Source organism: Thermobia domestica, chromosome 4, assembly GCF_964235325.1.
Source record: "Thermobia domestica chromosome 4, izTheDome1.hap1.1, whole genome shotgun sequence".
Classification (NCBI taxonomy): Eukaryota; Metazoa; Arthropoda; class Insecta; order Zygentoma; family Lepismatidae; genus Thermobia; species Thermobia domestica.
Window position 1 is genome coordinate 302,709,679 of NC_137457.1, and position 144,179 is coordinate 302,853,857.

At 36.2% G+C, this 144,179-nt stretch overlaps 1 protein-coding gene across 1 annotated transcript; it reads right to left on the reverse strand.

Moving 5' to 3' along the window:
* Positions 1-5,480: 5,480 nt before the first annotated feature.
* On the reverse strand, positions 5,481-80,201 carry LOC145683190 (platelet-activating factor acetylhydrolase-like). The gene is made up of 11 exons (XM_081754553.1): positions 80,084-80,201; positions 64,832-64,921; positions 52,148-52,245; positions 36,688-36,799; positions 26,202-26,364; positions 24,169-24,295; positions 22,054-22,167; positions 20,676-20,767; positions 13,295-13,477; positions 10,795-10,943; positions 5,481-5,893 (listed from the first exon to the last, which is right to left on the reverse strand). Exons 2-11 carry the CDS (start codon positions 64,893-64,895, stop codon positions 5,793-5,795), a joined length of 1,203 nt encoding a protein of 400 aa, XP_081610679.1. The 5' UTR covers positions 64,896-64,921; positions 80,084-80,201; the 3' UTR covers positions 5,481-5,792.
* Between the last annotated feature and the right edge of the window lie 63,978 nt (positions 80,202-144,179).

Below are 144,179 nucleotides of genomic sequence, written 5' to 3' on the forward strand. Positions count from 1 at the left end.
TTTTGTGTTTTTTTTTCGAAGGTATCGGCCCTTCCTTGATGGTGATAACTAGATGGTATCCTTTATCATTGGTTACGTAGATTCTTTTATGACTCTCTATTGTTTCAATTTTATTTCTAGTTTTTTTTTTTTTTTTTTAATTTTTAAGGGCCGATTATTTATATCACACCGAGCCATTTGCGATAGAATGTACTGTAATATGCCATTGGCGTCGGCAAAGTCGGGTAGGTTGTCATCTCTTCTTGACGAGAGGGAGGTCTAGGTTTGCACTATTGGGTTGCTTAATTCTTTGTTTCTTGAGAGGAGAGGGGGTTGAATTTGGCTGGTTGAGGTTTTTTCTTTCTTAGAGATTGTTTCGGATAATGGTCCTGGAAAGAACCGGTGCTATAGCATGGGTTAAGGTTGGGTATTCATTTTCGCAGTGTGAAAAGGAAAACAGTTGATAATCTGGGAAGAAATCTTTCTAGTTCCGGATCATCGGCAAAGTCTGTACAGACAAGATGTCAGTGCGAACTTTGATTCTCAAGGGAGCCACAGACTAAGGGAGTACTTTACCAGACCAGGATCTGCCTTCCTTGTGTGTGTTTGTGTTTGTGTATGTATCTAAGGATGTGTCATTATTCACTGTTTTTCCACTCCAATGCGCTGTTTCATTATGCACTTGAGATATCCACCTTGCTTTATTTTGTTGATCTCCCTGCAAACGCAGCTAGAACTTAATCATAATTACTTTTTTCACTCGACAATAATAAAAATTCAAAAATTAACAAGTCTATTTATTAATACATTTATAGATTTATTTTGCGGACTTTTGTGTACATTTTACAAAACACTGTACATTTTACTATTAGCACCATATATTTTAGATAAAACACACTTGTACATTACATATTTGTCTCACTTTTTTCTAAATACGGGGTATCTTATTTTTTGACTCACAATAGGAATATGAAAAATATTACATTTGAATTCAACAAGAACCAGGTAAACATAAAATTCATATAGTTTTTTCTCTTTAATTTTTGCCTTGGGTACCATGGAAGACCACAGATGGTTACTGAGGATCACAGTTCTCAGTTCTTCGGAGAGTTCTTAGCTGTTAATTCTAGCAGTGTTGGTGAAATAAGAGAGTAAGACGAACCCTATATCACCTTCTGAAGGAAATTGGTAAGGAAAGGTTAACATTCTTTAGGGATAATGGATTTATTACTCATGTCCCACAGACTCCGACAGATAGAACAAAATGTTTGATTCCCAGAATTTTCAAGTAAAATAAATACTTTGAAATAAAATAAATAATTGAATCAAATCTTCCCTCCAATACTCCGAAAAATACCTATTGGCAACACTGTATCTCTAAATATCTCTAAATTTGACAACACTGAATGGCGACAAACAACCAGAACATTGATGGAAGAATCCATGGCTATGTAAGTATATCACTGGTGGATCCATACCTACCTACGGTGCCCATAGGTTTTAGGACGTAAGTTGAACTCATGAGAATACCTAGGAGGGGAGGGACAATTTTTCGTTACAAATGGTATAAGTAAACTGGGAAATGGTAAATTTGCGGAAATAAAGGTATTACATTTGGAGGGGCTGAATGGTAAGTGAAGGAACAGAATGGTAATTTTGAGGAAGAATGCTACATTTGGGAAGAATGGAAAGTGAAGGGAGAGAACGGTAATTTTGGGGATAAACGCTACACTTGGGGAGAAAGAATGGTAAGTGAAGGGCAGAACGGTAATTTTGGGGGGAAATGCTACATTTAGGGAGGAAGAATGAAAAATGAAGGGCCAGAACGGTAATTTTGAGGAAGAATGCTACATTTGGGGGGAGGAATGGTAAGTGAAGGGGCAGAATGGTAATTTTCGGGAAGAATGCTACATTTAGGAAGGAAGAATGGTAAGTGAAGAGGCAGAACGGTAATTTGGGGGAAGAATGCTACATTTGGATAGGCTGAATATTAAGTGAAGTAGCAGAACGGTAATTTTAAGAGAAGAATGCTACCTCTAGGGAGGAAGAAAGTTAAATGAAGGGACAAAATGGTTATTTAGAGAATAATGTTATATTTGAGGAGGAAGAATGATAAGTGAAAGGGCAGAACGGTAATTTTGGGGAGTAATGCTACATTTGGGGAGTAAGAATAGTAAGTAAATGGGGAGAACTGCAATTTTGGGGAGTAATGCTACATTTGGGGGAAAAGAATGGTAAGTGAAGGGACAAAACGGTCCTTTTGGGGAACAATGCTACATTTGGGGAGGAAGAATCGTAAGTAAAAGAGCAGAACGTAATTTTGGGAAAGTATGCTATATTTAGGAAGAAAGAATGGTAAGTGAAGGGGCAGAACGGTAATTTTTGGGGAAGAATTCTACATTTGAGTAGGCTGAATGGTAAGTGAAGGAGCAGAACGGTAATTTTGGGGAAGAAAGCTACATTTGGATAGGCTGAATGGTAAGTGAAGGAGCAGAACTGTAAATTTTTGGGGGAAATGTTACATCTGAGGAGGAAGAATGGTAAGTGAAGGGTCGGAACGGTAATTTTGGGGAAGAATGCTAGATTTGGGGAGGAAAAATGGTATCTTGGCGGAGGAAAATGGTAAATGTAGGGGCAGAGTTGCGCTCAAGTCGTTGAGGAATGGACATCCCTAATGTCTGCCCATAACAATGCTAACACTTCTCTCAATCCCAGTCCGTCCTACCCAGGCTCATTCTGTTTCTTTGCTCTTAATTCGAAGACATATCCGGAGGTAATTCGTCTGCCACTTCAAATGACGATCTTAATATCATTGTGACATAAACCATTTTAATGTGACATATAAATTAATAAAATCTCTGATTTGAGAGCATAACGCTTTATGGTAGGTAGTAATAGTTAGCTCAGTTTTTTTTTTTTTTTAATCTCGAGGCTTAACAGTTCGAAATAACTATTTTTTTTAAAAAAAAATACGGAAATGTAAAATCCCGAGGTTATAGTGTCTACGGATATCCTGAAATATTCTGAAAATTTGGTAAAACCCAGAATTTATGTATTTGGTCATCTAGTACAACTATTTATGGTCATAGCCGCAAGATGACTTACATTCTCCTTCCTTGAAGTCTTGGATTGAGTTTATTTATTTATTTATTTATTTATTTATTAAGACGGATTTTCATGCAAGCGTCCGTCACGTTCTTTGCTTGTGATGTTGCTTGAATAGCCAATTTAGTAACTTATTTAAATATGGTTCTACATATAACCAAGGGCGCCCATGTTGTGGTTTCCAAGGGGGGGGCAAGTATAAGCGACTTTTCAAAAATAGTTTCAAATTTTGCTGTAACTAATGTAAAAATTCTATTGAATTTTCGATATTCTGAAGTACAATTTCCTGTAGGGGGAGGGCAAGTGCCCCACATTGCCCCCCCTGATGGGCGCCATTGCATGTAACACAACTTTCTGTTGGCTACACATTGAAATCGAAAGCAACGGAACGCTTTTGTAAGAAAATCCACCCTTAAAATAGGCAATAACATCCATTGATAATGAAACTAAATTTCACCAATAAAGAAAAAAATATAATTTATTTGTTTTACTGACATGTGTAAAAATAAATGTTAAAAAGAGTTTAACTTCTCAAAGTTGCGAAAGCGGTAACACATGAGTGTTCCAAACAATTGAGGAAAGAAGGGGAAATTCAAATATTTCTGTTACATGTTCCTTTCATGTTTAAGGATTAATCAAATGCCGATATGCTTTTTTTCTGAAAGAAGAGAGCAACATGCATTATCAGCCAAACAAAATTGTTAAATGACGATAAACGGCAACGATAAATTACAATTTTGTTTATTGTCATTTGAAAGTAAGCAGGAAACATAGTTGTTGTTGTAAACTTGATAGGTATATGTAAATCATTTTTTTAAATTTACATGTAAGACTGGTTCTGCATCTACCATCTGTTTGCAATTATATAAATACATTTTTCGAATACCAGCCTATATACCAGGGGTGGCCAATTTGCCGTGTACGGTCTACCTGCTAACCAACTAACAAGCAGTGTTCGTAGTTTGAGGAAAATTTCCCTAATCTAGGGAATTTCATAGGTAAATTTAGCAAAAACGGGAAAAGGGAATTTTTCGATAAAATGTGAAAATCCAGGGAAATTCTCGCGCTGACTGATTAACCAATATAAATACTTAATTTTTTCTTTGTTCTTTAGAAGTAAATCAATACAATGATAATAGTTCGCGCGCGCGCTCGTGTGTGTGTGTGTGTGTGCATGTCTGTCTGTTCAAAGTAGTATAATTGGCACCCATTGTTGGTTGGGTGTATTTGTGTGTATTTTTTGTAAAACAAAGGGTAAATGAATAAAACAAATGCGGTTGGCGCTTCCTTTAATATGGCTAAATTAATTTTATCACATAACACTCTGTCATAGGAATTGGATACTCAACGAACTGGGAAAAATTTTGATAAGAAAAGGGGAAATTTTGTGTCAGTCGAGGGAAATTTTCTTATGGAAACCTACGAACACTGCTAGCAAGTCGTGAGAACGTAGTCTACGGTGGTCTCGCCACTGAAGTAAAAAGTAGCCCACAAACCTAAAAAAGGTTGGCCACCCCTGCTTTATAATCTGGTATAGTTCCTAGCAAAAGTACACTGTAGCTATCCTACTTTGCAATCTTTGGAGTGCAACTTGAAGAAAACCATCTTTTAAAAATTACAGATAGGGATGCGCACGAGACGAGTCGAGCCAGGATTTTCCTGACAAAATTCGAGTCGAGACACGGCTCTTCCAATAGAGAAATATACATTTTTCGAGTCGAGACATCACTTTTACAGCACATTTTCGAGACGAGACAGCCACAAATCTTGTCTCGTGCGCATCCCTAATTACAGAAAGACATAGAATTATTTTATTCCAGGGGCGTCAATTACGGGGGCAGGAGGGGTCAATTACCCTTCGCAAGAGTTTGAGGAATACATGTACTTTAATAGATTGTGTAGTAATATATTAGTACAAAACGTGAAAGTCTTATGTCGGTCGAGCTCTTGACCCCCTCAAGCGAAGTCTGAAGTGACGCCCCTGTTTTATTCGTTTTGATGATAGTGACAAACGAAATTATACATGGATTATGCATTTTTTTTGGTGACTGTGCATCATTGGAAATAGCTTAAAATTTAGCTCTGAAAATTACTCAGAGACACCACAAAATAAAATGATTTAAAGAAAACTTAATTTTGACGACAGGTTGATATATATATATATATATATATATATATATATATATATACAGTGGCGGAACCAAGGGGAGGGCTATAGGGGCTATAGCCCCCCCTTGACGCTCAGGTATACACTGGATAAAATGGGCTTCAATCCTGCTTTGCACTGGATAAAACGGCAAAATATGGTTTAGCCTCTCCCTTGATCATATCCTGGAACCGCCCCTGTATATATATATATATATATATATATATATATATATATATATAGTGGCGGATCCAAGGGGAACTATAGCCCCCCCCTTGACGCTCAGGTATACATTAGATAAAATAGGCTTCAATTCTGCTTTACACTCGATAAAACGGCAAAATATGGTTTAGACCCTCCCTTGATCATATCGGGGATCCGCCCCTAAGTATATATAAGTCATACAGTAACTTGAACGAAACTAAATTTTCACTTTAGATATGCTTTCTTTTTTTTAAAAAAAAAATCACATAATGACCTGAGAGAATTAGTACTGTTCAAAACTTTGGTAAAGGGATACAAAAATGTTTGTTTTATATCACAGACTTTTACTATATGATGTTCAAGTGAGTAGCACAGCCGATTTCGTGTTTGGAATGCCTTCTTTGATGAATCTTCCCCATTTCTCCAAATACCTGTCGTATTTTTTGCACGTGGTAGATCCTGAAATAAAGAGACAAATTATTATTATTATTATTATTATTATTATTATTATTATTATTATTATTATTATTATTATTATTATTATTATTATTATATGAAAAAGGTCAATTCTAGATGCTTTTGGATAGACAAATATCGTATTCGTGTTTTTCTTTTGTCAATTTTGTTCATCCACCACTTATTATACACACATGCATGCCCATGCACTGTTTTCTCTGTCTGCCGTTAGAAAGCGCTAGTAGCAAAGATAGCGACTACTGAACAGAAAGCGGTGAAGCAACTGTAACTGGTGTTTCTTTTCTTATCTTGATGCGCTACAACTACGGCTCTTTCCTCAAATTGGAAGAAGGTGAACCAGAGAACTTTATTTGCCAACAAAATGGTGCGCCGCCTCACTGGTATAATGAAGTATGCGATTGTTTAAACGGCATTGTACTCGACTACTGAATTGGCCGCAAGGGGCCGAATGACAGAGTTTGTTTCGCATGGCCTCCACGTTTACCAGATATGACGTCATGCGAGTTTTATCTTTGGAGATTCATAAAGGGTCATGTGTATGTGCCTCCGCTACCAAATGACCTACCCAACTTAAGAAAGAGGATTGAACCAGTTGTTGCAACAATTACTCCACACTAATTAAGGTTTGGGAAGAACTTGCCTTCGACTCGATGTGTGCTGTGTGACGAATGGTGCTCATATTGAACACTTGCAGCAAAAAACTGTTTGAGTTGCTCCTTCATTTGATGTCTTATTTACAATTGTACGTTAAATGTAATCAATACTACAAAGCCTTAAAACCCCGATTTTCATTTTGAAACACCCTGTATAATACCACCAATCATTTAGCTTTATTTATCATTATTTAATCTAAGTTATCTCATGATCAAATGTAAGTCTTTGGTGATGGATACCCAGTAGTGAGGGTGATTTTAACAAGGGACAGAACCGGTTGTTAAAATTTCTCAGGTTCCTGGTAGTTGTCTTTCCATTTCTCTAGATTCAGTACTTTCGAGAAAAAAAAATCTCAAGTGTTATTTTTGAGAATCAATATACAAAGGAGCAAACTTTATCAACCTTAATTAGAAACGCATCGTCCTCATCAAAATGCTTCTTTTGATGAATTCGAAGTTTTTAGCGAAACAGAGACCAGTTGTAATCATGGGCGGAGCTATGAGGGGCATTGCCCCCAAGTTTTTGACAAAATAAAAATGCAACTATAGGATAACCACCTACTAAGGTAGATCCAAGACTGACCAAAAAGTCTGCCACTCCAGCAAACAATTCCTAACTCCGCTTATGGCTGTAATCCAGCACTATACCGGTCTCGGGTTCAAACCCTGCTCCCGCCAAGTGAACTTTGTGGTGGACAAACACCGTGTGCGTGGGTTTTCTCGGGGTTCTCCGGTTTCCTCCCACTTTCTTCATTCCACCATTTCATTCATCTCTCATCATCACCGTCTCCTTTAGCCTAACCGGCATAACCGTGGGACGTAAAACTCAAAAATTTCATTTCATTTCATTTTCCAGCACTATACCGCAATTCGTTAAGACAGGCTACAGTGGAAGCGGAAATTTAGGAGGCTAATTCACGAAAGGAACAGGTTCGTAAGCAGTGGCGTAGCAGCTGCCCCCGCAACCCCCGCAGTGCGGGGGCCCCGACGTATAGGGGGCCCCGAAGTCTTGCAATGAATAAAGATATAAAGAAGTAGAACTTCAATCTTACTTCTATCGTCTTTACAACTAGGGCCACTTCTATATACTTTGCAGGGGGGCCCGCAAAAGTGTGCTACGCCACTGTTCGTAAGGGAGCTTTTAGAATTTTTTTCCTTCATATTTGACACGAGATCAATGTCGGGAAAATGAGATTATATTTTCTCTGCAATTCTGCCAGTGCCAGACATAGAACATGCAGCATACTGGAGAATAGAACGTTAAGGCCGTTTAGATCCGATTTTCATGTATGCAGCTCTGTCTGTGATGGAAAGAAGAACTCTATCGTGTTTTACTCATTCTGGCCACAGAATAGTTAGCTATTTTGTTAAAAACCTGAGTAATTGCCGTACCATTCACTTTTTCCAGAACTTCTGATGTAATCAAATAATTACGTTTTTGTACCTTCTCCTCCTTCCAAAGTCCAACCACAACATTAGCAATGGAACGGGATGGAATATCATCGCATGGTTCCTAAATTGAAATCCATATATGAGCAGCTCGGGTGAACAGAATCACTGTCTCCACTGCCGCGTACTCCTGTTGCAGGTATTCATCCAACTTCCATATATTGTTGGATGGTTGTACCCAGTGAGTCGGATAAACTTATTGTTCCAACCCTCGCATAAATTATTTGTGCGTGGGTTCTCTCCAAGAGTAGCTGATGCACATTCCAATTTTGAGGAGGAAACAGTGGCGGAATGCGTCTTACTCAGTTTCTTCCCCTCCTAATTTCCTGTATGAACCGGATACATATATTGAATCAAAATAATGAATGAGCTCTTCTGATTCTGTAGGAGCTATTTGTTTTAAATATTTCATGAAAATGAAATAAAAGGAGTAGCCTACCAGAATAGTCGTTTGACGAATTGTGTAGTATAGTCGATTTGTTCCTCGAATGTTCAGTACTAATAATAATTTGTTTAAAAGCCTAGAAATTTTTCAACTATCACATGTAGGAGCTTAACTTGACTAATATATTCGAAAATCCTTTCTTACGTGTACAGGGTGTAACATAAATGCATGGCCAAAAGTGACGAGGTGATTGCGGTCATCTAAATAAGTAAAAAATGTTCCTATAAACATGGGTCTGATGCCACTTCGTTTCCGAGATACAAGGTGTTCAAATGTCGAGTCCCTCAAATGCCCCACTGTGCAAAAGTGAACGGAAATGTTCAATACTACAGGAATAATAGCTACAATCAAATGGTGCTATGTTTGTGGTTTTTAACATTTAATTACTTTGTGGCTTCGTACGTTAAGTTATTCTCATGTGCGTTCAATTGTTACGACGCAATAATACTTTCATGCAAGAGTTTGATTTATGAACCGTTTTTTCCTATTGTGTACCGTTAATTGACTTCATACTTCAAAACCGAAGCAGAATCTGTCCCATGTTTAAGAAAGTTTTGTTGCCAGCAATTATATGCTAACGTGTGATCGTCTAGTGCTACTTGAAAATATAACACTTTGTACCAAGTTGGTAACACTTGACACCCCAATAACATCAAATGTTGATTAGTTTCATTCTCTATGTTAATTTGCACAGGCATAATTAAACTTGATTCTATTATTCTTGTAAAATTGAACATTCCCAGCCTTTGGAGGGACTCGATATTTGAACACCCTGTATCTCGGAAACAAAGCAGCATCGAACCCATGTTTATAGGAACATTTGTACTTATTTGGATTACTTTTCCTTTCTGCCATTTTTCCGCTTTAAAAATAATCCTGCCATTTTTCCCGCCTGCCATTTTTACCTCGCACCCAATTTTTTTCCATTTTCTCTTTACTACAAAGTTCTACTTTCGGTACACCAACAGCAGTTATGTATCACGCACGCCAGCAACTAACAATAACTGCCCATATCTAGCTATTTCTTCTAAGAATGCATCATCGCTTACATTTGTCATTAAAAATCCAAGACTGAAGACGCACTAGCATCTTCACTTTCACATTCCCCTTCCGTATTCTTACGGCAATAGACTGCAGTTATTATCACCAGACACTGAGATCGCTTGGCCAGATAAAAGCGAGCTTAATCTTTCGTCCAGATAAAAGCGACCTTAATCTTTTGTCTAGATAAAATCGACCCTAATCTTTTGTCTAGATAAAAGCGACCTTAATCTTTTGTCTAGATAAAAGCGAGCCTAATCTTTCGTCCAGATAAAAGCGACCTTAATCGTTTGTCTAGATAAAAGCGACCTTAATCTTTTGTCTAGATAAAAGCAATCTTAATCTTTCGTCCAGATAAAAGTGACCTTAATCTTTTGTCTAGATAAAAGCGACCTTAATCTTTTGTCTAGATAAAAGCAACCGTCATCTTTTGTCTAGATAAAAGCGACCTTAATCTTTTGTCTAGATAAAAGCGACCCTAATATTTAGTCCAGATAAAAGCGAGACTAATCTTTGGTCCAGATAAAGCGAGCCTAATCTTTCGTATGCTGTCATTCATGCTTGGATAAAGAAGAGTGAAAGGGAACGTGTAAAATGGCAACAAATTGCTTCTAAATTGTGAAATTATACTCTTCCTGAGTATACAGGGTGCCCGGAATGGGACTGAAGGTTTTTAAAAGTGTATAGTTTTAATATGGTCAGAGATACAGAACTAAAAATATGCATTTTAAAAAAGAACCCAAAAAGTTTATTTGGTCTTACTTACAAGTCATTCTAACTAAGTGTAACTCCACGTGACCTCCATTTGTAACTCTTACAATATCTAGCCTGAACTCAATCTCTCTCCACGTATTCTGTAACATCTGAGGTGTTACTAAAGCAATTGCATTCCTAATACGGTGCTTCAGTTCATTAGGGTTACGCACGTTTCCACCAGAATGCATAAGGTCTTTCACATATTCACACAGAAAGAAGTCCATGGGGGTAACATTTGTCTCTGCAAACCACACACGCATTGCGCCTTTTCGACTGCCGACGCCATTTCTGTTTTTTCGGCATATTAGCGCCGCCACTGGTACTTGTTTAAGTATGAAAATTTGCTGAACAAAACTTTTTGAGTTTTCCTTCAATATGAATGTTTTTTTTTTTTTTTTGTATTTCTGACTATATTAAAACTATACACTTTTATAAATCGTCAGCCCCATTCCGGACACCCTGTATTATGAAATTTGCAATATATGGCATTTATGACATTTTGCCATTTATTATATATGGATGAATACTTTCAGACTCACCTCTGTGCTTAGAAAGGAAATTATGTATCAGCCTGTTGTTGATGCCCATGATAACTTGAGGTGGGACAAGCCACTGTTTTCCAACAAAGGCGCCAAAAGGCCATCCAACGAAGAAAGCAATATCTGATTGGTCTTCGTGCTGTGAATGCCTAAATGAACAAGTAAATACAATTGTCAATAAAATAATTTTCATATCTGTGGTATATAAAAAGTATTTGAGAAATTGAGTTAGTATTTCTCATATACAGTACATATATATAACCTCTCTTCAGAAAGTTCGGTGAATGATTTTATACTGCTCCGGTCGTAAGAGTGCGCCACCGCCGTATGTCACATCGGACATGTCTGAACAAGTTCCCGAGCAGCGGCACTAAGAGTCTGTTTATCATCTGTAAATAGCATTGTAGAGTGAAAGTGTAGTGTGCACGGTCGAAACCAAAAATTGATACCAAATGAAGCAGCGAACGAACATGCTGTTTTATTTCAAATTTGGAAAACCAGCGAAATGGATTCATGAAATGTTGACAATAGTTTACGAAAAACGTGAACGTGCTGTCACTTTGAAGTGTGTTTATGATTGGTTTAAACGTTTCCGAATTGGACGGGACACCGTGAAAGACAAGCTCGAACTGGCCGGCCTGCAACTGCACCCATCCCAGACAACGTACAGAAATTGAAGGAATTTTGGCCCAGGATCATCGTGAGACAGCCCACTTCATACTGACTCAGGACTTGGATAGACTCAAGCTTTGCTCTAAACTCGTGCCCCACACTTTGACGCCGGAACAAATGCAACTTCGGATTGACGCCTGTGAAGATCCCATCGACATGGCTGATCGAGACCCAAATTTCCTGAAATCCATCGTCACGGAGAACGAGACGTTGTGTCTGAGGTACGACCCCAAAGACAAGCATCAAAGTATGGCATGGCAGGCACCAGAGTAGCCGAAAACAAGAAGGTGCAACATTAGAAATCCTGCATCAAGACAATACTCGTGGTGTTCTTCGACTCTGGGATATCATCCATTGAGAAATCCTCCCTGAGAGCACCACATTAAATGCCGCTACGTACGTGGAAATACTGAGACGTCTCCTGGAGCGGATCAAGCGGATAGACTCCCAGTACGTCAGGAAAGGCAACTGGATCGTACTTCACGACAAAGCCCGGCCACACAGTTTTTCCGGTACTGCAGTTTCTGGCCAACGGGGAGTCATATCACTTAATCACCCACCCTACCCTGACTGGTCTCCCCCGGACTTTTTCTTGTTCCCCGAATTGAAATCAGCCCTGAAGAGTCAAAGATTTTCGGACATCCAACGTAATGTTAAGATCCAGCTGAAGGCCATCCTTAAAATCAAGTACAGGAGTTTCGAGGACTTATACAGCCATTCCAAGAAGTGCATTACCATCAACGAGGATTACTTCGAAGGACAGTAACTGCTGTTGTAGGTAAGACAACAATCCGTTCAAAGTATAGACACATTCACCGAGTTTCATGGACAGATGTTATATATATATATATATATATATATATATATATATATATATATATATATATATATATATATATATGTGTGTGTGTGTGTGTGTGTGTGTATACAGGGTGTTAATGAACTGTATCTACGAACTGTAAGAGATGATTCCTCATATCAAAATATTTTTTATAAATTATATGGACCTGTAGGAAAAAGTAAATCCAAAATTTTAAAATAATTAAATTTCAATACGCACTATTTTAAACTTATGAAACCGTGGATTGCCGGTCCATATCAGGGTCATGGAAGTCGTACATACGCAAATCAAAAATGCATATTTCATCAATATGCAATGTGTGCGTAAGCGATCCCTAGAGAGTATATTTCCCAGACATTCTCTTAAACAGAATTCTTCGATATACTCTGAATTCGAAAGTGTATCCGAAGTTGGTAAAAGATAAGCCTTGGCAACAGTGAATACGGAATGCTTGGGCGAGAAATTGTGTTAGGGACAGTCAGCTCCACGGTTCCTTGAGTTCGAAGTAATGCATGCTGTGTTTTTTCTAGAGCTCTTACCGAGGGCTAGTATCCTAATTACATATCCTTATGGATACTCCTACTGATTATAGATATACCACATTAATTTGACACCTAGTTTTCCGTTCCAAGCGCTGCTATCGGCTGAAGGAATTCCACTCCCTTTCTCTCGCTTAGCAACAGCCGAACCCTTATTGGCTCAACGCGTGGGTGTGTCGAGAGTGTGAGCTTTAGTTTGCATTTTTGCCACGGATCAAGACATTTCGGCAGTACTGTATTATAGTTATCTCATATTGTGTTGTTTCAGATTTGGCACGATGCTTCTATCAAATTTGGTAGCTCTCAATCAAGATACGAGGAGAGCCCATGTTGAGTTTGTTGAAAACGGCATGCAGGACCTATATGTGTACGTTCTGGAAGTTATAATGAAAATTACTCTTGTATACATTTAAATGTGCGATAGACATTCTTACCATTTGTGGCTTACCTTATGGTTACTACTCTTCTTTCAGGTCCACTTGTGTTACTCATAAATCGCACCATTCCTTGCAAGTTATGCGATTTCTGAAATCTTTCCATGTTGATAAATAATACTGGTTGAGATAAGCGATCAGGGAGATCTTGGATGCGTTTAATCGGGTACATCCAAGCATCTAAAGCTACTCCAATCCTACAGAAAAAAGAAAGATATTACAACGATGTCATGTATTTAATTCCTTCATTTTATTTAATATTCAGTTCAAAGATGCTATTTTATTTGACACAAGCTACTAATTAGAAGAGGAAGAAGAAATGTCATAAATAATGTTGATTTGTAAATGTTTATATTTCTGTCGCTACATAAAACATGTTTGTTGATTCGTCGTTAGGGAAGTAATCCGGTTACCAAGGTAACAGTTCCGTTGCAATGTACCTGTTTATTTATAATTATTAAAATATAATTCAAGAAAGACGCCATATAATTTTAGAAGTGTATGGAATTGCTATGAACTAATTAGTAATTATTTTGAAATATAGTGCTCTTAAATGATCAAAAATAGTGTGTAATCATTGATTAATTATCGTATTAAGTAGCAACAGTGTTTTATATGGATTATGTATACTCTGATATTTTAAATAAATCAACCGAAGTGTGGTGTCGTTATGTTTTCAAAATTAGACGCTTTCTGCTATACACATTGTCAATACTTAGCGGGTGGGCCATAAACAGGGTTGTAAAAAAACAGGTTTTTATAATAAATGGCTTATTTGGTTTAAACAGTGTTTTATTTTAAATTTAAATCAGTTTTTTATTTGAATTAAAAGTTTATCCTGAATGTAGAATATTAATATTGGAATACTAAATATGGCTTTTCCATACACTAGAAGAAAGTAACACACAATCATAGTCAACGTCTTGCGAATAAAATCAGAAAAATAAACACACTGCTGAACAAGACTGCACTTATTTAATATAAAACACATTTACACGTGACGTTTCGATCTGATGAGGATCTTGGATAGAAGATCAAAACGTCACGTGTAAATGTGTTTTTATATTAAATAAGTGCAGTCTTGTTCAGCAGTGTGTTTATTTTATTTTTTAATTTTTTAAGAAGAAAGTAAAGTTCATTTTGTGGGACTTTGAATAAAGGGTTGAGAAAAAGACTCATAAATTGCTTCGTGTGAAGTATTATACTGTATGGGTCAGAAACATGGACATTACGCAAAAAGAATGCAAAATGACTGAAAGCTTTCGAAATGTGGGTGTGAAGAAGAACGAAGAGAATCAGTTGGGTCGAGCGGGAAACGAATGAGAGGGTGTTAGAAATGGTGGGGAGAAAAGAACAATTTTAGATATTATTAAGAAGAGGAAGAGAAACTGGTTGAAACATTGGCTGAGAAAGAACTAGATCATGAGGGAAGTGCTAGAGGGTGTGGTGGCAGGAAAGAGAGGAAGAGGGCGAAGGAGACTACAATTAACGAACGATATCAGAACTGAAACATCGCACGTGAAGACGAAGAGGTTCGCGGAAGACCCTGGAGCTTGGAAGCTTCTCAGTTGCAAGAAGTGACCTGCCAACAGTGGCAGAATACCTATGATGACGATTATGATGATGTCTTTTTGTTTCAAAGAGTATGCTTTCACGGAAATTTTATTAGGATCTGTTGAAGTCTTTGGGGATAGAACACGAAACTGCTGACAGTAATGATTTCGTAATTGTTATGTGTTCACATGTAATTCCGTATTTAAACATTTTGTAGGAAGCCAGTGTCCTACCGTTTCTTTAGGTACGTAACTAAACTACTGAGGTAACGAAAAACTGGAAAAATTAAGAAAACTTAAAAGTAGCCGTCATAGAAAATACACTAAAAACAGAAAATAGTTAGAATTATTAGATATCAATATGAAAAAAATGAGGTCTGTAGCAAGCCAAACAATTAACAATGCCTCATGATAATTTCTTTGGTTTTGCACAAGAATTAATTTTTTTATACATAATACAAGTAATTAATTATTTTCTGCTCTGTAATGCATTATTTTATTTCTTGTCCTGATTTAAAGTCGTTCAATAATTCGTTGTCTTTTTCAAAACAAGTTTTCAATGCACAAATTACATCTTTTAAACACAGAAGAACATATTACATCACTAATGTTATGTTGTTGGATGATAGATCATCAACTTCAAAAGTAATGCGCTTTTTAAAATGCTTTTAGCTTTGTAGTTTTTTTTTTTTTTTTTTTTTTTTTTTTTTTTTTACTTTACTGTTTAAGTTATGGATTGCTTGTCGAGATGGATGTATAGTGTTTCGGAAAATGCTGCTTAAATAAGTTAATCATATCTTGGAAATCGTGGTCATGCGAGCACACACTATTTTTGAAGCATAAATACACACGTTCATTCTTGTAGCTTTCTAATGATTGTAAATTTGCTTAATTGCAGATGTAACAACATTTAAATACTTTATAAACTCACTTCTTACAGCGTATTGTTTGCTAACCACACCATAACGTATTGTTTATGTCTATCAGCTACTGCTACTCTAGCCAATTAAGAACTGAATAACTGCTAGTTTCTAGAGACTTATGACCCACACCAATAAACATACCATGTTATATGTTTGACCTATCTATTGCTGGTGAAGGTGAAAAGTAACATTCATTCAGTAGAGGAAGTGTGATCGTTTTACCACTGCACTACCGCTGCCCCAAAAGAAAAACTATTTGAAATAAAACTGTTAGATCAGTTAAACTCTCGAGTCAGCATCACTCGATTTTCTTCTCGACCTGTAGGAGTAATTCTCTCTACACTACTTAATATTATATTTTCGTTATTTATAATTATGCAATGGAAATTCCAATAAGCCAGGTTCAATTCTGTTTAAGAAGTTTGCAGTTTTTAGCTTCCGGCGTAACCAGACAGGAACATACTGTTTTTATCCAAATGTATGTATGTGCGTATACGGTACTTTATTTATCGGTACTTACTGGCCAGATCTGGACAAAATTCAGTGAGCAAGTATTCTATTGTTTAAAGAATATAAATCGGACAGGCTCAGCTCGGCAACAAGGCTGAGTTCACAGCTCTTCACGTCAGGGGCTTATGAGCTCGGTTTACCCAGCTTGTTCTTTCTCGTGTCGTCGTCCTATCTGGTAAATTTTTAAAGGTTTTTAAACCTTTCTAGTGATATCCTGCTGGTTTTAAGCCCTTTATCTGTCGATTGATTTTTTGAGTTTAATGTCCCCTTCAGCAGCGAGGCTATATGAGACGGGACCTACTGATTAACGTGGAATCCGAGCCACATGAGCTCCAGCCGGGAATTTAACCCGTGTCTCCTACACCAAAGGCGCGTACTCTAACCGCTTAGCCACGGAGGAGCTCCCTTTATCTGTTGATAAAACATGCCAATGTGTTGATTACACTGAGGCAGAGATACCATGGATCAATGAAAACTTGATCCACGACCCACTGATTCCCCACTCACTGTGACCCACGACACACCGTGATCCACTCTGACCCACCATCCACCAAAACCCATCATCATCAATTCTAACCCATGATCCACGCCTCCTCTCCACTGACTAAAGAATTTACAGTTGTAATAAAACAAAGCTGTGAAATTATCACTAACAGGAGTTTGAACTTCTACGATCAAGCATCGCTCTGTTACAATATCGGTGGGTCCGACCTTTACGATATAAAATGATAAAGTGTTTATCATGGGTCATATTACGATAAATTTCAATTTAATTATCATATATAATTATTTCCTTGTTGCATTACAGATAATTTTCAGTGGAGGTAAACAATATCGGTGGGTCCGACCTTTACGATATAAAATGATAAAGTGTTTATCATGGGTCATATTACGATAAATTTCAATTTAATTATCATATATAATTATTTCCTTGTTGCATTACAGATAATTTTCAGTGGAGGTAAAGTAAGCCAACGTAAAGAAACAAGTGTAAAATTCGACTCTGTCTTGAAAGTCAAGTAGTAAGTCTTATTGCTGTTATTACAGTTACAAATATCAACATCCAAATGTACCTGAAGTTCTTTTTTTCACTTACAAGGAGAAAGCAGACATTGGTAAATGAACTTTGGGGCCATCTTTTGCGAGGTAGTAGTGCACATTTAAAGTATTAATATTACAAACTGGAAGAGCACAATAGACATAAATAGCCAAGATAAAGCTTCCTAAAGTTTCTGTCTCGCCGCATATATGACAAGACGCGTAAAGTTATCAAGTGACAGTGTGGTAAAGTTAGAAGCATCTACGATTCACGTGCAAAGGGCCCCGGGTTCGATTTGTACTCGAGTTAACTTTTTGGGTTTTACTTGTTTGTAACTACAAGTAAAATATTAAATCACCATATGTTTATAATGTATAAAAAATAGTAATGTTCAAATCAGATGTAAAAACTTGCAATGTTCCATGTTAACTAGAAACAAAATATAACCTATTCCGTAAATATATTGGTATCACGAGTTAGTTACAGTCGTTGTGTAAAAAATGTTCTTGATGCTTCGTGTCTATATCTGTGGACAGTCTGCGAATTACAAGAGGAATGACGGAGCAATCCCCTTTAGTTATAGCATACATCCAGCCAGAGGTGCCTCTAGGATATTTTTTTTACCCCGGGCGAAAAATATGTCTGCGCCTCCACAATCTCCTCACTAAAACTCAGACAAAAGTGAAGCCTTGTAATCCCTGTCATTTTCACCACATCATTACATTATTACCATTTGTTTAAGCATTAAATAAAATAAAACGTACTCCTAATGCCTCTCTCTATGGCATTAATAAGTTACATAGGTCAATTATTCTTTTTTTAAAAAAACTTTTTTGTTGCTGTAGCATTTGGAATGAAATTTTACTAATATAACCATAGGGCAAGAGGAAATTATAAGTTTTATCGTAATGCAAACTATGTCGACATCCATTATAACTATAAAACAAGATGGTTAAGACAAAGCAAAGATGAAGTTTCTTAATTCATTTTTAGTTATTTAGATTTTGTGTAATTATTCTGTCCAAAGCTGAGTAGCTTAAAAATGTCCACGTTAGTTGTTATCTGATTATATAAAATTAGTGCTTTGTGAAAGAAGGACCTTTCAATAATCGACAGTCTAGGGTGACAAAGTGGAAGAAATGAGTATTTGGTGCTACACGAGTAGAAATGTGAAGAGATAATTCTTGAAGTAGGGCTTGAGACCTCCATTGACTACCTTATGCAGAAACTTTAGGTTAGTGACATTTCTGCGAGCATCCGGAGTCTGCTTATTAAAATAATGCTGATCTTTTTTAGTCATAGAATGAACAGTGGGAACACGGAAACGCAGTATGGCCATATAGACGTTCCCCGATATAATTGAGCAGTAATCGATCTTGGGTGATCCCACTTTTCATTAACTTTCTTCTTCCTAAATGTATAAGGCACTGTCGCACGTACGTTTTGACTAATGTTGATAAACCGCACGTAAAAAAAATTGCATGCTATTTCGCCCCTAAATATTTTCGCCCTAGGTAGCCGCCTAGGTTGTCTATATGGATGAGTCGGCCTTGTATCCAGTATTACCAAGCAGGATTTTCCCCTTGTAACTCACACAATGTCCAGATATAGACACGAAGCGTCAAGATCATTTTTTACACGACTGTGGTAACTATGAGATAACTCGTGATTTTAATATATTTGGTCTAGGAATTAATTCGTGCGGTTGGACAAGAGATGGCGCAACGAACGGAGCGTCCCACAGTTCCGTGTATCCACACATGTGTTGCAAACCTCTGTCATCGCGTATCGTTCGTAGTATAGGGCAGTGGATTAAAGCGTCAACAACACCAGTTTGTAGTTAAGTGAACATGGCGCAATTTGTGCCTGATAAAGTGTTTTTGCGGGGTGTCCTGCTGCATTACTTTAACATGCAAAAAAGTGCGACTGAAAGTCATCGTATTTTGGTGGAAGTGTATGGTGACCATGCTCTAGCTGAGCGAACGTGTCAGAAGTGGTTTGCACGGTTTAGAAGTGGTGATTTCGGCTTGGCAGACCAAGAGCGAGCTGGACAGCCAAAAAAATTTCAAGACGAAGAATTGACAGCATTGCTCGAGCAGGATTCGTGTCAAACGCAGGAACAACTTGCAGCAGCATTAGGCGTTGATCAAACAACAGTCTCCAAACGCTTGAAAGCCATGGGAATGATTCAAAAGATGTCACATTGGGTTCCACATGAATTGAAAGACAGAGACGTTGAAAGACGAAAAACCATTTGCGAATTGCTGCTTCAACGACAGAGCAGAAAGGGGTTTCTGCATCGAATTATTACGGGTGATGAGAAGTGGATCCATTACGAGAACCCTAAACGAAAAAAGGCCTGGGTGAAACCAGGTGAACCAGGTCCATCACAACCAAAACGAGATATTCACTGTGCAAAGGTTATGCTGTGCATATGGTGGGATATGAAAGGTGTGGTGTACTATGAGCTGCTGCAACCGGGTGAAACTATGAATGGAGAACGTTATCGACGACAATTAATGCGTTTGAAGCAAGCTCTGGCCAGAACACGACCAGAATGGGAGAACAGACATGATAAACTTATTGTTCAACATGATAACGCTCGCCCACATGTCGCAAAACCGGTCAAAACCTATTTAGAAAATGTCGGATGGGAAGTTTTACCCCACCCGCCGTATTCACCAGACGTTGCTCCTTCGGACTACTACTTGTTCGATTGCATGAACAACGATTTGATTGGACAGCGGTTTACTTCTTCAGAAGATATCGAAACATGGGTCTCTGACTGGATCGCTTCCAAGGATGAGGACTTCTTTCGCCATGGAATCCGTACATTGCCTGACAGATGGGCGAAAGTGGTGGCTAGCGATGGACAATATTTTTCTTAAGGTATTTATGTATTTTGTGTTTGTACTACAGCTTCAATGTGTGCGTACCAACCGCACGAATTAATTCCTAGACCAAATAGTATTTACGGAATAGGTCATATTTTGTTGCTAGTTAACATGGAATATTAAAAGGTTTTACAACTAATTTGAACATGTCTATTGTTTTATGCATTATAAACATACAATGTCTACAATGCACTGAGAAGAGTGGGTCGGTGGGTCACGGCCGGTAATGGGTCACAGTGGGTCATGTCATTTGACCCACTTGATCCACTGACCCACCCCATCTCTACACTGGTGATCAAGCAATGGTGTAAGGTTCATAGAGATTGAGTGAGCAGAAGGTATATTGTGGTTGAGCAAATTTTGGAAGAAGCGTCTTGGAATACGTCAAATTCAGCCGAATACAAGGAATAATATACCAAAAGAAAAACAATGCATCTTTCTCCTGTGGAACAAGAGTTTTATATAGATATACTTACTTAAACCTTTGATCTTTTGCTAAAGCTAGTAATGTAGTTGCTCCACCAAAAGAATGACCCATTATCACCGTCGATCTGAAGTCTAATAGGCCCTAAAAAGACAAAGAAAAATAAAATTAATAGCTACAAGGGGTAGTTGTAAAGTATTCTTCTCATGTAAGAGTTATCCAAAGATTAAGAGTAAATTTGATCAAGTAAAAAGATTAAGAGTGTTTTCAAGTAAAGTAAATCATGGTGTGCGGTGCTCTTTCCGATTGGGGAACAGGCTACGGATGACAAAACATCATGTGAGAGTGAAAGCATTAATTAGGTGCTAATTCCCGACGTGAATCTTTTTTCATTTTTTTCAACGTAGTTGAGCCAACTTAACATATACGTCAAATATAAATATGTCCTGTATGCCCTTATTTATTGAGCACTAATTTTAGTACTATATAGGATTGAAAGCACAAATTAAGCGTTAAATCCTGACGGGAATATGATTTTTTTCAAAGTGGTTGGGCCAACTTCACATATACCCGAAACATAAATTACGTATGTCCTTATTTATTGAACATTAGTTCTGGGACAGTGTGGAATTAAAAGCACTAATTAGGCACTAACTCATGACGTTAATTTTTAAATTTCTTTCAAAGTTGTTGAGAAAAAAATGAAATGAAATCTTTGAGTTTTACATTCCACGGTTATGCCGGCTAGTCCTCGAGGAGACGGTGATGATGAGAAATGAGTGAAATAGTGGAATGAAGAAAGTGGGAGGAAACGGGAGAACCTCAAGAAAACCCACGCACACGGTGGGCGGAAGTTCACTTTCAAAGTGGTTGAGCGAACTTCATATATAGGTACTCCAAACATAAATATTCTAGGTATACCCTTATTTATTGAGCACTAATTCTGGGACTTTGTGGCATGAAGAGCACCAATTAAGCACTAATTCCCTGTGCAGTTTAATTTTGATTTTGAGACCACTTTTAGAAAGTGTGTAGTTAGCCCAACCATCTTATTAATCAATATAACTCCTGAATAATTCGAGCATTAATTCTTTGTACTTGAACACTATTAAACACAAACTAAGCACTAAATCCTGACATTTTTTTGTTTGATTTCCTTTAATGTGGTTGGGCCAACTTCACGTGACTGATTTATTTCTGCTCCAGGTCCCTTGACTCGACGGGATGACCCTGCTTCTGGATCTTTGAAGAAAGGTGCAGACTCCGTGAACAGCAGAAATAAGGAGCGGCGAGTAAGTTTCAACAAGACTGTCTACATGATTCTGAGATTTCAAGTGCCACCAAGAGAGAAAAAAAATCTGATTATTCTTAGCACCTGAAAAATGAACCTTGAAAACAGATATGGGATATTTGAAGGCAGTTGAACTTACTTTAAAAACGATGAGATCAAATTCAGAATTCAACTGATTTTTTATATCTTCTCCATTTTGAATGGCTTCCAACAAATCTAAAGTTCGTATCACTTCTGCTGTTCGTTGATGTGCCTAGAACAAAGAAACATGAAACGATTAATCTTTTTTTTTTTTATTAAATACCATTAACCTAAAAGAAAAAGAATGCTTGAAATAAAACCTGTTAATAAGAAATAGCTAAAGTCAATAGGAGTAAATAGGGGGGTTCTGATTAATATAGTTTTCTCATTTTGAATGCTCGATTTAAAAAAAAAGTCTAAAATGTAGGAAAGCAAAACCTTTTCTAAGAAAAACTATAAGGTCTCACAACGGGGTTCGATTTGCGGTGGCAGCTTGTGTGCTTCGAATGCCATGTTAATCTGTAGATTCACAGCTTATACAGTCTCGGGCTGAAAAAAGATTCAACCAACCAAATTCAAAGTTTCAGACTAAACACATTTTGGACACTTTAGAAATAACAAAACGATATCTTATTCCACATTTTAAGCGTATTATTTACTTATTATAATCACGCTAGTGGGTAAGATTGTGTTGTTAGTACGTCCGTTATATGATTGTGTTGTAAGTTACATCCGTTACAAGATTGTGTTGTTAGTACGTCTGTTATAAGATTGTATTTTTAGTACATCTGTTATATGATTGTGTTATAAGTTACATCCGTTATAAGATTGTGTTATTAGTATGTCTGTTACAAGATTGTGTTGTTAGTACGTCCGTTATAAGATTGCAACGTTAGTACGTTCGTTATATGATTCTGTTGTATGTTCATTTTAGGATTGTGTTGTTAGTACGTCCGTTATAAGATTGTGTTGTTAGTACATCCGTTATATGATTGTGTTGTTAATACATTCGTTAATTGATCGTGTTGTTAGTACGTCCGTTATAAGATTGTGTCGTTAGTACGTCCGTTAAAAGATTGTGTTGTAGCACATCCGTTATCAGATCGTAATGTTAGTGAGTCGTTACTCCATACAATGCAATATATAGCTAGAGCAATTATCTTGGAAGGCGTCGTTAATTAAGTCAATCCGTTAACATCTTAATGGGTAACGGATGACATTAATCTTCGTCAATCAATCAATATATTATATTTTATATAGTTTTTTTTCTCGAAAATCTTTTTGCAAGCGTATAAATTTTCTGGTAAAATTTACATTAACAGAAGCGCTGTCATTTTTTCTTGATGCTCTTATACTTGTACTCACTAGTCAGTACTCATAGAAACCAATTCAGGTAGTTGATCATACCACTATCATTTTAACAATTTGCTCCAAAAAGGATAGAGTTGAAGTAGTACCACATACATGTCAAAATTAACACAATTAAGGTAATACAAACCAATTGTGTTGAACTAACCCTGCCTCTTCTTTTTTCTACATAAATCTCTAATTGTGGACATGTGGTAATCAACATCTCATCAAACATAAGACTCACTGATTATAATGAATTATAGTAACCCACATCATTAATATCCATAAAACCTTTAGCTCACAACCTTAGGAAGAACGTCCAACGGTTTTAGTCTTAATCCTATACCTCCGTTGTACCTTATACCAAAGATAATACGAGTCCTTTTTAATGCATTTTACAAAGCACTAATTTATAAGTTTGTTTCCTTTTTGTCTTTACGTGACAAGAATTATTAACGTTTCTTGGTATTTCTACATTACGCAAAAATGATGAGAAACGACTGGAAGCTTTCAAAATGTGGGTGTGGAGAAGAATGGAGAGAATCAGCTGGGTCGAGCGGAAAACGAATGAGAGAATGTTAGAAATGGTAGAGGAGGAAAGAATAATTTTAGATTTTATTAAGAAGAGGAAGAGAAACTGGTTGGGACATTGGATAAGGAACTGTATCATGAGGGACGTTGTAGCTGGTATGGTGGCAGGAAAGAGAGGGAAGGAGCGAAGGAGACTACAATTAATGGAAGAAAAATTATACGTGAAGGTGAAGAGGTTCCTGCCAATAATGGCAGAATACCTATGATGATGATGATGATGATTATGATTGGTACTTCTCAGATCTAATGTAAAAATTATAGTAATAGCCTAGATAATTTTGGAGCAACTTACTTGTCGATTCCTAAGTATGTACTTATTCTTATCATTTCTACTGATATGCCAAAAATCCAGCCAATATTTGCGACGATTTCCATTTTCATCCGGACCTAAATAATATGTTGTACACGCAGTGTGGTCCCTAGAAAATAAATAAATAGGTTACATATCAAAAATGTCTGGGAGTTAGTTTTAAAATACGTTGAAAGAATAATTAATGAAATCAGATTTAAAAGTAAGTTAATGACGTCAAAGAAAACTAAAATAAAACCACTCTACTAGTGGCAAAAGAAGTTTGTAGTCCTGAATAGTAATGTGATGTTGAAAGTGACGTAAGTAAGATAAATGTGATAATCTGACGTAGTAGCTACTATTTGAAAAAAAAAATAATCAACTTTATGGTGTGGGGGGGGGGGCGCGGTGGCTCAGTGGTAGAGCGTTCACCTCCGGTACTAGGGGTTTTGGGTTCAAACCCTGCTCCCGCCAAGTGAACTTTGTGGTGGACAAACACCGTGTGCGTGGGTTTTCTCGGGGTTCTCCCGTTTCCTCCCACTTTCTTCATTCCACCGTTTCATTCATTACTCATTATCACCGTCTCCTTTAGCCTAACCGACATAATCGTGGGACGTAAAACTAAAAATTTCATTTCATTTTTTTCATGTTGTGTTGACGACACCGTTAATCTGTTGGTATTGCAATGTTAAACAGTGTTTTCCTGTCGATATTTGAATCGTATACAGTTACAGTGAGTCTGATAAACATGAAGGGATATCAGTTCATAAGTTACAAGAGCCTTTCAAGATAAATGCTCGACGAAAATTGGAGAGCTAAAAGATGAGGAAGATCAAAAGTACGCTGGGAAGAAACATATTTAGGACGTCTTACAGTACACCGTGAGCATAAAGTCTTGCCCTGATTATAAGAATTTATTACGGAATAACCGTTAGACAGTATAATTTAAATTCTGGTCCGTTACATAGGTTAGTATTACAAGTTTTTTTAAAGTCCAATAGATGGCACTAGTGCTACCCAAGAGTGACGCAGTACGTTACTTGGCACGCGCGGGTTAGTTGGCGAAATGGCATCGAAGCAGGAGAAAGCGCAATTCGTGCTGTGGTATCACAAAAACAAATCGTCCTATACTACAATACTAACCTATGTAACTGACCAGTATTTACATTATTATGTCAAACGGTTCTTTTGTAATCAGAGCGAGATTTTATGCTCACCCTGTATATACGAGGAGTGATCAGAAAGTAAGGTTACAATGCCTGCAGTGAAACACGTGTATATTATTTCATACAACCAATACAGCCAACATTAGTACATACATTGTATTATTTTTCGGCATAATCTTCATATCGATTGAGGCACTTGTCATATCGTGGGATAAGTTTGAAGATTCCCTCCTGGTAAAAATCCTGTCCTTGCGTGTTCAGTCACATTGTCACGAAGTGTTCCACCTCCTCATCTGAAGCGAAGCGACGACCTACTAGGTCCTCTTTTAAGTGGCGAACGCTTCCGAATAACATTCCCAATTCTGCCATCAGATGTCATAATATGGCCCTCCTGTTGTCCTAAAATCATCTCCTCCATGCGAGCTGTGTTCAAATCTGTTGATGCCGTGCTGGGTCAGCCATTGCGCTCCTCGTCGATAACGTTCACTCTTATCAGCCGCAAACTTTCGACACCATTCTGCGACATGCTGACGAGACATTACAGTCTCTCCGTAAACCTCTAGCAGCTGCCGGTGAATTTCAGCCGCGGTTACATGTTTCGCTCACAGAAATCGAATAACTGAGAGGACTTCTTCGCGAGACCAGTTTTCCAAACGAGTCGCCATTTTGTTTACGAACAACTAGCGCCGTAGGTATCGGGTGGCGGAAAATTTGCACAGTTGCCAACTCCATGTATTAAAATTACCGCACACTCCTCATTCGTTTATACCAGACGAAACTCCAGAAATACCGGCCTTGTAACCTTAGTTTCTGACCCTTGTTCGTATACTGACTAATTTCGAAAAAGTTGCTAGTTCAAATTGTAATTACCTATGTTCCACGCAAGCAACGATGTAACCTTTGGAAGCTAATTCCAGACAAATAGTAGAGTAAGCGTATCGACAAGCACCTAATCCATGAGAGAAGATCACAACAGGGAATTTCCCTCCTTCCTTTGGCTTTCCTTCCCACACAGCGGGAATTTTTATATGACCTTCAAATAAGACAAAAGATACAAAGTTATCACACAACAAAAATATCAAAATTACGACTCATTTTACAAAGAAAGGACATGAACCTGTCACCCAGACTTCCTACTCCATTCGATAAATATAACAAAGATATGTTCATGCACAAAAAAATTAGGTGCAATGGACAGCGGAGTAAGCCCTGGGGCCCATTAACCTTGTTAGTATATAGAAAATCGTAGACTCGCTGTGAAATAGCTATTGAATCAATACTGTTCATCGGAAAGTCATAATTTATAGTTCATTCTCTTCACCATGAAACAAGCTTTCCAGAGGTGCTATGTATTGGGGTCCATAACGTACTTGAACAGGTAAAATTGGGAGGATGTGGGGAAAATTTCCTCCAGAAATTGCTCCCATTAACTTTGGGCCCCCAGTCTAGAGTGGCCCCGGGTAAAAAGCACACAATCCAAATGCATATCGAAAATTATTATAGAGGATAATAAATGAGTGTACCAAGTTTTGCTTTAATAGACGGAATGGGTATAAGGGGAAAAGTTGTATACCAATACACTCTGTATATACGAAATCGAGCCTATAACCCAGCGTTTCCCAACCGGTGTGCCGCGGCACACTGGTGTGCCGCGAATGGGCCGCTGGTGTGCCGCGAGAAAATCGAAACAAATTATTAATTCTATACGAACCAAATTGCAAGACAGGGGAAAATGTATATTTATATTTCACATTACTATGAACCTCTACTATAAATCTACAATTTTAAATTTCATACTGTGTTACTTTTCTGTACATTTTTAATGTTGAAAAACGTATTTATCATTGTCATGACCATTATTACTTCTTTATTGTTGCAGACTATTTCGTAACTTGAAATTTTAACATATCATTCAATAAATTCAACAAAGCAAGCATGCATACAAATTACCTACATTTGTGTTTTAAAAGTGTAGGAAATTTGTTTATTTGTTCGTTATTTAGTGATCTTCCCTTTTAGTTAGAGGTTAGATACAGTTTTCGAAAGAGAAAGTGGATTTTTAAAAACCCGAGTCCTATATTTCATTGCTATTATTTTCTATTTTAAAATTAGAATGAAAAATAAGTATAATGATTTAGCACGGGGGAAAATCAGTGATCGAGCTTTCTTCTCTGTAAGAAGGAAATTAGTAATCACATTAAAATACCACGGTAATATATATATATATATATATATATATATATATATATATATATATATATATATATATATATGGGTGTGCCGCGAGAATTCAAGTTACACCTGTAGTGTGCCGCAAGTTGAAAAAGGTTGGGAAACGCTGCTATAACCTGATCTATAAAGAGAACATAATATAAAAAAATAAATGCAGTACTATTTATCCTGATATCAAGAATTGTACAGTCCGCAGCAAAAAAAAAACCTGCAACATAAGCATGTAAGATTGTTGTGAAACGACGAAATTCTTTACTCCAAAATAAGTGTGCAAGGGAGGACGCCGAGGTTTCTCCTGGAGTGGTTCGTGCCACTTAGACGTTATGTTGATTTCCTGCGCTATTAGGTGTAGTTTCACAATAAATTTACATGCTCATTGCTCATAAGGTTTTGCTTGCAGGTTTTTTTGCTGTGGACTGTACCACATTCTCTGTAGAATGAACCAAGTGTTTTTAGGTTTATTTTTCCCTAGAGGTTGCAAAATAGCTCTATTGTGAAGTTCTGTATTCTCTGAAGCTACACCAAAGGCGGTAGGAGTCAGTGTGCGAACTAAATGACATTTTAAAGGGGATAAAGTGCACATACGAGAAATTTAACATGGGGAAGTTTAAAACTTGTGGGAAATATCCAATTTTCCAGAGAGGAATTTCCCCCTTATCCTCTCTGGTAAGTCGAACACTGGTAGGAGTACACAATTAAATATAATGTAGATGCAGGTAAATACGCCATGTTAAGGGTGTTGGATTTTTTTTGCCTTATCCCATAATCGTGTCTGGTAAACAGACTCCCCTCTCACTCCTCCTTTCTTCTCTCCCATACTAAAATTAGCTAACAACATGAACGCAATTATAACATCAAACTAAACATGTATTAGTATCGATAAAATGAAATAACAAAACTGAGACGAAACAAGATTCACAAGTTAATTTAGGGAGAAACTTAAACACACACAATGAAATATTGAAACCAATGGATGTCTATTACACAGAGGTTCAAAAATGAGGCAGAGAGAGAGAGAGAGAAAGCGAAAGAAGAAGAAAAAGAAAAGGGAGAACAGATAAAAATGTGGAGTTTTAAATTTAGTAAGAAAAGAACCTAATATTATAAAGTTCCGTTACCAGAAATCCAACAGTAATATAACGTTTGTTTTTATATTTTTTTCAGGGCTTACAATATATGGAGGATGCTTGAAACATTCATTAAGTCTCTTTCATAAAGGATAGCATACTGAATTTCCAGTAGAACTGTAGATCTCACAGACACATCTGAGATAATGTCAAAAGTTTAACACACATGCTCTGTTTCCGCGTAGTTCGGTTTAAAATCGGTAATGTTCATTGGACGTACTACATTCTAATAAACCCAGTAAGTAGCGTAGGTCATATCTTCCATTCCAGACTACTAATGCAAAGTGAACAAAAAGGAAAAAAACGAAAAGAAAAAAGAAAGAGAGAAAGATAAAATTGAATGAGTGCTATTTTACTGGTAAATTTTTATCAGAAATATCCTATATTAAAAGTAAAAACCGTATCATAATGAAAAGTTACGAATGTTCAAATGTAAATTGGATGTTCTTTATAGATGTAGCAGACCTTGCATGTTTCAAATTTCAGCCTGAAAAAATCACATTGAATTATAGGATGAAAACAAATTTGTGTCGAACTAGTATAAATAAAATTTTGTTTTCAAATAACCAATGAGGTTGCCATTTTCTAGTCTTTTCCGAAGATTTATCCTTTCCGGACATCCAGCATCACTTTCATCTCTTGCGGATATAACGTTGTAATCTGCGCAGATAGAATGAACACGCTAGAGCTCAAACGGATCATAGTGTCAGTCGGATGATGTTGATTAGCTTATGGACCACCACTTGGTCGAGGATTCAAACTCCTAGTGACCCGGTAATTCGACTGAGACTCAGTAACCCAGATGGTAAAAAAGTTATTTTGCTTATTCCGTTGCGTTTAAACAGTATTTCTTTCAGAGATGACCAGGATTGGAGATGTTACGCCCAGAGCACGAAAAACTCGACGCTGAAGTTGCCAGTTAATTACATTCTCCACACCAGGTTTATCGTTATATTGCTCCGTTTTAACTTTGGAACACGCACACGCACATGAAGTGCATGTGTACGTGAGAGAGGGGGGAGAAGTGAAAGATGCAACGACAGGATAGGGAAACGCCAAAAAAGAGAGAGGGGCGGGGATGAATATAAATATGAAACATGCTTATCATTACAGTGTATGATGAAGAAAGCACACACTGTTTATTCGAATTCTCGCCATTGATGCTTTGTAAGTTCTCCAACAGAAGATAATATATGTTTGCAGCCATTATTTTATGCGAAAAAGTTATAGTATCTGGCGGGGAATCGAACCCAGATTTCCCGCGTGGAATTCTGGTACTTTACCACTATACCATCGTTTGCTTTACACAGACTTTGTTCAACAAATGCTGTAATATCTCTTTCTGAGAACGATAACACGAAAAGTGTTTACTGCAGATCAATGAAGTATTTCGAATATCCTGGTAAATCCCTTGCCCTTTCCCAACCAACATTCGTAAATCGTCTCTATCATGATAAAGGTGTTTGCTTCCACATTGTTAAACATTGCATGTCGAACATGAGAAATTGATTGTTCACTATCACTTTGTAAAAAACGCAACTTTGGCTTGAGCAGGATTTGAACCTATGCTGGACAGTTTTACTATAACAGATTTCAAATGATAAGCGGCATGGCCTTGAGTTGGCTTCACGCGGCGTCCAATTGGCTTTGAGCGGTGTTGACAATTCGCGACAAGCAGTCCTGCACGCTGACTTCTCGCGCTACTGCGTATCTTGACAATACCAGAGGCGCTTATTAGAAATATTGTATTAGCACATCAACTGCTCACTTTACGAAGTAGAGAAAAGAATTACGAACACATACGTAAAAACTACATCTTTTTATGTCAACTGGTTGTTATGATACACGCTTTGAAAGGTTTCCTTATAAAACAATTAGTAAAACGAGCGATGAGTCCCGCGTCTAATTTCCAGTGGATTTTTCTTCAATTTGGAAATATATCTCAACTTTTATTACAGAATAATCATGGGTGTAACCAGCAGGTTGTTCTAGGGGAACATTACTTTCAGGGGGAGGAAAGCTTTTCACACCTTTAAAAGAGAACAAATGATCTCTTTCAGAATATGAAAGCATTTTAACTCACCATACATACTATACACATGTTATATTTTCACGATGCTACCTTATCAGAAGACGGATGTTGACAGTACTGAGTTGAAAACCGGACTGTAGATGAATCAATAACCTATTCATAAGAAAGCAAATGCTGTTTATAGCAGTCTGTTTATCTGACTTTGTATTTATATGTGTTAAAACAGTAAAGGAAAAAAACTCGAAAAATATCAACTCAGATATTATTATGCAATAATCTAATAGAGAGTTCATACGGTGTGTTCCCAGTTAGGGAAATGAGAATATAAAGCATATGGTTAATTTTAGTTGTTTTAATTAGGTACAGAAACCGTATTGATGATGTTTGATTTTTTAAAAAATTTTCATTTTTTATTATAAACGTCCCTCATTTGCATTAACTATTAAATAAGTTTATTAAACACATACCACGAAACTCATTTTGGAGTTGGAAATAGTTTGGAAAGACAGGGCCCCCTTTTCTCCCGTGGCTACACGCCTTTGGAATCTGATTCATTTATATATATATATATATATATATATATATATATATATATATATATATATATATATATGTATAAAATGTGCCTAACATCGTAAGAACAAAGTATGGGAAGTTCGTAATATTGTTTTGAAATTTACTTCGGGATAAATTCTTCCTTACTCGACAGAAAAAACGCAGTATGTTTTTTTTCTTTCTTCACGTTTCACTACCTTACATATATGCGACCATTTATTCCCTCTTTCCTCCTCCAGCAGGGATTCAAAAGCACCAGGCGTCTGAATGGTGTCGTAAATTATCGTAACCCAAAACAAACTCGATCATATGGACTTGCTAAGGAATCAGACGGATTGTTTTTGTGTGACCTAGACCAAGCCCAAGAATGTTATTTGCTATGAAAACTGAGAAGGAAACAAAGGTACTAGTTGTGTAGGAACGTAAGTTCTCTTCTAGCATAAACAGAATTCATCAGTGTCTAGGTTACTTTCTTTTGTGGTAGTTCGTTTCTTCTCCAAAATTATAGTTGACAATGTCTTTAAGCAAACCGAGTACAAGTGCGGAGCCTTCTTTAAAAAAAAAAAAAAAAAAAAAAAAAAGATAAATAAAGTGCTACGAAATCAGTCTCGAAGAATTATTTTTGTGTTTACATTTTTTTTAGTCCATGATAATAAATTTATAAGACTCAGATTCAGACAATGACGAAATATTAACTGACATAGACGATAGTGAAAGTAGTGTTGAAGACGAGTGTTTAGCAAACCCACTGGAAAAGTTAATAGGTAAGTAATTTAATTGCTATATATACTTCTAGGATGCACAGTCAAAATTCTTGAATTTGCTGGAATAGTATATTTACATTGCGAATAATGTTGCAAATGTATGTGTCATAATCTCAACTGGAGGAAGAGCGAGAAGGGAAAGGGGAGTCCGAAATCCGGCAACACCGCGCGGAATATCGCACAGCATTGGCTACTGCCCGTGATGCTTTACATCTGAAATACACAGTAATCGTAATTCCTTTACGTTGGTTTCATAGGTTGACTTTACGACATCAATTGGTTTCAATTTTTCATTGTGTGTGTTTCAGTTTCTCCCTAAATTAACTTGTGAATCTTGTTTTGTCTCAAGTTTTGTAATTTCATTTTATCGATACTAATACACGTGTAGTTTGAAATTAGAATTGCGTTCATGTAGTTAGCTAATTTTAGTATGAGAGAGAAGAAAGGAGGAGACAGAGAGGGAGTCTGTTTACCAGTCACGATTATGGGATAAGAAGGTGTATATTGGGTGGCCTAGCTGCACGGCGTTAGCTGTCGCAATTTTTTGATGCGGAGTGTACCCAAGGTAAAAGAAAAAATCTTACGAAGTGGCGTATTTACCAACACGTGCAAGTAATTACGCCAAATGTAAGATACTACTAGAAACCTGTATTGACCCTTGCAACTGCTTACATCGTCTGTATTATACGAACTCAAATATTATTTCACAATATCGCTGAAGCAAAACATTAAATAACCAAAGTGCAAGATGAAGATAAAAAAATAAAATGTAAAAACGATAATCTCCAAAACTGAAATGAAGTTAAAAACTGAAAAGTTTTAGACTATAAGAAGATATACAAACAATGTCACTGTACTGTAACTTTAAAACACTACATCTATAAATATATAACAGAACATGTGGGACAAATGGAAACATCTGTGTCTTTTGCAGTCAGTCATGCACAAGCCCTGGCGTATATTTGCTGCAACATGCTTGATATTGATTTACCCATGGAATCAAAAATGCTGAAATTACACTTACAAAACAAAGTGTTCCTAGACGGACGCGAAATAAGGCGTACATTGCTGTAAACAATCGGCAATGTTCTGAGTTAGTACGGTACTAATAACGGATTCTTACATCTATTGAAATAATAACGTCCTTCCACAGAACCTTCCGAAGCAAACAACAGTGCACGGCGGGGCGGTCTCAGCGCTCTCTCCCTGAGTATTCGTCAAATTGGACTTGTCCAAGACCGTGGCACATATTGGAGGCGCATTTTTAGCGGATTTCATCGGAAACATCCCAGCACTGAACACTTGGAGTATTTAGCTGCACTGGTGTATATACCTGCAATTACCTTACCTTGAAAAATACTAGGAAGTATACGGATAGGAGGTAGCCCTATATCCGTAAAACAAGGGAGAAGATATGGTATGACACACTAAGAACGGAATAGAGAACAAAAGGGCATGGGTGTGAGTGTTGGTGGATAACATGGGTTTATCCCTATACAACTGTAGCACGATTGCTGTTCAAAATGTTTACTTCATTCTACAGAGAATGTGGTACAAATCTTTATATATATATGTAGTACTGCGTTTATATTTTTTATATTATGTTCTCTTTATAGGCCAGGTCATAGGTTCGGTTTCGTATGTACAGACCATATTGATATACAACCTTTCCCCTCATAACTATTCCATCTACTAAAACAAAACTAGGTACACTCATTTCTTATCATCTATAGTATTTTTCGAGATACATTTGGGTTGTGTACTTTTACCCGGGGCCACTTTACAGGGGCTCAAATTTAATGGGAGGGATTTCTGGAAGTAAAATTTCCCGACATTCCCCCGATTTTACCTGTTCAAGTATGTTATGGACCCCAATACATGGCACCTCTGGAAAGTTTGTTTTGTGCTGAAGAGAATGAACTATAAACTATGACTTTCCAATGAACAGTGTTGATGCAATAGCTATTTAATTGCGAATCTACGATTTTCTTTATACTAACAAAGCTAATGGGCCTCAGGAACTTACTCCGTTGTCCATGGCACCTAATTTTTTGTGCATGAACTTATCTTTGTTATGTTTATCGAATGGACTAGGTTTGATTCGGATGTCCGGAAAACATGTTCACGTCCGTTCCTGGTTAAATTATTAACAAAGATCAAATATTTCCGTACTAAGAACATGGAAAATAGCCAGGCAATTACTAATTTATGATTCAAAAAATAGACACTACAAGTTTGAAATAATAGACACTTGAAATAATGAAATTAACATTCAATTGTCTCCAAAAACCTGACATTAAGTAATGCTATTGTCCAAATGAATCAAAAGTGGAAACATACCTGGTTGGTGCTAACATCTTAAGAACGGGCCGCGGTGCCTCAGTGATAGAGCGTTCACCTCTTGTGTATGGAATCCCTAGTTCGATCCCAGCTAACGCCAATTGAACTTTGTGGTGGACAAACACCGTGCGCGTGAGTTTCCTCGGGGTTCTCCCGTTTCCTACTCCTTTCTTCGTTCCACTATTTCATTCATTTCTCATCATCACCTTTTTCTTTAGCTTAGCCGACATAACAGTGGGAGATAAAACTAAAGGATTTCATTTCTTAAAAAAAATAAAATAAAATAAAATAAATAAAAAATATTTTAGTTACGTAGCTAGTACTCCAACACTATACGGAGCTTGACGGTTTATGCGTGCATCACTTTTCCCAGAATGAAAAAAACTTTCATATGGTGTTATGTGCATGATGTACGTGGAAAGGAAAATTGGGAATAATTTGAGAATTTTCCCTTTGGTGTGGCACCAGTTAACTCGACAAAGCATAATCAACTTGAAAAATATTAAGAGAGTATAGGTAATGTGTGTGCCAAATTTCATTGCGATATGTTCAATAAGATGGGGAAAAGAACGGCATAATTACTTTGGAAGATATATCATCAGAGAATCGAGTTCTTATTCTATTGGTATTACCCACGCAAATCATTCAATATATCCAACAGAATTATCTTTCGCTTACATAAATAACACAACATCAGCTTCTCAAAACCACATTCTCTGTCACCTAAAAGCAACTCTCGTTGGGAGCAGAACCCAGCATGGGAAAAGATCTGAATATAGGAAGGAAAGGGGAAAAAGGGAAAAGAGTATACGGTTGATTTTTTTCAATATTTCTATAGCCATAAAAAAATCCTCTATGCTAGAGCTCTTGATGGGCTTCCTTTAACTATAATGCTCGCAAGAAGTCGTGATGCTTGACCTAGATCTATCAAATTTTAGCATCAAATAAAACGCGCGGGTGTATCCTAGTCGTCAACCCCATGCTTGAAATTTTATCAGTATCGCATCTCGCGCTTTACGGAGAATATTTCCGGGGCGATACAGTGTTGTCGGATTGCCGCTAAGTTTCGTTTTGCTTATATTTGTTATCGTTGCTTTAAATGTTTGTTATTATTATTATTGTTAAAAGTTTAATTCAAATAATAGTTTTTATAAGTGCTGCTTATTTATTATTTTATTTTATTTTTTTATTTATTTATTTTTATTTTATTTTATTTTATTTTATTTTATTTTTTTCTTTTTGTCGCTCGTTCACTATGTCGTCTAAATTTGGCAACATTGTTCGTATACTTCTGTTTTTCACGTTTTCTTTTCAAGTGTGCGTTCAGAACGCAGCTTCACGAATTTTACCGAATTCTTCCGATGTATCAAACATGAGGCAAAGCAGTTCTCTGATTGGTCGTCGAGTCGTCGCGGTCACTACAAACCATACCGAGTGCCAGTGAGCCACCATGCAACCATTAGATCCCTATAGAGCGAATGCGGTAAGAAAGAGCGAGAAAATGATTTTTGATACGAATTCACCGTCCCAAGAATAGCTTCCTTTTCCACTCTTATTCTTCTATGGGAAGCGGAAGTAGTAGATATATTTTATTTCCGGTTTCGATATTGGATCCCTATAGTTTAAAAGTCTACTGTAGTTTAAAAATGTGAAACGAAGCTCACTTTATTATTAGTATTATTATTGAAGCGGAGCTCTTCTTTACTCGAATTAGGCGTTGGTTTATCCGGATACTCCTGCCTAAACCATTCTTAACCAAATTTAACATGGTAGTTCGAGAGTGCACGCTGAGTGTCGTAAAGGGTCGCATGTCCCGATTGGACATACCATAGAGGAATAATCACCCCAAAACTGGATCTCCCAGATGCTGGAACAGTTTCTTTACAAAATTTGACAATGTGATTCGACAGCGCGCGCTAAGTGTCGCATGGAATCGCACGTCGCGATCGGACATACCGTTGAGGAATAATTGCCAAAAAACGAGATGCACATAGACTTAACCTTGGAAAAGTATTTGGCACTCTAATTCTCATTGTAAACAAAACTAAAAATTATCGACAGTAGAAATAGGGCGAAGCCCTTTCCGTGTTGTCCTGCGAACACAATTTTTCAAAACCATTATTCTTTTCGCTGATATGCCTAATTCAACTATTCGCATGTCGTGTTCGTTCACTTGTAAGCAATTGATGCATTAAACAAAAATATCTGAATAAAGGACGATCGCTTCGCTCCAAATTTGCAATTAATGCATACCTAGTTATTATTGTTATTTGTATATACCTCCATGTTTCCTATGTCTACTTTACCTGCAACATGTTTCATGTATTCCTGAAACAACTTTGGTACTTTAGCAGCGGACATCATTTCTTTGAAATATTCCGGAGACTGAACCCATTTCGGCCATCTTGAGGAATAAGCCTAAAAGAAAGAACATAGTATTGTAATTATTATCTCTATCAGTTCGCGATGGTCACGCGATTTTTCTTCATACATACAGAATGCCTTATAATGCACCTAAAGTTTTGTAATTATACAATTGGCAGCCATAGTCAGATAGTGACAACTCCAGCTTTAATTTCTTGCGGAGCAGTGACGGATCTAGAATACAAAAAACTGGGGGAAGGGTAGCCAGAACACACACTATGATAGATACACTGAGAAAAAATCGTTCTCCGGACAGCGGTATATTGTATATACAAATATACGGAATCCTCTAGCTTACTACAGATGTCAGTACAGAGCATACGTTATACATATGCTGCATTCGCACTGACCTTAGATGTTACATCATGCCGTTGCAGGATGTCTGACGTCTAACAGTCTTCCTTATATTTCATACATACATGTATGTTACCTTCGTCAGCTATTAGTTATACAGGGTGGTAGGTAACTCCACCGACAAACTGTAAAAAGGAAATTGAGGTATAGGGACACTTCTTTAAGAACTAATAACGCGTTCGTTTCGCCGATAACGGAGGATGGTAAAACGTAGATATTTAGATAGTTTGTATACTAGTTCCTGTGTAACTCCTTAAACCGCTTGGGATAGGTCCTATAGTTTCTAAGACAGGGCGTTTCGAAACATGATTTTTCGAGTTTTCGGCAGTTCATAACTCTGAAATGAGACGTTTTTCGACCTATGTTTATAAGAACTTTTTTCTTTCATTTCATATAAGGAATCACCTCCCAAAGAATGTCGGTGGAGTTACCGACCACCCTGTATACGTCCATTTGTATGTGAGATCCTGACTGCCTATATTGTTTCATATAGAAAGAACGTACAGATGGAACGCTTATATAGAAAGTATTATAGAATATGCATTTTCAGTTATACGTCTGCTGTACTTTAAGTCCAAAAACTACAGGAATTACCCATGTAACCTACTTTTTAAGTAGGCCACCTACCATTATTATTCTCAGTGTATACCATGGGTTTGCTCGAATTATTTTAATTTAAAATCCATTTACGCACTTCGTTAACAGGAACTAGGAATAAAAAAATGAATCGTTCCTTTCACTAGTTACAGTTAAGACACATCGACACATGTTACCCGGACAGCGGTATATTGTACAAATATATGGAGTCTATATGTTTACTACGGAAATCTGCATGTAGCATACGTTATCCGTATGCTACATACTTTTCCCGCTTAGATGCTACATCAGGCCGCTGCAGGATGTCTGACATCTAACAGTCTTCCATATATTACATACGTATACGTATATTACATACGTCAGCAATAAGGGGCGCGGTGGCTCAGTGGTAGAGCATTCATCTCGGGTGCTTGGAGTCCCTGCTTCGATCCCAGCTCGCGCTGTGTGGACAAACACCGTGCTCGTGGGTTTTCTCGTGGTTCTCCCATTTCCTCCCACTTTTTCATTCCATCATTTCACTCCTTTCTCATTATCACCATCTCCTTTAGCCTAACCGGCATAACCGTGGGACGTTAAACTTAGAAGATTTCATTTTATTTTTTCATATGTTACCTATATGTTATATACGTCAGTCTGTATGTGTTTTCCGCCTAGATACAGTTCTTTCTTGCACACGGAAAGTACGTATGGATAGAATACTTATACGGAAAGTATTATACAGTAAAAAAATACATTTTCAGTTATACCCTATATGTTTGCTGCACGATGTTATAACCGTACGTTAAGTTCCAAAATTACAGGTTTTACGCATGTAACCTACGTTTTTACGTACGCCACATACATATCTTTCTGCATGAAGTACGAATTAGCAATTAATAAGTTGTAGGCATTTACAGGTGCGTTATATGGCAAAACATGGTAATAACATTCAAGGTAGAAATTGTGGGAGGAAATAAATGTCGAATATAAATACACAACTCACTACTATTAATGCTACCCTAAAAGAGTGACCGATAAAGAATAAAAAGGCAACGCTTACTATAAATTTTCAAAAAACATATAAACAGCTTTAATTATTTTTGTCACTCAAAAAACTTGGAGGCCTAGGCCCCCGGTCCTTTGCTAGATCGCCACTGTTACGGAGGGAGCGTGGACAAGCAAGGGGAGAGACACATTTTTTGCTGGCAACTTTTCTACACATAAAATAATAGTTTTGTATCACGGAAATTGAGAAGAAATGTTTAGAGAGCTTTGAAATGTGGCGTTGGTGGAAGATGGAGAAGATAAAATAGACAGAAAGAGAGTAACAAACAGAGATATTTTAAAATGGATAGGAGAGAAGAGGACGCTTCTAGCTTCGTAGAAAGGTGAATTCGATTAGACACATCTTGCGAAAAAAAAAATGTCTTCTTCATATCCATAGAATAGGGTGACCAGATTCTGACAAGCGAAAAGTAGGACATTAATATAATAATATAGTTTACTGCGTCGGCAATATGCAAGTCCTTATTTCATTTAACATTAAGGTGTATCACTAGGTGTTCTCGGTGCTATGCTAATCACTGCTTGAATAGTGCGGCGTTGCCAGGTTGTGTCGTGCGTTTAGTGGTACTAGATAATAAAGGAAGTAACCATAGAATTCTGCGTGAACACTTATTGGAGAAATTAGTTTTCGACCTTTATTGCAATTCACGGCTAAGTTCCGCTTCTCGAACTGCACTGTTAAAATCCAGGAATTAAACGTACAAATTTGGCAACAACGCATTATGGCGTTCTGCGTAAGTTTTTTTTCTCAAAATCTATTTCCTTAAATATAAGTTAATATTTAAATAAAAATGTGAAACATAACACAAAAAAGGTCAAACAATATATCTATTTCGTAATAAGATCGTTACTTTAAAGTATTTTATACATTCAAATAAACATTTCATAAAATTGAGCACTTCTAGTAAGATCTAACAGCAAGTGCCATCTTGTGTGCTCATTGTAAAACGAATCAAATATTTTCTTTTATTTGTTACCTTTTTCGATATTAGAAGAAACAACCAAATGAATCAGTGTCTTGTGTTGTAGCTGAAACATAACTTTATCTTATACTATAATATTTATAATATGTAACGTTTCATTACGCAGTAGTTAAGGGAATGAGCTAAAATATGAACTGACTTTCGGGTGGTGATTCACTTTAATCTGAAGTTAATCATTCATTTTTGTTAAAAAGAAAAATATCAAACAAAAGTATTAAAGGAATTCAACGTAACTCAAAATACTTTGATGAATAACAAAATAGTTTATTTCTATGAAAGTACAATGAAACTTTGTGTAGGAATAGATACTTTTTTTTTTTTTTAAATCGATTTTCGGAGCGTGGGATTATTTTAAGCAATGAGGGAAAATTTAGACATCCACAAAGGAACTTCTACTAAAGTTGGTTAGCGTCACTGTCGTAACTTAAAGTACAAATCTTTCCTACTTTACCGATATCTCACAAGGTTTTCTCGGTAAAAATCAGGGGCGGATCCAGGACGGACTTCTGGGGAAGGGGCGACGGGTTGTAATACTGCTACTTAGAGATACTTTAAGTGCTCCAAACTATGGGATAGGTTCTATTTATATATATAAAATAAAGAAGTTTCCTATTTTGTGGGGGGGGGGAGATTGCACCGATCGCCCCCTCTGGATCCGCCACTGGTAAAAATGTATTGCAAATCAACAGTTTGTTGATTATTCTCCTTCCTAATCTTTTGAGGAGTGTTTAAAAAGACACAGCGGTTCATCATTCAGGAAAAGAGCGTCTCTGTTTCAAAATGTGAATAAAAAATGAAACATTAAAATATTGCAAATAAGTTAACTTAGGACATTACGCAGGACATTTTAAAAAAGAAGGACATTTCTCGATTTTCTAGGCATCTTCGCAACACGCAGAACAGCTCTTTGAAAAACAGTACTGTACTGCGAAAGTCAGTACGTCTGGTCACCTTACCATAGAAGGAAAGATGGAAGGAAAACAAGGAAAAAGAAGAAGAACACAAGTGATCGATGATTTGAAAAATAGAAGAAAATATTGGGAGTTAAAAGAGGAAGCTGAAAATTGAGAAACGTGGAAGAAACATTTTCAGGCCGAAACCTAAAATTTAAAAAGAAAATCGTTAGTCCCAGGACCTGCCGAAAGGCAGAACAACAATAATAATGATACTTGACTTACATTACAATACAACTGTCTGGAATCAGACATTAGCAAGGGGCGTCTGTCCTCTTGCATTCCACTCTAGTCCCATCACTATTTCGAGATATTCTCTAAGAATACAACGTCACTATTTAATTGAAATTGTATCATTCATCAAAATCTAGCAACTCGAAATCGTCAACTTCTTCTACATATACAGATGGTGATCAGAAAAATGGAAACACCTGAACGAAATTGCAACTTACCAGATTAATATGGTGTCGGGCCACCTTTCGCCTTCAGAATAGCCTTGATGCGACGTGGGATGGAGGCATAGAGGTCGTTAATGGTAGGAAGTGGAATTTTACACCATTCCTCGTGCAGGGCATCGGCCAGTTCTGTGAGAGAGGATGGTGGTGGAAATCGTCACCGGAGTCGTGTTTCCAAGACGGACCACAGATGTTCAATTATGTTGAGATCTGGGGATTGGGCGGGCCAGGGGAGGTGTTGAACTTCATCCCGATGTTCCTCAAACCACGTTGCAACAACGCCAGCTGTGTGAATGGGTGCATTATTATCCTGGAAGATAGCGCCATTGTCCGGGAACAACATCCGGACCATAGGATGCAAGTGGTCTCCTAAAATTGCGACATAATCGTTGGCAGTGATTCGTCCGCTAAGTGTGACCACAGGACCCAATGAAAACCATAATATGGCGGCCCACAGCATCACCGAGCCGCTGCCATGTTTCACAGTTGGGCGGACACACTGCAGATCATAAGCTTCTTTGGGCGTTCTCCACACATAAACACGACCCGTGGTTGGGAATAGGGTGAAGAATGACTCATCCGACCATATCACACGTTTCCAGTCCTCAACGGTCCAAGTTGCATGGTCGCGACACCATTTGCGGCGTGCGAAAGCGTTATGGTCCCTGATGAGTGGTTTGGCCCGTGCAACACGACCCCGTAAGTTCATGGCATGTAATTCGCGGCGGACTGTGATTGTCAAAACAGGATGGGGGAGGTGCTGATTGAGTTCCTCCGTCACTTGCTCCGCAGTAGCACGACGGTTCTGCGTGATTTGCGCTTTAATATCCGGCGTGACCTGTCACTAGTGATGTGAAGTGGAAAATTTTCCGCTGTATTTTTCCGGAAAATTTTCCGTTCTAAAAGAATATCAGTAATCAAGTAACAATTCCTCAGCAATCATAAAATTGGTTAAATTCATGTATAGAAATGTTAAAAAGTGAAAGATCGTTTAAAGAATCTGAAAATTTTCATGGCTCACACAATTTTCAGTACTGTGTAGGAACAAGTTAAACAATTTTTCATGAATCGAAATATTTTCCACCTTATATGGAAAAATTGAAGAACTTTTTATGAGTCGGAAAATTTTCATTATTTTGAAGCAAAAAGTAAAACAACATTTTGTCAATCGGAAAGTTTTATTGCTCTGTAGAAACAAGTGAAAGGAATTTTCATAGATCGGAAAATTTTCATCACGATGTAGAAACAAGTGGAAAAACTTTTCATAATGCGGGCAATTTTGGATATTATCTATAGTGATGTTTGGTGGAAAATTTTCCACTATATTTAACTGCACATAGAGCAACAAAATTGAATTTCTGTAGAGGAAAGTTAGTCAACAACAAATTATAATTTTCCAATTAGTTTTCGGGAACCGGATTCTATTATTTAAAATTTCAATTTATTAAGTCATGAATATTTTTCGATTCATAAAAACACACTCTACTTATTCCTACATCGTTGTTTAGCAATAAAGTTTATTGGTAATAAATATTGTCTTAAAAGTTTCATGAAGTGAAAATCTAACGATTCTTCATTCCAAGAATGTTTCAAAAACTTCAATGCGTTCTTTCCTCAGAATCCACGTTTGATATCACAAAATTATATTTCGTCAGTTTAATACGCGTAAGATGAAGTTTTCTCATAGCTTTACTACTCTTCTAGATTTACATACTGCAACATTTATAATCAGTAGATATAATATAAAGTACCTACTGTAAATTTTGACTACCCAAAATTCGAGTTTAAGTAACTCATGAAAGCAAATACTGATCATTTTCTGGAAATAAATATTTATTTATTCATATATTCATTCAGAAGAGAGTGAAATATAACTAATAAGGAAGCTGATTTGTGGAGTTGTTCTTCCAATAAAATAATAAAAGAAACATAAAAAGCTGCACTATTAGCGCTGCGTTCTAAAATCAACAAATAATTTCATTTTAATTTACAAAATAAAAAACATATTTCTTTACGAACTCGATGTATGTTCCCTGCAACTAACACACACGCACACACACACACACACAGAGAGAGAGAGAGAGAGAGAGAGAGAAACACTGTATATTTTTACTTCCCAACTTGAAATATTAGAAAATTTTCTGGTTTCCGAAAGCTAATTGGAAAATGATAATTTTTTGCTGCCTAACCTTCCTCTACATGAGATTAATTTTATAACTGAATGTGAAGTTAAATATAGTGGAAAATTTTCCACCAAACATCACTATACATAATATCCAAAATTGTCCGGATTATGAAAAGTTTTTTTTTTTTTCCTACATCGTGATGAAAATTTCCGATTCATGAAAATTCCTTTCGCTTCTTTCTACAGAGCAAATACAACTTTCCGGTTCACAAAATGTTGTTTTACTTTTTGCTTCAAAATGATTAAAATTTTCCGACATAAAAAGTTTTTCAATTTTTCCATACAAGACAGAAAATATTTCGATTCATGAAAAATTATTTCATTTTCCTACATAGTACCGAAAATTGTGAGACCCATGAAAATTTTCAGATTCTTTAAACGAGCTTTCACTTTTTAACATTTCTATACATTATTTCAATCAATTTTATGAATACTAAGGAATTGTCACTTGATCACTGATGTTTGTTAAGAACGGAAAATTTTCCGGAAAAATATAGAAGAAAATTTTCCACCTCACACCACGACTAAACAACGATGTAAGAATAAGTGGAGTATGGTTTTATGAATCGGAAAGTTTTCTGTTTCAAAATTTTACGCAAATTTTTTGTCTGTACAGGACAGACCATTTTTCGATACATGAAAAATTGTTTCACTTGTTCCTACATAGTACTGAAAATTGTGTATGCCATGAAAATTTTCAGATTCTTTAAACTATCTTTTACTTTTTAACATTTCTATACATGAATTCAATCAATTTTATGAATACTGAGGAATTGTTACTTGATCACTGATGTTTAAGAACGGAAAATTTTCCGGAAAAGTATAGAAGAAAATTTTCCACCTCACATCACGGCTAAAAAACGATGTGGGATTAAGTGGAGTATGTTTTTATGAATCGGAAAATTTTCTGGAAAATTTTCCGTTTCAAAATTTTCCGGAAAATTTTCATCACTGCCTATCCTCATGATTTTGTTCCGCCCACTGTTCCGCTTCCCCGATGTGGTTTTCCCGTGTGTTGTGTAGGCCGTCATCACCTTCGACACTGTCCCACGCGACACACGTAACACAGTAGCCACCGCCGTCACACTCACTCCAAAATAACTGCGCACCAACAATTTGCCCTCTTTGAAAATCTGAGAGGTCTCCCATTTTACACTACCTCCCTCTGCTGCAGCCACTAGACACTGCTGTTCCACTGCGCCTGATGTAGTATGGAGACCGACCTAACACACCACCACCAGCGGTCCGGCGCTGCGGGCGCTACGACACCACTGCCAACCCATACATCTGACGTGTTGCTAACTACAGGTGTTTCCATTTTTCTGATCACCATCTGTATATCATAGTACTTTTTATATTTGACTTATTTTACGTACTTTACGTCATATATAAAGTAGTGAAAGTACGTCATAGCAGCGTAGTGCTACGAAAAATGTTTTTGGGTTTCAATATGGTTTTGAGTTAATAAATAAATACCTAAACGGGGGGGGGGAAATCATTGAACCACAGTACTTCAGACATGGAAAGCTCGACATTAAAGAATAAGGAAACTGAATTGTTTTAAAGGAAATTGTTTTGGAAATTAGCTACCCGAGTAAACAACAGGGAGTAGTAGAAACCAGAATTTTGAATGAACTTTAAGTTCCTAACTGAATTCTCTATGCCTGTGTGTGTCTGTTAGTTGCGAATATCAGAGCATCAAAAACTATCTGAGAAAGTTATAGAACTTTTCGCATCACTCTTACCGTTCCGATTTTCGGGAGACTTAAGGAGGCATATCTTGGGAACCGTAAGTCATAGAGAGATCATATTGGTGTTGATCAATACCTAAGAGGTTGGTGAACGTTTTGGTAGCAAATAGTAAGTGGTAGTCATTGGCCAACTGGCTACCGTTCCCCAGATATTGGTCAAAAAGTTCGAATTTCGGGAGATTTAAGAAGCCATATCTCGGGAACCGTAAGTCATAGAGAGATGAAATTTTGCGAATTCTTCAACTTTGAGTTGTCATTTTAAGCATGTGTCTTCGTAAAAAAAAAAAAAAAAAAAAAAAAAAAATCGTAGAACGTTTGAACAGAACTCTTAAACAAAATATATGGAAAAAATATAGTACTCAAGGAAATTATGAATGCATAGATTTGTTTAAGAGTGTTGTTGTTTAATTGTTTAATGAGTATAATAATAAAGTGCATAGAACAATTCTTATAAAGCCTGTAGGAGTTAATAAAAAAAATGAATTCTTTTTAAGTTCGTTCTGGCATTCTGAATTGACCAACGAACTTAAAAAGTTCGTTACTGATTCTCTATGTTTTTATACCTCAAGAGAGAATAGGATCCTTGCTTGATGAAGAATTACACCAGTATGAAAACTGAATACCAACTCTGGTTGAGGTTGAATTTATGTATGATTAATCCTTGAAGGATTATGAACAATCCTTGGGCCTTATTGAAGTGTCACTGGCGTAGAGAGAATAATGTAATAACGAAGTATTGGTCAAACATTCAGAAGTGGATGAAATCACTTACGAATTCCTCTAGCATGGTGGTAAATATTTGTAAGTTTCCAAGGTGATTGTCTCAACCTAAGACAGGTGCTCTGTGTAACAGAGACTACTGCATGTGCAGATTAAGATTGCCTCCGCCAGCATTGAAACACTCATACTCTTCTATAGAAAATATGATGCAACCAATGCTAGCAAACTATAATAAACTATTTACATCGTGATCTCTCTCTAAACTAGGCTTTTATGAGTCTAATTAATGATTGTACATGATATAATTAACAGCAGACATGTGTTGTGATCTGGAGATAAAAGTACAAGAGTTTTAATTACAAGAAAGTGGTTGAAACTAAATTTAAAAAATCCTTTGTTTTCAGTTGTTTATAGTGACTTTAACATGGAGCTTGCATTTATTTCGTGACTTGATTTGTTTACTTATTAACTGACTTGATTTTCAGTGTGACCTCGATAACTCGAAGAGAAGAGAAGATAAAATTTAGAGTTATCGAGTTTTTCGACTTATCAATGTGGCCTTAACAGAGCTTCGAGATATCGAGGTTACACGTTCCTCATGAAGAGTGACTATATAACCTCTATAACTCTAAGTTATGTTTGGGCCACCTTAATAACTCGAAGTTTTATTCATTCAACCTCTATAACTCGAAATTGTGAAAGTTCCTTAAATTAAATAAGATGACTGGTAAAATACAATACTAGACATGAGTTAAACACAATCACGGAATACATTAGCAACAATGACATTTACGTAAAAGAGAAGACCTATTTATATCTTCCAGTTATCGAGCTCTCATCGAGAGAAATTCGAATTATGGAAGAAAACTTCGATTTGTAGAGGTTGGCAGATACGAATTTAAAATTACCGAGATTTTTAAATATGATAATGAAACACTTAAAATTCGACTTATCGAAGTTGTAATTAGGGACGGGCACGAGCAAGTTCAAGCGAGTTTTTTTTTTTTTTTTTTTTTTTTTTTTTTAATACTTGACTCCAAACAGATATCTTCGAGCTCGACTCAAGAATTCGGTTGGAAAAATTTCTTTCAACTCGACTCGACTTCCGGTCGAGTTTCGAGTCGAGTCGAACTGAAACGAGCCAAATCGAGCTAAATCCTGTGTGTAGTTTTAAGTACTCTCTCCAAGTATCCTATAGACAATCACTTACAATTATTATTATTATTATTATTATTATTATTATTATTATTATTATTATTATTATTATTATTATTATTATTATTATTACAACACTGTGTATAATCATGCAAAATAGGAGGTTTGTATTTGAATACTAAACACTAGTTGACTGTAGATCTCGGTCGTCGAGAAGCCTTCAGGAGACAAGGACATCGAGGTTCACGAGGTTCTGGGTTTGAGTTCCAAAGAGCAAGTATTCGGGCTCGAATCAAAAGTTGTTGAAATTTATAGATGCCGGCCAAACATGTTCAAAACTGTTCGGTCCGGGTTTAGGGTTGTCAACGGATCGAGCAGCTCTGCTCACAGCTCATTCACTATCAAGCCGAACCGAGCAGTGCGCCGAGCCAACAGCTTACCCAACCGAGCCAAGCCAGTTGACACCACTACCCGGATTGCACTTCTGCTTTGGCTAAAAAATTCGGCCTTTCAGGTCTCAAATTTGATGGTAAGAACTATAGTGTATACTTATATTGTTCCTCAGGACATTTGAGGCTGCCTCGTTAAAAAAAATCTATTGTCGTCTCGTTATCGAGACGAGACGATATGTGAGTATTGCCCCCTGCCTTGAGCAACACTAAAAGTATTCCCACAGTACTGCTTACATTTCTCATGGCTTTCGCTTTCCACTCTAATCAGGCCATGATTTCAAAACGAGTTAAAACGAGCGAGCCATTTATCAAACTCGACTCGACTCGAAACTCGACCTAAAAAACAGTGACTCGTCTCGAAACTCGACTCGAGAAAATTACCTTTGACTCGGTTCGACACTCGAGTCGAGTAGAGTTTTAGCTCAATTCGTGCCCAATGCCTAGTTGTAATTTTAAACATTAGGCTTACAGAGGTTATTTTCATATTTAGTGTGATGGAGAGTTCAAAGGAATCTGAAAAAGTTCGAGTTTTCAAGGAACTCGATTTATTGAAGTTCAACTGTATTTAAAAAAGACGTGAAATTCTTTTGTTAGTAGAGTATCCTGGCCCCTTCTGTCAAAATCTGAAATGATGTTGCTAATTATAGATCATGAGTTTGATGAGTCATGAATGGTATGGACATCGTATCCGTGGGTTTTCTCGGGTACTGTCGTTTCCTTCCACACTCACATTCCACCACTTCTTCCATCATCATTCACTTGCCATAATCATCCGTTCCCCTTAGCCTAAACGGCGTAGTCGTGAGACGTCAATACAGGAAATCGCGACCCACGACGAATGGTATTTTAATATGGAACATTATTTCTTCACGAAAACTCTTATGTCCCACGTAACAAACAGGACGCCTTTGGGAAATTCTAGCCAAACATGTCTTCATTTCAACATTGTCCATATGCTATTTCTGGCAGGGGCGGATCCAGGACCGACTTCTGGGGGGGCGGTGGGTTGTCATACTGCTACTTTTAAGGACTCCAAACTTTGGGATGGGTTTTATTTATATATATAAAATAAGGAAGTTTCCTCTTCTGGGGGGAAGCGATCGCCCCCTGGATCCGCCCCTGATTTCTGGTTTGGGTACAAAACACCTCGCGGCCTAAACCTCGTGGATTAAACTCTCGCTTGGGCAAAAATTCACCGTCTAAAATCTCGCCAGACCAAAGCTTGTTCAAATATACTGTATCGCTGTACGTATATACAGTAAATTAAAAATGCATTCGAGTAACGGCAGAAGACAATTTTCAACGTACACTTGGTGAAAATAAAGAACAAGAGATAGAACATAATAAGGAATTTCATTAACTTTACAAAGAGGAAGAAATACGATAGGTTATCAGCAGGCACGTATCCAAGGGGGGTCTAGGGGGCCGACCCCTCTAAATTTTTACTGACCCCCCAAATTTTCACGGTAGACTTGCAAATGACCTACAATATGGTGATGAACTATAATATGGTTGGATCGCCCCCAATTTCTACCGCTCCCCCCCCCCTACATTTTTGGGCTGGCTACCGGCCTGTTTATCAGGTACTTCCCTGAATAGATAAAAATAACACTTCCTTCGGAAAAAGTGTCTTTATAGTTCACGTTTTATTTAACTAAAATAGATTAGATTGTTCATCTAAAGAACGTTTGTTTTATGATTATATATATATTCAGTGTCATATTTAGAATTTTGTTTCTGGGGGGGGGGGAGCAGAGGACAATTGAATTGAGTTGATTTTGAGTTTAACGTCCCTTTCAGCAGAGAGGCTATACGAGATGAAACCTACTGATTAACGAGGAATCCGAACCACATGAGCTCCCGCTGCGAATTGAACCCGGATTTCCCACCTCAAAGGCGCATACGCTAACTGCTTAGCCACAAAGGAGGTCACCTGATTTTGAGTTTAACATAGCAGCGAGCCTATATGAGACGTGGACCTACTGATTAATGTGGAATCCGAACCACATGAACTCCCACCGAAAATCGAACCCGGGTCTCTCACGGTAAAGGCACGTATGCTAACAAAACAAGAATGTTCTACAACCAAACAAGAATGTTCTGGTGGCAAAATGTATTACTAAGATAGCAGTTACAGTTGTCACTACTAGGTTAAGAGTGATGTACGAAGAGATATTGATCAGCCTCATAATGCATGAAGGACTCATATACCTTCTGCCGAGTTCCGTTTGTATAACCACTATATTTTCTTTAACATGTAATGTCTCTTATAATCTATATTACATATATAAAAATGAAAGTGACTATGTTTGTGACTTAATAACTCTTGAACCACCCGACCGATCTCGCTCAAATGTTCAACAGGGATGAGGTTCGCACGTAGGACTGATACTATCATTACACTTTGACGGTACAACGTAGGGGAGGGGGACGGAAGGGAGGAATATAAAACTAAATAAAACTTAGTAACTCTTGAACCACTCGACCGATCTCGGTCAAATTTTCAGCATAGATGAGGTTCGGACCTGGAAGTGTTTTTATCATTTTACTGTGAAGGTGCAACTTAGGGGAAGGGGAGAGGGATATATATATAATGATCGAATATGACTGGTATTAGTGTCGAATCCATAGATTTAAGGGTCGCTGAGATAAAGAGTGACACTGCCGATACCGTTTAAATACAAATTCAATGGAGGAGTAGGAGGTATGTAAAAATGATCGAAAATGACTGATATTAGTGTCAAATCCATAGTTTTCGGGATCGCTGAGGTGAACAGTGACATACCCGATGCTGTTTAAATCCAAATTCAGCCCCCATTAGTACTCCTAAGGGCGGATGGTGACATATAAAAATAATTGAAAATGACTTATATTAGTGTCGAATTCATAGTTTTGGGGATCCCTAAGTTAAAGTTTTGGAGCCCTTTATATCCAAAATGAAAGTATTCTCCCCGTGCGAAGAACGGGTATTCTGCTAGTCTATAAAACTATTTTAAATCTATACATCCGATACAATGACCGGTCACGTGTTAACCTGTAGTATGCTAAATTAACAATTTTCAAAAGGTGTGCGTGCCACGACGGAACCAAGGATATTGATATCGAAACAAATTAATTATACAGATCTCCACTACGAAATATAATGCAAGTTTTATAGTTTTTTTTTTTTTTTTTGTAAGTCTTCAGCAAGATTTTAAATTATACATGGTGCCAAGAGCAGAAAAGATTGGAACACCCTGTTCTAAATGCTAAAATATAAGTGTGCTGTTCCCACCAAATGAATTATGCGAATAATAATCAGAATAAAAAGTCAGAGAGAAGCTATAATAGGCAGAAGAAATATTAAAATTCCACTATACTGATTAATTATTCTCGATTCGCAATGGCGTATTTACGATTTTGTTTCGGGGGGCGCTATGCACAACACGTGAATAAGCACTTATATTTATTCTTTTTGAGTGAAGACAAATTTTAATGAAGTTTTGCACATAGCAAATTTATTTCGTGGGGGGTTCTTCCCGATAGCCACCCCCTAAATACGCTACTATCGATTCGTATAAGTGTATATTTGCTTCTAATTTTATATATATACTAGCTGAACCTGCGCTCTCTACACAGCGCATTCGCATATGAGTATAAATCTCCTTCTCATTCCTCACAACATCTGTATATGTCCCTTTACACACACAAGTGAAAGACGTCTTGATTACAAAAAAATCGGCAAGGGGTATCATAAAGGGGAGATTTTTTCGATTATTTTTTCAATATCTCGCACGGTTTGCAAGATTTGAGTCTACTTCCGGTTGGAGTTTCTAATTCATGTATGACCAGTGTTTTCTTTCTTCTTGCATGCAGTATGTAATAAGCAAATACATTACATATACAATTAATTATAATATCAGTTATATATGGTGCTCATTGGGCAAAACACTCAAAAAATAAAGATTCAAACTCGAGAAATTGCTATACTTCCTTTTTCACTATTATTTGGCCATGGAACAAACGCCTGAGACATATACAGCCCCAATATACAACATTGTGGTGTTGGAATGTATAACGCATAGGGTATGATGCTTTAGTTTTTTAAATTTCAACTCTTCCAGTGTACCCTAAAAAAATGTAATAAAGAAATAATGGCCATGTTTTTTAAACATATTCAATTAGAACTGGACAATCTACGCAAAATTTCCAATCGATCAGTGAAAACGTCATCTTTCTAGAGCCTGTAGTTTCCGAGATCTCATTGTCGAAAGGATTGACCACAAACATATAAACATAGTTTAAAAGAACTCGGAAGATGGAAGCACAATTCATATGCATTGATTTTAGAAAAGGCTTATTAAAATACAAAGGCTTTGAACAATAATTTTATATCATAAACTTTATGAAAAAGATATAGTTAACTAATTTAGACTATTTAAAGTACAAATACTCAAAATGTTTGTCTCTGTTAAACGTGAAATCACACATAACCGTAAATGAAAGATTTGAAAGCCAAAGTTATAGGTTGGAGCTCAGGCGCTTTTAATTGCTATTGTAGCATTTTAATAGATAGATATAATATAATATATACGTTTGTCTGTATAAAATAGGCACTTTTCAGAATCCTGCGTGTGTTTATAAAACTAGAAGAGGGTAAATTCTCTATCTCTTCAAATTCTAGTGAAGCATGGTTACATATCTGAATTCTTACCTTTACTTCCAGGTAATCAGTTGGATAATACAGGCGAACGAAACATCCACTTGCACTGTGGCCTGTCATTACATCTAAACAGCCGACTACATATGGACCTAAAAAAATAACAAAAGAAAAACAAATAGTAATAAATACGTATGTTACAGATATTGGCGTCTAAGTTTTTTTTTTTTTTTATGTAATACAGTCAAAACGTGTAACTAACTAAAGCAATCTATGTCGATTAACGATCTCATGTTACCTGTTTTCCCTTAGCCTACCCCACACTTCCACGTCATGATGTCATAGGACAGTACCAACCGTAGAGTGATTTATTATAATAATCATTCTACGGTACCAACCATATTATAGCTCTCTCGCATTTATTAAAGCTGCAAGCAATGTTGCTAAGTCTCAGTGCCGTGCCGGGGGGGAGAGGGGCGACGGCTCCGGGCGCCGAAGTAAGGGGCGCAAAATTCGGGACGAAACAAAGAAAAGAAAGAGGAAAAATTACTTGGAATATTTTATATCAACAGCAGTATTTTCAATCTAATATTCAATTTGACCAGGGTCAGCTTTATACATTTTGTGTCCCTAGACACTTGCTAAAAGCGCTCCACCGTAATTTCGGAATGAAAAAGTAATTTTAAAAAATGCTCAAAATCAAGGACAAGCAGGGTTTATTTTTGAAAATTTTCTTGCGCTTCGCGCCTCGTCTGTCGACCTGACTCATATGTACGGGGATGCCGTCGTATATTCTCGTTCCGGGCACTGATTTTCCACGGCACGACACTACTAGGTTTATCAAAATAATCAGCTTTTAAATATGCCGTTATTTGCTTTCTGTGTATTAGATTTAACATTTTAATAAGGTTTTATAAAAATGATCAACTACATTTAAAAAATTTCAAACAAATAGCTATAGCTTTTATAACTATAGCATTAGTTATTAATATTATATTGTGAATATTAATGTCATATTCTGAAATATACTTTTGGTTTGCTTTTAGTACGTATATACAAAGCTCGCTCCACAGAAAACTTCATGCGTCCCCCGAACAATTTGCTGGCTACACCATTGTTGTCTTATCTACAGTCACTTGATACTGGTTTCCCAAATGCTGTCAGAAGGATATAGCATAGAGGAAGGTTACCAAAGAGCACGCACTTAATATTCATTTTCAAATAGCTCCGAAAGTAATGAAGCAAAAAGTATATAAATAGTACATAATTTTAATTGAAGTTTAGGCTACATTGTAAGAAATAGAAAATTTTACTACTAGATGTAGAAATGGAGATATACGTTAAAAAGTTTAAAAAAAACTCAAATGCGTACTCTTAAGGACCATTGTCCCAAAGAGTGCGTTTTGCGGTCCCTAAGAGGGCGCACTCAACACCTTTCATACTTGAAACCTAAACACCTTCGTAAACTTTAATTTACTCTAAGGTTTGCTTCCAATTGTTCGTATACAGGCAATTCTAAAATATTTTGCTTTTCCTTCCAACAATTTCTTCATTACACGTCCATGTGGTTTTAAAGAATTTATTATGAACGTACACGAAATTTAAAACATTAAAGAAAATCTTCGTTTAGTTTCACCCACAAATTATGATTTTTACGAGTAAAATTAATGATGATTTTTTAAATTCTTAGTTCGTGGTTTCATTACATTATTCCACCAACTGGAAAAAAATCCTGAACAACACCTTTAGTGTATGTCATTTTAAATTCTTAGTTTGTGGTCTCATTACAATCGTAATCGAAGCCATATTTCACTCAGCATCTTCCTCCAGAACACTTCCAGAATCTTTATTTTGATCATTTCCTCACTACTTAGGACGACATCATCATACTATGAAAGGCAATGGCAAACTACCATGGACCAAAGGCCTACCTTCGGGCAGAACCCCACATCATCATTGCAATTTAAGAAATTTTGTGAATTTAAAATACTTCTTCTATATGATTTACAGTTAATGCTTGAATCGAAGACAAACAATTACAAATAATTCTACAATCCATTCAAACATCATATTACACTCCGAGAGTACCTGATGAGAATAACTATAGTCCGTAATATGAATGGCGCTACCCACACACACTATCAAAGAAATTCTCCCAAAGAGTATGTGCGCGTTCTTTGGTAACTCACTAACGCGCACTCTTTGGGAAACAGCAGTCAACTCGAGTAAAATTCATCCATGTGGCTGCATATGCAAGACCCCCGAAACAAAGCAATGGTAAACAATTCTATCTGCATTCATGTTTCCTACCATGCAACAAGAGTACTGTAGTTAGCTGCTATATCAGAATAATTTCTTAACTAAGAGTATTAAAATATTACATCAAGAATTCAAAAAAGTTATTTTAGCTGTATTTTCTGTTTGCAGCGATCCGTTAACTTCCCTTTTCTTCGTATCAACTCTCACACAAAGACGCATCAAACAGCGTAGCAATAACAATTCTGTGTTACCACTTCAGCGTAATTGGCACTGCGCACTCTTAGGGCGTGCGTACTCTTTGGTAACCCTCCTCTATAATATCAGGAGTATAGAATGTAGCAAGGATTATCTTGCTACATTTTTCTGTGTGTGTGTGTGTGTGTCTTCCACAAACAATTCACCGAATTAGCTCCAGCGAATTGGATTTGCTAAAGTTAAACATATTGGAACCTGTTTTAATACGACAAACAGAGATGTATTTTTATATTTTTTTTTCTTCTGAAAATATTTGTAATCATCTTCAACGAACTGATAAGTGAATTCGTGGACCCCATTTCGTAATGGTTTGCGTCTACGCAACCCAAAATTTGCATTTTAATTTGCGGTAATGGCCTTAGCAATTGTAATTGATTTTTGCAAGTTTTGTGTTGCTTTACACTCCGCAATTTTTGCGAAGGCTGGTACAGAATAAGACCTTGTGTGATTTTATGATATCTACTAAAGTTGTTTACTTAAAAATTGGCGACTTAACGTCAGTGTCTGTGACACTCCTCTCACCTATCCCAAGAAAAGTGATGTAATAATATTTTACAAAGAGGACATTTTATATTTAATCTGCATGCGGGCAATTCTCGCATTTTTGCATTAGAACAGAACGATCAAAACCTATAACGTTATTGGTGCGTTTACACTTAGTCGATTTAGTCGCACGACTAAATCGACTCGCTGCATTATGGGGCGTTTACACTTAGTCGATTTGCGTTCGATCCAGTTGAATTGACGTCACTTTCAACTTAATCGACCGTGTAAACGCGACTTCAACTTACTCGCTTGTTGATCGAAGGCGACTAATCGACTGGCAACTGAATTAAAAGACGTTCTATTGTCTGTGGTTGAAATAATTGAACACATCCATCAATCTGATTCGGCCTAGTTGCTTCGATTTAGTGGCAAATGCAGCGAGTCGATTTAGTCGTGCGACTAAATCGACTAAGTGTAAACGCCCCATAAGAGATTACAAATTTTGTATACTATCTGGCTACTCTGAAGTAAGTATGCCATGTTAGAAACGAAAAGCTTTCGAAACTCAACTACTTTGTTTGTTTGTAAACATGAAACTATGTAAGAGTAAACCCACTGTACAAACTTGTTAAACAAAATATCATATTAGCATGGAGTAAATAGTTTCAACATGAAATACAGGTTAGTGTGTGAACAAAAATACAAGGCATTTGAAGGTAATTTTCGAGGAATATTACCTAAATTTTTTTATTACTTTATTTCACAAAGTTCAATAACAGTAGAAGTAATAATAATATAACAAAGGAAAAATGCGTAAATAGCCTACACAGTGTGCGCATTATTTAGCTGGTTATCCTTCTCCAAGCATATCTAGAAAACCTTGCTCTTCAAATTTACAAGGTCATGATGTATTTTGCTTCATACAGACCAACAATCTGTTTGTGAAACAGAATGGAGAAGAGCAATACCCTCTACTCTGTGATTTAGCAGTGATCACCAGCGTTGTCAGTCAAGATATCTATTAATCCCTAAGCATCTGTACTTAAATAGCTGTAAACGATCCTGAACATAGGCGAAGTATCTACCAATTCTTAAACACATACTGTAAAACGGGGTTACTTTGCACAAAATATAAAAAGAGTTTCACAGTCCTCTGTCGGCAAAACCATGAACAGAAAAGAGTATATTTCAACTGCCACCGTAATGGGGCGTTTACACTTAGTCGATTTGCGTTCGATTCAGTTGAATTGACGTCACTTTCAACTTAATCGACCTTGTAAACAGGACTTCAACTTAATCCCTTGTTGATCGAAAGCGACTAATCGACTAGCAACTGAATTGAAAGACGTTCTATTTTCTGTGGTCGATTCTATTTTCTTCTGCTATAACACCGCAAATTGTACCAATTACTTTTTGCTTGGGCATCTTTAAAATTGCCAGTCGATTTCGAATCGACCAGAGGAGAGCGAGTCGACAAGCAGCATTCAATTTCGGTTGAAACAATTGAACACATCCATCGATCTGATTCGGCCTAGTTGCTTCGATTTAGTCGCAAATGCAGCGAGTCGATTTAGCCGTGCGACTAAATCGACCAAGTGTAAACGCCCCATAAGATAGAACATCTAACTGTATTTTGGCTATAATGTTGGTGGTTAACATCAGTTCTAATTACCGGGAGGGTTCATTGTTGTAGAGGTATGAAATGCAGTCACTGTAAAGGCCGCCAAAATTTGAAAGATATCACGTACAAGAATTTCCGTCAAAGTTAAGTCAGTTTCGTAGAATACTATTGTGTATAATGGGACTTTGATGCAATAGTTAAAATTGAAATGTGAAACGTTTTAAAGTCATAAAAAAAAAGTAAAACTGTGAGAAGGCGGTTTCAGCCTCTACTCGGGGTCACGTTGCACCGGTCCAAAATACCGCTTAGAAAATGATTACTACTGAAATCTCTTGCATTCTAAATTTAGGTAAATTTCCTATTTAGGAAGATGGCCGGAATGAATTTCTTGTTGGAAAATAAATTATGAACAGAGGCGGATCAAGAAAAGTGGTTTGAGAGGGACTTCACTCACAAAGACTTCGGTTTTTTCTTTCCTTTTCTTTTTCTTTTTTCTTGGGAGGGGGAAATCACTAGACTTTGGGGGGCTTGCATTACAGCTTATACGCATAAGAATGACTAATATTAGATTTTTTTTTTAAAAAAAAAGAAAGAAATCATGCAATTTGGGCGGGCTTCAGCCTGAAAGTCCCAAATCCCGTAAATCTTCCACTAATTACGGTTGAAATGATATTCTTGGACATAAGGAATAACCAAGGCAAATCAATTCAAGGGGATTTTTTTTTTCTATTCCTGAGTTGGCATTTTTGTGGGACATATCTAAACTACTTGAATGTGGTTCCTGTGCCGGTACTAGAAAATACACAATTTTCTTTACAAATATCGATAGTTCATACTAAGTATCGATACCGGTACCATCATTCTAATATCAATATTTGTAGACAGCATGCAGTTTTGTGTAGAAAGTGAAATGTATAAATACTGAAGGCAAAACATTGCACAGAAACGTTATGTTCGTATGTTGAACATATTTTTTTGTATGTTGTGCAAAGTAACCCCGCGTTTGGGGTTACTTTGCACCAAAGTTTGTGTTTCAATAACTATGGTTATACTGAATGTTTACTAATGAACTTACACTGATGTCTTCATTATATATCTAGCTATTATATGTTTAAAATACAGTATTATAAATCATTACGTTTGTAAGTTACATGCGATTTTCTTTAAAATTGCTTAAATCTTGTGCAAAGTTATCCCGTCTTACGGTATTTAACAATTTTGTCTAAACAGAATATCAAGTAAAAGAACTCTTCCTACAGGATTGAAGAATCAGTAAACATACAATCATCTGTGCACAAAAGCTTAACATCTTATACCTGCACTTACAACCAGACTCTTCACACAATATTGTCGCACTTTTTTTGCCATCAAGTTGTCATTCATATATTCCCTTTTAGTCAAAGTAGCGTGTGCATAACTTTGATGCAATTTCGTTATTTCAGATATTATCAGGACAAGGGGGTTGGCAAGATAGTCCAACATAGAAATTTCACGCTTGTTATTAGTATACAATTTATTAAAAATAATGTTCTTCTCAAATTCAGGGGGGCAATTGCCCCCTGCCCTCTCCTTTGATGCTAGTAGTAGATTATTTAGAATTCAATCATAAATTAAACTTTATGTAGTAACGTTGTTGGGTAAGCTAAATACATTTTGTGTCGGAAGGTTTCGCGTGTGGACCTTATATTACATAATTGATGAACTGCAACTGAAACTATATCTAATGTTTCAAAAATTTTCCAATAAAGGAATAAAAGGCAACACCCAGGTTACTATAAAACTTTCAAAAATTATGTATGAATAATAGCTTCAATTGTTTTTGACACTCAAAAAACTTGGGAGGGGGCCGCGGTGGCTCAGTGGTAGAGCGTTCATCTCCGGTGCCTGGGGTCCCTAGTTCGATCTCAGCTCGCGCCGTGTGGAGTTTGTGGTGGACAAACACCGTGCTCATGGGTTTTCTCGAGGTTCTCCCGTTTCCTCCCAAATTCTTCATTCCACTCATCTTTATAATCACCGTCTCCTTCAGCCTAACCGGCATAATCGTGAAACGTAAAACTTAAAGATTTTATTTTAAAAAAATTGGGGGCCTAGACCCCAGGCCCCGGGCTTATCCGCCACTACGTTGACGTGGCAGTAAGCCGGTCATATTGCAAGAGGAAATTATGGCCAATTGACAAAATCAACTCTTAACTAGATACCAAGAGATAAGAAATAACTTAATAAACGTCCACATACGAAGTGGTGAAACAAATTAAGAAACTCTGCAAACAGAGTGAGGTTTCTTCCAGACATATTTAAAAAGGAATGAGAGATTTGTTCCCCTGGAATTGATCAACTTCCTCCCTCCCAATTGGACAAGATAAATTAAATTGAAGTAACATGTTTCTATTATGCAGAGAGAAATAGTTGTTGGATGGATGGTTCAGCAAGTGTAAACTGACAATCGCTCAACAAATAATAATAATAATAATAATAATAATAATAATAATAATAATAATAATAATAATATGTATTTGTTTAAAAATGTACATCTAGAAATAATTTTGCAGAGATGACAACACTGCAGGTAATCACGAGGCAGTAATGGTGCGCAGGGCCATTTTAAGGGGGTGCACATGCACTCCTCCTTCGTTGTAAATGAAAATGAAATGAAATTAGATCTTTGAGTTTTATGTCCTACGGTTATGCCGGCTGGACTAAAGGAGACGGTGAGGATGATAAATAAATGAAATGGTGGAATGAAGAAAGTGGAAGGGAACGGGAAAACCTCGAGGAAACCAACACACACGATGTTTGTTCAACACAAAGTTTACTTGACGCGAGCTGGGAACGAACCACGGACCCCGTGCACCAGAGGTGAACGCTGTACCACTGAGCCACCGCGCCCTCCCCTTTCGTTGTAAATGTTACACTATCTAAAATGAGAAGCTAGCAGCGAAAATAGCAATAGTTTAAGTGGATTTTTCGTAAGTTAAAGGGAAAGGATTCACCAAGCAAAATAATATAACATTTCTTCAAGTAGAAAAAAAAAAAAACAAAAAAAAAAACACAGAAGCAAGGAGAAGAGGACTTTTGTCTTTAGGATTAGGATTAGGAATTAGATTTCTGGAATGTCGGCATCTAAGTCCATTTAGCCCGTTACATATATGAGGGATGAAGTCTCTCGGTGATCACACGATCTAATGAAAGGGAAAGAAGAAAGAATTGGAGAAGGAAGGGAACGGTCTGGGACCATGCCAGCATTATGTCAGGTACCATCCCAACATTTGCCTCGTGTGAATGAGGTAAACCCATAAAAATCTCACTCAAGACGGCTGGTCTGAAAAAGCTGTTACACTTTTCCGACCGAGTGTCCCCACCGGGAATCGAACCAGAGACAGCTCTTTTTCTGTATGCCGCTTGTGACCCTCTTTAAAATACTCCCCCCTCCATTCTATGCATCAGAGTCGTCAGGGAATAAAGAATTGTCACATATCACCTTGAACAGTTTCAGAGTGATTGGTTAATTTTAGTAAGTTACTGTTGCCCCCCCCCCCCGTCAGAAAATCCTGGATCCGGCCTTGATGGGGCGATAACATCTATATAAAGCGTTTGTCATTTCTCATCATTGTTTCGTCATTACATTGTTACTTGGCTTTTCATATTATTATTTCGGCTCCAAATATTAGATTTTACGTAACAATTTTAGCAGTCATCAAAAAAATTAAAGTGTAGTGACGTCAGCGAAAGGACTTGAAAGAACATTGAACTCATTTATCATCTAAGCATGACGGATGTACTTGACAAAGGAAATAAACCTTTTGATTTCCTTTTTCCAGAATAAGCAAGAAATGGAAGAATGACGTAAACAGAATTAAAAACTGAAATAACAGAGAAAAGTAATGTATTTGCAGTGAGGAAACTTGAAATTATTACCTACGTACGAGGATTATTGCATTCAGAGACTTGTGTTTTATTTATTTGTTTGTTTGTCAGTTTGCTGCTGAATACACTATGCTCAAATAGAAATAAGAACATGTACTCAGTATAACAATGACATATTCTTCTCTTTTCACACAATTGTATTTTTTGCCTTCTCTAAACCAAAGTTTTTCATGATAATAAACTTACACTAATCCTAATTTTGGAGTCACATCTTCTTTCAGCGATACGATATTTACCAAAGAACTAAGGATCATACCCAGGGCCGGGTCTATCATATGTGCAATACGTGCATTTGCACGGGGCAGTAAAATCTGTCATAACTATATTGTTTAAAATAAATATTTCTTGTTGGAAAAAAGACTTCATGATGATGGTAGTTAAATTTACTAAGCTGACTTTCTATTTTAATACTACATTCATAAATCATGTTTAAGTCGCATGACGTTAACATCACATGGACAGTGCTAAAGCAAAATGGTCAAACAAATAAATCCCAGCATGAACTGCTTGATTGTTGTCAAATAAAAGAACTCAATTCTGCAACAGTAGCGAACACCTGTTTCTTTTAGTTAGTTATAACAGTTTTGATATGAAAACTTGTCTTATCTTTGTGACAAACAAGTCCCTTGTCATTGAAGATGGAAACAATTTTTTCTTAAAAAGTAACAGATATAGGAGGAGAATCAAAAAAAAAAAGAAGATAAAAGAAAGCAATGGCAAGGAAGCAAAGAAGTTGCACTGGAATTGCAAACTGATATATTGAGATTTATGCTCGATATTGAGTTGTATAAAATAGATTATCATCTTTTCTCTTGCAGGTGTGTTTGTTTTATCTTTCACTCACATAATAGATTACTATTTAAACAAAAAAGACACAACGGTAAGGTATTTGTAGTGTTTAGGCCTGTCTAAGTGCGAGTGCACTTTCACTTTCCTTCGTTGTTCATGATGGGGTAACATACTTAAATTCGTTGTTTTTTAAGATTTCTTCTTTCTGGGGAAAGGGGTCTGATGGTCATGTCGACGATATATATATATATATGTGTGTGTGTGTGTGTTCTTCGATCCTATGAAACCTTCTAGACAGCATTTGTGAGAGAACAAAATAAGCCTTTTACGTTGTACTCTTGAAGACCAAACTGATGACATCATGACCCGCACCAATTTGACGAACTCTTTCTCAAATCACATATGATCTGTTTCACAATGTATGTGAGACTGAGTACTAAAGTAATCCAGCAGTAATACATGTTAGATAAGCGTTTTAAAAGAATATACACGCATAGTATATATATATATATATATATATATATATATATATATATATATATATATATATATATATATATATATATATATATATATATATATATATATATATATATATATATATATATATATATATATATATATTTGGTCTAGGAATTAATTCGTGCGGTTGGTACGCACACATTGAAGCTGTAGTACAAACACAAAGTACATAAATACCTTAAGAAAAATATTGTCCATCGCTAGCCACCACTTTCGCCCATCTGTCAGGCAATGTACGGATTCCGTGGCGAAAGAAGTCCTCATTCTTGGAAGCGATCCAGTCAGAGACCCATGTTTCGATATCTTCTGAAGAAGTAAACCGCTGTCCAATCAAATCGTTGTTCATGCAATCGAACAAGTAGTAGTCCGAAGGAGCAACGTCTGGTGAATACGGCGGGTGGAGTAAAACTTCCCATCCGACATTTTCTAAATAGGTTTTGACCGGTTTTGCGACATGTGGGCGAGCGTTATCATGTTGAACAATAAGTTTATCATGTCTGTTCTCCCATTCTGGTCGTGTTCTGGCCAGAGCTTGCTTCAAACGCATTAATTGTCGTCGATAACGTTCTCCATTCATAGTTTCACCCGGTTGCAGCAGCTCATAGTACACCACACCTTTCATATCCCACCATATGCACAGCATAACCTTTGCACAGTGAATATCTCGTTTTGGTTGTGATGGACCTGGTTCACCTGGTTTCACCCAGGCCTTTTTTCGTTTAGGGTTCTCGTAATGGATCCACTTCTCATCACCCGTAATAATTCGATGCAGAAACCCCTTTCTGCTCTGTCGTTGAAGCAGCAATTCGCAAATGGTTTTTCGTCTTTCAACGTCTCTGTCTTTCAATTCATGTGGAACCCAATGTGACATCTTTTGAATCATTCCCATGGCTTTCAAGCGTTTGGAGACTGTTGTTTGATCAACGCCTAATGCTGCTGCAAGTTGTTCCTGCGTTTGACACGAATCCTGCTCGAGCAATGCTGTCAATTCTTCGTCTTGAAATTTTTTGGCTGTCGAGCTCGCTCTTGGTCTGCCAAGCCGAAATCACCACTTCTAAACCGTGCAAACCACTTCTGACACGTTCGCTCAGCTAGAGCATGGTCACCATACACTTCCACCAAAATACGATGACTTTCAGTCGCACTTTTCTGCATGTTAAAGTAATGCAGCAGGACACCCCGCAGAAACACTTTATCAGGCACAAATTGCGCCATGTTCACTTAACTACAAACTGGTGTTGTTGACGCTTTAATCCACTGCCCTATACTACGAACGATACGCGATGACAGGGGTTTGCAACACATGTGTGGATACACGGAACTGTGGGACGCTCCGTTCGTTGCGCCATCTCTTGTCCACCCGCACGAATTAATTCCTAGACCAAATATATATATATATATACCATAAATCATGAAATGATTCAATATACATGTGTCTACAAAAGTTATCTCAAAATTTGACTTTAAAATAAATTTAAATATCACAATTTTGAGGTCATTTTTCTCATGACCCAATGGACGGATATGTTTGGATTTAGCATTTTCAATTTAGTATAAAAAGAGCAATTAGAAATTTATCCGAGCATGGGCACATTTTTCTAAATCGTTAGTTCTTTGGATGCATGCTTATCTCATATCACAATATCTTATCGTTATATTTCTGTTTGAGTTAAACTTTAGAGTTATTTTTTTTTTCTTTTCGTCCACTTCTACGAGCCAATTTTCTTTCAACTTTGCAGTCTGCTTCTTCCCAATGCAATACAATACCATCTCTTTATCTGAGTCAAATATTGTTCTAATCACTTTTTTGAGGCCACGGTGGCTCAGTGGTAGAGCGTGGTGCATGGGGTCCTTGATTTGATCTCAGCTCGCGCCAAGTGAGCTTTGTGGTGGACAAACACCGTATGCGTGGGTCTTCTCAGGGTACTCCCGTTTACCGTTTCATTTCACCATTCATTTCTCATCATTTCCGTCACATTTACCCATACCGTGGGACGTGAAACTTAAATATTTTATTTCCTTTTTTTTTTTTTTTTGCAATCATTTTTTTTTTTCGTTCTACCTATACCGACCCGATTTTCGTAAAATCTTGGATCCATGATTATCCTCTGATACCTATGGCTCTGAGTCAAGCTTTGTCATAACTTATTTTCATCCGGTTATACTGGCTTCATTTTCTTTAAATTTTGCACGCATGAATGCTTATACGCTGACAACATTTATGTCTGTGAGTCAAACTTTGTAATCACTTGTTTTCATCCGGTTCTACTGACCTCATTTTCTTTAATTTGGACGTATTGTACGCTTATAGTATACGCTGATAATATCTATGTCTCTGAGTCGAACTTAGTAATCACTTGTTTTCATTCGGTTATACTGGCTTCATTTTCTTTAAAATTTGCACGCATGCATGCTTATACGCTGACAACATTTATGTCTGTGAGTCAAACTTTGTAATCACTTGTTTTCAACAGATTCTACTGATTTGATTCTCTTAAATTTTGTGTGTAACTTATGTCCAGTGATAGTACAATATTCCATCAGTTCCTATTCTAGCATTATACTAGTCGTAATTACTTGCAAATTAATTAACATTTTAAGCTGCATTTTCTGCATGTCGTCTATTAGAGTCAATTTGCCATTTTTTTCATCTACTTCCACTGACCCTATTTCCGTTTAATTTTGCTTGCACTATATTCTATAGAAGAGGAACAGTTAGTAAAAATGATCATGATTATAAAAATAGTGGAATGGAATGTGGGAGGAAATTGGAAATAGTTTTTGAGAGCTTATATATCTTTTATTTATATACGAAAACTGTTCCTAAAAACCCTACCCTGGTAGTAGCAATTATAATATTCTTTCCAGATGTGATCACTTACCTTTAGGAATTGGAAGATGGAATGGATTCCACCACTTCTTCAGAATATCTTTCTTGACGATCATTGTCAAAACAATCAGGAGAATTTGACCTGAAAAAAGAAAGAAAAGAAGGAAGAATTACATTAGAATTGTGTTTTCAACAGTACTTCATTTGTGCTTCAAGAAAACTTTTTTTTCGATACCCTTAAATATGAAAATTATTTAAAATAATATTGTAAAAATGCATGTTAATACCTATTGGATAATCGTAATGTAATATTATTGTACAATATTCTTTGCTTTAAGAAAGGAGACACTTGGAACATTACACTTTAAAACCCAGCGGTATTGTACGCACGCTACCGCTGCCTCTTAGAATATTCCACTGTAAAATGCACTGATTTTGTACAGTCCGCAGCAAAAAACCTGCAACATGAGCAAGTAAGTTTATTGTGAAACGAAGAAGTCTTTTGCCCCAAAATAAGTGTGCAGGGGAGAGGACGCCGAGATTTCTCTGGCGTGATTCGTGCTACTTAGACGTTATGTTGATTCCATGCGCTATTAGGCGTAGTTTCACAATAAACTTACATGCTCATGTTGCAGGTTTTTTGCTGCGGACTGTACACTACCGCTGCCTCTTATAATATTACAATGTGAAAAGTAGTAGTATTGTATGATATCGCTGCCTCTTACAATACTGCACTGTAACACAGTGATATTGTTCAATATCGCTATTTCTCAGAATATTAGAAAACACAAAAATATTCTACGATATCGCTGTCTCTTGAAATATTACACTATAGAACGGACTGATGTTGAACACTATTTGCTGCCTTTTAAAATATTGCACAGTAAAACGCAGTAATATTGTACGCTACTGTACAATGTACTTATAATATTACACTGTAATGAAATGCTATTACACAATACCGCTGTTTCTTAGAATATTACACTAAAAAATGCAGTTATATTGTACGATATTCCTGCCTCTTAGAATACACACACTGACTACATTACATCGCTGCCTCTTCAGAATATTACACTAAAATGGAGTGGTATGGTATGATATCGCTGGTTCCAAAAATTTTGGACTCTAAAATGCAGTAGTATTGTACGATATTGCTAACTCCCGGAATATGACACTGTGAAACATAGTCCTATTTTATAATATCGATGTCTCTTATAATACTACTACACACTGATATTGTACGATAATAACCAGTAATGGGTTTGAGTATTTGCTCTGACACTCATGTGAATTGCTTCTAACAATGTGAGTAGAGGACAAAAAAGTCTTCATAGTCTTTCAACTAAGACTGAGAGACTATAGTTTTGAAGGCTTTGAGTCAATAACAAAAATAATAATTTGTGATTTATCAACTGAGGAAACTTACATAAAATTACCTGAACCTTCAGTGAAACTTCTTTTTTTTATAGCGATTCTACTTTTCTCACTGAGTTAGCAAACTTTCTTTTTCTAATTTAATTCAAGACTGGAAAAACACTTATGAAAGACAAGTAACCCTAAGTGTCAATGAAGTTCACGGTTATGATTTAATCATGGTAGTTGTATTATAAGAGAAGAATGCTAAAGAAACAGCGGCTTTTTAGAAGATTAACTGTGTTCACTGATTGTCATTCACACTACGTTAGGATTCACACATAATACGTTTTACAATGGTAATATGACATTGACCTACTAAAGTTAGCTGTTAATAGAATGGGAGGATAAGGATACCGCTAACGCTCGTTATTTTAGATTAGGACTAATCTACTGCTGGAATTAAACAACAAAGAAGAATGAATGATAACTTAATAAACACATATCAAATATAACAGTGGCGTAGGTAGGGGGTTGACCTGGCTCTAGACTTTTTTCCCACTCACCCCTGTGCACATAAATAAGTTGATAGAAAACTCAATATCTGAAAGGCATATTGGAACCCGCTTAGGATGCGTTTTTAATTGGAAACGAAATGATAAAAAGACATCTGAAAGGCATATTGGAACCCGCTTAGGATGCGTTTTTAATTGGAAATGAAATGGTAAAAGACATCTGAAAGGCATATTGGAACCCACTTAGAATGCGTTTTTAATTGGAAACGAAATGATAAAAGACATCTGAAAGGCATATTGGAACCCGCTTAGGATGCGTTTTTAATTGGAAACGAAATTACAAAAGACACAGATCCAAGTGTTAATTATGTTTTTAAAAAATCATTTTAAGTGATTCAGATTTTAAAGATACAATATTTCCTCCCTATACACTTCAATCAAAGTGTAATAAAATTCCAGGTTCACCTACATTGAAGCAGCTAGGATTGCTAAGTGTGCCATGTCAATTACTTCTATAAATCCTTAAGTTTTACGTCCCACGGTTATGCCTGCTATGCTAAAGAAGACGGTGGTGATGAAAAATGAATGAAATTTTGGAATGAAAAAAAGTGGGAGAACCCTGAGAAAAATTACGCACACGGTGTTTGTCCACCACAAATCTCGCTTGGCGTGAGCTGAGATTGGATCAAGGATCCCTTGCACAAGAGGTAAACGCTCTACCACTGAGCCACCACGGCCCATTTTATTACTTTTAAGAGAGCTCCTTCATAACTAAGCGGCTAGCGTATGCGTCTTTGGCATGGGAAACCCAGGTTCTATTCCTGGCGGGAGGTCATGTGGTTCGGATCCCACGTTAAGCTGTAGGTCCACATCTTATATAGCCTCGCTGCTGAAAGGGACGCTAAACTAATAATCAACTGATCATCAATCTTACTTCTAAGAAATGAAAGAACCTTACAGGGGCGTCATTTTGGACTTCGCTTGAGGGAGGATAGAGCACGACCGACATAAGACTTCCACGTTTTGTACTAATATATTTATTAGTAGACAATCTATTAAAGTATATGTATTGTTCAAACTCTTGGGGGGGACAATTGCCCCCTCCTGCCCCCACTAAATGAAGCTCCTGGAACCTTACCTGTGGCCTTACGGTATTCTAGGGGGACGAACAATATTCTAAGGGGACTTGACCCACTTGTCCCCTCTAGTCAAGGGCGCCCATCACGGGGGAAAAGGTGGGCGCTCGCCCCCCCCCTTGAGGAAATTGTACTTCAGAATATCGAAAATCCAATAGAATTTTTACATTAGTTACAGCAAAATTTGAAACTATTTTTGAAACGTCGCTTATACTTGCCTCCGCTTGAAAACCACAACATGGGCGCCCTTGCCTCTAGTTATACCCACTGCCCCACCACCCACCGTAACCCACGACCCAATGACCCACCACCCACCATGACCCACTCTGACCCACGACCCACTGACCCACTCTGAACCACCACCCACCGTGACCCACCATTTACCATGAACCACTCTCATCCACTTTGACCTACTCTCACTCACCAAAATCCATCGTCATCAACTCTGAACACGATCCACGGCCTCTTCTGAACTGACTAAAGAGTTTACGCTTGTAATAAAACAAGACTGTGAAATTGTCACTAATCGGAATTTGAGTTTCTAGTCAATCGCTCAAGCACCACTCTGTTACAATAACGGTGGATCTGACCTTTACGATATAAAATGGTAAAGTGTTTGTCAGTGAGGAAATTGAAACAGTTCGAAGTGGGGGGAAATTAGTGTGTGCCTAAAATATACTTGTACTAAGAGAGTATTCTTGCAAGTGTTAATTTCTAAACGCATTCCACAAGAAACTTCTCTTCGCAGGAAAATACCCCTGTACAATATGGAAAAGGTTATGGTTTCTCAGTTCACAGTATTTTTCACACAAAAGACTTGAAAAATCAGTTGTTCATAGGGTATAAAGGTGCTCGGGTACCCTATGTGAGAGCATCTCCTAAAGTATGTTCATAATTATAATTTGTGCAATCACTAAAACACCACGTTAAATTTAAGTTACAAATATGCATAATTGCAATTATTATGAATATTCCAAAGTAGTTTACCTAAAGCAAAGAAGAGACTTACTAAAAAGTAGGTACAAAGTTGAATAACACAAATAAGCCATTAGTAATACATTTTCCGTAACTCGTAATTTTCCACCTTAAAACAAATCTGAAATCGGATTTATTTCCTGTTGGTAACTTTTTGACGGTAAATCATCCGCAGTGGAATGATATCCATCCTTCAGCCAAGAAAAACTAGCTCGTCTACTTTGAGCTTGTCTAGCGGTGGGCCATTAACATTGATGAATAACAAGTTAGACAATGTTTGAGCACTTAATCTATTTCTAATATCAGTCATCTGTAAATTCATAAGGGGAAATTCCCGTTCGCACTCTGTCGTGGAAATTTATAATACTTCTACCCGATTTCTGCAGCTTCTCATCGACAATCTAATTGTTAGACTTAAGTCTGATAACAATTTTTCTTGGTAAGTTTTGAAATACTCAGCAAGAAGTATCATATCTCTATCACTATACAACATCTTATCCATATCGACCATGTCAGTTGGCAATGTCGACCCATGTAGAACAGAAACTTCATCTACCACGCCTTTGATAGGGAATCTTGTGAATAAATTATCAATTAGAGCCTGATAAACTGATGATTTCTTATTTGTTAATAAATTTAATTTTTGTAATTACACATGAAGTTTTGATACCATTACCAAGTTCCCTCCCCCGTCTAGAAAGCGAAAGCGAACGAGCTTTCTGGAAAGTATTCAGAGGTGAATGGGAATTTCCCTCCTTCTTCAACTTCAATTACCACACTGCTGTTTGCCATGTGCCAAATTACGATGAATTTAAATTAAATTATCATAGTATAATTATTTCCTTGTTGAATTATCAATACTTTTCAGTGGAAAAAAGGATGAAATTTCAAAGTTCCAAATCAAAATAAGTAGACCAACGAAAAGGGAAAAATGTGTAAAATTTTCCATACAATTATGCGTACAATCCAAACTTCAAATTTCCGTGTAATTAAGCTTACAGTACAAATTTTATGCCTATTTTTCTCACAACTTTATGGGTTGATTGCCCTGTGCTGTGAGCGCTCCATATAATAAACATAAGCTTCAGCAATTATTATAGCAGAAAGCAATGGATATAAGGAGCCAAGCACTGTATTTTTTGTTTCTGATTTTTTTTCTTAAATAACATCGATTGTTTTCGATCATTTTTACAAACCAACTCACTACCAATTTTCCATATATAGAAAGTGTCCCCCCCCCACATAAAGGAGAATTTAAAAAAATGCTAGGACACATTCTGTTTATTTTCAATAAAGAGTTAATACACTGAATTTCAGCTCCGTAAGTTTAACGGCTTGCGAGATACCCATTTTTTCCGCAAAAAATCGGATCCTCACTTCCTCCATAGGATATTATGCATTATAATAAAAGCAATATAACATCCCAATTTGGATTAGGGCCTAACTATATACCAAAAGTAATTTCATTTGACTTTGCCATTTGACCGTGATGATCAGGCACACATAGTTACATTCAATTTTTTATAAATAATTTACATATTACAGTGATTCAAAAATGTATTTTTTCCAGTAGTTAGCTCTAAAAGCCCACAGGTCTCGAAAGCCAAGTTGTAGTGTAAGTCCTATTGTTATTATTACAATTAAAAATATCAATATCCAAAAGTGCCTGAAGTTCTTTTTTCACTTGGTTAGATATACTCACCTCAGGTAAGTAGACAGAAACAAGTGGAAAAGGAAGGGAAATGAAGGTCTTGAAAGTAAAACGGTGACAAATTGACCAGTCCTCAGAAGATACTCTCTACAATGCAGTGATCAGAGAGGGTAGGTAGATCATACTCAGTCGTGGGTCGCAGTGGGTCACGGTGGGTGGTGGGTCGCAGTGGGTCACGGTGGGTGGTAGGTCACAGTGGGTCACGGTGGGTGGTGGGTCACAGTGGGTCGCGGTGGGTGGTGGGTCACAGTGGGTCACACGCTGTTGACCCACGACCCACTGACCCACTCAGATAACTTGACCCACTTGACCCACTGACCCACCGACCCACTTCATCTCTGGTTATGCCTATGTTTACCTTAGTGCTAACTACTTTCTTTAAAAAAAAATATGTTAAACGGTTTAGTTATTTCATCATGTTTTTCATTTTATAAATACAAAATGAGAATTTAAAATGCTGCAGAAACTGATCCCCGTTTCCTTCTTTTAGGAACAGAATTTTCGGAAAGGGTTGAATACATGTCAATTTATTATTAACTCTTTTAGGATTTCCACTTTTTAAGGTAAACTTTGGACTTTCAGTCAAACATCTACTACTTTCTTACTCTTTATCCTAGGATCATGGTTCATACTTAATTTTTCTCACAATAGTGCATCGTTTCCAATGACACCACTAACAGTGGTCCACTGTCCGTATTATACACCAGAAACGGGAAAATCGGGAGTTTTTCGAATTTTGTCAAAATTTTTGCATCTCTTTAACCTGGGCCTGGGTTCACGTAGGGATATGAAAATCTCTTGAAAAATACGTAGTTATGTACAGAATGCGTGTTCAAAATTTCAATGTTGTATCTTGAAAACAAAGTGGGTAAAAAATTTTGAAAGTGTAAAGATAATGCATATATATGCATATATGTATATATATAATTACTGCGTCATGGTTCAAACGCCATTTTCTTCAGTATTACGAGCCCTTTCCAACGGCATCACTCACATGTCCGTATTATACGTCTGAACTGAAAAATTCGGGAAAAAAGGGAATTTTTCTAAAAAAAATCACTCTCTCGGAATATTTGTGACCCTCGGGCCCGTAAGGATCTAAAAAAAAATGAAAAATAGCCAAAGGTACATACACACAATCCGTATGCAAAATTTCAATCTGATATCTTGAAAACTAAGGACGTGATTTTTAAAAATTTTCCCTTAGGAGAAAAATAAAAAGTCACGTCCCTCCGTCCCCACTTGGGGCGGCCAAGTTAACCATCCGGTTCGAAAACGCATATGGGGTATTTATAAACAACCGGCTTAAATGCCTGTTATAGGACTTAAGTAAGCGGTCAAAGACAACACTACTCTATGGTAACAAAAGTTACCATAAATCCTAAAAGAGTTAATAAGGTGTTTATATACAATCGCTCTAACTTTCTATTGGTGAAAGCAGAATTGAAAAAATCGCTTTCGTTCACGTTATTGTGTGATCAGTTTCTATAACATGATTAGTGGGATCTGTAAATTTAATTTCGGTCTAATTTTATGTTGTTTTTTTTTACAAAATTTTAATATAATGCATCCTCACATTCAATTTGAACCCACCAAAATGATTTGGACCCCTCCCGAATTAAATTCTTTCATACGTACCTGTACTTAAGTACCAGTTAATCATAATAGGGTGACACAATACAGCATTCTACAGCATTCATTTTCTTAGCATTGCAAGAAAATTAGATTTTTTTTTTTCGATTTCCCGAAAATGGCGCATAACAATTTATATTCACCCATATCATTTTCTTCATGTTTTGATTGGTGTTATGTTTCATTTTTGAACACTTTTTTTCTTTGTACACTAATATTGTAAAATTTAGAATATTGAATCCTTTTATATTAAGATATGGACAAGGGTGCCCATCAGAGGGCTCAAGGTGGGGCGCTCGCCCCCTAAGAGAAAATCGTACTTGGGAATATCGAAAACCCAATATAATTTTTACATTAGTTATAGCAAAATTTGAAACTGTATTTGAAGCCTCGCTTATATTTTCTCCCCTTGGAAACCACAACATGGGCGCCCTTGGATATGGAGGATTCTTTTTTACTGTTAGAAGATTGGATAAGCAAACCTGCTATACACCAGCCAAAAGGTTTCTTGAGGAAGAACATGTTTATTAATGTTGTGTTAATTCCAGGAATTACAGAGTTAACTAACAACAGGCTTATTAAAATAAATTCGCTGTTTTCTCGGAATATTTAAGCAACTTTTCCAATAGCAGTGAATGGAGAACAAGTGTAAACAAATATTCGCATGCACGCAAAGAATTTGTTTCATAGTGAATATGAAAAAGAAAAAAAAAATTAAAACAAGGTTCAGTGTGTCAGTTTGCTCTAATACTGCGTTTCCGAACCTAGCAACATATACCTATATAAACCCATTTTCCTAATATCTTGAACTACATTATTCTATATACTATTTCAGGCTTTTCCGAATGATTTTTCTCAAAATGGGAAGGGCGGTTGTTGACTGAATTATGGGAGGCGGAAGGGGGAAAAAGATATTATTACTTCTAGTTTCAATACTGGAAAGAGACACTATCACTTCTGGGCTCTCTCTTTGACTCTGACTAATTTTAAACCTCACCCAACGGTAGTAAATCTTAAGTTCAAACACACGTCATATTTCACAAAAATTCTGATTTCGGAATTTTAAATTCATCTCTCATTCTTGACCCATTTCAATTTCAGGAAATACAAATGATTGAGAACCTCAGAGATTACGTACCTGGTTTCGATTCCCGGCGGGAGCTCATGTGGTTCGGATTGCACGTTAAGCTATAGGTCCATGTCTCATATAGCATCACTGCTGAAAGAGACGCTAAATTGAAATCAAATCAACGCCATATTGCATTGAAATCGAATAATTTTGTAATTAAAACAAATTGGTCGGGTTAAATTAATTCTTGATAAATTTCAATCTCAGATATTGGTATGATTGGGGAGCCTAATGTATATGACCATATATAAGCATACGGCTATCTTACCGTGTATAATCGAAACCAGATAATTTGAATTTTTTAATTCGAAGGGAAGATTTCACCTCTCGCAGTTGATCGTTTTCAACGCCAAGTAGTGGCAAAAGTTGAGAAGATTCCAAGATAATATGCCATGTTATATTAAAATACAATTATTTATGTAAAAGTTATGATTAATAATTATTGTTTTATATTATGAAGTGTGCATGGCAAAATTTCCAAGTGTAAGTTAATTTATCACTTACACTCTCTTTATTCTTGGTTGATTTACACCCTAAGCAATTACGATAGTAGGAAAACCCTATAGAAATACCTACAAACTTTCATATTTTCACATATTGAATTGTACCCGATCCCTATAAGACTTTCTTACTAAAGTAAATACGTAATTAACAGAAAATTGTCCGGGAAGAGCAAAATCAAATTCTAAGAGGCCTAATCACTGCGAAATTAAAATAACGCTAATTTTACAGAAATTATGTGGTATCTCCAAATAGGTAAAAATAATCGAAATGTGGAACAAGAGTGCCCTAGACAATATTATTTTGCATGAGGTATCGTTATCACGAGTCACCTAGTAGTTTTCTGTTCGCAGCCATTTATAAACGCGAAAATAAATGCCGATTTTCTAAATGACTGGAAATCGAAAGCAAATAAGTGAGTCATGATAATGGTATCTCATGCAAAATAATATTGTCTAGGGAGCTCATGTTCCACTTTTCGATAATCTTTTATCTATTTGAAGATATCACATAATTACTGTAAAATTAGTGGTATTTTAATTTCGCCGTGATGGGGCCTTACTGGCACAATATTTTCTAAACGACGTACAGTGCACAAGAATGTCTTCTAATTGCAATTAATCTTTGCTCCGCGGATGGAGGAGGGGGAAGCAAAGCTCTTTGGAAGTACGTATGTTTGAAAGAAACACTGTTTCTCACATCTTGTTTCGAGGTGAAATACAAATCAAAGTAGTTTTTGTCCAAACCAATATGCAGGGTACAGAAATAACCATTCAACAATAGTGCAAAAAACATTGGCCAACACCTCTACCAGGGGTTGGAAACGGTATCAAACAGGCGCCGCATGAATTGCCGCGACTTACAAACAGTGTTGAATTCAGACATTTTCACCCGGGGGAGAATGTCAACTCCTCGGGGGGAGGGTTGTTTTTCTGTATTTTTGCAAGAAAGCAGCATATTTAACAATTCCATTCACATGCACATCTTAGCTAATATTGAGACTAATTGCTGATAAATATTCAATGTGAGATTATAATTAAAAAAAAAAAAAACAATCGTTTGATTGCATCTAAAACATTAAATAAAGACTGGCAAAAATATTTTACACTAAACTTTAACTGCTATTTACAGTAGCTATTTATGTTATTATTTCCTATATTCAGTAGTTACTGTTTGCTACTAATGTAGAAGTTTTTAAAAAGATTTAAATTAACTCAAATATTTTTTGTTCTAAAACATATATAGGAATATCTTAACAAAAAGTTATCATTTTTTCTCACACTTCTTATTCTAAATCAAGCATATTAACCTTGGTTTCTTCACTGCATACACACCAATAGTTAGGTTACGAAATCTTCAGTAGGGTTAGTGCCGTGTCGTGGAAAATCAGCGCTTGGCGCGAGAGTATACGACCGCACCCCCGTATATATGAGTGAGGTCGACGGACCAGCCGCGAAAGGTGAGAAAATTTTAAAAAGTAAACCCTACTTTTCCTTGATTTTGAGCACTTTTCATTACTTTTTTCCTTTCGTTTTATGTATGTGCACATGTGTTTCATTCCTCTGTTTTTCTTTCCTTTTTTCCTCCCGAATTTTCCACCCCTTACTTCGGCGCCCGGGGCCGTCGCCCCGCTTGCCCCTCCCCCGTGGCACGGCACTGAGCAGGATCTTCGTCACATTCAATAGCAATCTTTCACTTATATACTACTATTATATTGATAAATTCTATATAAATCTCTAACCCAGGAGGGATAACTGTTCCTCCCTGATCCCTCTAAATGACGCCCTCTGAACCCCATCCTTTAAATGACTTATTTTTAGTTAAAGAAAGGTGTGTTTACTTTAAGAATCGTAAAACATATTTAAGTCTGTTACTTCCGATGCGAGAAATGGGATTTAAGAGCTCTATTTCAAATAATGCAATAATTGTGCATTTTCAAGAACTGAAGTCTCCTGTCATCAGAGATCATATGGAATGATCGAAAGATCTTCCCTATCTTTCCTTTCCTATCTATCTGTGCTAGTGCTACCTACTTATATATAATATAGGGCGAGATATAGTACCTACTAAACTACAAACCTTTCTTCAACAGTTAACAATTTCATATTCTGCCAAACTCGGTCATAGCGTTAAGAAATACAAGTTTTATTGACTGTTTGGTATTTTATCTTAGATGTTACATGTTTAATATTTATATAGAATGCGTCTGCGTCATTTATATGTATATTGAGAGATTGGATTTCGTCTGCACGTGTACGGAAAGAAAGCAAATAATTCTCTCTACATTTTGTGACTGAAATTTTTTTAGTTTCTCCGGGGGGGGGGAATGAATTTTCTTCGGGGGATATTCCCCCCGGGCTACCCTCTGAATTCAACCCTGCTTACAAAGCGAAACAAGCAAACGCAGGTGTTTGTTTTCTGTCTAGTCAGAGTAAAGATTCATTTCTGGACAAAGTGCTGACATGTGATAAAAAGTGGGTTCTTTATCATTGGTTGGCTCTACATGAGAACTCACTTCGAAAGAAACACAATCACCACTGCATCAATAGAAGGTGTATTGTATTGCTCAGGGTACCGTGCATCACGACCTGCGGAATCTTGGCCTGACAATCAGCACAATTGTGTCTTCGCAGCAACTGGACTGGAACGCATACATAAAAATTTAACACCGTGGAAGTACTGATTGTGAATCATAGAAGTAGGTTTATTATTCTGCTTCAAAACAACGCAAGGCCACACACACTACTAAGATCACTCTTGATATTCCTCTAAGTCAGCGGTTCTCAACTGTTCTGTCATGACACATTGGTGTGTCACGCAGTCCCCTAGGGTGTGTCGCGAAATTTTAGAATTTAAAAATCATTAAGAAATTAATAACAACTAGTTAAAACAACTTTAAACAGAGTATACCAGTCAATGTCTTCAGCAGCAGCAAATGCTCAACACTACACAGTCATTACATCATAAAAACCTACAGGGTTACACTATAATAATAATAATAATAATAATAATAATAATAATAATAATAATAATAATAATAATAATAATAATAATAATAATAATAATAATAATAATAATCTATTATATAAAAGAGAACGTACAAAATCCTTTGTTCCCTCATCACGCTAATACGGCTGAACCGATTTCTTTCATTTTTGGGGGGTTATTAGGATTTGGACCCTAGATGGTTTTTATCATATCACTTTAATTTTTAATTAACAATGTCTTGAGATAATTGACCATTCAGGTGTCCACAAATCCTTTGTTATTAGTTCATCGTATTTATATGCAACCCGCATGACCGTGTCACTCGGCGGGTTAACATAAATGACAGGCGATATACAGCGGAAAATAGCTTGAATCTTCTGTTTAAAATTTTTTAATTGATTTGCTTATTTTTACAGACACTTTTACAATATGCCAGCACCGGGATGACCGCAGCGAAGCGGGGCGGGTTAACATAATGACCGCAGCGAAGCGGGGCGGGTTAACATAAATGACAGGCGATATAATGTTAAGATTTACTGCAATCTTCTATGGTTTTTATCATATCACTTGAAAGCGAAAAAGTAAAAATTATCTAAGTAACAAAGTTTATTGCGTTCCGGGGTGACCGCAGCGAAGCGGGGTGAACGCTGCTAGTCTATTATATAAAAGAGAACGTACAAAATCCTTTGTTCCCTCATCACGCTAATACGGCTGAACCGATTTCTTTCATTTTTGGGGGGTTATTAGGATTTGGACCCTAGATGGTTTTTATCATATCACTTTAATTTTTAATTAACAATGTCTTGAGATAATTGACCATTCAGGTGTCCACGTATTTATATGCAACCCGCATGACCGTTAACTCGGCGGGTTAACATAAATGACAGGCGATATACAGCGGAAAATAGCTTGAATCTTCTGTTTAAAATTTTTTAATTGATTTGCTTATTTTTACAGACACTTTTACAATATGCCAGCACCGGGATGACCGCAGCGAAGCGGGGCGGGTTAACATAAATGACAGGCGATATAATGTTAAGATTTACTGCAATCTTCTATGGTTTTTATCATATCACTTGAAAGCGAAAAAGTAAAAATTATCTAAGTAACAAAGTTTATTGCGTTCCGGGGTGACCGCAGCGAAGCGGGGTGAACGCTGCTAGTAATAATAATAATAATAATAATAATAATAATAATAATAATAATAATAATAATAGTGCAGTTTTACTATATGGGTCCATAGTATAAGTAGTAGTAAGAGTAGTAGTAGTAGGAGTAGTAGTAGGAGTAGGAGGGTGTCTTCCCACTTGCGACAGTCCTATTAGCGACAGGAACTGTTAACTGTCTTATGAGCGACCGATTCGATCTGTTAATTGTCCTATGAGTCACCGATTCGTTCATACTAGGATAATTTAAGAAGATAAGGTTCTTTCTTCTTTAACTTGTTTTATGCTAATGTGATTTAGAACCTAACAAAATGTACTATGAAAAATTTCGCTCTACCTGAATTTAATACGTGAGAATGCTCTCTTTACATTAACAATCTTTTATACGTTTTTCCTAATATATTTTTGAATTAATTTCTATGAATAAATTGACTCTATCAAAGGGAAAACTAATTAAATATTTAGAGTAGTTCCACCTTTGTCTATGATTCTAATATAATTAAAAGTTTTATGTTAAAATGATACGGAGCATAAGTTTAGATTGAATATGTTTATGGCATAAGAAAGAAATCAGAAAGAGGTAGGGGCACCCGAAGAAAATTTTCTAGGGAGGGACATCTCCATGGTTGCTGTATCACGTCTGGTTTATCTGGTATTTAATATACGTGGATTGCTATATTACGTATACATTTTGTGAGCCAGGGGGGCGACCCCTGTCTTCCCATCGGTCGCCCATGGAAAAAAAGGTGTTCACCATTTGAGGATATCAAAGAAATCTAAAAACATGATGTATTCGAAGAAATTATTACACAAGTTACAAATTTCTCGCAGGACTTAACAGTTCGTCTAGTTATAAGGAATCATTTCAGATTGCTACATGCCAAGCTTTTATGTAAAGTCAAAACAAGGGGGAAGGCAAATTAAGCAATTAGTTTACGCTTTAGTAGCTTATAGGAAAAAAGGTAGTTTAAAGTGTTGGTTTACCTTTTAAATTGTTTAGAGTGAACTGCATTGTAATTGGTGGGATTGGTCGAGAATAGCCAATCAGATGTAAGGGATCTCAAAAGCTGTCTTTTATCATTGACATTTTTCCCCATTTTATTCATGGAGTCTTTGGAAGTCTAAAAAGTAGATAGTTGGCGAAACTGTTATACGTTTAAGGTTTTCAAAATAAAATATATTACTGTGCTTAGTGGGTAATTAGATCTGAACCAAATTAAGTACAAAAAACAGAGCTTTTGAAGAAAGGGGATATTACAACTGGATTTTCAATAATTATATAGATATATACTTTTCATGGAAATATCCCTGTTGTCTCGTTAAGTTATTTGATGTTTTATGTCAAATCTAACTCAAAATTAAAATAAGTTTTCTGTGCATTCACAGTAGAGGAAAAGTATATTTGACGAACAATATCACTGGCACGTACGTATTTCATACCAAGGTTGTTCGGGCGCTAATAACGCGAGAGGCAAACATATTTTACGAGAAGAAATCATATCATCTTTCATCATCTCAGTGTAAATGAATCGGTCGCTCATAGGACAGATAACAGTTCCTGTCGCTAATAGGACTGTCGCTTCTGGGACTAATTCGAGTAGGAGTAGTAGGAACGGGTTAGAAGCCCCACAGGGGTTCGTTGGGTTCTGTTCTCGACATAAAATGGCCAAATTAAAGACTTGCCGATTTTTCCTGTATATTTTACAATCTGTGGATCCGTATAGTAAAACTGCACCATTATTATTATTATTATTATTATTATTATTATTATTATTATTATTATTATTATTATTATTATTATTATTATTATTATTATTATTATTATTATTAAAATCAAACGAGTGTGTCGCGGTGTTCTGGAGTTTCAGTATAACAGTGTTATTAGTTTAAAAAGGTTGAGAACCACTGGGTTAAGAAATTATAAAAGAAGGCCATGGATTAATTAGTTAATAATAAATAATAAAGATTAATTAGTAGTAGGAAAAAGGAAGTCCATCCCAAGAAAACACAAACACGATGTTGTCCACCACAATTTCACATTGGTCAGGATTGAATCATGGACCCTTCGTACTAGCACAGGGCACCATGCACTCATATCCTGAAACAATACTTACATGTTAGTATCCTACGGACATCCAAGGATTATTAGAATAATATTAAGATGATTCAGTGTCCTTAATCCTTAATTCAGTGCTTACCTGAAGATCAGACTCATTAACCACTCATTCCGAAATGCTCTGAGAAGACAAACGAATCGCTGAGACACAACATTTGCATTGGAATAATAAAAAAGAAAGAAGCATCTAGTACAACAACTGAACAAAAGTCATAAAGTGTGTATTGCGCTTTAATAACAATAGCTTTTGAACAGCAACTTCCGATTCTGTCATTGGTTGTTTGTTTCTCTGACATCATCATTCATGCCGTTGTTTGTTGTTCTTCGAAAAGAACATACTATTAAATTTGCTGTCACATACTCTGTATCACCATATGGAACAGTCAATGCATACGCAAATAAAAGGAATTCCCAATAATTGTGGATATAAAGAAAAAGAAAAGAAAAGATGCATGAGAACAGGCGGGAATGGCCGTGTTATTATTACGCTGTATGTCTTTTCTTGAGGAATTCATTATACATTGTTAGGGTTGCCATTTTTATCCATTGTTAAATGCAGAAAGATATACGATGGCTCAGAGGTAAAGCGTTCACCTTTAGTAAGTGAGATCCCTGGTTTGATCCCAGTTCGCGCCAAATGGGCTTTGTGATTGACAAACATCAGGCTCGTGAATTTTTTTTTTTGGGGGGCGTCATCCGTTCAGGCCCGTATCCACGGGGGGGCTAGGGGGGGCCGGGCCCCCCCTAAACTTTGGCTGGCCCCAATAAAAGTTTCACGTAGGCCTGCAAATGAACTATAATATAGTGATGAAGTATAATATGATTGGGTCGGGCCCCCCCTAACTTCGACCGGGCCCCCCCTAACTTCGACCGGGCCCCCCCTAAATTTTTGGACTGGCTACGGGCCTGCATCCGTTCTCTCCCGCTTTTTCCTTCTACCTTTTTGTTTAGTATAATCGTCTTTCATAGCTTGGCAGCAAGACCTACGTTGCAAATTTTTTTTTAAAAAAAATCGTCTTACCGTACAGATAATACAGTACATAAGTTATCTTGCACTTAAAAACATTTAGTCGTGTTCAGAGGTGTTCTGACGCGTGACTAGCGCCATACTAAAGAGTTGGACAAACATGTTTCATGCAGTAGTCAGCTCCATAGTATGACGCTAATTATACTCGGAAATGACTCTGAATATGGACCATTAACTTTTTTGTTTATACAATACACCTAATTACTTGATCATTTTGGTTAATATTAAGGTGACGGTATAACGACCACAGTTCGTATATTTATATAAACAAGGCTACTGATATATCAATATCCACTTTATACACTGCATCCATGATATTACCTTTTTATTGTAGTACGAAACAAGTTAAACCAGTACACTCTTTAAAAATCGTACATATAGATTTCACGAGATGGATCTTCAGTTATGCATTATTTATTTTACGTTGCTCAACTAAACTCACATCGTCGAATCACTATTATAACAAAATATAATCACATAATAACAGAAAAGAAATTACATTTATATCTTTTATATTTTTCTTCTTCCATTCTTGAACGCCTTGTGCATAATTTAAAAGTACATTTTGCCCACAAATACAAACAAAGATATAATAAAAATGTTAGAATACAAGTATCGTTGTAACCAGACAACCCGTTTTAACCAGGACAGTCTTTTTTTTTTTAATCGTCCCGTTTCTTTCTGATTCTCAAAGGGACGCCTAAATGTCCCGTTTTCAAGCAAATATAAACAAATTGTACCGTAATTATTATTCGAAATATAAATGATCAGAACAAATTCTACTCTCTTTCGTTAAAACGACTATGTGCAGAGCTATTTTGGTATTAACATTTCTGTGGCACCGAGCATGAAACCCATAACCCACAAAATTTTGAACATGGAGATAATGGTATTCCTGCAATGCTAGACCTTTAACACATTACCCCTTCAATCAAGGGCGCCCATCAGGGGGAAGGGGGCAAGGTGGGGCGCTCGCCCCTTCCCCTAGAGGAAATTGTACTTCAGAATATCGAAAATCCAATAGAATTTTTACATTAGTTACAGCAAAATTTGAAACTATTTTTGAAACGTCGCTTATATTTGCCCCCCCCCCTTGGAAACCACATGGGCACCCTTGCCTAGAATCGTTAGTGTTTTATATATAGTAATATGAAAGCAACAGAATTGGTAGTATAGTTTAAAACTCTTTAATAAAGAAATTTCCATGCATTTGGACTTGATTTCTGTGATTTTTTCTTGTGTGGGTTATGAGTTTCATGCACGGAGCCACCGATTGGGAATTTCTAGGCCGTGCGTGGAACTGGTAATTGTTGTGTATTACTTAAGAAACACTGCGGTATCATCTTTACTTGTGCATTTTGTAAGACGAAAACACTGTAGGCGCCCAAAAGGGAATTTGGAAATTTTGCATCTTATTTCTCTCCCAACGGTGACTCATATGCATCCCGTTTTTGTGTTGGACACCTTGTTAATATGTACTTCAGAAATTTCATAGTGCTCTTTGTGACACAAATTAATATTTATTAACGGTCCTTATTCGGGTATTTATATTAGGAATGGCCAAAATTTTCCGGAATCGGAAATTTCACTTTCCGAATTTCGAAAAAAAATCCTGAATTTAGAAAATTCCAGAATTCAGAAAAATTCCAAACCGAATTCCAGAATTTTTCCGAAATCGGAATTTTCTAAATTCCGGGTTTTTTCCTAATTCCGGAATTTTTCTGATATCCGAATTTTCCGAAATCTGGAATTTTTCCGATTTTATTTTCCGGATTCCGGAATAGGCCATCCCTAATTTATATGATAATTTGACATTTCTCAGCAACTGTTTGCTGTTAAAACATTATAGTGGACAAGCAAGTTACGAACCCGTCGTTCTGCGAACAGATCGATTACGATTTATAAACAAGTTTTCTGAGCATTTTTCGTTCCCCCTTCGCCTAACAAACAGTATTTCAGGATAAGAATGCCCACAGTCAAGCGCGTCTGGGCGTCCTTTAGCGCGAACATTATCTGTCAGAGTTCTGTGTTCAAAAACCATGTTTTGTTCTCTCTTACACTTTTTTTAACAATTCATAGTGTTTTGTTTAATATATTACTTATTTTTCTTCAAAAAGGATTTTTTATTCTACTTGTATATTTATTACAGAAAAAAAAACTTTAAAATCTAAAATCCAAAATTCCAAATGTCATATCTCTTACCTTAGAAATAATCCTTTCCGGCCCAGTGGTTTCAGTGGTTTCAGTGTGAAACCAAACTTTTTTCTTTTTCTTTTTCGGTTTTTTTTTCCTACCATGCAGCCTACTAAATTTAGAATTAAACCACCTTCTAATATGACCTTTACGAGCCATCTTTTAGAGACAGAAGCTTACATTATTTCCAAGATTTTCGTTAGCCTTGAAACTATATCGCCAAATGACGTTCAGAGTTTGTTGTTTGCAGCAGCTTTGTTGCGTCATCGGAGAAATGCAACTGTTTTATCTTTTTCGGGATAAATATTTCAAGAGGAAAGATAATATATGAATATTTTATTGTATATTATTGATACTATTAGTGTTTCTGTCGAATTATCTGTCCTAAATGCGTTATATTCTTTTGAAAATATGTGGTTTGAGATTGAAACCATTGGCCAAGAATGACATGTTACAGCACACCTTCTTTCCCGTAGTTTGTACTATTTTTATTAGAATGCATACACTTTCCTCGAATATTTATTTGTATTTCTTATAGAAATTAATATTCTCTAGTGACGGAAACTGTATATAGTGTAAGGAAATTTGATGTCATTTCTGACGGAGGGGAGGGGCGTCGAGGGAGGGAAAATTTTAGTGGCACCTCCTTGATGTCACTGTTGCAATGCACTTCTGATGCATTAAAAACAGTGTGAGAAGCCATTCTCTTTGAAGTAGTTCCGAGTAGGGATTCGGTTCTGATCTGGTTCCAGAAGATCCGGTTCCGGAACCGGTATCTCAGATCCAGGTCTGGAACCTGTTCCCAAGATCCGGTTCCGGAACCGGGTTTTCAGAACCAGGTCTGGAACCGGTTCCGGAACCAACTCGCAGTCGTGCATTCTGTAGCACTGCCCAGGAGCCTCATCGAACGCAAACAACGTGCAAGACCTGCAATATTGGACTCTGTATTGGACTCTGTATAACAAAAACCATCATAAGAACTGCTTTTATCAATACCACCATTAGAAAATGCAATGCTAGATATGGCTTGGTGGTTGCAAGATGAACCACAACATTTGGGAATCCTGCAAATGTTGCCCCAATATATATAATGTTGTAATATTACTGCTTTTCTATTAGTATCATCAAATATTTAGCAATATGTTTAATTTCACATAGCAAAAATATAATAGCAGTTATTGTTCAGTGGTTTCAGAGTGAAACCACGACATTTGGCAACACCGTAAATATTGATCCAAAATTTTATTCTAATATTTCTTTCTTTAATATCATAATAAACATATTTCATAAAAAAATCTCACTTGGGCCGCAAAGGGTTAAATATGTAAAATGATAATTATGCCTGTTATACTGTACAGTTCCGAAACGTGGTCGCTTAATTTACGGAAAGAACAGACTGAAAGTATTTGAAAATATTCGGAAGCAGGAGAGATGGGAATGGGGAATGGTGGGAACCTCGTGACGACGAACTGCATAATTTATACGGTTTACCTAATATTATTAGAGTAATTAAGGAAATGAAATTAAATCTTTAGTTTTATGTCTCATGGTTATGCCGGTTAGGCTAAAGAAGACGGTGATGACGAGAAATGAATGAAAATGGTGGAATGAAGAAAGTGGGAAGAAACGGGAGAACCCCGAGAAAACCCACGAGCATTATGTTTGTCCACCACAGTAGGAAAGCCGCTTCTTCTACACCCGAAAGGAAGAATGTTAACGGTACATTACGTAATAATTATGTTCTTACATCCTCCTTTAATGGATGTTGTCAGAGGGGGGTGATGTATGTCATTATGGGTTGATGACCTGCTTACGTGTGTTTGGAAAGTTCTTATGTTTCTTTTTTTAGTTGTGATGACATGTTTGTATCGTTGGAAAGGTCATGTGCTCTTTTTCGAGTTTGTATGCGTATTTGAATTAAATCTGTTGATATGATGATACGTCATTCTGTATCACTTACTTCCGTAGTAGTGATTAAATTAATAATCCGTAGTAGAGATTAAATTAATAATCCGTAGTAGTGATTAAATTAATAATAATAATATTGAATATATTACTCGAACAATATGTGAGAGAATAAAAGATTTGTCGAACAATATGTGAGAGAATAAAAGATATTCTCCTAACAAATTACTCGAACACTTGCAGTGTGATTATTTTATTCGTTCGTGTTATTTAAAATAACACTCGTTTTTAAAATAAGAAGCTGAGAACACTTACAGTGTGTAAAAGTTTATGTGATACGTACTGGGATCGAACCCGGACCCTTAGCACCAGAGGTGAACGATGTATTGTAATGAGAATGAACCCAGGACCCTTAGCACCAGAGGTGAACGCTGTATTGTACTGAGAATAAACCCGGGACCCTTAGCACCAGAGGTGAACGCTGTATGATGGGAGGGAAATATTTATTCATGCGGGACTTTTTAATTTGACGGATCGTATTTTTTTTATTCTCTCATAATTATTACTCGAACACTGTGTGAGCATACTCAATGAACGTTGTAAAAGCTCGTGTACGGTACGATACACTATGCTGGTACATATACAGAGCGTGGTTTCCGTACGTCTTTTGCTGGTGAACTTAAGACATGAACTGAACTTTTCGCGCGCTTTTGGAAAACCGGTTGGGTAAGAGTGATGATGTGTGCTTGCAGGACGTTGCTAAAACTTGAATTTAAATACAAAGGAAGACCGTTGACACGTCTGGTAAACATTACAGAATACCGCCAGACTAATAGAAATAACTTTGGCGCCGCGGTAGGTGAACAAAAGAAAGATTGCGGACGTGGAAGATAAGCATCACAAGTTGGAGACAAACTAATAGAAATAACTTTGGTACCGCGGTAGGTGAACAAGACATTGTCGGTGAAAACATAAAAGAAAGATTGCACACGTAGAACATCAGAAATTGGGGACAAACTAATAGAAATAACTTTGGCGAGGTGAACAAAAGACATTGTCGGCGAAAACATAAAAGAAAGATTGGGGACGCGGAAGATAAACATTAGAGAATATGAATTTATAATAATAAAAACAAGTTTTATGATAGTTTGTTAATAATGAATACAAAGAAAGTTTTACATTACGAATGGTAGAACATATGAGGTCATTGAACGCGAATGCAAAAGAACATTCACCTATTGAATGATGATCGTGTTGAAACATGAAGGGATGTTAAATACGAATGCAATAGAAGATTGTTATATTAATGTAATAATAATGAATGCATGAATGCAAATACAAAGATAATTTGTGGCATCCGTTATTTTACGTGGACAATATGTTGGTGTATGTAGGGTCGATGTCTTGTTTACATGAATAATAATAGAAGTTGTAAATAACAGATTTTATTTTAAAAGCATGTAAACTATTTATTTACACGTGATTTATCTAGATCTATTCTTTGCACATAGATGACAGATGATTAAATAGTACACCTTATGAATACCGTTGTAAAATGGGGGAATGATTTTACCAAAGTGAAAATACCAAATGTTGATATTTTAAAAATTCCATAGAGAATTGGAAAGTACATGCGAAAATAGTTTAATTGGTGTGGTAGAACTGTTTGAAAAATGTTTAAAGTATCACGTGATATGATGTTATCGGTAAAGTTTTCCTTATATATATTGGGTATGAAGAGAAGACTGGCATAGTATCATCATTGAGGCGATTCAGAGTCAAGTACAGCGAGAAATTGACTTGTGCGAAGAGTTAAATCGGGATTCTTCGTTTGACTTTGTAGAATCTCCAAGGAAAAAGTTTAAAACTGCGAGAGATTTACCAGATATATTTATTGACGAGGAAACTCAGTATTTTTCTCCAGCTTCGCCAGTATCCTCAGAGATTATTATAGAGGAAGAAATCATTGACTTAAGAGAAGACCCAGTAATAATTCCATCATCGCCTGTTGGAGTGAGGACATCTTTATCAGTACTTCCAGCATCCCCGTCATTATTAAAAGTAAGAACATCAAAAAACATTCAACCACCATCTTTAAAGTGGACACTAGATAGTAAAGAAGAAAGAACACCATCACCGGATTTATTTACTGAAGAAGAGGAGGAGGAGGTAGAAGAAGAAGAAAGAGCACCCTCACCTGACTTATTTAGTGAAGGTGAGGAAGAAGAAATTTTGCGCTTATTTAATGAACTGGACGAGTGTAAACCCGACACACCACATGCAAGTGTTACACCTTTACCAGCACCATCACCACCACCACAAAAGGAGCCCTTAGACTTATCAATGAAGAAGAAGAAGAAGAACGAAGAAGAAAAGTGTAAGTGTACACAAGTGTTTGTGGATGAAAAGTGCATCAAAAACACTATTTTAAATTGGAACCCTAATTGTGTGTTATTGTGTGAGGGTTGTTTTTTTGACTGTCCGCAACAAATGTCTCACCGATGCATTTTTATGGACATTGAAGCTTTAGAAACCGAGACATGGTTAATTTTTATTAAAGAAAATGTGAGAAAAGAACTTTATAATATATTTCGGAATTCACATAGAATGTATATGAATACAAACATATTTGAAGAAGAATATTTTAAATTAATAAGAAACCCAAGTTATTTGAATGAATTAGTAGATATTCTACTATCAAAGAATAAGAAATATTAATTTGTAATTTTCATTGATTCTGTATATATATATATATATATATATATATATATATATATATATATATATATATATATATATATTTGTCTAACTTTTATGTAATATTATTATTTTGCTTGTATATTATTTGCTTGTATATTATTATTATTATTATTTTGCTTGTATTATAATATTACCCAAATAAATATATACGAATTTTATTTTTGATTTTTATTTAATATTAAATTTTTTTCCTGATTAAAGAAAAAAAGGTGATATACTATTATTAGGTATAATATGTATTTACAATAACAACAACAACCTTTTATAGGAACCGAATTAACTAAAATTTTATAGAAAAACTGAAGAAACTTTTTTTCACATACACAAATTGTAAATTGTATATATAAAAAAACTTATTTTCATATACGTTAATTAGAATTGCAGAATTTTTATTTTTGAAATTCATTTATGCTTTCTATCGTTTACTTTTTGGAACCTCGTTTAAAATTAGTATTTGATGACTGTTTTATATTTTTCTTGATTTTTACTAATACTTTGAAGTATTTAAAAGTTTGATGAGTATTTTACATTGAATTATTTACAAGTTTGTGTAACAAACATAGCTTGAATAAGAAGAGTTTATATTTTTCTTGATTTTTACTAATACTTTGAAGTATTTAAAAGTTTGATGAATATTTTACATTGAATTATTTACAAGTTTGCGATTTTTGAAAACAGTTCCTCAAAGTTTGTGTAACAAACATAGCTTGAATAAGAAAAGTTTATGTAACGAAAGATTCACATAAATAAATAAGAACGAATTTGTACAACAATTATTTGATGGATTACACTATTTTTAATATTTGCACAGCAAACGATCCACAAACGAGAGAATAAATAATTAATATTTTGGAATGTAATTCCTCTCAGCTTCTTATGGAAGCGAATTATTTACAATTCACAGCGTAGCTGCTCTGAGCTTGCTTAGCAAGCGATCAAATTAAAATTAACAAAGAGTTTGCACAGCAAACGAAGGAATAAAATGATCACAGCGTAGCTGCTTTTAGGAGTTTCCATAGGAATTTAAATGTTCGCAGCGTAGCTGCTCTGAGCTTGTGTACCAAGTGATCGGTAAAAGATAAGAAATTTTTGTAAGTTTCGCAGCGTAGCTGCTCTAGTACACCAGAAATTGTGTAGCAAATGAACGAATAAAATATTTACAATCTATTTTAACATCGAACTTTAATATTTTCACAATCTACATTGTTCAGAGTATGCATAGCATACGATCCGTTAAAATAGCAAACGATCCATTACATAAGCAGAGTTCCACACAAATTTTTAATATATTCAGAATAAAAAATTAACCGACTTTGCAATGGCAAAGGAGAATATATATATATATATATATATATATAAAACTGATTTAATAACGAATTTAAAAACTCAGTAATATTATAGTATGATTTATATACTTATCTTACAAAATGTAAAAAGTTATCACATACATGCATTATAACATGCAGAAACTAATTTTACAAACGCGAATCATAACATGCAGAAAGTTTTCACATATATGTAATATAACATGCAGAAAATGTTTTACAAACGGGAATCATAACATGCAGATAGTTTTTCACATACACATGATATAAGTGTCGAAAAGTGTTTTTCAAAAACAAATAATTAACACCAATTTTAAAACGTTCACACTCTATTTTAACAATGAGTTTGCACAGCAAACGATCCTGATTGAACAAAATTAAAACTGAAAATGTAACTTGTTAAAAGAAAAATTAAAAATGCAACTTGTCAAACGAAAAAAAACGCAAGTTGATAAAATAAAAAATGTAACGTACGAAATTGAAAATGTAATTTTCAAAATGAAAATGCAACTTGTCAAACGAAATACTGCAAGTTACGAAAATGTAATTTTCAAAATTTTAGAAATGCAAGTTACGAAAATGAAAATGCAAGTTGTCAAAATGAAAATGCAACTTGTCAAAATGCAGACCCGTAAACTAAAAAAAATGCAGAACCGTAAACTAAAAAAAATGTGAGTTTTTTTCACATGCATGCAATATAAAATGTACAAACAAATTTTATGTAGGCGAATCATAACATACGGATTTTTTTGTTATATGCACATGTTAAAGTTCTAATTTCATGAAAAAAATTTTTAAAGAATTTTTCCCTACGTATAAATTGTAAGTCATATTTGAAACCTAGTTTACTGTTACACTGTAAGTGTTTTGAAATTTTTCGCGCTGAAGTAAAATATATAAGATGTGTAAGGAAATAAAACATGTAATATAAAATGAAAAAAAATTATTTACAAATTTCAATAAGATATATATATATAGTTTACATAAAGATACATTCCTTGATATATTGTTTAATACAATCTATATTTATATTAGTATATGCACAATTACATTCTGCCCAGTTTATTGCTGAAAGTCTTTTATCACCTGCTTTTGTTAATTTATACAAATTGTTTTTATTATTTTGTAATTGATTAACAGAAGAGTTTTTATTTTCCATTATTACTATTTCTTATGCATATTATAATGTAAATCATTTTGTAAGAATAACTCTGTAATTAACTGAATGTTATCTTTGTTTAATAAAATGTTATATAATGTCCATGTAAATTCCCAATCATCAATTTCAGTATCACAATGCACTGTTGCAAATTCTTCATATAAATCATCAAAAGTTTGTGCGCTTACCATTGTACGCCATGTATTATAGCATAACATATTATAGTCCGAAGTAACACAATCGTGTTCTTCTATTTTGCTCTTGTTTTGAAAACACCCATAACACAAAAGTTCTCGCGGTGGTTTCCAACGGTCAATACACATTAATACACATTGTTCTTTTATAGAAAAAGAAGAACGTTGATATTCGCAATTGTCGTATGTATTTAGGAAACGACATTGGTACTCACAGTCTGGATTGTTGACACACATCTTTATCGTGCTCAAGATATGCTTCTCTTAAGTCAGAAATATGATAATCATTAAACGTGATTTCTTTATATGAATAATTAAATTTGTTTATAAGATGGGGAATAATGTTTACATCTATATATTTCACATGAATCTTTAGATATTGTTTTAATATTTGATCACGTGTTGATTTCTTGATTAGGAAATTCCACACAATAGTATTTAATTCTTCATCACTTTCACTCACACATTTATGCTCAGTTTCTTTCTCACTACGATTCGCACAGCCTTCACAAAGTAGTGGTTCAGAAAGTTTATATTTTTCTAGTAACTGTTTTACACAAACTTCATTTACTTCATTAGGAGTACAACCACACTTCACAGCATTGAATATCAGAATATCATTAGAAATTGTATTTTGATTTACTACTACTACAACTTCCTCTTCAAAGGGTATTTCATTTGGGTATCTGAAATTTCGTCTATACACAGCATCGTCTATGGTAATTTCCTGTGTTGGATAAATAATCCTATATCTTTCAGCGTCTTCTTGAGGAATGTCGGGATCATTTGGATGTACAAGAATAATTTTCTTTTGTTTTTCAAGTTGAAAACGTTTTTCACGTGGTGAAATGTATTTAGATTTTACACATTCACTTTGTAATAAAGAAAGATTGGTTTCAATTTCACCTTTTCGTTTCTTATTATGAGATGAAGAACCAGAATTTGTTTTTTGCTTTTTAACTGCGGAAACAGATTGCTTTTGACTGTACATTGTAACAGCGTATCACTCCCTTTATATGATTTACTACAGCTATACGCATGCGTGCTTTTATATTATATTGTGACATGCGCGAAAAACAAGTACAAGTATACATACGCAACTGACATGCGCGAAAATCTAGTACGAGTATGCGCACGAATGGAATTTATATTGTTATGTTTAAATACATCGTGAAAAGAAACAGATGTGATTATTATATCATTAGAACATTTATATGTAATAATAGACATGTACGTGATTTGTTAGGGATGAAATTAATATTAACAATTTCATACTTTGTAACTCATTTACTAACACTTAGTGTTTGCTAAAACAATGTTGGAACAAACGATATATATCGAAAAACAAATAAATTATGATATCAGAGAAAACAAGATTGGATTTTAATTCATGTGCTTACAAACTTAGTAATTCAGATAGTTTGTTTAAAGACTATGTGAATTCTTTCCTTCAAATGAAGCAGGAATCTTCAGGATTTCCTGCTTGGTGCAAAACCAAAGGAGACGAAAATAAATACATTAAAGAGTATCATGCCCACGAAGATATACAGTTAGACGAAAAAAAAATATTGAATTGAACCCGAGTCTGAGGTATATTGCTAAAATATTCCTCAATTCATTTTATGGGAAATGGGGACAAAGAACGGACTTGTTGCAATTCGTGATTGTTGACACTCCGGAAAGACTTTTGCGCTACCTATGGGCACCACAATACGAGGTACAATCAGTATTGCCCATTGCTGACGAACAACTAATTGTCACATACATGGACATCAAGAAAAAAATAAAGTGATAAGTTGGAAAGGAGATGCTAAAGACAATAATAATAAAGCTTTATATCCTATTGACAATACTAGAACTTTTGCAATATTAGAAGAACAATATATGTATATTTGTGCAAAGATCATACTAATAATCGTGTTTTAGATAGTGGAAATACTAAAGTTCTAATATTTCATTAGAAAAATATATTATTTCGATTACTGATGGTACAAATGGCATTAATTAAGGAAGCTGAAGAGCTTATTGATTTACTTCACCGATTTGAATATGCCACCCCCGAAGTGGTATATTATACCTGGAAGCGTTTGCTAGATACTTATCATTCTAAGGGTGTGCGTGTACCCAATGAAAAATATTATCAAATGTTAACAGAGTTATTAAAACAATTTAAAGGAAGACAGGATGTTATTTTGGCATCCTGTGAAACCACTCCTGATATTTCTGATTTATATCGAACAGGTTCTTTCGAGTAGGTGAATTAAAAAATCATTCTTCCGAAAAGTTCAAGCAGTTGATATTGGCAGGTAAGACAAATGGCTTATTTCTTAAGGACAATGCTAAACTACTACTAGGTAAGCTTATCACGGCCAAGTTCTGCTAGTTCTGTGGAACCTAAAAACTTAACTGGGTTTTCAAGAAGTACCTAAGATAATGGATGGTATGGGTGCATCAGAATTTGAAATAGTAAAGAGTATATCATAAGCATATGCTTACTTTGGTTTAAAGGGGACAGAAGTAACCATTAAATATATGAAAATCGAAGACCCGGAAAAATATATTTATTCATTCATTGTTTCAATTTGTAATGGACAACACAATCAAAGATGATAACAAGAACACCTATATAGGAATAACTATCGAAAGCACTACCTCAAAGTTAAAACGATGTACATAACATGTCGTCCTAAAAAGGAATTAAACCCCGATATATTGTTTCATACAGTTGAAAATGTTTTAAATAGTAATGAACATTTTCTTTTTGGGAAAAAGGTGGATTTTAAGATCCACATTGCTAATCCACGCAAGGGAAGGGGTCGAACCCGTGGAATGGGTCAAATATGAGGAATATATAACACTTTTGGAAAAGTGTACCATCCCTATGGAAAGAAATGTCTATTGTCTTCCTAAGGCTATCATCCTCGGGAAGGCTAGGGCTAATCAAAATCGATCTCAAGTATACAAGTTAAAAAACAATCCTGAGCGATTGTTGAAGCAGACTAAGGATTTGTGTGATGATGCTAATGTTACTATTCAGCATCAAAATGGATGTACTATTAATGATGTGAAAAAATTTCAACAATACCTGGCACCCAAGTATCAGATCATTGTCTTTGAAAAGAAACTTAATAGTCGTGAATTTCATGTGATATACCCGGAAATAAAGGGTGGTAAGCAGATTTACATTTTATATTAAGATAATCACTACCAAGTGGTAACTAGTGTGCGTAAACTTTTGGGACCCGAAGGCTTTTTGTGATCATTGTTTGCAAAAAGTACAATAAAAAAATCTCCGATTTATTATTATTAGTAGTATAAAAGTCTTCATTTATTCAGCAATATGAAGCTTGTATAAAGTCTTCATTTATTCAGATATGAAACATCTTTCATTAGTTTATATTGGTTTTTACACGGTTTTTTAAAAATTTGTATTGTTTTGCTACATTTTCAACTCATTCACATAAATATTTGAAGAAATGTTTAGTATGATAGCACTACACAGTAACTATTTTTTTCTTAGATATTTACTTGAGTAAGATTTAGTTGTAACGTTCACAGAAAAAAATCATGGTAAATTGTACCTTTTTACAGTTTGTACATGTAATATACCTACAGAAGAGTAACATTTTCATCCATACGTCTATTATTTCTTCATGTTTTTCAATCACAAACACTATCACTATCACTTTGGTTTTTATTCCAAATTAAGAATTTCTTAAAATCTTTCTGCAAAAATATTTCTATCAGTTGATTAACAAATGTATCATTATGAATGGCATCATCATATATATGAAAAAACTGTTCTAATTTATTAAAAGTATTGTCGTGCATTTTTTGAAACGTATACCAAATTTCATCATGTGTATTCATATCCGTAATAACACTTAGTACTTTTGTTTTCAATAAATTTTTATGTAACAGAATACAGTCATGGTTTATTGCGTCTTTCAATCCACGTGCACCTTCACTGCAAAGAAGCATACTTCTTCTTTTAGATTCCCACATTTGAAAAGCATTTATTAAGCACTGAATGGTTATGTGAATATTATCGCAGAAACAGACCAATACGTTTTCAGCATTAGACATTTTTTTTCAGTTCGACAAAGTAAACGAATTATTTAATAGTTCACCACGTAGCTGCTCTTAGCTTATTTTTAACAACGAGTTTGCACAGCAAACGATTTATTTTGTAAGTTCACACTGTAAGTGTTCGAGTAATTTATTACGAGAGGTTAAATTAATAAGAAGTGATCAAACTAAAATAAAAAAACACTAGGCAGAAATATCTTCAATGACCACCATACAAAGAAGAAGAAATCTTTTCATCGACTACAACCAGCACAAGAATATTCTTATGTAGCTTTCTTAACCGCGGTATTTATACTTTTCACCGTGGGATGTAATGAAAACAGGTTTGAACAAGTTTAAGGTAGACCTGAAACTCATAGTTTCCACCCCCTATTAGTTTTAGATACTATTCTTTTATCCAAATTAACTTGAATATTTCATCTTTGCATCAGTTTTTACAACCGCCAAAGTCACCCAGGCCGTTTACTGCGCTTGCTTGAATTTCTATATACTGACATTGAAAGCAATAATTAGAAATCACGATACTTGAACCCCCAATAGCTCCTTTGTATTTGCTTGTTTTTAATTAGACTGTTGGATTCCAACGTATCGTGGCAATTTGATATGATCGATAAATAATGCTTTTAAATCCTTTTAAAATATACTTTTGGTTATTTTACATTTAAGACATGGTGGATTACTTCCTTTTGTGACAACTTTTAGCAACGAGTGGGACTATCTTATCTACAGAATACTCCACACTTGAAAAATTTATTACACTTGTCATCATGAGACAATAATTATTGAACTTTCACTAAATATGTTTACAGATAAATTATCGCGTACAATAGGGAGGAACAAATGCTATCGAAAAACTCGTCAAATGTTAAGGATTCTTGTAGACAATCCATGTAGTAAGTTGTGAATATATGTTAAAACTGAAGCCTACCTTATGTATTTGATCAGTGCTAGAAATTCCTGTGAATTTTCATTAGGTATGCTATATGTTAAAAGCTTTGGAAAGAAAAAAACTAACACTGAATTTGCAATGGCGAAGGAGAATAAACTGTTTCACAAACTTCTTCTTATGTCTGAAGTTTCATGAAACTAAAATTTATTTGTACAAGTAAGCACTGATTTATTTCCTATTTATCTGTATTCTTTTTTCATGTCTATATGACATATATTCAAACAGGTTTTTATGTCGATGCGTTAGGTTATACATCTCTATTATATTAAATTAGATTCAATCTCCCACGTGACCCTCTTCCTCCTCCTCTTTGCTAAGCGGATAGCGTACATGCTATCGGGGTGGCAGACCATAGTCCTGTAGGTGATCATCATCTTATTTACACTTTTCTTCATGAACAATAACTTTGTGAGATTATATATATATATATATATATATATATATATATATATATATATATATATATATATATAAAATACCCCATTGCTGTTCAAAGGGGAGGTCAACTAAACTTAATCTACCACCTTTTCCTATCATTTCATTTAACCACTTGTTTTTAAAAAGAAGGCCAGTAGAAACAATTTTCAGTTCAAGTTCTTGAAAACAGCCATCTTTTAGTATGTATTAATCTTACTTATTTGACACACAGTTGTTCGTTAATTATGCTTATGTACTGTTCAAAACAGAAAAGATTTGTTCAAAGTTTTTTTCAAAGATTTGATGATAAATCTATAAGTACGTTAGCCATAGTTCACTATTGTTTTCTTATCGAGACCAAACTTTTATTCTTTCATAACAGGTCAGTCCCATGATTCACATTCAATTTTAACACTTTTGAAATACAATTTCCTTGAGCATCCAATAAAATAAAAATATAAGAATTACTATGCTGACAAAGTTTCAAGGTTTTTTCGGTGCTAGTTGTTTCCTACAGTTAGACTGCTTTCTACAGTTAGACTTTTCTTCATTAGGTATTCATTTGTTATTATACGATCATAATGGTTCAATGGTAAAACGCCCATTTTCACTGCTTAGGATCCCTGGTTCGATTACCGTTTGCATCAATTATTTCATTTGTCATAGCGGGCCCATAAGGGCTCAGTGGTAAAGCGTTCATTTCCACTGCTTAGGGTCCATGGTTCGATTACCGTTTGCATCAATTATTTCAACATTTTTTATGACAAACATTAAGTTTGGATTTATTTCTTATAAATTGTGCTGGACAAACACCGTGTTCGTGAGTTTTCTCCCACTTCTTCATTCCACCAATTTCATAACCTTTCTAAAGTGATCCGTTAGCGTAACCAACATAATCGTGGGACTCACAGATTTCATAATTAAGCGTACACAGATACCATAGTAAGTAAGTAAGTAAGTAATTTTTTTTATTTCTAAGAGACAATTTGGTATTTAATCTTTACATTTATTCAGAGTTCGATTCCATGCTGCACAAAGAAAATATTCTGATGGCACCATTAAGTATCTAAACTGAAGTAAAGTTCTTTTTCTTTGGGGCTTGCGGTGGCTTAGTGGTAAAGCGCTCACCTTTAGTGCTTGGGGTCGATCCTAGGATGCTCCAATTATTTGAACATTTTCATCACAAGTATCAAGTTTTAAATTATGTAATGCGTAAACACTCTGTATCTGTGTTTCTCAGGATCGCTTTTTTTAATATGTTCGCAAATACAATTTGCTCCGAGTAATTTATTAGGAGAGTATCTTTTATTCTCTCACATATTGTTGAACATCTTATTTTTAACAAATAAAATAATCAACATCTCCTTTAGCCTAAGTGTACGGGACTCCATTTCATTTTTTCTTTAATTCAAATAGATAATGGCATGCCAATTAACATACATGTCATTCTACACTGAAACCCTTTATTTATATTAATCTTAGATAGTTGGACATTATCGTGTTTTTGCACAAATTTTATATAAAATGCCGTGGCTCGCAAATCCACAGCTTCAAACCCAAAAGAAATACCTAGTTAATTATTCAAGGAATAAAACTTGATTTCATTGTATGTTCCCTGCTACCAAGTACATTTTAGTGTTCACAGAAGAAAAAAGTATTCAAATTCTCTACTTCTTTGCATAAAATTTCTCAAAATTCACCCGTTTTTCCCACTCTCATCATATACTTTTTTTTCAAGAGCTTTTATAAAACGAAACAATGTAAATTCATTCACTCATCTTAAACGGATTTAATCAAAAAGTAAAATTCAGACTTTTCTTTCAGTATACTATCATTTAATAGCAACAACTAATTAGTAAACGAAAATGTTGATTTAATTCTTATTTATGGTCACCAGCAAATATCTCATTAAACTTGTTTCACCCTACAACTATGTATATTGATTAAAAAAATAAAAGGAAAACAAACTAATTATCCTGAAAACTCAAGTACAATTTGATACTAGAGGGAAATCAAATTAGTTATGATAGCATAATTAAAATCTTTTCAATTGAAACTGTTAACTAAATAGTGCAACGTACTGAAAAGCATAAAGATTTTTTCCTGCTTTTTTTAAAAAAAAATTCTAACAATTCTTATTCTGAAAATATCTTATTCATACTTCAAACGTTACTGTTAATAAAAGGTATCTATAAGTTCAATATGACCCGGAAAGAAAAAAAAGTTAGACATTTTATGACCTTTGTTAGGCAGGTTTAAAAATTCAAAGGAAAGGAAAGGAAACTCAAATTTTCCCATTCACCCAAAAATACACATTTATTTTCAGTTTTATTTACATTTTTTATTTCAAATATTTTGAAATGTTTTGTCGCAGTTTCTCTTTAAGTTTTTTGATTTTTTCAAGTCTTTCATATTTTTCATATGCTTCTATTAACACTTCGTCCTCCCCATCTTCTAATAGTAACAAATCATTGTTATTTACCCCCTCCCCCAGTGGTTCGTGTATTGGTATGACTTCTACATTTCCCCCCACTGTCAACACTGGTACCACTTCTTCTTCCTCCGCCACTGGTAGCACTGGTATCACTTCTTCTTCTTCTACCACTACTACTACTTCTTGGGCTACTTGTTCTTCCACCACCGGGTTATATCGCCCCCGCTTATTTCTCCTCTGTTCCTCTCTTCTTCTTCTTTTCCTCCCTTCGGCCACATCCAATAAGTCCTCCATCTTATTAAACCAATGGATCTGGTTCGAGAATGCGGAAGGGGAGGCGCCGGAAGTACTTGGCTACGGTTCCATCTTTCTAAAGTAAAATAAAGAAAAGTATTATTAGTACAACTTATTTTCATCAAAATGAAATCAATTATAATCTACAGTAATAAAATTATATTGCTCTAATCACAAACTCAATTACATTGTTTAACTTGGACAACTTATGTATAATTTTAAAGGGGTAAACGTCACAAAAATTTCACCGCTATGTAAGAAGTTATATTTGATTTCCGGTGTGGATTTTATGGTTCCAATTAGCGCTAAAAAATTTTCCAGGAGCAAAGTTTAAAGTTGTGTTTGTGCTTAATTTTCAGTATTTTTTTTAAAAAAATAACACTCTTAAATCATGTCTAGTGTTCCTCTGTACCCTAACATAGTGATTAACGCTAATAATCATGCTATTGGTACAAAGTGTTCCGGCTTCAATTTCCGGTTGTGATAAAATACTAGTTTCATATAGAAATGCTACTGAACAAAACAGCAAACTTAAAATCAATTCACTTTAAGCAATAGCCTACGTCCCAAAGTTTTCAAGTTTATTTTCCAATAATTGTTAGTTAGTTAATAGGGTCATGTCTCATATATCAATGCTGCTGAACGCCTTGGTTAACTGAAATTAACCTACCGATAATAAATCTTACAATATGTTCCTATATTTTAATAAACGGTGCTAACGTACCCGAATTCAATTTCCGGTTCTATCCTAAAAGTTTCACGTTAAGGCTGGCGCATTTTGTTAAAGTGAATCACAATTTAATTTGCAATGGTTCGACATGTTCTAACCCCTTAATGCTTTTGCCTTTGGTGCAAACAAAACCATGGTACCGTATTCACTAAAGCTATCATCTTTACTGCAAACATATTTGACATCTCATCTACAAATTTTGCATGTCATAATTTTTTTAATGTTATTGCCTTTCGTGCTAAGGCGTACAATTTTAATTCCCGCGCGGGTCTACCCGCATAAACAAACACACCTTAACACCGGGGTGCGGATTTAATTCCCGCGTAGACCTAACACTGGCGTGCAGGTTCAAATCCCGGGCAAGCCTACGCGCATAAACAAACTCATCTTAACATTAAAATGCGGATTTAATTTCCGCGCGAACCTAACACTGGTGTGTGAGTTCAAATTTCGGGTGCGCTTACGCGTATAAACAAACCAGCCTTAAATGCTCTACACCAACAACGCTGCAAAGGTTCGGAAATTAATTTTCAATGATAAGTATTATATTTAATCTCAATCCAATCCAATCCAGTTAGCTATAAAATATTCCCCACATTCAAATGTATTCTGTAATATTTGAATATATCTTTCATCCCATTTCCCTCAAAATCTGACGGACTAAACAAATTAAGTTATTTTTTTCACTGTATATATAAATCAAATTTCCACCCGGACAAATTCAAAGAAAGTGATTTATTAAAAATAAAATACGTTCGCTTCATATGAGTAGTGTCTTTAGTTCAAACCTTGAGTCGGTCATAAATGAACAAGCGAAATGTATATCAGTTTTCTTTTGCATCTCTATATCAATTTTGAACTTATAAATATTCTTTCAACAAGAAACAAAAATAAGATTGTGTATGTGTTTTCAATAACCATATTAAAACAGTAAAATTACATTTCTTCTTCTATACTTATTTTTTTCTTTCTTTCTTTCATCGAATAACCGCGTACTAATCATTATATAATTCTCTTCAATCATTTGTTTTCATTACTTTAAGACAAAATCAAGTATAATAGGAATTATTGTTCTATGCCATCTGTCGGAGAAATTTTAAATTAACTTTAGTTTAGTTTACCTCCGTGTGTCGTGTTGACGTATTTCGTTATTAGTCCCGAATATATATCTATATTTTAAAGGTAAAGTATGACATATATTTCTTTTTTATCCGTAAAATACTACTAATAACCCTTCTCGCAATTGTGTTCTGTTAATAAAACATAGTTTGTGATGGCATAGTTGATTCTTCTATCAGTAAACCACCAAACGTTCATTATATTACAAATCCGTAAGGGGGACCCACCAACACATATGGCCCTTCAGTTAAACATAATTATCATGTTATTACCTATTCAGAAAAACCCGCAATTGTAGGGACTAACTAATGGGAAACATGCCCTCACCCGGTAAAAACATGGTAGAAATAGCCGAACATAATTTCCTTTTGCTATAATACAATACTATTAAAATCTATGGTGGTCTATCTCAGAGGCAAAAGCCGCACAATTGTAAAAACATATTAGGAATACCCATACATCATTTCAATTCGCTTCCTTGTAATACAATACTGTTTAAATTAGGGTCGCCCATAACTAAGGGGGAAGGGTCCCCGTTACTTGTAGAAATATACTACAATAGTCGTACGTAATTCTCTTTTGCTATAATACTGTTAAAATCTATGGATGTCTATCTGAGAGGCAAATACCACTTAGTTAGAGGGATATGCTACAAATAGGACTACATAATTTCATTTTGCTTCCTTGTAATACAATACTGTTTAAATCTCGAGTCGCCTATAACTAATGGACCCCCGCCAGTTATAGCTACGTGCTACAATAGTCGTACGTAATTCTCTTTTGCTATAATACTGCTAAAATATAGGCAATCTATCTGAGAGGCAGAAGCCACTTCATTGAGGGATATGCTGCAAATAGGCGTACATAATTTCAATTCGCTTCCTTGTAATACAATACAGTTTAAATCTCGGGTCGCCTATAACTAATGGACCCCCGCCAGTTATAGCTACGTGCTACAATAGTCGTACGTAATTCTCTTTTGCTATAATACTGTTAAAATCTAGGCAATCTATCTGAGAGGCAAAAGCCACTTCATTGAGGGATATGCTACAAATAGTCATACATCATTTCATTTTGCTTCGAGGATACACAAGTTTTTCAAATCAAAAGACAGTGTTCAATAACCAATGTATTTAGGGGTCCGTAAAATTTTCTTTCTTAACATTAAAGCTATTGTATGCGTTATGTGGCTACCAAACCCCGCAATAACTAACATTCAGTAATATTTACTATTAAAACACAATAATGTAGGGGAAAAGCGCTCCCTCCCCTCCCCAAGACTAAAAGATTTCTTTCTTTCTGGAAATACTAGTCTTGGTTCAAACATTTGCCTTCCTAAAAGATTATCAGCTATGTTGCCAAAGCGTAGTAGTAGTATGCAATCTATTGGCAAATGAGCTTACTTAAACAGTTCAAGTCCCATCTGTACATCGTACATATATATTAGGTATAACTGATTTTAAAGTGATCATGTTTCAGTACACAATCGGTATAACAGTTTTAAAAAAATCGTAACAAATGAATCAAACATATTGTAATTAAGCATACTATAATTAAGCAAATAAAAGTCTACAAGTAAATGGTCCGTCTTTAGCCCTTTGGTAAATCATAATGGCGGTTCTTAAGGGAAACATATCCGTATATTCATTTTTACAGCAAGCTTATTTTAGTGCACTCACATATTGTTCGAACATGATATTTTTTACAATGAGCTTCTAATGAAGCGAAAGAATGAAATAATAATAATAATAATAACTTTAGTAATAGATTGCAAACACTTGAAATCTTGTTCCTCTTGCATGATTACAAAATGGTCGTAGGTTTATTTCCCAACAATGTTTCTCAAAAGCAACTCGTGTAGTTTACCAATAATTATTCAAAAAAACTTTCATTATTATAATTAAGTGAATAATACATATCAGTTTAGCATTTAAAAAAGTTCTCACCTTAAAAAATCAGAGTTCGTTCTGTTAGAATCACTGACGAAAAAGTTCAACAAACACACAAATAAAGTTTTTCAACACACACACTATGGTACTGTGTAAAGAACAATAATAATAAACTTTATTTCAATAGTATATATATATATAAGGATTTCAATGTGTCCCTCCCCCAAGCATCATGTTTTCATCAGGTTTTCAACCCGATTTCATTAATTATAAATAAAGTCATCATGACCGTTAACATCGTTTATTCATTGCTACACCAAGAAATCTAAAAATTTCTTATTTACAAGTTCATCAACTGCTGGAGAAATCTCATTCAGACAGGGTATCAACATTGGTCCCCTGTAGCAATGTGTGGTTCTCATCTAATTAAGGAAAATGCTTACATGTAACACTTTCATCAGATATTAGATATTCTGCCAAAATCAGATATTGCCACAAAAATACATTTATGTGTTTGTCCAAAACATCTTGTAAAAAGGGAAGAAACATAAAATTTCTATCTGTCTTCTTCATCACTGCCGATAAGTATCGCTGTGACAATCATAGTTAATGGAAAAATAATTCAGTATGTCACCAGTCAGAGTTCTCACGGTCAAGGGGAAAGCGTCTAAGGATATTTCAGTACATATTCACAAGCGGAAATAAAATTAAAAAGTGCATTGACACACTATATCTGTGTCAGCACTCAAAGTTCTAACGTAAGCAAAAGGGAAACGCGTATACCCCCGGAAGTAATGGCATTTACAAAAATAAAATTGTGTTCATTCTAAGCTAGTCTTCTGTGAGAGACGGAAGAACAATTCAGTCACTCCGTATTTCAAACTTGGCTGTAAACACGGAGTTAACTATAAGGAATAAACAAATCAATAAAACGATGAATATTAACAAAATAAATAAATAAATAAACTATTCAAATCATATACATACACACACACACACACACACACACTTCCTATCTCCCATTATGTTTTTTTTCCTCTCCAATTTACATGTGAGGATCGCAATAATTCTCAGTACAATACAGCGTTCACCTCTGGTGCTTGGCGGTCCCAGGTTCAATCCCCGTACAATACAACGTTCACCTCTGGTGCTAAGGGTACCAGGTTCATTTTCAGTACAATACAGCGTTCATCTCTGGTGCTTGGGGTCCCAGGCTCATTCCCCGTACAATACAACGTTCACCTCTGGTGCTAGGGGCCCCGGTTCAATCCCAGTGCAATACAGCGTTCACCTATGGTGTTAAGGGTCCCGGGTTAGATCCCAGTACGTATCACATAAACTTTTACACATTATAAGTGTTCTCAGCTTCTTATTTTAAAATATTTTCGAAATTATTTGTAGGTTCACACACTACAAGTGTTCTGAGCTTCTTATTTTTAACAACGAGTTTGCACAGCAAACGATTTATTTTGCAAGTTGCTACGACTAATTTATTAGGAAAATATAAAAATAAAAAACAGGCATAATGGTGGGACTCAAATATTTCATTTTTCCAAATTATATATTTCTCAATGTAAGTTTCTATTAGTCAAATCCATTTGTATAATATGAGATTCAACACCTTATTTTTAACAACGAGTTTGTAAAACAAACGAACAAATTATATATATATATATATATATATATATATATATATATATATATATATATATATATATATATATATATATCAATGTCAATACACTCAATATTATTAATTTAATCACTGATACGGATTATTAATTTAATCACTACTACGGAAGTAAGTGATACAGAATGACGTATCATCATATCAACAGATTTAATTCAAATACGCATACAAACTCGAAAAAGAGCACATGACCTTTCCAACGATACAAACATGTCATCACAACTAAAAAAAAGAAACATAAGAACTTTCCAAACACACGTAAGCAGGTCATCAACCCATAATGACATACATCACCCCCCCTGACAACATCCATTAAAGGAGGATGTAAGAACGTAATTATTACGTAATGTACCGTTAACATTCTTCCTTTCGGGTGTAGAAGAAGCGGCTTTCCTACTCACCACAAAGTCCACACGGGGCGAGCTGGGATCGAACCAGGGACCCCAAGCACCGGAGGCAGGCCCGTATCCAGGGTTCTAGGGGGGCGGGCCTCCCTAAATTTTGGCTGCCCTCCTATAATTTTCACAGTAGGCTGGTAAATGAACTATAATATGGTGATGTACTATAATATGGTTGGATCGGGCCCCCTAACTTCAGCCGGGCCCCCCTAACTTCAGCCGAGCCCCCCTACATTTTTGGGCTGGCTACAGGCCTGACCGGAGGTGAATGCTCTACCACTGAGCCACCGCGCCCCCATAGAGTCATTAAGGCTAGGAGACTCATCTGAGCAGGTCATGTAGCCAGAATGGAAGAAAGTAGAAATATTTTCAAAATTTTAACTGGAAAACAGACAGACAGGATTATAACAATAGTATACAATGTAGACACTGGATCCAGTTGACTAAGAACACAAGTCAATGGAGAGCTTTCGTGAATGTGACATTGAACCTCAGGGTACCTCAGGGTACCAGGGCCATAGAATGAGTTTGTATTATTATAATTGTAACCCACATGCCTTTTTATTTCCCACTGCTTCTAGGGGGTGGCTAAGCGGTTAGCGTACTCGCGGATTCCACGTTAATCAGTAGGTTCCGTCTCATATAACCTAGCTCCTGAAATGGGCGTTAAACTCAAAATCAACTCGACTCTTTTGAGGCAGGCAGTTCCTGAAGTAAGGCCTATAGCCTAGGGCGCTAAAGTATGTTAATCCTACCCTGCCCATATTCCTCAACGGTTTCTACCACTCGTTTTTTTTTTTTTTTTTTTTTTTAATATTGTGTGGTTGTGACGATGCCAGCTGCCTGCTTTAATGTCTTAGGGGGCAGACAGGGGCAGAAAGAATTTTGGGGTGTAGCTGTTTTTTGTATACAGAAAAGGATAGTTTTATATTGCTTATATTGATTAATAGAGGAGCTAGCCATAATTACATGCGTGATATCAACCTCTAATGTTTTTATAGTACTATACAGTGAACCCGCGGTTTACAAACTTAATCCGTTCCGTAACGCTGTTCGTAAATCGAAATGTCCGTAAATCGGAATTATTTTTCCGATTGCAATTAACGTAAATACAATTAAGCCGTTCTAGCCATAGACACATGTTACTGTATATATTAAATTTTTAACCCTTTAAAATTATGGCTTTTTAAATGTAAATTATAGACTTTTAGTCATGGCACTTACGTTTTTTAGAAATTAAATTCCGTTCAGACAGTATCTTTTTAAAAATGAATTTACAGAAAAATCGACACATTGTATAGAGGGAAAACGGGTCGGAGGGAGGTAAAACGGAAAATTTCCATAAGTCTCTCTTCTGTCCATTTACAAACATACGAAACTTTTCGGTTAGTCTGCTCCAATCGGTTAAAATTGTAACTATAAAGATGTATTTCAGCGTTTTTATATTTAGGAACAGCGACGGAATTACACTAGGTGTCGCCCGGGGCAAGAACTCGCCTTAGCGCCCTCTCTGACCAATCAAACCAAAACCCAAATATTTGTCCAATTTTTCGCCCTCCAATTCGGCGCCCGGAGCAGAAGCCCCGTTTTCTCCCTCCTCCTAGTCACGCCACTGCTTAGGAAGGAAAAGAAATGGTTGAGAGTTTTTCAGGAAGATATTCAAAGTGTTGGAATTTCGTATGAGGCTTCTATTTCCGACGAATTCTATATGAAACACGCAAAAGAAGATATATTGACCCCAGTAATACGTGAGGTAATAATAAGTAATACGTGAGCAATAATTACGCTCTTTGTGTGAACATAATCCTGAAAATAAACCGCTGCAGAAAGTGTGAAGGTTTTGTCAAAATGTATGTCCTTCACCTCACAGAACAACTGTAAGCGAATACACATATGAGAAACTGAATTGGGCAACTACAAAATAACGCTCAAAAAAGTAAGAAAAAATGAATTGAGAGACCTTGGAATTATAACGTCTTTCTTATTACTTATTCATAGCAAGCTTTGTTCCACTCCTTTCAAAGCTTTCGCTACTCGTATACCACTCACACGCACACTGCGGTATTCAAGAGTGAGAATTCTTAACAAAGCTATTTCCGCAACGTGGTTAAATGGCGGAGCTTCATTCATTAATTCTCATTCCTATGTGTCTGTACATTCTAAGAAGTCAATTCGCAACTTTTTTAAAAGATACTTCTATACGTGTAGCGGCTACGCACTACGGGCTTGATCTAAAATTTCTTCAGGGTCATACATTAAGTTCCTATAGACCGTAAATTTCTCAAAGCTAGGCAACCATTTGCAAGCTCTTTGAAATTTGTCCGAGGGCTTCATTCCCTAGCGGTTTTCGCAAAATTTGTAGATTGCATTTTTTAAAAAATGCAAAAAATAACTATAGCTGCGAAGCCACTCATCGCAAACTAAAGCGCAAATTCCGCATTACGTTGACGCTAACTGGTATGGAGTGAGCCCCTTACTTCATTAGAAGTATATATGATAGGCTCTACGTAGACGCTAATGATTCGTATCATTGGGAATTAGTAAGGCCTATATGAGTCACTATCACTACAATTGGTTGATCCTATATGGACTAAGAATTAACATGGTTGTAAATTGGCAGGACCTATATGAGTCCCTATCAGCATACTTGGTTGGTTCTATGTAGGTTAATGGTCGGTATGGTTTGATAGCAGCACATTTTGTTAACTCTATGTATGCAAATGAAAGGCATGGTTGGGAATTGGTAGAGCAATATGAATCCCTACCAGCACACTTGGTAACCCTATGTAAGCTAATAGTCGTTATGGTTGGGATCGGTAGGATCTATATGAGTCCCTCCCAACGCACTTAGTAGGCCCTATTTAGCCTAATGGCCAATATGGTTAGGAATTGGTAGGGCCTATACGAGAACGTTGCAGCACACTTTGGAAGACCTCGCGTAAGTTAATGAATGGTCGTCATGTTTGGGAATAGGTAGAGCCTATATTAGTCCGTACCAGCACATTTGGTAGGCCCTATGTAGGCTAATGGTCGACATGGTTGGGAATTGATAAGGGCATATGAATCTCTACCAGCATACTTGGTTAACCCTATTTAAGGTAATAGTCGTCATGGTTGGGAATCTTTAGGATCTATATGAGTTCCTAGCAGCACACTTTATTGGCTCTATGCAGGTTAATGGTCAGCATGGTTGTAAATTTGTAGCTTATATCAGCCCCTAGCAGCACACTTGGTTGATCCTATGTAGGCCAATGGATGTCATGGTTGGGAATCGGTAGGGCCTATTGGAGTTCCTAACAGCACATTTGGTTGATCTTATGTATGCTAATGGATGTCATGGTTGAAAATTGGTGGGACCTATTGAAGTCCCTATCAGCACACTTGGTTGACCCTCTGTATGCCCTATGTAGGCTCTATATAGGCTGTATGTTAATGGTCGGTACAGTTGGGAATTGGTAGGGCCTATATGACAATCCTAAGCATACCAGATATTGGTTGTCACTACACGACCCTGTGCCTCACACCTAAGACCACCTCTGTACCTACGCAAGATCATGCTCTGTGCCTGATGGACTACTCGCCAAGTGGTGCATTACGAGCTCCTACTGCTGACTTGTACTCGCAAAAATTTCAACGGATGCAACATGCACTATGCTGCAAGGATCCAGCGTTGGTTAATCGCAAGTATGTACTGTAATGCGAGATCACGCGTGGCACGGACGACCAGGGAAACCACTCAGCGATTTGACTGGAAGACACTGTATCATACACCATACTTATCAGACCTAGCCATCAGATTAGCATCTGTTTCACTTCCCTGGGCAAATCGTTCGGCAATGAGACAGACCAGCACACCCAAGGACTTCTTTGTGTCCAAGACTACCGAGTAGGACATTGTACATCTGCACGAATGTTATCAAAGGGTGCTAAATGCTGATGGAGATTACTCCGAGACCTAATCTTGAGTACCACTCGCTGTATGTCTGTTTCTAACCATCACGGACGTCAAGAACTTTCTTCGTTACCTTTACTTTGTATACATTGGAGTGAATGTCTTCTTGACCTCTATTTCAAGGTCCTTCAACTAATCTCTATGATATAGTTTATGAAAGTATTCTTAACGACCACAATTGCAGTCTTGGTATAAGGGAGCAACATCGTTCTAAAGAGCTTGGTCACCTCCGCCCCTTCCCCTGTACTTGCACCTATGCATGAGAGTGGATGTTCCATGAGCCTTTATGAATTATATTGTGCCACCGAGTTAAATTTCCTGAAAAACAAACCTCGCTACGTTACTACATACAAAACAAAATTTTAGGTAGGGCCGCCCCGTGCAATGACATCAATTGCCACCTCTTTCTCCAGAAAGAATAAATCTTGAAAGCTACGATTTTAAGTATGCTAACCCCAGGGGAGGGGAAGTGTACTCGCACCCAGAAAGGTCTAAACACTATAAATACAATCTCGTTTTGTCTATTTTTTCTTTAAAGAATAATATATTATCTTAGTGAAAGACAAAGCAAACACACCTGCAGACGAAAGATGGTGATCCTTCGTATAGAATTCAATACCGAGATTCAATCTCAATATATCAGTTTGCAATTCCAGTGCAAATAGTTCTTTAACTTTATTTCTTAATTTTCCTTCTACATCTGTAAAAAAAATGAGAAAAACTTGTTTCTATCTTTAATGATAAGGAACTTGTTTGTCACAAAGACAATACTAGTTTTCATATCATAACTACGATAACTAACAAAATGAAACAGGTGTTCGCTACTGTTCGAGAATTGAGTTCTTGTATTTGACAACAATCAAGCAGTTCATGCTGGAATTTTTTTGACCGTTTGCTTGAGTACTGTCCATGTGGCCTTAAACTAATGCGACCTAAACATGATTTATGAATGTAGTAATCAAACAGAAAGTCAGCTTAGTAATGTTAACTACCATCATCATGAAGTATGTTTCCAACAAGAAATATTTATGTTAAATAATATAGTTCGACAGATTTTGCCTCTCCTCGAAACTTATGGTCCCGTTCAACATGCGCATGTTGCACACGGTAGAGCCGGCCATCATTCTAGGTAGCATATGCCGATTGAAACCTATCTCTGTTTTAGGTTTATCTAAAACGAAATGCTTTCACCAATTTCCATAAGAAGACATGGCATGAAATTGACACCTTTAATGCAATATACACCTTGGAAAAAGAATGAAGTACTATTTAAAAAAAAAAAAAAAAAAAAGTCCCGTTTAAACATCAGGTTTTCCTTAACCTCTTAACAAAGTTGAAGCACGTGTTGCTAAAAACTTTTATTGGCCTTTTTTTGTTGTGCAAAAATCTGTGCTTATAATTATTATATACGAAAGCCAAACATGCATTTTCCTTTGCCTCAAGGTACACTCAAGGTCATTAACATTTGCTAGTCGAAAGAAAATAAATAAAGTTACAAAACTTAAGGTGAAGGTGACAAATTCAGCTGACTCAGAATGAAATATTAGCTCGCGTTATTATACCGTTAAAGAATATCGTCAAATCTCTAGTGTATCAATTGGAAGTAGACTGTTATTTTATCACAAATGAGCAACTAAATTTTTTGCTTCAGTAATTAGATGCCATTTTCCAGGAAGGAGAAGGATGTTTTGTGGGTTAGACATTGAAAATATGTGATAGAAAAAACGAAGAATAAAAACACATACCTTTGGTTTGCTTTTAACAAAGAATTCGAACCACAACAATGTGTTAAAAATTGAAATCACTGCCACTGAAAATCGGACCAGGGACACCGTGTATCAAAGTCGCGCGTATTGTAGTCGTACGACATTGTTGCCCATGAAACAAGACGAAAAATAAGGTTTTTCTCGTCGCGTTTCGTGCAGTTTTTAGAAATACCGTCTCGTCTCAATTCTCCAAGAATTCTTTCTGGTCTCGAAAATGATCTCGTCTCGTTTTCTAAATTATAATTCTAACTATAATCCTAATCCTAACTATATATAAAATTACATGAGCTGACATAAATTATTGAGCACACCCTGTAGGGCTACAATGATTAAATTTGGCATGTTGAAGCTTTCCGGAACTAACCGACAGGAAAATTGCCAAAAGAGAATATTTTTAATTTTTAGGGGGTCTAAAGGGGAATGAAGAAATTCCCATGCTATTTAAATGAGCGTTTTCTTGGGATACAAAATCTTATCTTTCAGACAGTAGAAATAGGAAATGAAACAATAGAATTGTGGGTCCAAGAGGTGCGAGGCCGTAGGCCGAGCAAAGACAGTGTGTGGGAGCGAAGCCCCCGGATGAGCAAATTCAGGAAATATGAAGAACAAGTTCACGAAATTCACTGTTGATTCAAAGGCCGATAGATAAGAAATGCGAGGCCGTAGGCCGAATAAACTTGGGGGTCTAGGAACGGAGCCCCCAGCTAGCCAAAAGCTAGTTTTGTATAGAACTACATGAAATCACTAGTTGACATAAAATAACGGGTACTTCCGGTTGACATGGAAAGTTGAAATTTGACATGATTGTAGCTTTTTGGGACTAACTCACAAGAAAAATGCCAAAAGTGAATATTTTTAATTTTTAGGGGATCTAAAGATGGGATGAAGAAATTCTCCATGGTTATTTAAATGGGCCTTTTTTTTTAACCTATAATCACATATTTTAGATATTTGAAATTGGAATAAAAACTTGAAATTCGGTACGCCTGTACATTTTTGTTACGGTTACCTAAGTACCTCGCCAAAAATAAAATTTTCTAACTTTAGAGTGGTTTTATGGGGAACTGAAAATTCCCATGTTATTTATATGGAACATCTACATTCCAAAATGTTAGGCATTTCCTGTGGGACTACAATGATGAAATTTGGCTTGATTGTATTCATTCGGAAGTAACCCACAGGAAAATAATCAAAATTGAATATTTTTAGTTTCTATGTGATCTAAAGGGGAAATGAACAATCTCGATGTTATCTAAATGGGCGTTTTCTTAAGATACAAAAGTCCTATTTTTTAGGTAGTTGAAATAGGGAAATAAACTTGAAATTCGGTAGAATTGTGGGTTTAAGAAGTGCGAGGCCTTAGGCCAAACAAACGTGGGGCTCTGGGTGCAAACCCGTCACCTGGCTAAATTCTGGTAAAATAAGAACAAAATGCGTGCAATTCAATCTTGATGGAAAATCTGATACATAAAAGATGCGAGGCTGTAGACCGAGCAAATGTGGGTATCTGAGGACGGAGTCCCCAGCTAGCTGAAGACTAATTTATGCATAAAATTTATGCCATGATTTATTTTTCTTAATTTCATTTAGAAGCTATAAGAATCCTTCTGTGTCCCGAGAGTGTCGCGACTAGTGGGTATGATGTAACAAGATTCGAACTATATTTATTATTGGAATATATTGTGCAATAACTCGAGTATCTTTAAACGGTGACAAATGCTCTACATTGCGTTCGTACAATTCGATTTATCCATTTATAGTTTTTATACTATAAACAATGTAACAGTAAAACAGTGTTTGACTTCTAACACATGGGTGAATTAATGTTGCCCCGAGATTCGAGGAATTTCTCGTTTCGTAATGCTTCTCATCTCGTCTCATCTTGAGAAGAGAATCGAGACGAGATGAGATCTTTCTCGTCTCATGGGTAACACTAGTATATGGATATTCGATAACATCTTAACATCATATATTTTTTTTCTCTACATGAATGTCCTGAACTGTAGAATCAAACCAAATCACAAGCTACGTATATTTCAAAGAGAAAAATGGTAATTCCTTTGTCCCGATCGGTTCTAAAACTCAGACCCCATTAGAAAATCTAAATTGATCATTTCCAACTGTACACTATAGGTTAAAAACATACTTAATCAAAAGCTCTAGGCCCGCTGTAAATATAGGGTAAAATCATGTTTGATCTAAAGCTCTAGGTCCGCTGTATACTACAGGTTAAAATCAAGCCTAATCAAAGGCTGTAATTGCGTTTTCATTATACACATCAATTCAATAGATAGCGACATGTATTAGCGTAAGCTATGTAAAGATAGCGACATCTATTAACGTCACGGTTTACTATTGAGAATTAGCGTGCGCCCTGAGAGGTTTGCAGTTTATTGCAAGAAATTTTCATTGCGCTCCTTGTATCTCTGTAACCAACATAAGAAATATATCAAGTATGGTTGCATAACATTTCAGGATACCGGGAGTTTTTTCTCGTTAACTTTTCGTCTCTATTCTCGAAAACCTTTTCGCAAGTCGTCTAGTAATTATTTTCCTCCCGTTTTGTAAATTTATGTACGAACAAAATTTATGCTCGGCTTTTTTTTTCTTTCTTAATTTTATGTAGAATCTAACAGAATCTGTCCTTGTCACGAGTGGTCCACAAGGGCGTGTGTGGTATAAACAACATTTGAACCACATTTATTACTAAAGTACAGGCACGTAGCCAGGGGGTGGGTCCGGACCCCCCGCTCTTCGAAACCAGAAATGAAAAATTAAGGGAGGATGAAACAAAAAGAAGGATCAGCGTAAAAAATATAAAGCTACAGGAAGCTTTTGGTTACTCTTTCTTATGAGGAACTTTGTGTGAAGAAAACGGAGAAGGGGTTAAAGTTAAAAATGGTATTGTTTTAACGGAGCATTTCGAATTCCATCTAGCTCCATGCTAATAATTTATGGACTACAAATGACAATTGATAAACGGTTCGATCAAATAGACTCTCAGGTAGAGCTTAAGAAATGCCCACAATTACCAATAATATGAGCCTGGCAACTTAGATTTCAATTATACTTGTAAAAGTAATTTCAATTTCGCGACAATAGTAATCAATTTTAAAGGAGATCATTACTACCGAATGAGGTCTAATTGCTATCCTTGACGGTATTAAACGAAGATAGGAAAAAGAAGAAAAAAGACCAGAAGAACCGAGTTCGAATGACGTTGGAAGACTATATCTTTTTTAACACTTTTTTTAAATACTCTTTTACTCGAGATTTCTTCATAGTTTGTTACTAAAATACTTACTAACATATCCTCATTTTATTGTCCTAACAAACCAATATATTTTTTCTAGGTATGTTGCGAGTAAAATAGTTTAGATTAATCGAACACCTGGTATGTAACTACAGTATTTCATGCCACGCCCCCCCTCCCTCCATTACGAAATCCTGGCTAAACGAACCAATATATGTTGACACTAAAATAGTTAACAATGATCGAGCCCCTGTGTGATAACCACAATATTTTGTCACGGACTCCTATTACGAAATCCTGACTACGTGTCTGTTAAAGTATACTGTGTAATAACTTGTGTATCTTCAAACATTGATAAATGTTTCTTCATTGTGTTCGTGTAATCACTTTATCAAATTATCGTTTTCATACTATGAATCATGTTATACTAAAACAATGTTTGGAGACCTAAGACTTGGATGAACTAGTGTTATCCCGTCGAGAATCGTGAAATTTCTCGTAGCGGAAACAATACAAGAATATGTCGTCTTGTTTCGAATTTCAAAATACATTTGTCGTTTCGTTTTCGAGACTAGAATCGAGATAAGACGACAAACTTCTCTTGTCGTGGGCAACACTTAAACGGAAAGAAGTGAAATGAAATCTTTCAGTTTAACGTCTCACGACGATTATTTGTTTTTAAGGTAACGGAGGCAATGATTACGAGGCCTCATCCCGGCGAAATTAAAATACCGCTAATTTTACGGTAATCATGTGATATCTTCAAATAGATAAAAGATAATCGAAATGTGGAACAAGAGCGCCCTAGACAATATCATTTTACATGAAATACCGTTATCACGATTCACTTATCTGCTTTCGATTTCGAGCCATTTTGTAAATCGGCATTTATTTTCGCGTTTCTAAATGGCTGCAAACGGAAAGCCACTAGGTGAACTTGTGATAACGGTACCTCATGCAAAATAATATTGTCTAGGGCGCTCTTGTTCCACATTTCAATTATATTTTTATCTATTTGAAGATATCACATAATTACTGTAAAATTAGCGGTATTTTAATTTCGCCGAGATGAGGCCTCTTAAGGCAAGGGAATGATGGCGGAAGAATTGGTGGAATGAGAAAGTCGGAGGAAACGAGAGTATTCTGAGAAAATCCACAAGCACGATGGTGTCTACCACAAACTTACTTCGCCGGGAATCGAAGTACGGTTCCCTCGCGCCAGAGGTAAGCGTTCTCCCACTTCTTTAAAAGTTAACTGATTTACCGAAAGTGCCTCAGTAACTTGGTTACCTCATTACTACGTTTTACTATATTTTACACGTTTCTTGCAATAACCTGTAAAGCAGGCCGGTAGCCAGCCCAAAAAATTAAGGGGGGGGCGGTAGAAGTTAGGGGGCCCGATCCAACCATATAATAGTATATCACCATATTATAGTTCATTTTTAACACTTTCACTACGGGACTTTTAATCTGGAGTCCCCAGAAAACGGGCGTTTTTATGCTACTTCTGATTTTAGTTAACAATCAAGTATCATCGATAGAAGCATCAGACCCGGAGTCTTTGCACAGAAAGCTTCGTATTTCGTCTTCGTCGAACACTTCCATTTTTACTATCCCCAGTGTTATTACCCCTTGTCAATACATTATTGACAGCCGTAGTTGAAGTGTTAAGCCTACCCTGAAAGTTTTAGGGGGCCCACCAAAAATTTAGGGGGCGCCCCTCCTAGACTCCCCGTGGATACGGGCCTGTTGTAAAGACAGGGACACGAACACGCAAACATCGAGGACAGTTAGTTCCACAGCCTCTCCCGCCGGGAATCGAACCCGGGACCAGCCACACCAAAGGCGCACGCGCTAGCCACCACACCAGGCGGGAGGACATTCTTCTGTTTTTTTTTTTTTTTTTCCTTGAAATGAATTCGAACTTTAATGATTTGATTTTACCACTGAGCGACCGTGCCCCCCCCCTCCGCACGCACGCACGCACACGCACGCACACACACTTAAAGGAAAGAAACAGTAAACTCAAATCACTAAAACTCGAGTTCATTTGAAGGAAAAATAGAAACAAAAGAATGCTTTACGACATAAATCAATAGGTTAAAAAGAGCAAAGATGGCGCTTGACTCATCAGCCTTAATCAGTGTAAAAAAATCTGTTCGGTATTGTGAACTCGCTCAGCTCAACTATATGTATAAGACCAGAGGCAAAGTCGACCTAGTCTAACTTTTATAACGTAAATAAAATACAAATCTTACCGTTAAGAAGGATTCCCGAAGAGCATATACTGTAATATTCTCACATTCTCAACTTACTACTCTGAAAGAAGCTTCTTCCACAATCGATTTCCTCACATCTTTATATAAAATGCACTTTGCATGATCATATTTTTCACTATAATGCACCATTATTAATGAACTTGTTTATGATACAGACTAATTCTCAGTTATATGTAACATGAGACAGAAAAATTACTCGCTTATGGAAAACGGTCATGGTCAGAAAAATGCTTCTTTTTTTCTTTACTTTTTAAAAATTATGAACTATTTTTGATGAAGGTCTTTGCAATTAGATGTTTTTATGAGTCATGGCTGCTTCAGATATATAAATTGTTTCAGGTTTTTTTTTTTTTTTTTTTTTTTTTTTTTTTTTTTTTTTTTTTTTTTTATAACTCATTATTTGTCTAAAATTTGTACTGGGAATAGCATTAAGGAGTTCAGTAACTTAGACATTGTAAGCCGTATTCAAATTCGGTCTTACTTGTGATTAGCGTCGTACTAAAAGCGTGATTACCACATGAATTATAAGTTAGTCAAACTCTTAGTATGACGCTAATCGCAAGTAAGAACGACTCCGAACACGGTTCTATGCTTCTTTTCAGTGTAACGTCCCACGATTATGAACCTATGGTAAGGGAGACGCGCTGATGAATTTTATGATAATGGTAGATAGAAGAAAGTCGGAGGAAACTGGGGAACCCATGCATAGGTCTTTATCCACCACAAAGCCCACTTGGAAACGAACCAGGGGCCCCATGAGGCAGAGGTGAGATCTCTACCAGTTCAAATTAGTCATTTCCGGTTTCAACGTTTATCGCCATACAACAAAAACCGTAACAGGTAGCAAGAACTTTTTTTTTTTTTTTTTTTTTTTGCAAACGATTTAGCATCTCTAGGCAATATGTCATGGCTATCATCAATACTCCACCAAACCTGTAAATGGTTCAAATTTACCGTTACGTCCGGTTTTAATATCGATTTGAATGTTTATCAACATACAACAAAAATGGTAACAAATAGATAGAAGCGTTTTTTTCTTTTTTCTTTTTTCTTTTTTTTTTTTTTTTTTTTTTTTTTTTTTTTTTTTTTTGCAAGAGATTCAGCGTCTCGAAAAAACAACATATCACAACACTCTATCAAAACCGAAAGTGGTTCAAATTTAATATTACTTCTGTTTCGATACTGATTTCCGTAGAGCACAAAGTGGAAGTAAACGAAAGAACCTGCGTGTACGGTCTTTGTCCACCACAAATCCCGCTCGGAAACGAACCAGGGACCCTATATGTCAGAGATGAGCGCTCTACAAGTGAACCACCGCAGCCCCGACATTGGCTATTTATGACATATAGCCAATGTTGACCACGATACTCTGCCATTTCCCCCTTCTCTTTAGATGTTCAAAAATCCCTCTTTAGTGGTATCTTATTATGTCACAAATCCTATTACAAATTTCAAGTTTCTAGCTTAAGTACTAGTTGGTCCTGGGAGCATTAAAGACTTATTTTGTGTATAGAGTAGAGATGCAAAAAATCTATACTATAAGAAAGCTATTTAGATAGAAAAATCATGAAGTTGAAAAAAGCCAAAATTTCCAAAATTCTCGTTTTTTTCCCAAAAAAGCCGGCTTTTTTGAATCGATGGTTTTTTTCACATAAAAAGCCGGCTTTTTTGGGAAAAAAAACGAGAATTTTGGAAATTTTGGCTTTTTTCAACTTCATGATTTTTCTATCTAAATAGCTTTCTTATAGTATATTCTATAGTTAGATAAGAATTCCATGACCTGAATCTGATATTTCGCTCTGAAATTCACCATCAAGATGGATGGAGCACATGCTTTACGAATTAAAGCTAACATGAAGAATGTAGTATTTAAGGGTAATTTTAGAGGCTATTTAACTTTATTTTAACTTTTGAATTATCGACATCTTTTTTCTTCTCTAGTTTGTCATCCGTGTTTCATTTCTAAGAGCTTTTAGTACTCTAGCTTCTAGCGCAAAAGTTAAACTTGCCCGTTTTTCTATTTATCCGTCAAAGCGTACGTTTTTCAATATACCGTCAAACCGTACTTCCACATTTCTGTTATACTGTATCTATGAAGTGATTTAGCAATAATTTTCCGGACACAACCTTGAATACCAATTTATACAAATAATCAGTAGCGGATTTAGAAAAGTACTTTAGGAGGGGTTTTTCTGATTGTTTCGTTTCCTAAAATGTCCTAATTTTATTTGGGAAGTGCTTGAAATTTATGAGTACAGGCATAACTAATATTTCGTTTCGTTTATATGTTTAGCAATAATTTTCCGGATACAACTTTAAAAATCATTTTATACTGAGAATCAGTGGCGGATTTAGAAAAGTATTTTGGGAAGGGTTTCTTACTAATGTTTAGTTTTTTTTAAACATTCGTAATTTTTATTTGACGGGAGCTTAAAGTTTATGAGTAAAGGCATAAATAATAGATATTTCGTTTGTTGCAGACATTCCGTAACTTTGGGGAACGGGCTTCAGTCCGAAAGACCACCCCCCTAACCTTCGCAAAACCGTCACTGCTGGTAATTAGTAATAATAACGATTTAAAAACAATAAAAAAGGAAGTCGCCCAACTCACAGTACACGCACTATTTCTACATTCACAGATGGAATGAAGAAAAGCTTTGTCAGAATGGTCGAATGCTGGTTGAATCCCGGACTTCCCGATAGAAGCGCAAAAGCTAATCACTCAGTCATGTTTGTTGTGCAGTTGCATTTAGCTTAACTTAAATATATTCCGCAGTCTTTTTTGGGGGGGAGGGGAGTTCCGTAATGATATGTTGAATCCCTCTTGTTAAAAATTCAGAAAACTTGAGGATTGGGTAAACTGTGATGGTGGTTCTATAAAACTTAACTGGAGAATTTCAAGAATATACAGAACCAAAAGCTCTAGATGTGCAGCCTTTAAGTGTATCATATAAATCTAAGCATTTCTCTTATGTTTTATTTTAATTTTATTTTGTTTCAAAAAGAGGGTATGGAATATTTTGAAGTAAAAATACTACATACTATTTTGCTAGTTATTTGTGTATTCTTTAAAAAGAAGTGTTTACTTTTAGGGTTGGCTGGTTTACACCAACTTTTTTTTTTTTTTTTTTTTTTTTAATAACTGGTTTAAACCACAAAAATAAAAAGAATGAAAAATGCGAATCGTGTGAACTTCATGGTAACGTTTCCAGATATCAAACCATCTGCAATAGTTTTATTTCCCTTTCACCTTTTAATCAAGGTGTCCCACGTTCAATTCTCGGTCGAACCACAAACCTTCTTTCATGCGTAACCCAAGTAGCGGTTCGGATGTCAGTTTAAGCTAAAGTCTTCTCCTTGATAACCTCGTTATTTCGTAATGATGTTAAGCCTAAATATACGAAACAAACCAAATTGTATATTTCTGCATGCCTAAATGCGTGTTGTTTTATAAAGAAGCCAATATTGCTTAAATATATTGATAGAAATTGGCAAAATTTATCGATTGCCTACGTAGCTTCCAACATTAGCTTGGATTGGACTTTCAATTATATCTACGTACCGGTACTAAATTTGTAATTTAATACCTCAGTTTTAGCGTACTGATTAAGGTACGTTGACCTTTAAATTTTACATGCCAAGCAATAACAGGATTTTCCCGTTATTGTCTTACATTTCAAGTAATGACGGGATTTTCCCAATGGCTAGGGCGGGAGATTCTCAACTTAAGAAATTTACTGACCGCACTTCTTTAAGCTTACAGGAGTTCTTCCGGCATAACCCCGCTGTTGCATAATAACATCAAGGCGAAACAAACTTATTTCTGTGGATATGTAATATAAATACATAAAGCAAAAAATCTAATTCAAAAAAGCCTGGTTTAAACCAAAAAAGCCTGGTTTAAACATCCCCCAAAAAACGGGGTTTTGGCATTTTCAAAAACAACCACGGTTCTTGCCAACTCTGCTTACTTTTGTATATAGGAGGTTAAAAAAATCTTATTATATACATTGGTTAATCCTGTGGAATTCATAATGTAAATATGTTGAAGAAAAATTGTTTGAAATATTTTTTCGAAATTCATAGTTTATTTTCGATGTTTTATATTATTATCAGCATCAACCACTAATTAAATGATTTTTTGTGTTATAGAGAAGCGATACAAAGTCTGTTTTATCAATTTAAAGCAGTATTTTGAAAAAAGCCCAAAATTTCCCAAGCAAAAAAGCAAAGCAGAAAAAACCGAGTTTTTTTCCAAAAAAGCCGGTTTTTTTCCGAGCCCTTGCATCTCTAGTATAGAGATTAATGATGTTTATTACACGAACTCAAACATTTGTTTTGATTTACGTTGTGACACTTTTTAATCACGAAATCTCTTATTTTCGCCTTCACTCATGCAACGATAGCATTTATGTATATTTTTTATAGGACAACAAGGACAATAGTCCGTATCTAATGATAACAAATCTTGTGGCCAGACTTGTTTAAACTTGTTTTATTTTATGCTCTTAAAGATATAATAAGTGAGGAAGCCATGGTTGATTGAAGTATATTTCTAATTTCTGCGAAATGAGTATTAAGGAAATACAAAGTTTGAAAGGAATAAAAAAAAATAGTTTAATTTATTGAAATAATTATCGTGGTAAGTTTTGGCGGAAATAATTATCGTGGTAAAAACCAAAGCATGACAGCCTAAAGTGCATTTCTTTAAATATGTGGTGTCTCAAATTGTAAAAAAAAAAAAAAAAAAAAAAAAGTTTGAAAATGTTCATTTATGTCTTCTGTGTAGACCCGTATCCATGGGGTGTAGGGGACCAGCCCCCCCGAAATTTTTACTGCCCCCTAAAATTTTCACGGTAGGCTTGCAAATGAACTATAATATGGTTGGATCAGGCCCTCCTAAATTTAGCCGGGCCCCCCATACATTTTTGGGCTGGCTAGAGGCCTGCTTCTGTGTTCGTATGTGAGTGTTTCAAATTATCCCCGAGTAAATCCACAGATTGCTATTATTAAGTTAACAACACATGAGCCAAGACTCACATGCACACAGGAAGTCTTGCTTCCAGAATGATCTTCCTTGGTTTCTGCGGCAATGATCCTTCTTAGGATAGGATGGCAGAGTCTGATTTGTATGACAGTCTGGTTGATATGTCGGTGCTGTTTCCAGAAGAATCTGTAGTCGTTCTATCTTTGCCCAAACTTGGTCTAACTGGAGCTTCTTGGCTGGAGTGTCGGTGGTTCCGAGGTTCGAAAGACGAAGATCAAAGTTGAATGACTAAAGAATGCAGAGCCAGACTTATGGGGCGTTTATACTTAGTCGATTTGCGTTCGATTCAGTTGAATTGACGTCACTTTCAACTTAATCGACCGTGTAAACAGGACTTCAACTTAATCGAAAGCGACTAATCGACTAGCAACTGAATTGAAAGACGTTCTATTTTCTGTGGTCGATTTTTATTTTCTTCTGCTATAACACCGCAAATTGTACCAATTACTTTTTGCTTGGACATCTTTAAAACTGCCAGTAGATTTCGAATCAACCAGAGGAGAGCGAGTCGACAAGCAGCATTCAATTTCGGTTGAAACAATTGAACACATCCTTTGATCTCATTCGGTCTAGTTGCTTCGATTTAGTCGCAAATGCAGCGAGTCGATTTAGCCTTGCGACTAAATCGACCAAGTGTAAACGCCCCATTAGACAGAAGACGGACGACGGAAGAGCCTGACACGGACAGAAGACATCTTAATCATTCTCAATCTCCGTATTTAATTATAATGAGTTCATTGTCTGTCGTGGAATTGTACTCTTCACTCGTGGGTTTTATTCTTTCCGTCATAATTTCGAAAGCAGAAGTTTTTCACCTTAGTCTTTGCTAAATATGTGTTAGTCAGTTAAAACTTTGGTAACTTTTGGATTCTACTCGAAATTCCTGGAAAACACATAAAATTACATAGGTTTCTCAATATTTCCGCATATTGCGAGTGTAAATTACCTTTGCATTTTCTTTCTTTTTAGAACCTTTCTTTTGTTTCATATTTAATTCTCTACTTCTTCTTGGTTTTAAGTTCATTGTCCCTATATTCTGTTCTACAGATAATTTATATTTTAATATTTTTTCAGACCTCACTTATATTCTGCATAAGTTTTACAGGTTTGCTCAATAAAATTTTCACGACCTCTGATTGACTGATAATTGATTGATTTATTGGTAAGTAGATAGATAGCTAAACAGAGATAGCTAGATAGATATAAACTAAATCGTTTGAGTTGATTTTGAGAAAATGGTTCTATAGTGCTGCCAAAATGTCTTGATCGGTGGCGAAAATGCGAACTAAAAGCTCACACCCTCGACACACCCACGCATTGAGCGAATAAGGGTTCAGCTGTTGCTAAGCGAGAGAATCTTGCAGACGTCCAAGCTATTGCCAGAGTGGAATTCCGTGGAATTACTTCAGCCAATAGCTGCACTTGGAACTGAAGACTAGATGTCAAGTCAATGTGGTATATCTATAGAAGAAATCACTCCTAAGAGTAAACTAACCCTTCTGTATTTTTTCCCTAGAGAATGACTTATGCCACAGTACAAGGTTATTAAGGAAACATTGATATATAAAATTTAAACAAAAATTGTTAGAAACGCTTTACAGAGAATTGGAATTTTCCATTTTCAAGTTTTAGTAAACTAATGTTGCCACGAGACAAGACTTGAGGTTGTCCCGTCTCCTCTCGTCTCGAAAAGATGTGCTCGTCTCGTGGCAACACTAGAGCGGCTGAGGCCCACAAAAAAGATCTGTTATGCCAAGTGCTTAAAATTACAACTTTTAACCATGTTTGGTTTGGTTAACAGCTCAACACACATCACGACAACAATATTCCAACAACGATTGCCTAGTTTCGATTGAACTACTTTCGATGAATTACTACGACAGGAATATTTGTCAATACCGTCGATACAATCGAAGGGCAAACCTTCCCCACTTATTCTGAAATCCTTTCTTCAGGACCTCTGGCCCACTTCAACAAATAAGGAGGCCTATGTGAACTTTCCGATTTCAAACATGGCTTAGGTTCGAATAACATCAAATAATAATAATAATAATAATAATAATAATAATAATAATAATAATAATAATAATAATAATAATAATAATAATAATAATAATAAAATAAAAATAAAAAAAACTAAACGTTATTGTCAAACCATAATCCTTTCAAAACTCAGTACCCAAAAAGGCTGATACGTTTCTGTCTTTGTTCGGAACGAGAAAGACAATGAAACAATGGTTAATTACTGATAAAACTGCCATTAAGAGAACTTGTACTTCTATAACAAGATTTATATACATAGATATCCCCACCAGCCCCCGAAATGAAATCTTTTGAATCTGGAGTCTTATCACAAAATAATGAATTGATTGGAAAATTGAAACGAAAGCTGTTTGTAAGCATCAATTAAAAAAAAAATAACTTTAGGTATTCCCTGTTCTTTGTAGGATAGTCCTCATTTGAAATAATAAACGCTGGCGTACATTTCGAACGCAAATAACTTATTCCGAGTTAATAACTTTTTAAACAGATTCAAAAACTGTGTTTACATTTTGAGACACGAGACAAGTAGTCTGTCTCGTCTCGTATCAAAGGGTTCCAAGACGAGGAACGAGAAATGTCTCGTCTAGTGGCAATACTACAGTAAAGTAACTTTAATGTTATAGGTAGGAAGAAAATTTGAAAAATACCGCTAGAGAATTTTATTTAAAAAACATTACATTTAAAATTTGGTGTAGAAGCATTGAAAGGTACGATGTCTGTAGGCGAGTGAACACGTTTACATCTTGACGAAAGGACAGGCGAGCAGACACGGACATACATCGATAAAATAACTTTTTTTATATGTACTATGTGTAAATCTCTCGAAATCTCGAATTCGATTTTGTTTACGACCATCATACTTTCTTCTATAATATCGTCGCTCGGAAGTAAAAAATAAAACTACGAGCATTCCAGTGCATTTTACAAAACTACGAGTAGAATACCCGTCCTTCGCACAAAGAGAATACGTTTCAGTCTAGACATAAAGGGCACCAAAACTGACATCAATCAACGTAGACACCGCAACAACTATGAATTCGACACTAATATAAGTTATATTCAATTATTTTCACATACCATAATCTCTCTTAGGAGTACTAATGGAGGCCGAATTTAGATTTATACGGCATCGGAAGTGTCACTGTTCATTTTAGCGACCCCGAAAACTATGGATTCGATATTAATATCGGTCATTTTCGATCATTTTTGTATATCTACCCGTACCCCACTCAAGTTGCGGAGCTGAATTTGGATTTAAACGGCATCGCAAGTGTCACTGTTCATCTCAGCGACCCCAAAAACTATGGACACTAAAATCGGTCACTTTCGATATATCTTCCCCCTCCCCCAAGTTGCACCTTCAAAGTGAAATGATAAAAACCACCCCAGGTTCCGAATCTCATCTATGCTGAAAATTTGATCGAGATCGGTCGGTTGGTTCAAGAATTATTAAGCCACAAAGATAGTCACTTTCATTTTTATATATATACGTATAAATTGATTTTAAAATTTTTCTTTTACCTTATTTGAAATTCGTATGTACTTTGATCCATACCACTCAGCGCATTTTTTTTTTCAGTCATTCAACAATCAGCAATATGCTTAAATCACAAAGCTAGATCATCAAAGAAGAATGCAGGTATATATACATACATGCAATAAAAAGAGAATTAATTATTTCATGGATGCTTGTGATAAGTAGCCTGGGAGGTAAGTTAAAGAACTTTTAATTAAACTAAAAGGATTGTTAATTAGCCAATTAAGTCATTAAATCTTTTTTATAAACTTCTACTTGCTTTGACATTTAATAAACAACCATGAATATACTTCTAATACTGCTGTTCTTTTATTTGGATATAGTAACAAAAAAATGTACTAGTAGAAATTAAAAAGAAAAGAACATATGAAGCTAATGCCAGTGGCGGCTCTTGAATTAAGTTACATAGGTTAAAAAAAAACTAAACTCTAACAGTTTGAAAATAAGGGAAGAAATCTTACTAACTAATTGTAAGGCCCATAGAACCCGGAGGTTCAATATCCTATTTACAAATCCTCTTCATTGACTTCTGTCCTTAGCCAACTGGATCCAGTTTCTACTTTGTATTCAAATTTCTGCGAGATTCATCTTAATATTGTCCTCCCATCTGAGCCTAGGTCTTCCTAATAGTCATTTTCCGATTGGATTTCTAGTTAAAACTTTGAACAAAGCGTTCCTATTTTCTTCCATTCTGGCTATATGATCTGCTCATCTGAGCCTCCTAGACTTGATGACCCTAACGATGTTAGGTAAACGATATAAATTATGCAATTCCTCGTTATGAAACTAAGCCTTTTTTCCCTTCCCGCTCCTCTGGGTCTGAATACTCATCTCAGGTTTATATTCTCAAATGCTTTCAATCTGAGAAACACCGGCTTTAATTAAAAAAAAAAAAAACGGAAGTTTTAGTTTTCCTGGCTTTTAATGAATTCTTATTTAAGTTCACCTTTGTTTTCCTCAATAGACTCCATAATTAAAAAAATGCTCCACAATTAAGTAGGTGCCATCACAATATTCATTACATATTAGTTCTACGTTCAGTGCAGGGTTTTGGAGGCCGCGGTGGCTCAGTGGTAGAGCGTTCACCTCTGGTGCTTGGGGTCCCGGGTTCGACCCCAGCCCCCGCCAAGTGAACTTTGTGGTGGACAAACACCGCGTGCGTGGGTTTCCTCGGGGTTCTCCCGTTTCCTCCCACTTTCTTCGTTCCACCATTTCATTCATTACTCATCATCACCGTCTCTTTTAGCATAACCGTGGGATGCAAAACTTAAAGATTTCATTTCATTTCAGTTCAGTTCAGGGTTGGTCACTTTTATTGGTTTTTGAACTGGCATTTCATTAATACTCAGCAAACAGAAGTTATGCAAACCAACATATCACGAGGGTCATGTTGGTTGTCTAACCACCTTGTCAAGTTCCTGAAAGTTATACATTTTGTTATATGTGTTGTATAGGTTTACTGAATTCAAACTGGCAGACAAGAAAAAATATCATAAACCTAAAAAAAAAAAAAAAAAAAAAAAACGAAATCCATATTTGGTTTGGTATAGATTTTCTGTTACATCTCGTTCTCCGTTCGAGAATCACTTTATTGTGAGTTTCAGATATTAAGTTAGAACCTAAGTTCAGCTTATAAAGTTAGGCACAAGCGGTCCTTTTGGGTGAGATATTAGTCTAGCAGTTCATTATTTACACTCGTAGAATTTATTTTTCATTGTTCATAAGAGGGGATATCAGCAACTAAGGTCGATATTTCTGGAGTTTTGTCTCTTATACAAGAATGAGGAGTTGTGCGGTAATTTTAATGCATGGAGTTGGCAACTGTGCAGTTTCAGCCACTCACCACCTATGGTGCTTAGTTGTAGGTAAACACAAATAGCGACTTGTTTGAAAAACTGATCTCGTTAAGAAGTTCTCTCAGTTGTTTGGTTTCTGTGGACGAAACGTAACCTCGGCTGAAATTCACCAGTAGCTGCTAGAGGTTTACGGCGAGGACTTCTCACCGAGGACGTCATCTTCCTTCACGACACCGCGTGCCCGCATACAACCCAGAAGACCACCACGCTGTTGAAGCAGTTTTGCTGCGACATCATCGACTACTCTCGCTACAAACTTGATCTCGCTCCACGCGACTTTCAACTGTTCCCGCACTTAAAGGAGTACCTAGGATGCCGTCGCTTCGCTTCAGACGAAGAGATGAAATACATAGACAGGCATCGTGTTCGTGGCTTTCTTGAAGCTATCTCGTTTCTTTTCATATTCTCTTTGCAACAATTATTTAACAATCTCTTTAATTAAGCCCATGAACATAGCAAGTTCAATAAAACATCTTTAATCTGTCAAATCCTAAATGCAACGCATCTTCCAGCATATTTCCGAGGGAGGCAAATGAAAACCCCTTCCGGACCTATATATTAAATTGACGTTAGATGTCACTCTTGTGCAGGGCATGTCTTTTAATAAATCCCTGAGGTCCCTCCACCTACAATTCGCACACTCGGGGGAGGGGGAGCACGATGGCTCAGTGTTAGAGCGCTTACCTCTGCTAGCCGTGGTCTCTGGTTCGATCCCCCGCCAAGTAATTTTGTGCTGGACAACATTGTGTCCGTGGGTTTTCTCGGGGTTCTCTCATTTCCTCCCACATTCTCATTCCATAAATTCTTCCATCATCATTCACTTGCCTTAATGATCCCTGTACCTTAGCCTAATTGTTGGATGTTAAACTAAAAGATTTAATTTAATTTCAATTCAATTCGCACCAGTGTTCGAAGTGGAAAAAAAAAGGCAGAAGTGGCTTCCCCCCCCCCCGATTTTGACTCGACATACCGGCTATCTAAAAGTTGAAATGCAGTGAGGGTATGTTGCCTATAAAAGATTGTATTTCCATTTACATAATGCCTGAAAACCATTAGAGAACTTTTCTGTAGTAACGGAAAGGATACATGGAGAGACTTTGAGGCCCTCCAACAACTTTCTGAAAAAAAAATATATCCCCTTATGTTGTATTATAGAGAATCTTACACAAAAATTATCAAAAACCGAATGAGGATATTAACAATTTACTGCAGGAAAACTCCCGGTCTCCCACTCGACTGTGGATTATTCCGAACACCCGGAAGGTCTGCTTCCACAGCAGACAACCCCTAAATCTACCCATGCTCAAAGCACGGCATTTATATGCATTAAGGCAAGAAAACACACACATACATACATACATACATATCAAAGAAACAATTCAATATGACACATCAAAATATAAACTAGGTGAACTTTTTCGGAGACACCTCATTTTAAAAATAAAAGGTAGGAAAAAGGTAAGAATAATGTCGGTGTTGTTATCTTAGAAATTATTTCTACATAAGAAATAAAATCTATTTACGCGCAAACTATGTCTATAAAAATGGATTTATTAAAGATATTTAGCATCTAGTTTCCAGTGACGGTATGTTTTAATCATTAAAAACCAGAGATGGTATGCCTTTATCACTGAAAAACCAGAGGCAGTATGGCATACCACCGCATACCGTCTCACTTCGCCCACTGATTCGCACACTGTGTATTTTTAATTTTATCTTTCTGAGTTTTTCTCGCCCTTTCTCGATATGCATCAAAATGTATCATCTCTGAGTGTAAACAGAGAGCATTACAACGAAACTGTACACTCAAAGTATTTTAACGTATACAGTATGTATCATATTACTGATCTCTTGCTTAACCGAATTAGTATTAGCGTGGGTGACTTTGATAGGCGTGGCGTGTCACTAGGTTCTATTCCCGGTGGGAGGACTAAAATTTTCCGTAGTTGACACAGTATCGTGAGGCAATTAGGAAGCTACAGGGCAACTACCTGGATTAAGATATACCGAAATCAAATCAGAAACAATAGTAGCTGGGAACCAATGTGCTGACCACGTATCAACCAGTTGAATATAAGCCATTTGGCCAGCCATAGCCCTTCATAGACTATAGATATAAGAACTTTAGTATTTATTTCTATCTGTTAGCTAATTAGACCCTACATCAGTATTTCAATTAGGAAATACGTGTAATTGAAGAAAAATGAAATTAATGTGACTTTTTATTATTATTTTAGGGCCATGGTGGCTCAATGGTAGGGTGTTTATCTTTGGTGTGGGGCCCTAGCTCGATCCCAGCTCGCGCCAAATGGATTTTGTGCTGGACAGATACCGTATGCGTGGGTTTTCTTGGGGTTCGCCCTTTCCTCCCACTTTATTCATTCCACCATTTCATTCATTTCTCATCACTACCCAAGGGCGGATCCAGGACCGACTTCTGGGGGAAGGCGCAGTAGGTTGTCATACTGCTAGTTTTAAGGGCTCCAAACTTTGGGATGGGTTTTATTTATATATATAAAATAAGAAAGTTTCCTCTTCGCCTCTCCCCCCCTGGATCCGCCCCTGTCATCACCCTCTCCTTTAGCATACACAACATAACCATAGGACGTAAAACTAAAAGGTTTCATTCATTTTTTCTTTATTACCCTAGCCCTGTAATTCGCGTCACCTCTGTGTAGGCGCAATGAAATGAAATTCTACACTTCGTATCTTAAGAGCTCACGAAAGACTCCGGCCAGCCATAGATGTGTGTGTATGTGTGTAACCTTCTACGACATGGCAATTATTAGTCCCTTCCATGATGTGTTTCAGGCTCAGGAGCGTAACCACGCAGGGTTCCCCCCAAGACTTCCTAACTCTACGTCCTTTTGTACACTTCCTCGATAAAACCATACTTGTTTTAACACGGAAATAATTGATATAGCATGAAAATTTAATCCTACACTTCACCTGTAGTCTTTCTTTTATAAAAACGATCTAGTTTATCATTTTTTTCCCTGAAAATATAGGTTGAAGTATTTTACAATTAATTATGGCCCTTTTGGGTGCAGAATAATACCCGTGCAATACTACATAGACGTAGGTTGTAGTATGGGACTCCTCAGTAACGTAAGTAAGGGGACAAACGGGACGTGTGCCCCGGGCACCGTATTGGAGAGGGCGCAAAACTGGGCAAATATTTATTTTCGTTATAAGGCAAGGAAATGAGTTTTAGCAAACTAAAGATAAAAAAAAAAATAGCTTTGAAACTTAACAGGACAACAATGACTCACCAACCTTAGCATCATATCCTTTGAGCATAAATTAGCTTCAAAATTATCTTTTGATGACATCATAAGAACCTTTGCAGCCAAAAGAGCACGCGAAGTTAAATTTTAGTTTCAGCTTTTTTGTGTTTTCCTTTAACTTACATCGATTTAAGAGATTTGTAAAATGTCCGAGTATAATACTCGAAACAACAGCTTGACTGTCATAATTAAATATTCTACTCTAAAGCAACAGACTGTTGATTCATTCTACACATATACACATCCTGATATAATTCCAAAAACATTGTGATTTGCAGTTATTATGACAAAACTATCAGATTATGTCAAGCATGGTACTCTTAGATTATTTGACGATCAAATACTAATTAAAAAATGAAAATGAAATCTTTAAGTTTTACGTCCCAGGAATATGCCGGCTAGGCTAAAGGAGACGGTGATGATGAGAAATGAATGAAATGGTGGAATGAAGAAAGTGTGAGGAGACGGAAGAACCCCGAGAAAACCTATGCACACGGTGTTTGTCCACCACAAAGTTCACTTGGATCGACCTGGGATTGAATTGAGGACCCCATGTACCAGAGGTGAACGCTCTACCACTGAGCCACCGCGGCCACCAAAATACTAATTAGTTTGGTGTTTTATCTTGTACTAAAAATTAAATTATGTACTGCAATTTTGAAATCAAGCTTTATCACTTGAAGAAAGGATGGAATAGAAGAATTATTATGTCATGTCAATATCAGGTGTAGTCGGATAGCGTTTCGGTTTGGTTGGTCACGTGGGAGGCTAAGGCGAGTTCTTGCCCCGGTCGACAACTAACCTAGTTGCGTCGCTGTCCCCCCATAGCTTCGAACCTCCTATCAAAAATTTCTGGGTGTGCACCTGTTCAGGCTACGCCACTGTTACGTACTAATACTTCAATGCGATAGTAAAGCAATATATCGTGTTAGCGTTATCATAATTTTTAAAGCGAAAAAAGTGTGCTTAAATTAACACATACCTTCAAACGGGGGCAACCAGTATACCTAAGTTTTCAAGCGAAACTGCTAAATGTTTTAATATATTCTTATGTGTATCTTGAAGGCAAAAAAAGTAATAAACACTGGAAAACTAACGTTGGAACACTTGTTAGACAGACTGTTTGGCACTAGAGTTCATATGGTAATATCCTTTTGTTTAAGCACAAGCTCCCCTTTTTATTAAGTAATCATGTTACCAAGTCCTTTTTTTTTTTTTTTTTTTTTTAAGGATGCGTAATTACGATTTTATGACGTATTTGCCTTCATTCTAAGAGGTAAGAAAGAGGAAAGAAAATCTGCGTGTTCAGGTAGTGTCAGCAAAGACTTTATTGTTCATTCCTTCAATTCTTTTTCCCTGTTGCTTTGAACTCCCTGCTGACAGTTCCTTTCCAAACATAATGGAGATGAATCGGACGTATTCACAACAACAACAACAACAACAACAAAAACAAGATTCTCCGAATTACTTGTTACACAAGGCCCGAAAAAGAACAAAAAAAAATGTCAAGCAAAAACAAAGCTTACCTAGGCTTGATTTTATTTTATTTTTTAAATAATAAGAATGATATAAATGAGTTACACGTGTAAACCAAATTGGTAAACCGTGTGGAAAAGAATTTTATAATAACATTGCCGAAATAAATATTTTTAAGAAAATCCTCTCTTCATTAGTTTTTCTAACTTCTGTATATTATACAGCATTTCTTTCTTTGTTTTATTTCTTTCTATTATTTTTACCTTAATGAACTTGAGAAAAAAATGTTTGATGTAAACAAACCAAATTTTTTAACGAGCTTCAGCCATAGCTTAAGAATCCCAAACGTTCATTGCCACAGAAAGAAGCAAGGATGTAATGTGGTGTCTACCTTGCACTCACCAAGGATTTTTTATTGAGAGAGGTCCAAAGTTTGAGGGAGTCCAATATTACAAGTTTTTACGTCTATGAAGTATTGAACCGGTTGTTGTTCTGCACCCGAAAAGACGATAAGTAATTGTTAAGTACTGTCATCTATATTCTCTGCAAAAATGACAGAGAATATAGATTGCTTTGTAATAATAATAATAATAAAAAGCAGTACAAATCAAGTATAAGATCAAAATTTTCGGGCTACATCAGTTCTCTGCTAAACGAGTATAAAGCTTTATTAAGAAAGTGGGTGCGTCCCTGTGTATACTAGAGACCTGCATGGGCCAGGCTCGGCCCGAGGCCTGAAGCCCGGCCCGGCCCGAGGGCCGACTCGGGCTTGGACGGGCCGACACTAATTTCTCTTCAGGTAGGGCCGGGCTGGGGCCGATTAATTGCAATTCTTTAATAATTATTGACTTTCTTTAAACGATAATTAGAATAAAGGCAAACGTTGAAGTGTTCCCCTTGAAAATGTTACAAAATGAAACTTTTAAAATTTATCGGGCCCGGCCCGGGCTTGGGCCAAGATTTTTTTTAAAAAAAACTTATCGGGCCGGGCCGGGCTCGGGGCGAAAATCTCCAAAACTTTTCGGGCCCGGGCTGGGCCGGGCCTAGGTACATCCGGGCTTGATTGGGCTCGGGCCGAAAGGGGGGAAAATGTTAATTTCAGCAGAATTGCGCCCAAACATTTTAGAGGCAGACATCAATGATCTTATTCTGTGTTGAGCAAATCAAATTTGGATTGTTATTAACTGAGTCTCTTTAGAATGAATGTTTAAAATACAGACTCGAATTGCCAATAGCGTATACCACACACCGGGGTTCGAATCCAGAACCACTTGAATAGAATGTACGTGTATTTGCCACTTGGACACAAAGGATCACTAACATAATGAGTAATTTCTGACTGTACATAATATAGAAAACGGAATTCTTGCAACGTTTTAGTTATTACAAAAACTCTTTCTGATGGCTCCGCTAATGTAAACCTGCACAAGTAATTACTAAATTTCCTAATATTGACTTACCTTCAAACTCTTTCTGTATAACTCTGTTTACACCACACTTCTCGTTAAAGATGTTTGCTAGTTATGAAGAGGAGCTTCTTATTTTAGAATTTAAAAAAAAACTTTGAGACATAACTAATGGCATAGAACTCAGTAGAAGATTCCCTAAGTGTACTGACACACAATAAAACCTATATTATCTCCTTCCACACTCTCTATATAACCATTATAATAATAATCTTCAAGCATATATTATGTATTCTTCCCGGAATAAATAACCAAGACCAATTCAGTTAATTTACTCAACATCACGCTCTTTTAGTTTTTGCTCTAGCCGACAATTTACCTTGAAATAACGCTACCGCCAAAGAGGTGATATAATCTGTGCCAACAATGTCTCTCTGAAGATGAGCAAGAAGCATATTTTTTTAATGACGCTCGACCCTAGTTATAGGAGCTAAATACGCGGTTCTGATTAGTTGAAGTTGTCCGTTTCTCATCACGTAGCAAACATATAGCAGAAATCAAACGCCTGTTGCTGTCGGTCCTGGTAGTTAGCTCTCCCTAATGGTCTAAGTGGCTAGCACGTGCGCCTTTGGTGTATGGGGTCCCGGGTTCGATTCCAGGTGGGAGAGCCTTTGGAATTTTAACTGTTCTGGATATGTGTGTGTTCGTGTCCCTGTCGAATTTAGTAAAGATGAAAGAGGCCTTGTATACGAGGAAACTCGGATTAATCAGGAAACTGATGTATGATCGGTTAATCTTTTATATTTAAAATAAAAAAGTAGCCAAGCGTGCTAGCGCAACGGCCTAGAAATAATCATTGCTTTTTGACTTGGGTTCAAACCCAGCCCAAAGAAGGTTCTTTTTATTTTTTAAAAAAAATTTCCATAACAGTTTTTTTCGTTAAAATAAGATGAAAATAATACTCAAAAAAGTTATTTAGACCCTACTTACGTTACGCGTTCAGTTTTGCTATGAGAATCCATAGTATAAGTACTAGTAGTAGTAGTAGCAGCAGCAGTAGTAGTAAGAGTAGTAGTAGTAGTAGTAGTAGTTGTTGTTGTTGTTGTTGTTGGAACGGGTTAGAAGCCCCGCAGGGCTCGTTTTGTTTCGCCTTGATCCCCATGATATAAATTTAATCTCAGCTGCTTCTTCAATTTTAACAAAGTGACAATTTTCTACTATTACTATAATACACAATACATACACCAGAAGATTTGGATAATCGCAAACTGCAACCAATCAGAAACGTATATTTAGTTCCTATTACTAAAGTCGAGCGTGAAAAATATGCGAGCAAGAAAGAAGGATTACTTAGAAATGACATGGTTAATATTGTTTCATTCAACATCTTAGATTGAACTGAAGGAAATACATCACAAATAAAGGTAATTCAGAAATGAAGGATTACAGACAAAGAGTAGTAAAGCTCTGCGATGTAGCGTACGCAGAATTTCATGAACGGGATATTCAAGTACCCACGTTCATATGGTTTCAAGATTTTTGTATTAATATCTTGACACTTTAAGGATGACTATCAGTCTTCCCTTCAGTTTTTTTTTTTTTTTTAAAGGACGATCTAAAACCCATCCAGCTTATAACTGGGCAATGAATAACTTATTTGAGAATTAACACAAATGAAGCTTATAAACCACCCCCGTGTTCCTCGTCTAGATCTTGTTTTTAGATAGCACACCCGTGCTCTCCGTCCAGATGTTTTGTATACCACACCCAGGCTCTCCGTCTACATATTTTTCATACCACACCCGTGCACTTTCTCCAGATGTTTTTATATACCACACCTGTGCTCTCCGTCCAAATGTTGTTTTTGTATACCACACCTGTGCTCTCCATCCGATGTGCTCTCCATCGGATAAATCCGGATTTTTCCGAAATCCGGAAAGTGAATTTTCCGGAATCCGGATTCCAGAAAATTTTAGCCATTCGTAGTTTTTACATAACACCCTGTGCTCTCCGTATAGTTTTATATACCACACCCGTACTCTCATTCCAGATGTTTTTATATATCACATTTGTGCTTGCTATTGAGATGTTTTTATATACCACACCCGTACTCAACGAAACGACCGACTGTGTGTTTATATGCCGCTCCTGTCTAGAATGGGTTATTATGGTAAATACTAAGTTTTTCATATGTTGTTCAAGGGGGGAAGTTAAACCCAGACACCACTCTCGTGCGTATGTCAGTGATCGTTTCAAACCACACGTTCACAGAAATCGAAACATACTTTTATACAGGTTTTAAGACTGAATCAATTACTTGAACAAGCGAGTTTTATTTCTCATTTTGAAACTACCATATACTCCATAACCATGGTTATTTCATATTGAAACTGGACTATAAAGTTTCCACCAGGTCTCTCACGCACAAAGTGCGTACGCTAACCCCTTAGCCACGAGGGAGCTCTGAAGAAATTAAGATTCATATTCAATTCTAAAAGTAGTTGAATGTTCGTTTTAAAAACAAAACTGCGTACACAACGTGAAAGAGTTTGGTTTATATGATGTGATATTTTCTTTATTAATATTGAAACCGGAAATAGAAGATTTGTACCCCTTCCGATTTTGGTAGAAAGATTAGAGTGGAAATTGAATATAGTATATGAACAAAACTGATTGCAGAAAGCTGCTTCTTGGTATATATATTACCGTTTTTACTCTATGATGACCAAAGTTAATACCGGAAGTGGTTGACTTCTGCCACTTCTGGTTTGAATAGAGTAAGATTAGGAGAGAAGATGGTACATATTATTAGTACACTAAATCGATTCGAAAAATCGCATCTCGCTATCTCTTATTGCTTTTGATTTATGTAGATCAGTATTGAAACCGGAAGTTGTAGTAGATCTCTATCACCTTCGGTTTTAGTAGGCAGTTAAAGATGGAGATGATGTGTATTCTTCGAATGCTTAATCGATTGCAAGAAAAAACCTATCGATATATATTACCGTTGTTGCTCCATAGTGATCAACGTATAAACCAGAAATGGTTCATTTCTACCACTTCCGGTTTGAATGTAATCTCCATCAACGAACTCTCTTCCTAATTTTTTTACTTTCTACGTCACGTAGTGGGTTGAAATCCACCCCAAAAAAGCTGGCCAAATTATGAACACGATGTTCAATTTGTGTGTGTGTGTGTGAGTGTGTGTGAATTCCATTAGCTTATAGTATTGCGTATGTCGTAAAATCAGTATGTCGATAGAATTATGCGGAATTCATAACTGTTTTTCTGCATTTATCTACTTGTGGTTCTTAATTTTTCTTTAACTTTAATGATAATTTGTGATAACTTCCAACGTTTTCTCAGCTTAAATTATTTCAATTTCAATTCTACATACCTTCATATCTTTTGAAACTAAAAGAAAGAAAAAAATATTAAAAATTAACAAAGGTATGATACTTTAAATCAGTTTTTTTTTTTTTTTTTTTTAATTTTTTATGTTCACGTCCAACGTTAAATGTCCAGTAATTGTTTTGCTCTTACTAGCTAGTCGTATTCTCTGTTCTATTCAGATTATTTTGGAGTGACGAAAGGATTCGTTTGGTGATGAACGTGGTCAAAGCAGAGCTTATAATTCGCTTTGGTATCGGTCTGTCGTGCGCGGAATCAGCTGAAGGGTTAAAGACAGGAAAATTTACTGAACTTATCAAAACTGCTAAAGGTCAACAAAATTAGGCTACATTTTAAAGAGAGCGACTAGTAATGCTTCATCCTCAGCTACGTCTTCCAATTAAATAATGCATCCAGATCCAATAAAAGTATGTAAGCACTATGTGACATTACCAGCTCTAATGAAGCTGGTAAAACTTATTTCTCAAGTACATCTTGTGCATGCTATAATTATATTGCCAATTACATTTGCTTTTTTGTCTTAAATACAACGTATTATTATTGATGATAGACTACTAAAATTACATGTACCGACTCAACCAAAACTGGAATAAGTAAGTTTAATAAAATGCTTCAGAAGTAACTAAAGTTATTAAATTCGAACTTCGAATCGTTCAATTTTATGTGAAGTAACCATTTTCAGGTTGTTCAGATTTTTGAAGAGCGATAATGTGACAATTTTAAGAGTATACGCACTCCAGGAGGATGTGTCTGGTATTTCCATTTCCAAAAGTTGGCAATCCTACCGGAGAGACGACCACACAGCCAGTATAAATATATATAAAACAGTTTTTGTAAACCGAACTTCTTTAAAAAATGAACAATTTAATTGTTAATTACTACTTCTTCATAGAGCAACTTATACGATAAAGAAAAGCATAACCAACTTTATATACCCATTACCAGACATTCAGCGTATTTTAAGAACGTTTCTTCTACAGTATTCTTGCGGAAATAAATAACAATATCAGCAACCTTACCTTCCTTAACCTCCACTCGGCACGTTCCGAAGCTGAAGAAAGACCGCCGCCTGTTTGCTAGCTACATTACTGTAGTATTATTTACTTATCAGCAATCAAAATTCCTGGGTATTTTAAAATATATAATCAATTTGTGCAGTTCAAATGCGGTTTCGACACGGTTAAAAAAATAAATAACACAAATTCTCACGTAGATATGTTTGCTCATGAGATTAGATTTGAGACTGTCGTTTCGAAAAGGTGTATTGAACGTGCTTTCTCGTTTGGAAAAGTGTTTTTGTTTCTATTGGGAGAGGCAATTTCAATTGTCTTCTCTCGAAGGCAACAGTTTCTTTCAGAACAAGTGTTCTGAGGGGGCAAGGGCGCCGATGCTGGGAGGCGAGGGGGCCCGCCCCCCCAAAGCTCATGTGGGCCCCATTACCTTGTATTTATGAATATACAATATTTGGTAAAATTTGAATGTAATTTGTCTTAAAATCCTCATACATCCCTTCTGCATCTGGATGGGCCCCCCAAATTTACAGAGAAAGCGGCACCCTTGCGAGGGGGCACACTTATAGTAGTATTCGGAGGGGCACTGCTGGTGCTATTTTATTTACTATTCTTCGCATGGAGGCTGTATTTGGAAGTCAACGGCTGTGGGAGTATCTCTATTCATCTCAGCGGAAACTATGGATGTGGACAGTAATATCGGTCATTTTGGAATATTTTTACATGTTTCGGTCCCCCCCCCCCCTCGCAGGTGACTCCCGGCCCGCATAAATGGTATCTGAATTTGAAAGTCATTGCTAATAGAAGTGTTACGATTGATCTCAGCAACAGCGAAAACTATGGATTTGACACTAATATCGGTCATTTTCTACTACTTTTACATGTCCCAGCAAACGACCCCCTGAGACCCCCCCCCCTGATTCGAATTAAAAAAAAAAACTTCGTCTTGGTTTGGGGACTGGACCAAGGTACCAGTGACCAAAATTTGGTAGCTCTCGATCCACTCGTCGGCACATAGTCAGACACACAAACAAACCCTTTATTTTATTTATACACACGGATTATTTTAGTCTTCTCCGGGGTCACTCTCAAAGCTCCTGGCTGGCAGTGCCCCCCCCCCTCCAAAAAAAAAACATCTGGAAGAATCACTGGTAGGCAATACTACACCACCGTTCGTAGGTTTCGTTAATAAAATTTTCCCCGACTGATACAAAATTTTCCCTTTTCTTATCAGATTTTCCCTGGTTTGTTAAATGTGCAATTCCTATGATAGAAGTTAGGTGATAAGATTAAGAGTCTTCATCCCGGCGAAATTAAAATACCGCTAATTTTACAGTAATTATGTGATATCTTCAAATAGATAAAAGATAATTGAAATATGGAACAAGAGCGCCCTAGACAATATTATTTTGATTGAGGTACCGTCATCACAAGTCACCTAGGGGCTTTCCGTTTTCAGCTGTTTAGAAACGCGAAAATAAATGCCGATTTTCAAAATGACTCGAAATCGAAAGCAGATAAGTGAATCGTGATAACAGTTTCTTATGTAAAATAATATTGTCTAGGGCTCTTGTTCCACATTTCGATTATCTTTTATCTATTTGAAGATATCACATAATTACTGTAAAATAGCGGTATTTTAATTTTGCCGGGATGAAGACTCTTAATGTAGTTATATTAAAGGAAGTGCCAATCATTTGTTTTATTCATCTGCTTTTTTGCTTCCGTTTTTTCACTTTTTCACATAAAAAAATACACAAAAATACATCCAACCAACAATGGGTGCAAATTATGCCATTTGGGAAGCACATAAAACTATTGTTATTGTATTGGTTCATTTCGGAAGAACAAAGAAAAAAAAAGAAAAAAGTAAGTTCTCGTATTTATATTGATCAATCAGTCAGTGAGACAATTTTTCTAGATTTTCACGTTTTATCGAAAAATTCCCTCTTTGCAAAATTTTCCTAAGAATTTTTCTTGGATTAGGAAAATTTCCCTCCAACTACGAACACTGTACTACACTCAGATTCTGTACTTACGTTCCACTGTGCGGTATAATGCATTTTTGCACACCCCTTCAGCTATGTAGATGGTACTACACACTTTTCACTTATTGGCATGTGTGTGTGTGTGTATGACATCTCTGGATTCTTTTCGTGTTATTGTTGATACGTTTGTTATTATTATTTAGATTTAGTTCCTGTTTTGTTATCGTTATTATTGTTATCGTTCTATGCTTATGTTTGTATTTATCGTCCTTCATTTGGGATGGAATTTCGAAAATGCCAGATTTTGAGTGGCTGGCCTCTAAAACTGTATATCCTGTATTGAACAAAAAATGACTACAGATCAGTGATGCCAACCTGAAATATTATCAAATCCCATCTCGGGTCAGAAATTCCCATTTTGCTCTTGAATTTTCCGTGTTATACTAATCTTCAAGTGAATCAGTGATGTCAACCTGAAACTTTACAAAATCTCATCTCAAGAGGCAGAAATTCCCATTTTACTCTTGAGTTTCCCATGTTATACTCATCTTCAAGCGAATCAGTGATGCCAACCTGAAATATTATAAAATCCCATCTCGAGAGGCAGAAATTCCCATTTTGCTCTTGAATTTCCCGTGTTATACTAATCTTCAAGTGAATCAGTGATGTCAACCTGAAACTTTACAAAATCTCATCTCAAGAGGCAGAAATTCCCATTTTACTCTTGAGTTTCCCATGTTATACTAATCTTCAAGCGAATCAGTGATGCCAACCTGAAATATTATAAAATCCCATCTCGAGAGGCAGAAATTCCCATTTTGCGATGTAGCTGAAGTGGTAGAGCGTTGGCTTCACATTCGGGAGGTCGTGGGTTCGAATCCCGCTGCCGACCATCCTGACAGGTTTTACAGGGTTTCCCTCAGTCCTACCACATGGGATGGTACCTACTAAAGAGCAGGCCCTGGCCGATACCTTCCCAAATCCTTTCCATTGTTGTTGGATATCCAGTGTAAAATGGCCTCTTAGCTGTATCTGGTGATTGTTAAATAAATAAATAAATTTAATAATTTCCCATATACTAATCTTCAAGTAAATCAGTGATGTCAACTTGAAACATTATAAAATTCCATCACGAGAGGCAGAAATTCCCATTTTGCTCTTGAATTTCAAACGTCAAACTAATTACAAAGTTCAGATTTAAACAAAAAATTAAAATGAAGTATTGTATGTCACACATTCTCTTCAACATGACACATTTTCTTCTGAGTAAACTACCTGTAAATTTTGACCTACGTTTGTCAAGTTGTTGATGAATTACTATGTTTTTCTTAATTGAAAGAAAAAGTTGAAAATGTTGGAGAAAGCAAGTGCATTTTATCGTCAGATTTAGTAATTACGTTATTTTTCTACGTCATCATATTGTAATGAGCGAAAGGGTGTTAGAAGAACTTTATTCTCCAGTCGTCTTGGGTAGACCGTTTTCGTAGTTGGTTGTTTCTCATTTTGCATTTTACTTTCTCCCCGTAAGTACTCACACCCTTTTTCGTGACAGTAATACTCGCTCCCTTTTTGGTGACAGTAGTACTCGCGCGCTGTTCCAATAGACGCCCAAATTGATATTAGTTTTTTTTTCTTTTACAATAAAAATACTTTTTTAATAATTAAGACAATGTAGCATAACTCTAGACATGATTTTAAAAGCATTTGCTGCAATTAGATTTTTTGAACTCGTTTTGAAACATTTTTATTTATTTATTTATTTCCTTTTTCATCAGGACTTCTGGCTAACAATACAAAATTTACCTGTTTCGGGGTCTATGAACATCCCGCGCGAGTACTTAAGGGTTAAGTATATTTAAAAAAAAAAAAAAAAAAAAAAAAAGCACAATTTACATTTCATAGAGCTTGCCTTGAGAGAATCACGAGTTACTTCTGCACTACTATGCATTTTCCGGTAACAAAATTCGACAATTAACACTGATTTGAAGATTATTGAGAGTCATTTGTCTAGTTTTCATCCATAGAGAATTTTGTTTTTCTGGATGAAAACTCACTTATTTGCTGCCAATTGTGATGAAAATTACCTTTTGTCCGTTTTCGAAAAATTAATGTCAAAGAATCCCACAAAATGGATTTTTTTTTCCACGAATTGGCATTATTGCTACAGATGCAGTACTTTAAAGAAAAGAAATCTTGAACACTAAATGAAAAGTAAATGAAAATTTTAATGTTCTTTAGAATTTTGATCACTACCTCGTACCGGTACCTATAGACAGCTGGAAATAAATTATAAAATGGGAAGGAATAAACAGAAATTCTCCCTTAATAGGTGCAAGAAAGACCGAATAACAACTGAATATCAACTACAGAGTAGAGATGGCCACAAAGATCCGGTTCCGGCGGAACCGGTTCCCGGAACCAGTTCTCGGAGATCCGGTTTTCAGAACCGTTTCCGGATCTGGATCCGAAAACCAGGTTTCAGAACCGGATCTTAGGAACCGGTTCCGGACCTGGATCCGAAAACCCGGTTCCAGACCTGGATTCGAAGAACCGGTTTAGACCTGGATCCGAAGAACCGGTTCCAGACCTGGATCCAAAAATCAGTTAAAGACCTGGATCCGAAAAACCGGTTCCGGAACCGGATCTTCTAGAACCGGATCCGTTCTTGCCATCCCTACTACAGAGCCATCAACATGGAAACGGCGTCCCCAGGAAACAGTGGAGCGGCAACACGGTAAATTTGAAAATGAATCATGAAATCTATGTCGGAAATTCAATGATACGGTTTCTTACAAAGACAAGACTAGTTTTCATTTCAAAACTGTGATAACTAACTAAATGGAACAGGTGTTCACTACTGTTCGAGAATTGAGTTCTTGTATTTGGCAACAAACAATTCATGCTGGGAGTTGTTTGACCATTTGCTTTAGCACTGTCCATGTGACCTTAAGCTAATACGATCTAAACATGATTTATGAATATAGTATTCAAATAGAAGGTTAGCTTAGTATATTTAACTACCATCATCATGAAATCTGTTTCCAACAAGAAATATTTATTTTCAATAATATAGTTCTCACAGATTTTTCCGCCCCTTAGGACTTGCCGCCCCGTGCAGATGTACCTGTTGCACATATGATAAAGCCGGTATTGCCCCAATCACCCCATTTTTGTTCTAGCACCCTGTGCGTTGTGTTAACATCCACGTTAAGAACCATTGGTGTAGAATATAAAGGATATCGCTAAGCCCAAATACCGTTTTATTAAATCACTGTTTTAGTTTGTGTACGAAACTACTATACTATTTTTCAATATAAGAATGCGAATAAATATGAAAACTATAGTTAAAATATTGAACACGTGGATCTTGATTGAGAAATGTCACATCGGGAGTCAAACAAATGAATATTTGAGCGCGAATAGTGCAACAATAAATACACTATAAAATTCTGCAGTAATGTTTCAAAACTGATACTTCGGCTATTTTCGGGTAGCCGAGTCTTTCTGAGTCGCTGATTCTATCAGGGTCACTAGTTCAAAACGAATGTGAGCAGTGGTGCATCTGGCCCGGGCCCAGAGGACTTAAGCTCCTTTTTTTTTTTTTTTTTTTTTTTTTTAGTGACAAAAATGTTTGAAGCTATTCTTTATACTTTTTTGAAACTTTATACTGTAGTAAGCGTTGCTATTTGTTTTTTATCGGAAAATTTTTGAAACATTAGATATAGTTTCAGTTGCAATTTTTTATTATTATTATTATTATTATTATTATTATTATTATTATTATTATTATTATTATTATTATTATTATTATTATTATTATTATTATTATTGTGCAATGTGTAAAACACTACTTGAGGTCCACAATGTCAACTTCCAACTTACACATAATGTCCATCGAGAGAGTGTAAATTTGCAAACTTCTGCAGGGCGTATGAAAAATTGTACATCAATTTACAAACACAGGCCATCGACGAATTAATTCTTGAATGAATCGCTATTATGTGTTGTGGCACCACTGTGTGCTAGTAGCAAAATATAAGAAAATGAAGCCAAAAACAACAAAGATGTGTGCTTTCTCTTGTTTTACGCGAGAAGCGAAAATTAATTGTTACTATTTTTTGCTATAATAAAAGAAAGAGTATTCATATAAAATTAATTCATATAAAATTATGTTCTCCAGAATAACAAAATTGTCATTTCTTTGTATCTCCTGCCAAACAATTCACAATATGAAATGGTAGCTTTTGAATTGAAGGGCTGTTTCAAAAACCCATACAAATATGTTAAAAAAAAAAAAAAAAAAAAACTATGTGAGACTATAAAGTCTGACCCCGGGCCATTTTTGAGGAAAAATGTTGGATGTATGGAAATATAAGCGCACACGTATTCCATTATTCCTACGGGCACACATTTTGGATGAAAACGTTGTGACCCAGGGTCTTCTGGAGGGTCCCAGACAGGGTCCAACCAAAATTTTCAAATGGTAAGGGGGATCAAGTAGTATATCGTTGGAAAGGTATTGTAAAAAGAAATAAGGTGAAGCAAGTCCCGAATTTGTATGTGCAACCTATGCAAAATGGTGGTCACAGACTCTTTCATGACAGCTGTGTTGCCATTTTGACTACCTACCATTTTGTACAGGGTAAGCGTTGAGACTCGGGACCTGCTTCACCTTATTTCTTTTCACAATACCTTTCCAACGATATACTACTTGACCCCCTTACCATTTGAAAATTTTGGTTGGACCCTGTCTGGGACCCTCCGGGGGACCCTGTGACAACTTTTTCATTGAGAATATGTACCCATAGAAGTAATGAGATACATGCACCCTGACTTTTCCATACACCCAACACTTCTCCAGAAAAATAGGGTTTGCGTACAAAACCTCGCGGCCAGAACCTCGCGGCGACAACCTCGCGGACCAAAACCTCGCCTGGCCAAAACCTCGCCTCCCGAAACCTCGCGGCCCAAAATCTCGCCAGGCCGAAACCTCGCCTGGCCAAAACCTCGCCGGGCCAAAACCCCGCCTGGCCAAAACCTCGCCGCCCAAAACGTCGCGGACCAAAATCTCGCGGGGCCAAAACCTCACCTGGCCAAAACCTCGCCACCCAAAACCTCGCGGGCCAAAATCTCGCCGGGCCAAAACCTCGCGCCCCAAAATATCGCCATACCCAAAATCACGCCTGACCAAAATGTAAATGTTCCAACAGATGATAAGGATGACGGTATAAAAGGCACTGTTTCAGAAGAAGTATCACGGGTATTTGACCAAGTCCCGCGATACCATATGAAAAT

Coding starts and splice junctions, on each gene's coding strand:
- LOC145683190 (XM_081754553.1), bottom strand. CDS start 64,895: ATGATCGTCAAGAAAGATATTCTGAAGAAGTGGTGGAATCCATTCCAT. Junction 36,800..52,147: donor CTGATTACCTGGAAGTAAAG/GTAAGAATTCAG, acceptor TCTTTCTTTTAG/GCTTATTCCTCAAGATGGCC. Junction 13,478..20,675: donor GCAAAAGATCAAAGGTTTAA/GTAAGTATATCT, acceptor TTTTTTCTGTAG/GATTGGAGTAGCTTTAGATG.